The sequence below is a fragment of the Tinamus guttatus genome, unplaced genomic scaffold (genome assembly GCF_059628265.1).
Source record: "Tinamus guttatus ecotype Peru unplaced genomic scaffold, ASM5962826v1 Tinamus_guttatus_pri_ptg000295l, whole genome shotgun sequence".
In the NCBI taxonomy this organism is placed as follows: domain Eukaryota; kingdom Metazoa; phylum Chordata; class Aves; order Tinamiformes; family Tinamidae; genus Tinamus; species Tinamus guttatus.
In genome coordinates, this window is record NW_028288829.1 from 270,624 (window position 1) to 414,802 (window position 144,179).

The window sequence follows — 144,179 nt, forward strand, 5'->3', positions numbered from 1 at the left end:
TCATAGACAGAACTAGCATCTTTCACTCCTGACTAGGAAAAGCAGCTTTACTAGGGATGCTGCACTGCAAGTTGTTTTTTGGTTACCAGACATTACTACTTTCTAATCTACATGACATGTATTTCAAGTTTAATTTGCTCCCATTAAGCTCACCTGACCTTGGTTATTTATGTACCAAAATTGAAATGCAGTTATTTCAGAAATGTTACAATAGTCCACATGGGACAGCATCTTTGGAACTCTCCGTCTGACGTTGAAACTGAAGGAGAGAAACACTTCTAAAGACTGGTTATTTAAAATGCTTTTTATGGTGTCTTAAATAACTAAAACAGTATTTTGTTACAATTCTACATATATATCAGTTTAAGATGTTCCACTTAACTCTGTATCATGTTCAGCATTCAAGATTTATTTTCCAGGCACTGATAGTTAGTTCTGTGTCACCATAAATCCAAATTGAGGCCTTTTACAAATTGTTTACAGAAGGATCAAAGCTTCCCTCCCATCCTTGTGTGATACTGTCCACAGAAAAAGTAAATACTGGGAAAGAATAACATTGCATTTCCTGAAATACAATTGAAATTTATATGGATAATGAATATGGATATGAATATGAATAAAGAATGAGAATCCATATGAGTATGGATAAAGAAAACAAGAAACTCTTTCTCCCATTTATTTTAAGATATATGTATAACGAGGAATTTAAGAATCAACCAGCTCCATTAATATGGTACAATATATTTTTGTTATGTGTTGTGTCAGATCTTCCTGGCAAAGGATTATAAAAATCCCTATTATTGTTGTGGTAGTGATACGTCCTTTAAAAGCAAAGGCTAATTCCATTTACTGCATCTCATATTAACAGAGAAGTTGTTTCAAACAATTCATAGGAACAATCTATTCTGCAAAGATGATTTGTCCTCCTCAGTCTTTGGATATGAGCCAGGTCCTCCCATGAGCTGCATCTGAGTCTCTGTAGCTCCTAGGAACTAGTTCAGCACTTTGACTACACTAAGTATAAAGTAATACACTATGATAAGATGTAATTGTATCGTAATGGACATGTCACTGCCTATCACAGCATCACAGAATGGCTGAGGCTGGAAGGGACCTCTAGAGATAATCTAGCCCAGCCATGCTGATGGTGAGCTCTTCCATTACAATGTTAATTTTGGAACAGCACTGGAAACCCGTCAGCAAGTTTCACATTTATGAAGAAGAAACTCCCCAAACCTTGTAATTTCCCACCACAGTCTGTCCCTAATGGTGTCAGCAAGGCTTGAGCACTGCAGTCCCCATTGCCTCCAGCACCACCAAAGCAGAACTGTCTCCTTCCAGACCATCAATTTCCCAGGACCACTGCATTGGCCCAAGACACTGCATGACCTCGCTGGGGACTCCCAGCTTTCTTTACGAGCCTCTTTCCCACTCATAATGATGAAATCCGTTCAATTTGAACAATTCTGTAAGCAGGGCTCAAATTCAAATATTTAATTCCCCAGATGGTACCATTGCAGCCTCTTTTTTTTATTATCAACATCAGTAAGAGTACATAACTTTGCTCTATAAACTGAGTTACTTCAGTCTGAATAAACAGTATCTACAAATAACTTTCCTATATGTTTCACTTTAAAATTACATATTCTTGGACTTCCTAATCCTTTTTCACGATCGCATAAATCACTTAAGGTACACTTCATTCTTTGTTAAACAAACAGAACAATGGTCTTTTAAAAATAAAATAGCATGTTACTTTTTTCTTGGGAGCTCTTTTCCTTCCAGCTGCCTGCTCAGAATACGTTAAAATATGCTCATTACACTATTATATTATATATGTGTGTGTGTGCATATATTTATATACTAAAATATACTTATTACACTTATTTCTGAAAATCTAGGAGATTTCTGAAAATTTAGGAGGCAGGAACATCTCTCGTTTGAGGAGAGACTGAGAAAGCTGAGCTTGTCTAGCCTAAAGAGAAGACTGAGAGGGATCTTATCACTGTGATACCTTAATGGAGAGTAACAAGAGGCTGTCAGTGGTGGCCTGCAACAGGACAAGAGGCAACGGGCACAAACTGAACCCAAGGAAGTTCTGCCTCCACATGAGGAAAAACCTCTTGACTGTGAGGGTGACAGAACTGGGGCAGGTTGCCCAGAGAAGTTGTGGGGTCTCCTTCTCTGGAAATGTTCAGAACCCGTCAGGACACGATGCTGTGCAAGGTGCTGACCCTGCTTGTGCAGGAGGTTGGACCAGATCATCTCCAGAGGCCCCTTCCCACCCCAGTCGCTCTGTGATTCTGTGATCAGTTACAGACCCAGTGTGGTATACGTGATTTTTCATTTCAGCAACTGTTGAGATTTGCCTAAATTCACTCACTATGCTCTGGGTGTCCTTGCTTGAGCAGGGGGGTTGGACTAGATGATCTCTAGAGGTCCCTGCCAGCCTCAACCATTCTGTGAGTCTGTGATTACCAGCAAATAGTTAAATTCTCCACAGCAGCAGCCACTAAGGTGGCACAATTCAATCCTAAATTAATTCTATATGAATCAAAAGTCTTCAATACCTCCTTCCACCGGGTTATCATTGGATTATGGTTGGGAAGACAGACTCCTCCTGGCTGGGATTTTCAGGCCACTCACCACTTGCCTAGATGTGCGGCCAGAAGACAAAGCTAAGTGAAATAACAGAATGTGATTTTAAAATGCAACAGATATTCTTCCATTATCTTTCATGTGAGCACTTATTTCAAAACTAAGATTCTGCATTTTAGCTAAGGTTTCTTTGCCAGTCATTGCAATTAGTGTGAAACAAGATTATCCAGATTGGATTCTGGTATGGAGTAGCCATTTTTAGTCATTACCCTCCTGTGAATACAGATACAACCTTCCCTAAAAAACAAAATTACAATGGGAGCTGCATCAGACCAATACTTACAGCAGTATAGGATAAGGAGGTGAATATTTTAAAAGAGACTTAGCATTGATATATGTTGAAAGCACCATAAATCTAAATGTGACTATGCTGGAGGTGTCTGAACAGGGAAGGAGATCCAAGCATGTTATTCTGTTTAATGAACAGCATACATTGGGTTTTCAGTAGCTTTGCTCAACTAGGGTACTGCATTAAAAAAAACAAGGTGAGTGGGATTTCATTGATGGAAATGAAGTGTCCAGAGCCTGGAAACATTTAAGTTATAGGAAACCCCATCCCACTGGGTAGATTGCTTTTGCACAACCTCAGCTTTGGATTAAGCTCTGAGGTAGACAGTATTTGCGTACACAGCAGCTGCAGGGGATCACTTGCTGCGATGGCATCTGAATGTTAAGGAAGGATAAAAAGAAAACTCAATGTCAAACAAAATGGCATTTTTCTATTCAAAATAGCACTGCAGTGCCTGGTGAGATGTAGTTTTGTTCTGTGCTCCCTCTCTCGCTAGGGGTCGGAGTATCTCCTTCCTCCTACCCTTAGAAGCAGGAAAACATGTTAAAAAATATCCATGCTGACTGCCACATCACGAATGAACTGGTCTGCTCAGGAAGCCCTGCAAGAACTTAACAGAGGCTTCCTGAATTGTAACTGCTGTTTTTATTCAGAATGTTTTTTTTTTTTCAGGAAAAAAAAGAAATCAAAAGGCAAAGTACTAGAATTGGGGAGGAAAAGTCACTAACCAACTTTCTGTGGAAAATGAATTGATAAAACCCACTTAATTGGTCATCTTCAGCCATAAAGAAGAATGAAATGTCACCCTCATATGTAGTTGACCATTAAAGCACAGTGGAATTTCTGATGCTTTCCTCTGCATCTGTACTCTTCTCTGAGCAAATACACATGTATAAACAGACAGTACAAAATACAGACCTCTTTTCAAAGCATGTTTTATCTGAGCATCTACAGCAATGTCGATCTGGTAGGTCTGGAGACTTCAAGTTCTTTGCCATCTTAGAAGCTAGTATATTCAGATAACACTCGCAGAATCTATCCAAAAGTTCTTCCACATTCTTACAATAATACAACTACTCACATGAGTGTTTTTTTACTCAATTTGTTTACAGTGCTTGACATTGATATCAATACTTTTTTTTCACCATAGTGTTTTTTTTTTCCCTAGGCTTACATTTATTCTCAAACATTCCTTGTGACTTGTTCTCACAGTCATTTACAGCATCACTAAGTGATGTTTATTCTCTTACCATGGTTATTTTTAAGTAAGATTTTGCTTCTATATACATATCATGACCTAGTTCAGAATTTTAAATGCCGAAGTTATTTCAACATTGCAGCAAAAAAGTAAATTAAAACAAAGATACTGGTATTTTTTTTCTTATTACTATTCTTGTAAGACAACTTCCGGAGTGTTTTAAGAGGAATAACTCCTGAATTTTGATCTAGGTAAAAAAAAAAAAATCACAATCTACTTGTATCTTAGAATCAACATGGGGTCTCAGTAGAAGTCCAAAGCCTATACATTCTAACCAGAACATCAGTTATGTTATATTGGTTTATATGTTTCCAGAACCAAAAGTACCAAATCCTATTATGGTATTTCTAACTAGATTTCTGGGGGGTTTTAGGTTCTCTGCTCTCAGAATGCAATTTCTCTGCAGTTTCATGGCAACTATGCTGAGCAGCTTAAAATAGATGTTTAGGTATATATGACTGTCAACACCAATCTGAGGAAGAACCCCTTTCTGATCTGCCAGCAGCACTTTAGCTCTTGTACTCAGGACATGTTGTAGGCCACTACCGGCAAGCTTATACCTCAACAGTCCCCACACCTTGGTTCACAGATGGCTTCCTGCCATGCAACACATTCAGCAGGCACTGCATAAGGAAACTCATTTGCAGAATGTGGTAGGTAATGTAATGTTCCCTCGGGTGCTGCTTGTGGGAATGATCTTCTCCACTTTGTTCTTCTCCAGGACAAAAAGTCCTGCGCCCATGGTCTGGCAGCTCTGGTCTGTGTCTCCCCTCTCACCCCAGTCCTATCCCTCTGAGACTGCAGCAATGCTCTACATGAGGCAACCTTGATGGTGAGATGGTTGTGTTGAACATCACCACCACAAAGGACTCTGCTAACATTAGCTGTATGTTAACACTCTAAAGGCTGCCAGGAGCTGAAAGCTGCCTCTTGGGAATGCCAACTATGTGAAATTTGACAGCATCAGAATGAGTGACAAATGTTCACAGGCTGATAGGGAAGTCATCTGGGAATTAAGCAGGCATGATGTACTCCCAGGGCTCCTAGGACGCTGCTCAGTGAATAACCCCGAAGAATTCTCTGGAAGGAATCTGAGGTTGAACTTGCCAATGAATCCACCCAGCTCTGAGGAAAGGAGACTGACCTTGAAGCCTGGAAGACTGAGACAGTTCCTCATCTGTTGTTAAGTATTTTCAAGATAAAACCATTAAAAAAAAAAAAGGAGGCACAGAGACTCCTATGACTGCAACCCACAGGCACATCACCCTCACTTGTGCCTATCCTAGATACAGGAACTGAAACAAATCATTCTGATTTAGCACAGTTCATGATTGCCCAAGAAAACTGTTGGTTGTCCTTGCAATGTACTCTTGAAACCAAGAACCCATTTCAGCAAAAACCTTCATCACAATCAGTAGATTGAATGCAGCACTTATCTCAAGCACAGCCTTGAGAGAGAGACAAAACCACAACTTTTAATCATCTGCTAAATAAGCAGTGAGATCTCTTTTTAAAAACTCAGCCTAAGAGGAACGATTGCCTTGCTGCGAGCAGAGCTGGCGTCTGCTCTAGCCTTCAGACAGCACTGCCCTACGTCCTTGAGTAAACATTTGTGTCTCTCAATCTCATCATGGCCTCGCTTCCTCACATATACACAGCAAACACAGAAAATGCTGTAGTAGCATCACAGTATTTTGGTAGTAAGAAAGCACACAATAGGAGCTATGTGGCCATTTCCTCATACAGAGCAGAAAATACAAATTCACTGCAAAAAGCTAAAGCTGATGAATGGATTCTCAATTTCTGTTGCTGACCTGCTATTTTACTAGACTTCAATTTTCATTTTTCATCATATTTTTCAGCAGTTATTTAGGGATCTAGGAAAGAAGAAAATTTTCTAAATTTTTTAAAAAATAATCTCCAAGAGGAACACTCTCCAAGATTATTTATTTCTTTACTTAAAGTAGATATTTAAGCAACAGTGCAAAAAAATGCCAATTCCTGGAGCATCTTATCTCCAAGAGAAGCACATGGATTTTAGAAGTGCTGCAGCCTTTCCACCAGAATCATCACTATTTCGCACAGTCCTGAAGGAAACATTGGCCTTGAACTTCCACCACTGTGCTTACAAGTATGATTTAATTCAGAAAAAAAAAACATGATGTGGAGCTCTGGGGTTACACGAGTGAGGTCCATCTCCTCCACAGGTGTCACGAGACCCACCTCCACCACTATGCAAGTGACCGAGGCGTTGGCCAAGAGCTGGGCAAGATGCTTTGCCTTGCGGGGCCTCTACCCAGTCCTCGGTCTCCTTGATGGGAGTGGCAGGGGGATGATGGCGTGATGGCTGTAGTGGAGAAGGAAGGGTGAAGAGGCAACCATCATGTCGCTGTGGTAGCCCTAGTGGAGGAGGGAGGGTGAAGAGTGACTGCCATGTCGCTGTGGTGGCCCTAGTGGAGAAGGAAGGATGGAGACGCAACTGTTTTGTCATTGTGGTGGCCCTACGGGAGGGCGAAGAGGCAACCACCGTGTCACTGTGGTGGCCCTAGTGGAAGAGCAGGGGTGAAGAGGCAACTGCCGTGTCACTGTGGTGACCCTAATGGAGAAAGAAGGATGGAGGAGGCAACTGCCATGTCACTGTGGTGGCCCTAGTGGAAGAGCGAGGGTGAAGAGGCAACTGCCATGTCACTGCGGTGGCCCCAGTAGAGGAGAGAGGGCAAAGAGGGCATTGCCATGTTGTTGTGGTGGCCCTATTGGAAAAGGAAGGGTGAAGCGGGCACCGCCATGTCGCTGTGGTAGCCCTAGTGGAGAAGTAAGGGTGAAGAGGCAACCGCCATGTCATTGTGGTGGCTGTTGTGAGGGAGGATTGCGCCAAGAGGCTACCGCCATGTCGCCGCCGTGGCCCGGGGTGGAAGCGGAGGCGCCATGTCGCGGCGGTGGCCCCAGAGGGGCGGTGGAACCGCCATGTCGCGGCGGCGACCCGGGGGGGAGGCGGAGCCGCCATGTCGTGGCGGCGGCCCCAGAGAGCAAGTGGAACCGCCATGTCGCGGCGTGTGGCCCCGGGAGGGAGGCGGAGCCGCCATGTGGCCGCGGGGCGGAGCCGGGCGCCGCTCACCGCCCCCGGGCGGGCGGCGCTGCTCCCCGCACCCGTCCGTCCCTGAGGGCCAGCGGTGCCGGCCGGGAGCGGCGTGGCCTTCTCCGTCCTTCTCCTCGTCCTCCTGCTGCCCGCGGTGAGTGCGGCCGGGCGGGACGGCGGCGCGGGGCAGCGGCGGCCGCCACGCGTGTGCTCGGGTCGCGCGTGGAGCCGCGGCGGGGCTGCCAGGCCGAGAGGAGGCCGTGGGGCAGCGAGGGGACCGCCATGGGGCAGCCACCGGCGGAGCACGGCCGCAGCAGGAGGGCGATGCTCAGGGGCCAGCTTATTTTATTTTATTTCACTTTTTCAATTTTATTTTTGGTGATGGCATGTCTCCAGGTGCAGAGCCCGGGGCCAGGCCTAGGCTGAGCTTTGCCCCGCTGCAGCCGTCCTTGGCTGCTGCGCTTCCCTGCTCCCAGTCTCTTATTCATTAATTGCAGGCTGTACTTTGATATTTGGCTTCTCCCTCTGCATGGGCTGCGAGGGGGCAGAAGGGAAAGGCCTCTGCACTTCATCTGCCCGTAGCACCAGCAGGGAAGCTGGTATAAAACAGGCAATTCTCCTCCCAGAAGCTGGGAATGGAGTTCAAATTCCCAGCGCTGCCACTGTTGTTCGTGTTGGCTTGTTCTTAATCCGTGGTGTTGAGGTAAAGGAAGACCACCCTGGAGAAATGCTAACACCAAGGTGTTTATTTGCTGTTCCTTTGCTTAAAAGCAATTGTGCTTCGTCAGCCTGCCCCGCTACTAAACTTCTGGGGATTGTTACTTCTTCAAAGAAAAATAGGAAGGATTTAATGTGCCGGGAGTGGGAAGCACAGCTCGTCCCTTCAGGGCCTGTGCAGTGTGTAAGGGTTTATTCAGAAAGTTGCCATTGCTTTAATCCTCATTGGTTTTACCCAACAGAGAAAATTCCCGTGGAGGTTTCCAGTGTCTGCAGGGGTCTGGGCACTTACTTAGTACTGCTTTGCAAAGTGTGTCGTGTAAACTAGTGCGCAACCAAAGGGTGCCAGGCTTGCAAGCTCCATTTTTAATCATAAATCTTTTGCAATTTGTCTTTTTTTCTTCCCAGCTTTGTTCCCTTTTAGCCAGTGAGCAACAGATTCTTGCTTTGTTACTATTCAGGGAGGTTCCTGCAGGGATGGCAGAAGAGCTGACACAATTGTTGCAGAAAACCACAGAAAAATAATATTATCAATATTTAAGTGGTAAGAATAGCAGCAAATCTCTTTTGCAAGTATTTTTCAACACAGACTCTCACGGTAGGATTTTACCACATAATAGCTGGAAATTTTCCCCCTTCCTGGAGTAATGAATCGTATCACTGGAAAGGTCTGAATTGAAGAGTGCCCCTTTTTCCTGAAAAAAAAAAATAGAATTTATTCCTGAAACAGCATGAAGAGTATGAAAAGTTAGGACTTTTTCCCCATGATGCTAGATTTATTTCACAATGGTGATAATCCTCTTGCTAGCACTCTGTGCTGAAAGGATGCATTTCACTTGCATGTTTTTGTTTGTTCTGCAGCAGTTCAGATGACAGGCTGCGCAAGAGGGGTTTTAGACTTGCAGAAACAGCAGCTCAATTACGGAGCTGCTGCAGTGGTAACGAGGTGAATAAAGAACTCTTGCATGGCACCCTTGTTCCCCGTGCTCGTGCACCTCTGTAGCCCTCCTTCCACCCTTCATGTGAGTTTTCGGAACAAAAAGGCTGGCGCTCAGATGCCTGCAGATTGAAATTGAAACCAAATTTCCAGGCAAACCTTTGTACACACTTAGAGCACTTCGCTGTGTTCCCAAGCTCCTTGCAGCTCTTCCACCTTAACTCTGCGATAGGAGCGTGCAGAAGCACGTTCTCCTGGGTATTTTGGTAATGTTGAAAGGTGGTTCTTTGTTCAAACTGCCTCAAGCTGCATAGTAATTAATGAACAGTTTAAGGTTGCTAACAGGAGGGGAATGAATAAAAAATTAGTAGAGGGGTAGGAAGTAGGTTAAAGTTCAGAGTTGCTCCTTCTGGAAAAGAATTTCAAGACTTGGTTTTTCAGTGTTTGTTTATCTCCAAAAAAGTGTCTCTGTACTCTTAGGCATAATAACTATTACTGCAGGGGAAAAAAGTCTCTACTTTTTAACTAGGACACGCTGTGGTGAAGCTGCTGACACAGCGTTCCTGCATCGCTTGAGTCTGCTCAGTTAGGGTCTAGGGTTTGTTAAGTGTAAGTTTGCCTGTGCTGCAGAGGCAGCGTGAGGATATTACAGATATGTGCAAATGTGTACAAAAGCAGGAGAGATGGATGCAAAAGAGGTCTATCCACTGCCTCTTAAGCAGCAAGTGAACTAGCTAAGTGTGTTGGAGCGAGAAGGCAAATAGCATTTGGCTTCCCAGAGGGATGACTTGAGGGCATTTAACATCCATATTTTGGCACTGAGCACTCATCTAAGCCTCCAGTTCTCTTGGAGATGGAGTTTCTTTAAGACCTATGAGACAGATTTCACAAGCTCGACCTCTGAACTAGACCTTGGCTTTCTCGGTGTGAAATACAGCGCTCCTAGTGAACTGGAATGCTCAGAATGCTTGGGATTGCCTATAAAATGTAGAGATTAAAAGGAGCATGCACTGGAAGTATAGCACATGATGACTTCAAATGAATATATACTTTTGTGCTGCAGTCAAAGCTTTAGGCATCTGCAGCAAGCAATAAAGTCAGCAGCCCGGAGTTCTGTTCATGTTTTAGTGTGAGTTCTCTCTTGAGCCTTGAGGTTGAAAGGGAAAACTTTGAAACTTTGAAACTTTGAAACTTTGTGTAGATACAGTATTTTAAAACATTCTTTAGATATTGCCATGTTTTCTCCCAATGTGCAAAAATGGTGTAGCTTGTATCAGCAGGATAGTTGCCCACTTCTCAAATAGTTAGTGACCTCTGTGTTCCTTTCCATTACTTGACTCCTTAAAGACTTTCATTCTCAAATCACTGTTAGCACTGAAATCTCGCTGAAAGATGTTTCTTTCAGTGCTGCACTATTTATTTCATAAATGCCGGCCTTATCTGTAACAGAGTAACCGTTAAGTATAAAGAGCATGTTTTTTAACAAAAGAAGAAATGTATTGCAACATCACCTGTGTGCATATGTTCTGATCCAAGTGCACGCAAAAGCAATTACAACTAGATACATTATAAAACAGGACTTTACTTGTTCTGGTGCTGGTGTGTTCTGGTACTTGGACTTTGTCCAAGTGCTCATGGGATTTGGGTCTTACTTTCTTTAGTAGATGTTAGGGTAACAAATATTTTGCTGAGGCAACTTGCATATTTAAACTAGATTTTTTTTTTCTTTTTTTAATATCCACCTACAGTCTTCATTTTCCCCCTGAGCTTTCTCAAATTTTCACTAATTTTATACCACGACTGGATTTTTTCACAGATGTGTTAGTACTGCATAGAGCTGACTTGTATTGAGAGAGTTTGTGTTTCCCTGTGGAAAATGCAGACTTCTGGCAGCAAGCTTGAAATGAATATTTTCAAGTAGAGTAGGTGGAGTATGTTGCAATTCTGAAGGATAGAAGTTTCCACCTGCTGAATCTCCTTGCTGCCACGAGTAAGAGATCAAGAATTTAGGCAAATTGGAAGTGCAGTCTTAGATACTTTTAATTAAGGCTCATCACTGAGCAGATTGTGAAACTGTGAGAAAAGCTACACAAGTGGCCAAGTTAATTTGCTCTTGGGGAACAAAGCTTGAAACATTAATCCTTGGTTTAGAAAGTGCTCCCTAGTTACACGTGGTTCTTAGTAATATCAGAAAATACATCCTTAGTGTTAATGTGATGGATTTCTAGTTGAGTAACCTGGTTCTCTGCTGCAGCTCCCTTTCTGTTAAGATCAGCTACTTGTTCTTACTGTCTAGAGATGCCCTGCTAATTGTGCAGCAAAAGTACAAATACCTACGTAGAGGCAGTGTTAAGTAGTGGAGTAGATAAACTTAAGGAAATAACATGGTGGGGAGTGGGAAGGGGTGATAATGACAATTTAAGGCCGTAGATACAAGATTAGGTGCAGCGTCAGTGGTAAGTGCTGTGCTTTCCAAGCAAGGTCAGAGATATTCCCGTCTTCCATCTGACTTCTGTTTCCCACCCTGAAGCAAGTGTTTTCATCTGTGCGGTCCCACCACTTTTCCAAAAATCAGTTGTTTTTTCTTCGTAGATTCCCGTGGCATCTGCAAGTTTAAACCTTCCAGGCTTGAAAAGCCAGTGCTTTTCTTTTAGGGCTTGTCAAATCCCGTCTTTGCCTCCACTGTGGGAAGCTTTCTCTAGCATTTCTAGTATCCTGTTAAGGTGCCCAAATTAAACTGTTCTGTTGATTCTGTGCTGCTAATTCAGCAGTGGTAGAGAGCTTATGCACAGCTGAGGGAAAAGAGCTTTTACCACTTGAAAGACATGCGGTCTTCAGGCATTACCAGAGAAATATGAACCCTCTGTTTTCATATCTACTGCTACAGGCACTATGGAACAGCTGTTTAATTCTATGTGTTTGCTCCCTGTCGGAAGGGCAGATGTCACATGGATGAAAAACAACTTCCTTGTTTTATATTTGGAAAGCTATCACTTACTCAAAATAAATCTGCCCCTCGTTGTTTTCAGGGTTTCTGTACTGATGCTTAGGATCCTTTTACACGTCTCTCACTGTGGGAGAGGAAAGTAGAGGTAGGATTCTGAAAAGCTGAAAATGAAACTTTTTTTTTTTGTGAAGAGATGGCTGGTTGGATGGCAGTATTGATGGCAAGTGTATTTTTGAAGATATTCAGCATTGATGTTAGCCAAAATATCAAGTGTGCACAAATATATTAGTAGGTACAGAAGGGCTAAAATAAAGTGTTTTTTTTTTTTGTCTGATGTACCTTGTATAATTCATGCAACTCTTCAGGGAACATTCTAGTTATGAGAATGCATAAGGAGGAAAGTACAAAGAAGGAAATGTCACTGTTAGAAAAATGTGATTGCGGACAGTGAACTATTATAGGAAGTATGAAGACATTCATATTACAAATTGAGCTTTTAGCATGTGATCACAAAGATATGAATTCTATGGTGCAAAAGGAAGCTAATTCTGAGCTGTTTTTACTTATTTTATGGGAACTGTGATGGTCTTCTGATTTGTGATATTTTTCCTCTCTCCTTCTCTTATGCATTGTCATCCTTTGTGTTGCTACCTTTCTTCTTGTTTACAGGAGTTACCTCTGTGTGCTTGCCTGGAAATTATTTTCATTCTAACTGTATGGATTCTGGCCCTAGTTTTAATAGACTTTCACTCTGAAAACTGATTTTATAAGATATGCTTTTTTTTTCTTAGTTTTCCAATCCAGTGCGTATGTATTTATGTCTTTGGAGTTAGAGCTGCTGACTTGAGAGTTGAAAGCAATTTTCTCTTGTTCTACAGTGGCAGTATGGAGGAAAAGGAGCAAAATGAGATTCTATTCTTTATTTTCTAAGTCTTCTGTTGATCCATTTCCTTAGAATCCAGAACCCCTTGAATATGTCGATTCCATTAGGACCAGACAAACGCTAAAGGACAGTTCAGGACGTAAAATATCCTGGAGACTGTTTCTGTAGGTGGGTTGCATGCAACTTCTTTTGGAGGTTAGAAGAGGTTCTGGTGTGAAATCAGGCTAGTTCTGAATATTGTGGTATTTGTGAGCATTTTTCACCACTTCAGCTTACTTGTATAAATGAAGCTGAAAAGTGTTAGGTCATAATGGAATTCTTTACCTACTAAAGCACTGGGACAAACACACACAAACACACTTTGAAGACCTCAAGAAGAGTTAATTGTGTGGTAAGTTTTCATTTTGCTCTAGAGAGTCCTAACAAATATTTCTGAAGTGCAGAGGACTTCCTGTTTCTCAGATGATCAGTCAAGGCTTGTAGTCTTACAACTTTCTTTGTCAAGCCATCATACTTACTGTTTGATTGATTTTTTTTTTCCCGCTTAATTTTGAATGGCTACATAAGAAATAGTGTCATACACTTATAGTAGTTCCTAAATCACAGAGGCTACCTAGAAGCAGCATAACATAGGTAATAGTGCAGACTCACTGCAGACATTGAACTTTCTTTATAAACCATGTGTTGTATCTACATGATTCAAAATGCACTTGTCTTCCTCCAGGCCTTCTATCTCTGGGAATGTTTTGCAAACAAATTGTAAGGGAGATGATATGACTGATATGGTCTATGCAGTTTCTTTCTGTCTGATGTAGGCTTTGCATGCGGGACAGTTATAAATGATGTTGTGAAAATAACAATGATTTATCTTTTGTGTTTACCAGGCTCTTTAACCATGAGCAACCCGTTTGTAGGGATTGTGGAGCCACTGGACCCCAAACAGCCTCTGAAGAAGTTCTTCAATCTAAACAAACTGGGAGATGCAAGATATGGTATGTTTGCAACATGAGAAAGCAATGCACTGAAACAGGCACCTGCGTGGGCTTAGGGTTGTTGGTTATCATTGATGCTAAACAGCACTGGAAGAGACACTGTAGTGATGAATGCTACTTGTAGTTCTTGAAAAAGAAGTTGTAGTAAAATTTAAGTGTAGAAATTTAGAGTGGATATTCTAAATGGGTACAGGGAAAACTAATGAAAGCATTAAATGAATACGGCATCTCACAGCTGCCTTTCTGCTGTGATAGGCAGGAAAGGACCTATCATTGACATAACTGACTTAATCCAGAAAGGCTGATCAGCTTTGAAAAGAAAAGTAAGAGGAGACTAGAAGAATCCTTTTCGGAGGAAGCTTTTTTTCTCAGAAACTTCCTGAGTATTCCCAGGCATCCTTTTTGTGACACTTGTAAAAATCTTGTATCTTTTTTTTTTTTTTTTTTTGTTGCCTCAAAGAGGAAGTGCTTGGTTAAGGGGAATACAGGAACCAAAGCAGCAAAAGGAGGAACACTTTCTCTGAATGTCAGCAGTGCATATCCATTGCAAACTCAGAGTATGTAGACCGGAAATCAATTAATGCCAGATATGGTCTCTGAAAAGCGAGGAGGAGTCTTCATAAACAGATATATGTGTGTTATTACCAGGTGATCTGTTCCAGAATCCCAAGAGTGATAAGCTCCACATCCTCTAGAGGAAAAGGGTAACAATTCTCACTCTCCAGCACAGAAATGCAATAACTCAGTGGCAGATAAAACGGTAAAAGTTGACATAGTATGTGTGTCCTGAAACAGGAGGTTTTCTCTCTATTCTTTTTAAAACAACATGTGTATTCAATGCTATGTGATGTATTTTCTACAGCACAGTGCAGTGCTCAATGGTGTGCTGTTTTTACGATCCTGCTAGTGAGCTCCTGCTATGATTCAGTGATCTCTGTGCCTTGGGTCCCTGAGTGGAAAGTTTTGGCAACCTTTTCACTACGTTTTTCATTTGAACTATTCTGAAAATAAGTCAAAACCTGCTAAACAAAGAGAGAAAGGAGAGAGCATCTTTTGTTTTCCTTCATGTACCTTTCTCCCGGTAGAGATGTGTCAAGACTACTCTAGTGTTACTTTTTATCAAGTATAAATATATCTGTCTTGAAGTAGGAGGAGACTGAGATGCACACTCTTGATGCAGGTGGGTTTCATTCTCCATCCCAGGAAGAGATTGGCTGAACATGCCAGGTAGAAAACTGTTTGTGCTGAACATGCCATCCCAACATGCCAGGTAGAAAACTGTTTGTGCTTTCCTAGTGCATTTTTAGTGATGAGTACAGTGGCAAGAGTGAGGGTAAAATAAAATGAAGACAACATATTGGGAGTAGAATTCTGCACTTGTTGACATATGGGAATGCACTCTATGGTAAAAAACAGAATTTGCTTCTTGCCTCTTTCCCATGCAGCTCGTCTGCCGTTTTCTATTCGAGTTCTCTTGGAAGCGGCAATCCGTAACTGTGATGATTTTCTGGTGAAAAAGGAAGACGTTGAGAATATTCTCAACTGGAAAGTGGTGCAACACAAGAATGTTGAGGTGCCATTTAAGCCTGCACGAGTTATTCTGCAAGACTTCACGTGAGTCTGATGCTCTCCAAAACTGAGAGGCAGGGGTTGCTGACTAGCAGGATTACACAGCCTGGGATGAGGAGGGGTGATGAATGTGCAGCAGTTCTCAGATCTGGGTGGAAGTTGGGGGGAAGGAAGAACAAGGGAAGTCTTTGAGCAGGCTTTTTCATTCTCCCTGGATGTCATGTTGACAGCATGTGGAGAGGCAAAAGGTTATATAAAAGCACTAGATAAAGTGCTTCTGAGATGGAGAAATAAATATCTTTATGGAACTCTTCAAAAAAAAAAAAAAAAAAAAAGAGAAAATGAGATGAATCAGTTTGGATTCAACTGAGGAAATTCAATATTAAGAGGTTCTTTCCCACACCCCCGTTGGATTCCTAGATTCGCAGGCTCTTGCTTTCAACTTTAGACTTATTACTGTTCTCACTTACAGCTCTTAGGAATCAGTATCTTTCCGGATATTTTATTTCATACTTCTCTACTTCTATATAAAAAAAAGTGAATGCCTACTATTTTGCAGAAATACCAGTAGAGATCCCTACATAAAGGATTTTTTAAAATGGTCTCCTTTATTGCAGTGCTGTAAATCTATAAGTGTCAGCATGTAATAGTCCCTGTTAGAAGAAAGTCAATTTTCAGGTAGAGCATTAACTCCTAACTGTTCTTAATATAGCATCTGACTTGCAAGTCCATTGTTCTTTGCACCTTAAGCCTATACAGCAAAAATTGAGATCTTCTTGTACTGCTAAACGATCAGTTGATTCTGTGTCTTAGAACATTTAACATTTAAACATTTAAAAGTTAATATTTTAAAATTTGAATCACAGACAAAGCCAACTTCAAACCAAATTTTCTTGCTTTTCTTGCTTCTCTCCTTTCTTGCCTCTAGACCACTGCTAAAAGTTTGCCTATAAACTTGCAGGTGAGCTGTATTTATGAAAAAAGCAAGTTCCTGCACACTCTCCTGAGCGGGAGCTTGTTGGAAAATGCAACTCTTGGCAACTTTCCAGAAGATTCGCAAAAATTACAAGACCAGGATTAGAACTAAGGATTTTCCTAGCTTTGACCATTCTGTGATTATCCTGAATTCTTCTAAGAATATAAATGGATTTTTCTCTATTTCTTTTCAATTGTATATAATTTGTAAGCCGGAAAAAGTAACTTTTTCCCCCCTTTAAATCTACTATGTTAAAATAGCATCATAACATCTGCTGCTTTCACTGATAAATGTATGTCCTGGAAAAGTGAAGTACTCCACTAAAGATTAGTTTATCAATCATTCTCATGTTTGTTTTAGTCATAGTTAGCTTCTTTTAAGTCAACATTGGATCATATGGACCTTTTGGGGCTGTTTTTGTAAACAATCAGAAATTCAGCCTAAAATTATGGAATAATTGCAAAGCCTTTTCTTTTTTCTTTCCTGCATTGTTCTGGCTAGATTTTTACAAGCTTCATTGCAGACAGGAGTTGAAAACAAACTTTTACTGGTTCGAGCTGCTCTTACAGAAACTTAGTGCTCTGGGATACAGGGTGATACGAAATTCTCACAAACACATCACATGGAAGCTCTTACCCTGAGCCAGTAAAATCAAGCATGTTGATGTGGTTTCTCAAATGTATTGAAATACCTTCTGCATGGGAGTAGTATTAGCTACCTCTTTAGAAACATCAGTATGTCCTGAGAAACACCAGAAGCCTTGTTAAAATAGATATTAAAAAAAATTCTTCCATTTAGGATGGGCATTGAAGTGCCAGAATTTCCGATTGCTATTCTATGCTTGATTTATGACCTGATATAAGTTGGCTGTGGGGAATAGAATCCCCACATTTCATGTGCCTTTATTTACCCTCATGTAAAATTCACCCACCTCACTGAGGAAGGACAGCCTAAATTAAGGGTTTAGAAGTGTTTTGGGGTGAATGAGACATTCAAATTCAGAGATGAAGAGGCCTGTTAGCTTGTTTATGTGTCACTCCAACTTCAGGGGTGTGCAGGGTTGTCACAAGAACACATTGAGAAGGTAAAAATAGGAATTTTAGCCAAAGACCTAAGAACATCTTGACTGTGTTGTGTGATTTGAGGTGTTTCATAAGAGGTACGTATGAGAATCTGTTGGTAAAAATAAGTTGAACACTTTCTTATTTCTGTCTTTTTATGTTCAACTGGACATCCGTTAGGGCAATTGAATCAATTTGTGTATGTATGGTTATCTTGCAGATTGGTTCTCTGTTCACATGTTTGGTATATTCACATCCTTGGTCTGATGACTTGCCCTGCCAGTTTCACTTCAAGCATGGAAGGTACCAAACAGCCCTGATTAGGGAGAGGATTCTCCTATACTTCGAAAACCTAGAAAGAGTTGGTCCTTGTCTTAAAATCAGCCAACAAAATAAAACAAGAATGAAAATAAGTCTGTTTTACAGACTGGGAAGAGAAGAGCAAAAGAGAAGAAATCAGTTCAAGGTCCCACAGGAATGCTGACTATATCTTAGTTTCCCGATTCCCAGTCAAGCATTTTAAACTGATTCTGTAACTTTTATTATTTTGTTCTGACAATGCTCTGGGTACAGATGCAGTTCAGTTCTTCCTATTCTTCTGACTTTGCCTTCCCAAGGGCTCTCTCTACAGTAGAATAAAATAGTGATCACCCGCCTGGGGATAAGGCTGCAACTTGTTCCGATTGTAACAGAAGGTCTCTGCATCAGGATCTGGGTTGTGTTTGTTTTCTTGTATTGTTTTTTTTTCCCAAACTTTTTCAGCTTACCCATATCTTTTCTATTTTAGTGGAGTACCAGCTGTGGTTGACTTTGCTGCAATGCGTGATGCTGTGAAGAAACTTGGTGGAGATCCTGAAAAAATCAACCCCATCTGTCCTGCTGATCTAGTAATAGATCACTCCATCCAGGTTGACTTTAACAGAGGGTAAGAATATAAAGTGACTGTTAACTCTTAACATTAGTTAGGAAGCTGGATCCAGTTGCTGGCAATGAAGATAGTAGTTCCATTTGTGATGTTCTTAAAAACCTTAGGAACTGATTAAGTTAGGCTGTTGTATCAGTTGCTGGGAAGTAGTTGTGGAAATTCTGATCTTTCCCTAGCACGTCTCTCAGCAACATGAGCCTGGACTAAATTTTAATTGGAAGAGGTTCAGTTCAAACCTGTGATGATTATAAGTTTCCATAATAAAACTACATTATTATGAGTTGCACAGAAATAGCTTTTTTCCACATGCCCCTTTTTTTTTGACCCCGTGGAGTTTTCTGGAAAGGTCAGGTCATTTCTTCTTTATTTATTTAAGAAAAGACTGAGCAGCATTAGCCCAGCTGTGAGAATCTGTTTGCTGGTTTATTGCCTCCATAGAGAAATGGACACTGATTAGTATGGGTCCTTTTAAGTTTTGTAAAGAAACAGTGCTATTTCATCCTCAGCATGTACTCAGCAGGCCCACACTAGAATACCAGAGCCTCACATAAGGGTGAAACTACCCTGGCTAGTAGCTACATATGGGCCTACCAGGCTATTCTTCCAAACAAATTGTGCAATTTCTTTTTTCAGAACTTATATGTTTCTTGTATGAGAACTGTAGACTTATATGGGTACAAATTCTCACTGATGCCCATCACACTCGGTGGGAGAGATGGAGGGGCAAAATTTTGACTTATGTAGCCGTTGAAAATATACTCCCTTTAACTATTTTGTAGAAATGCAATAGCTATTCTTTAACACTGAGGAATTTAGAAGCAGACACAGTAATCAGGTAATGGTAGGGTAATGGCAATTCTAACATTAGTATTAAACTAGAGAGCTAACTTTTATATTTTTAATTTGCATCTGCGTAGTTTTTTAAATCGTTAGGAAACAGTCTATTTCTTTATGAATAAGATATGACTAAGTCTTTAGGACAAAATCAACTATTTTGATTCTTTCTCTAAGTATTTTAATAACACTTATTTCATGCTATCCAAGTACTATCCAAGACTTTACTTTGTTTGTTTGTTTGTTAATAAGTGTTTTGCGTGTTTGTTTGTTTGTTTTTCTTTGTTTTTGTCTTAACCATGTTTTATTTTTATTAGGGTCATGTGCATATGGAGAGAACCTTGGCCGGCCTTGAACCTGAGGTTTTTTTTTGTTAGTGCTCAGGCTTAAGTTGATTAAGTTGAAGGATAAGTAGCTGACACTAGTGAAATGTTTGTTAACTCTGTGATGAAACACAGGGACTTCAGACAACAGTGTGTAGTCACTGATCTGTGATAGTCCCTATTTAACCAAAGTTGCAGGGTGGTTAGATTCTGCTTCCCTTTATTGCTGTGCTAGTTCTTCTCATTTAGGTGCGGCAAACTTCTCACTGCTGTAACATATAGTCCAGCTTTTCCCAAACTACAGATTTCAGGTTCACTGCTCGTAAAGTTCAGATTAGTACTCAGGGTTGGATCAGACTGGAGGTATTATCCATAAGACTTCTGAAATCCTTTTCATCAGCTGCCTGTGGCGTTAGTAAAGCCAATAAGATTGATCATCATTATCTTTAACAACTACCGCTTCTTTTATTCCTTCAGTGTATTAGATTGTCTTCAGATTGCAGATGGAGACTTTTGGTTATGGCAGCTGATTATTTCCACTTACAGGTCAGACAGCTTGCAGAAGAATCAGGACCTGGAATTTGAAAGAAACAAAGAAAGATTTGAGTTCTTAAAGGTATTGAGAGAATTAATCCTATTTGTGTTGACAAGTGTGAACAAATGTTCTTCCAGTACTTGTGTACATTGAAAACTTTTGTCTGTACTTCCTTCCATTTCAGTGGGGCTCCCAGGCTTTCCAAAACATGAGGATTATTCCACCAGGCTCTGGGATCATCCACCAAGTAAACTTGGAGTACTTAGCAAGAGTGGTATTTGATCAGGATGGTTACTATTATCCAGACAGCGTGGTAGGCACAGACTCGCACACCACCATGATAGATGGCTTGGGAGTGCTTGGCTGGGGTAAGTGCACTAGCTTATCATAAATAACCTGTGCGCTGATAAGAGGCTGTGTTTCAAATTTGCCCCTAATATAAGCAACTTACAGTTATTTAAGATTTTATGGTTTAGCTTCACATTCTGATAACATCCTCAGATTATAAAAAACACTTCTGGTGCTGTTTTTTTCATTTTTTAAAAATTATCTTCTGTTTTGCACTTAAATCACAAGGAAAAAGGGAAGGAAAGCTATTAAATTTTTGGAAACCCTTTAGTCGTTTGGGAGGGCAAGGAAGTTGAAGCATCACCAAACAACCATTTGTTCCTAATACACTTAGCTTTTTTCCAAGTGCTACTTGTTATTAAGTACTGCAAAGGCACTGCTAGGTGGAAGATGCTCGGTGTAGGCTCTGTATGGGTTTATTATGGCCAGGGAGGAGATTGTGTAGAACAACAGTATGGAATATGGACTAATACTAATAGTCAATGGAATGGAATACAAGTGACTGAAATTAGCAGGGTTTTTTTTTTTTTAAATTGCAATGTTTGAAATGTTGACTAAATAAATAGATAATGAATTGGAAGCATCACACTCATCCTACACACAGCAGGGAAAACTTCAGGTGCACCTCTTGTCTTTCTATTGTGTGGTGATAGCAGCCCAATTGAAATATCTACTGTACAAATACAGAAGACTTTCAGTGACCTTAAAGCGATTATGTTAATCACTCACAAAGATGCTTATCAGGTTCTGAGTAGCACAGGTGATGCAAATAGGACATTGTTTGTGCTACCTTTTTATCATACTATTGTAGCAATACTGATAGAAACTTTCTATGAAAGCTAGAAGAATTTCTGCAGACTTAGTCATCCATATATACACTGGTTCATTTTTTGAAGACCTGAGATCTGTGAGACAGGAGTTGTCTCTCTTATTCCACGTTTGGTTGCCCTTGCACATGGGGCCCTCATATTTAGATACTACTGTAGTAAAAGATACTTGTGCTAGATCGGTTGCTAGTTAAGCTAAACAAAATGTGAAGGAGGTTTAAGAGGTGCAAGGTAAAGATGAGTGGGACTTTCTATGGGCTGTAAGTTGGAAAACAGCTATTTGAGCGTCATTTTGTTGGAAACACAATGCTTTTTTAGATTGAGTATGATTATGACATCCTAATATTTTATGTTATTAAATTACTAAGGTGGGGTAAACACCTGAGTTGTATTGCTCTGACATTGAAGGTATGTTTACCTAGAGGTTCTTACCTGCACGTGGCAAAAAACTGTTGAAAGTTAATATACTTAAGGAAGATAGTTCTGTCTTAACAAGTAACTTTCCTGTTAGCATTCTTTAGAGCTATCCATAACTGTTTACTTACAGAATCTTTCATTTTTTTAAAATGACTTTGTAGTTTCTGTATTATAACCCATAATCATGTTCTGCATACATTTTATACACTGCTCCATGTCATGCTAGTGTTATTGTTCCTTGTTGATTATTTGCATGTTTATGACATTTTATAGATTTTTTACATCTATTATCGTAAAAGTCAAATTTCTTCAGAGTGGGTTACTAAGATTTACATAATATCCCATCAGTTGGTTGAGGAACAAGGATTGAAGTGTGAAACAGAAAGAAATAAAAAAGCCTGACATTGCTGAAGCAAGATGACAAATGCTTCTCAGCGCAGGACTCAGCCCTCTTATTGTCTGCCTTCTCTCCCCTTTCACAACTTAAATCATCTGCTCAGTAGTTGCATTTCATAGGTTTATTTTTGACACAACACTATCTTTTTAAATAGTGTGTTTGTGTAATGTTGTTGCATGCAGGTGTTGGTGGCATTGAAGCAGAAGCAGTGATGTTGGGCCAGCCGATCAGCATGGTGCTGCCTGAGGTGGTTGGCTATAAACTGCTGGGAAGCCCTCAGCCACTGGTAACATCCACAGACATAGTGCTCACCATTACCAAGGTAATTTGAGTTGGCTGTTAGATCATTAGTGCAGGAAGCTATGCATGTATAAGACAAAGACACTGTATTGCACACTTAAAAGCACCATCTCTTTTTCCATTTATTTTTTCTTTTTTAAAAATATTTTTTTAAACTTTGTCACTCCATGTGAGTTGAATTAACTTTCCAAAGCTATCTGCAAAATTTCTATCCAAATCTGATTCTCAAAAGCAGATGAAATGAAAGATGAAATGAAACAGAGAGATGGGATTTCACGGGCTGTTCTAAACCTATGGACTGACCTGTTTGAGAAAAACAGTGCCTATAAAAGGTTGTTCTTGTTTCTCTACCATCTCAAAAGAAAAACGATTTGTAGTGTATTTATTCACTCTGTAACTTGTGACTGAATTGAGTGGTACTAGTCAGCATCTAATAATGAGCTGGAGCTCAGAAATTGGATATATGTGTTCATCATGGGACACTGGCTTTTTACAGAATCTGCAGAAGGAGAAAGCCAAACTTCTTGAATTCATCCAAAATCAAAATGCATCATCCTGGTTTACTGGCAGAAGACTGTACTCTTCTCCTGTCCTTAGCCTCACTGAGAAAAGTGCAGTTGTTCTAAGATAGAATCTAGTTTAAATGAGAAAAAGAGCAAGTTTAAAATGAATACATTACTATATTATATCTTATTATTATAGACTTACAGTTCTTTGTTTCAGCTGTGGAATTTCATGTGTACCACATCTTCCTGGTTTCAAATTACCTTAGATTACGCCTTTTTTTTTTTTTAATAATAGCACCTTCGTCAAGTTGGAGTTGTGGGTAAATTTGTGGAGTTTTTTGGTCCTGGTGTAGCCCAGCTGTCAATTGCTGACCGAGCCACCATTGCCAACATGTGTCCAGAATATGGAGCAACGGCTGCCTTCTTCCCAGTGGATGACATTAGCATTGGGTACCTAATGCAGACAGGTAAATGGGAGGGGAGATCATGACTTGAGGATGCAATTAAAGGCTGGGACCCCTGAGTCTACATGACATACTTAACAACAGGGTTGAGCGCCTTCTGTGCTTCTGTACTTTTTATCTGTGATTGCCTGTTCAGGCTTTCTTGATTTCAGGGTTCCTGTTTAGGAAGAGACAAATTAAAGCTGTTTCCTGGCAAACATGGCCAGGGCTCTGGCCCTACTCTAGCCCTGCTTGCACCTGTTTTGTCCTGATTGCAAAAGTAAGAACCTAAGTTCTTCTTCTCCAAAAGTCACTAAAGCTGCTCCGTCACTCTGTTGTACTTTGCTGCTAATGAGTATCCAGAATTGAAAGAATCTTTTGGTGCAGTTCACAGTGTGAACAGTGTTAAATAGAGATGTGTGTTTTTTCTTTCTCTCACTCAATTGTAGTTCCGTATTTTCATTTGCCTTTTTCTTTTTTTTTTTTTTTCTGTGTCTGACCTTTAGGCCGTGATAAAGAGAAGATTACATGCACAAGAAAATATCTTGAGGCTGTGGGAATGCTGAGAGATTTTAAGAACTCTGCTCAGGATCCAGACTTCACACAGGTTAGAAATCATGTCCTCTTCAGGCTTCTTTGTGCCTTCCTATCCTTCCATATTACTGTTGTCTGTTATTCACATAAACCAGAAAATGGTTAAGGGGCTTTGTAACCTTCCACACATTTGCCTTCATCTGAGCTGTTTTGCTTAGACACTTGCTCAGTGGAACAAGTCAGCTAGTCTTCCAGGTGTGAAACTTGGGCATAGGGAAAGATGGACTCACAACTCAGCTCCAGGTAGTGCATATTTGTCCTGGTTCATGGAGGATCCATGTAGTTGGGAGCTCCGCTCCAATCACAAGCACAGCCTGTGAGTGTAGTGTGGATGTGGTCTCGAGCTGTGCCTCGGCTGTGTCCTTCTTATGCTCAGCAAATTATTTCACTGCATATGTTTCACTGAGAAGCTGTGTGTGGTAATTGCAGACCACGCAAGCTGTTTTCTGACCAAGAAAATCAAGGTCACTGTGACCTGGAAACTCAAGAACTGTTTCATTTTTTTCAACCAGAAGAGTTTTATCTTGCAACTTATCGTAAGAGTTTCATGATTGTCTGAATACTTTATAAATATGGGAAGATGAAGCACACAGTCAAAAGGATGTTGAAACATGGGTGGGGAATAGGAAAATATGGTAATCTATAATGTTTTGTTATAGGCTCTGAATGTTTTTCCCAAAGCAAAAATAGTCTGGTCTAGTTTCTGTCTGTACCAGAGTTTCTTCATATCACTGTTTTCTGGAAAGTGTCTTGCTACTAGCATCTGAAAGGGCATAATTCTCAAAACTATTTACATTTCTAGACGCTTCCTTCCCATATTCAGTAACCAGGGTAATTTCAAGAGCAATACCCAGGAATTAGCAGGGCCTGAATGTAGAACCATTCTTTCTCTTCTGATCTTGCTGTCCTCACATGTGTTCTCTGAAAACTTCTGCAGAGAAGCCTTGACTGAGCAGTGGGCGATTACGCATACCTGTGTTTTGCTGACTTTATCTTGCCATGCTGTGCTGAAGCCTTTCTTGTTCCTCTTACTGAACAGGTGGTTGAGTTGGACCTCCATACTGTTGTGCCTTGTTGCAGTGGACCAAAAAGGCCTCAGGACAAAGTTGCAGTTTCAGATATGAAGAAGGACTTTGAGACTTGTCTGGGAGCCAAGGTAGGGACTAGGGACACTGGGTCCTATAAACCAATGCATGCTTCCAGAAGCTGTCTTGTCTCTATAAGCCTACATTCTGGAGTTCAGTAGCGTGCTGTTTGTTTATTCGTTGAAGAATCAGATGGGGTTGTTGGGCTGCTGTTTGAGTACAGTTTAGAAAATGGCATCAGAAACACGAGTCGTTTAAAATTAGGGTGGTGTGTTTTCACATGAAGGAGTGTTTGTCTGGCTGAAGTAGTAGTTCTTTCAGATTTAGACCAGTCCGAAGCTATCTGAGGCCTAGCAACATATGGTAGGGGTTTCTAAACTGATCAACTTGTGTATTGTTTATAGACTGGACGAAGTAGCTCCTGCACTGAACTCTGTGTTAACTACCCATTGCTTAACCAGACTTCCAAGTGCCCTATGCACTGGGCTGCACAATGTAGTTGTGCATTCAAGACAGATCGTTCAAAACTGCTTGCGTCCCCGTGTCTATTTAATGTTGCTCGTGAAGATGCCATAACAGACATTCTAAGAATGAAGTATTTTTCTTTTACATCATGCCATGGAAAAATTGTAAGAGAGAAAAAAAAAAAAAAAAGATTTTGATTAGAATTAGAAAGTCTAGACCCAAACAATTATGTTTCCAAAATCAGATTGAATCTTTATTTAAAGTGGAAAACTGCCCTGTTAGAATGCAGCACATGTGAAAACTCCACTGACATGCAGCAAGAAAACTAAGCCACAGCAATTTCAAATTTTCTTAATTTGTTAGAGTTTGCAAACTCCATGAGTGTAGCTTACCCTTTCACATATACAAACTTAATATTTCATACTGGGAACAGTTCTTTCTTGATTTTTTTTTGTTTGTTTGTTTGTTTGTTTTCTCCAGCTCTCAGTTTTTGCCTCTCAAGTCAGCTAATAGCATTGTTTTCAGCCGTTTAATATTCACTACTTGCATGCAAATCTCAAGTACTGTGGCTGAAATCTAGATTGTGCAGCTAAGATGTCGTCCTTCTGGGTAGGCTTTGCTGTCCAGTGCCTGGACAGTTATCTAGGGCAGATGGAGGAAAGCTGTGTCTGAGCAGGCAAGGAAGGATATGTTTGTGCAGGAAAAAATACACATACTGTAAAGCCTTCCCTGTTACTGATAAAGAATGGGAGGGACCCTATAGAAATAATTTTTTTCCATCACTTGGGCTGGCCAGGAGTGCAGCCCATATCAGTTCCCAATCAAAATATTTGTATTAACCACGCTCTTTTGATCCTTACAGCAAGGATTCAAGGGATTCCAGATTGCCCCTGACTTTCACAACAGCAAAGTCAAATTTACTTTTGAAGGCTGCGACTTTGAGCTTGTTCATGGTTCAGTAGTGATTGCTGCCATTACGAGCTGTACCAACACCAGTAACCCCTCAGTTATGTTGGGAGCAGGTGAGTTTGCTCACTTTAACTTGCAGACAATTCTCTGTGACTCTGGTTATGTATTATAAAGGCAAACAGAACACTGGTATAATTCTGAATGCACAGTACTGTTTTTGTCATTCTGATTTCATGTTAGAACTGACCTTAGTCCCTCAAGCCAACAAAAGGAATTCTGGAAATAGTATTTTGTTCAATACCTGGCAATGTGGACTGAAGAAAACATAGTTCTCCTGTCCTGTTTTCTCCACAGAATAAACTGTACCTGAAATAACCAGAGCCTCTAGCCCTTATTCAAATGCACAGGTCTTCTATGAGTGTAGCTGAGGGAGAGGCTATTGAAAGTCAGAGGGATAGTGAAGAAGAGTAAACTGTGTTTTTACTTCCGTAAGTGCTTTAATCTGTCACCAGAGGACCAAAAGGCACTAGGAGGTCTACTGAGCTGTCAGAGGGGTCTGAACATGAGGGAAATTGTGTTCTGTGTCTTTGCTTATCTTTGACCCTTGTCATTTATAAATGCAAGAATCCAAGAAGCGGTTGAACATGGATTTTTGTGACTCACCATTCAAATACCACATGACAGGGTTGTCTGAGTTGGTTGCAAGACATTTCTGGTCATTAAAAGCAGATGATGGGCTGGAGTTGTTTCTTTTTATCCTGACCAGTCTGGGCTGAAAATTTCTTCTCTTATGATTCTCATGAAGAGAACTAGCATAAAGGGCTACATGTGCAGCATCCCAGTTTAGCTCCCTATCCTAATTGCTTGTAGCATGCTTACATATATTTTTTTTTCCCTATCTTCCTCCTCAAATTTTTCTCGGATGTTACTTGTCACTGCATGATCACTAGTGCATTAGGCCTTCCTACAGGATGCAGATTTATCTTCCACAAATGTAGGAAGGGATGTGTGTCGTAGGCAGGTCCTTTTCACATGGAAGTGTGACCTACTGGTTGAGGTCGCTTAATCTGGCCCTAGAGCTCCTGTACGGTAAAGGGAAAATCTTGTTTTGTGGACTTCCCCAGATACTAGTCGCCTTGAGTTTAGTTTGGCTACATTATATTTGTTACTTTTTCTTCAGTGAGAACCTTTGGTCACCCTTCAGTGCTGGCAGTTTACCTCTTCTCTTGCTGTCTTGCTTTCTTAGCTCTAGTTTGGTGTATCCCATAGATTTTCTACCTACTAAGGATATACTTGCCTCATGTGCTTGGCTGCCAGCCTGAGAGTAATTTTTAAACTCTCTCCTGTTGGGTGATGGGGATGCTGATGTTTTCGTCTGCTTAGGTTAATAGTTCTAAGAGTTTAATGTGCAGAAGACTCTGCAGATGCAAATGAAACTGCACAGCAGTCTGAAGAGTCTCTATCTGCAGATTAATGGGTGCTTCTGAACTGGCTGCCAAAGGAGGACAGGGAAAAAATTATTCCCTCAGCTAAAGGCAATCCCAAATACAAATGGTTGTTTGAAACAATGCAACCTGTGCACCAAATGATGGGTAACAGAACTGCACAAGAGCTGTTAAAAACAAAACTGGTTTTGGTGATACCTTCCTGTTGGAGATCACTTTCCATAGTGAAGTTGAGCTATATTTGCTTATCCAAGTGGAAATGTGAGAGAGAAAATGGGGCGTGGGAATAGGAAATACTGCGTAGTTAGCAAAGCTGCTGCATGTTTTATGTTCATGCTGGCAAAGCCGTGGGGAGGATTTCATTTCTGAAGGAAGGCTACAACATTTATGTGCAATTCATTTAAAAAGAACAGGTTTGGGACAAATGTGTTTCTGGTAGCACATCCCTTCCATTAAATATCCCTATACAGGAGACACAAATCTAGGAGTGGTAATATAACGTTCTTGCAACAAGGCACAGATTGTGAGTTAGCTTGTTTGTGATAAGTGGCGAGAATCAATATTATCAAAATCATCTGCTTTGAGAACAGTAAGTTCAGCTTTGGGTTGCCAAACTCATAAGTAGAAAATTAACAATTCTTTGTTGCATTTTTCTGCAAGACGTTAGTCTATACAAGTAGCTTTTATTTAACCATTTACTGAATTTTGAATCTCTCTACATGCTGGTGAGGCATAGGTGTATCTTAACTAATGTCATTTTCTGTGACTTTCCAGTAGGGTGGAAATTGCACACTGAGCCTAAAGTTCAGCAGAGCCCTTGATCTCAAGTCAGTTTCTCTGGCTTCAAGTGGATTGGTGTGATTGTCTGTTTTTCCCTGCAGGAAATGGAGCCCGTTTTCATCACTGTTTTTTTATAGCACTCCTGTTGACGCGTTGTTCCACCAAATGGTCTTACCTCCATGAAGCACTTCAGCTTTCCTCTGCATTTTTCAGGATTGCTTGCTAAGAAGGCCGTTGAAGCTGGTCTGACAGTGAAGCCATACATTAAAACTAGCTTGTCTCCAGGAAGCGGAGTTGTCACTTACTATCTGAGGGAGAGTGGAGTTATGCATTACCTCTCTCAATTAGGGTAAGGGATCTTTTCTTACTGTTGGCTCAGGGCTGCTTAATTACAAACATTAACGACGAGTGTGGCAATAAAATAATTATTTCTCTATGCCGTTTAAAAGATGTAGCACGTAATCATATGGCGTAATCGTGCATGAGTTAACATAATGCTGTTGTGTTGCCTGACTTTGTGCCAACATACACAAGGAGTGTGTTGCTTGCTATAGTTTCTTGGAGACTTATGCTCTTAAGCAGGAAAACAGTTTATTTTTCAAGAGCAGTAGCTTTAAAATAATGACAGTATATTGTCTTTTGTGTTGCTAGAGGACACATTTCCTACGTCTTTTTTCAGTGCACATGGAAAGTCACTGGCATGATAAAAATTGATTATTGTTAAAAATGCTGTTTTCAGTACTATTTAATTTGTTAAAGCAATGTATCTTATCTTCTAAAATTAATTCTAACCAAGTGCTAAGGATTTAAACTTCATGCTTGAGAACAGTTTTGTTCACTGGTGCATATTTTTTTCTGCTCTGTCTAGGTTTGATGTGGTGGGCTATGGGTGCATGACCTGTATCGGCAATAGTGGGCCCCTACCAGAGTCTGTTGTTGAGGCCATCACGAAGGTATGTATCAAGCAGCCTTTCCCCTGCAGTTTATTTAGGAAAGCTGTTCTGTCTCGTGCTGTCCTGAGGTGTGTTACAATGAATTATCCGTTCTCATTGTTTGGAAAGTAAATTCAACCTATCTTTGATTTTCTGTGTGATATGTTTTGGGGTCATTTGGAAGGAAACAGTTCTGTGACTGTCCAGTCATTTCTGTCGCAGCGTGAGACAACTATGTGGGCATAATGGCTGCAGGAAGCCTGCAAACACTACAGAATCTTTTGTCTCAAATCCTCTCTCCTAGGGCGACCTTGTTGCTGTGGGTGTTTTGTCTGGAAACAGGAATTTTGAAGGGCGTGTTCATCCCAATACCCGTGCTAACTACCTGGCATCCCCACCGCTGGTCATAGCCTATGCGATTGCAGGGACCGTCCGGATCGACTTTGAGAAAGAGCCTCTGGGTAAGACGTTTTGGGGATAGCCAAAACTGGTTGGAATTAATCCCCTCAGAAGCACTGGTCCTAGGGAGAGGCTTCAAATGGATGAGTACATCTAGATACAGAGAATGATACTGTTAACTAACAGAACAACAGCAGAGTCTGTATGATGAAGGAAAGGAAAAGCCACATTTGACAGATACTCCGATTCTGCAGGATCATCTTACTGCAATCCAGACATAGAGAGTATCTCATAAGCAGCTTGAATAATATGGCTGTCTTTGAGCAGGGAGGTGGATTAAACACGCTCGAAGATCTTTTCCAGACTGAGTCATTCTCTGTAATGGAAATTATAAAAGAACGCACATGTATAGGGGTCAAGTCCATGAGGCTCCCTCTGTCAGACCCTTGTAAGTGAAATAAAGGGCATCTTACAAGCTCTGGTCAGACTAGGAGGCTCACACTTCTGAAGTATACTACCTATGTACACCCCTTCTTCCCTACCCACCCTGGAATGTTTGTACAAGAAACATAACAGTGCCATTTCCTACAGGAATAAATGCATCGGGGAAAAAGATCTTCCTTAAAGACATCTGGCCAACCCGAAGCGAGATACAGGCTGTTGAGCATCAGTTTGTTATTCCTGGGATGTTCAAGGAAGTCTACCAAAAAATAGAGGTGAATTAATCCTCAGTACAATAGTTGAGTTGAAGTCGTGCTGTGCTACTCTAAAAGTGTAAAATAAGGTGATCTTGATAATGAAATGGACCCTTTCATAAGTTTTGCTTTGCTGTGGCATTTAAGAGAGTTCTTCAAGAGATGCTTTTATAAATGACTTGTTTTTAATTAATTGATTCTCATAGTAGATTTCATTCTGAAAAGTGTTCTTGATTATTTCCTTAATGTAAGGAATACATGGATTCTTTGTTTTTTCCTCGATGGCATAAATTTTACTTCCACTACTTTAAGCATTAACATAAAAAAGAGGAAGACTTGTGTTTGATAATGGCTTGTTCCTCAGTAGTGAAATGAAATGTGTTTGAGGTTTACGTGAAGCTTCTTAAGATTACTGATAAAAGCATTGGAGAGTTGCAAAGTATTATCTATGTGCATGATACAGATAATAGTCAGAAAGTGGATGAGAAACTATTTTTAGTAATGAAGTAATGGTGTTTGTTTAGTTCCTCACTCTTGCTTTTAAAAGGTAGAGTTATATAAAAACACCTTGTATGTTGTCATAAGAAAGTCTTAAAAACCTTATGCCTTAAAAACAGATTTAACTGAAGTCAGATTTGTAATTTTACAAAACTATAGGATGTTTTTGTATGTTTTTCAGACAGTAAATAAATCTTGGAATGCCTTAGATGCTCCTTCAGACAAACTGTATACTTGGAATCCCAAGTCAACATACATCAAGTCTCCACCTTTCTTTGATGGTCTGGTAGGTGCATGCTTTTCACTCAGAGGCAGGCTAAGCTGCGTAATAGGACCTTGATCCATATTGAAATGATGTAAAGCGACTCAGAAGGACCTGAGAGCACCCAGCATGGAGATTATCCTAGGCTATACAGGCCTTGGTTCTCAAATGTTACGTCACACCCACTGTATGTACTGTAATACTGCATAAGGAATCTGAAAATACTGAGGATTTTCTATTACTTATTTTCTATTTCTAGTACTTAAAATTCTCTTTTCCTTTATAAGGTAGAATACTTTTAGATAGTGAGAAAGCGAGTAAGGGAAAAAGCAAAAGAAATGTAAGCCTCAGGTCTGCCTACATTATTTCTTTAACAATTCAGATTGCTATTTCAGCAAATAAAATGCAGATTTTGATTCATGCATATGCCTATTCTTGCCTATGCATATGCAAGTCCTATTCCGAACTTTCTGCCTTTTCATCCATATATCATGGAAAACCTTGGCCAACTTTTTTTTTTTTAATCTCTTTTATATATGCATGCACATCCTGGATGACAGAGTTTGTTTAGTATTTAATTTTTAAGAGGGTTAATTTTCTTAAAACTTTCTGCTAACTTGCAAAAGAATGGAGGCTTTATTTTGCTACATACTGATGTGTGTCCTACACTTTCAATTAAGGAAAAGGAACTCTGTGTCACATTTTAATGATTTTCTTTGCACTTGTATTGGTTAGACCTTGGCTCTTCAGACGCCCAAATCAATAGAAGAAGCTTATGTCCTGCTGAATTTTGGGGATTCTGTGACAACTGACCACATATCTCCAGCTGGGAATATAGCAAGGAATAGTCCTGCAGCCCGTTATTTGACCAGCAGAGGGTAGGCACCTTTTTCTTTCCTTTTTTTAGTTCTCCTCTTCTTACAAATTTGGAAGAGAAATTAAGCCCCGATCATGTTATTAGCTTACAGATCTACTGTGCTCACATATGTTTGTGTATCTTGGATCATTCCTGGAGAACACCCAAAAAAAGAAAAATATTTCTAATACTTCTCTTTCATCAGCTTTCATTGATTCTGGTAATTTCCAAAGAGTGTGCAGGTCTATTATACCTGTCTCCCTGTTGTTATGTTATATTATTTCCCCCTGTTGAAGTGAAAAATGAAATTATCATCGTACTTAATGCAACAAAAAAAAAGAGTTTTTATACTGACTTCTTGCACATGAAACCATTTCAGTGATCTAGATCAGGATGAGCTAAACAACTGTTAAACAACTGCTGATTCTGAAATTCTTGCTAAGGACAATCTGTCAGGTTAACAACACTAGGTGGATGTTAAGGCAAGATGCAGATTTGCTGTGTCTCCCTACTCTGTCTTTAGATGTAACATGACAACGCAGTCTCTGGTTTAGCACTTTCTGCAGTTTCACTGATGTTTTGAAATACAGTACAGCTATTTGAAAAATAAAATGGTTCTGGAGATAATTCTGGAGATTAAATTGACTCAAAGAGCGTAATCATCTGACTGCTAGCTGCTTACGTCTGTTTGATCAACTCTTGTCAGACCCTTTGAAATCTAAATAATCCCACATGTTACAAAACAAATGTTTTATGTCAGAATTGCCCTCTGGATATAGCCCAGTGCAAACAGTTCTCTGACACATTCTTCTACTTTTTATCTGTAGATTACGAACCTAGAGTATCCACTCGTTCTTCTATCTCTAGACCCAAATTAACTTTTTTTTTTTTAATTGTAACTTGCATCAGGGCCTCCCTTTTTGCCTTTTAGATGTTTAGGATGATGGTATCTCCATTTGTTCTAGATGCTGTGATAATATAAATAATTAGGAGAATATTCACTTGCCTGTAAGGATTTATTTTGCTTCTTCCGACGTAACATGGCTTTTTGCTTTTCCTTTACACAACACATTCTTGCATCACTGTCCGATTCTGTCAGACTGGGCAAATGTTGAGAATATTTTGGCAGTTGCTTTCTGTGTTTCAGGCTTCAGTAGGCACCTGCTCCCCACTCCCCCACACACTTTCTCTTTATTTTAAAAATGTAAGAAAAGAAGTTGAATAGTAGAAGATTTGGATACCTGTGTGTTACTGACATTAGTTGTCACAATGGGAGCCATGTGCTTGGCTGCCAAGTATTTTAGAAACAAGTTAAAAGCACAGCTGGCTGTTGCATCAGAGGCACCAGCTCTTTGATTTTATATATTTATTTTTGCAGCATTTCAGTCTAAAATAACATCAGTGACCTTTTATTCTTTTTTATTTTCCCTTAAAAGCTTGACTCCTCGAGAATTCAATTCCTATGGCTCCCGCAGAGGGAATGATGCTGTCATGGCCAGAGGAACATTTGCAAACATTCGCTTGGTGAACAAGTTTATTGATAAGCAGGGACCCCAGACTGTCCATTTCCCTTCTGGGGAAACTGTAAGTACAGATGCTGCTCTGAACTTAGGCTCACTGACAATGGATTAGCCCTGGCTGTCTCTCTTACAGCTTAGGTTGTTACTCAAGTCCCTTTTAAGTAAAGCTGATAAAGTGACAGGAACTCTGCTGAATTAAAGCTGTAGGTCATACCTACCTGTGTAATGTGGTGCTATCACACATGTCTCTAGAGAGTGTAATTGTTGTAGAAGTGATAGTTAGAAGTGTAGATTTGCTTAGGAAATGAGGCCAAGCTAGAAATCAGTGTCATATGATGAATACCTTCAAAATTCATCTTGAAGCAAGTGTGGGCTTCAGCTCTTTGTGGGAGGACACTTTCTCCTTGTCCTCAGAAATGTATTTCCATACCCTCAAAATACATAAAGCATTTGGCATTTTCGTTCCAGCTTGATGTGTTTGATGCTGCAGAAAGATACAAGCAGGCTGGCCATCCTCTGATCGTGCTGGCTGGGAAGGAGTACGGTGCAGGAAGTTCCAGAGACTGGGCTGCCAAAGGACCATTCCTTTTGGTGGGTGACCATGTTAAACAACAAAGAGGGCAATATTTAACAGAACGTGTTCATTTGCCAGGTAGGGTGACATAGCTGAGTTTCATTCCTGTCAGAGTTATGTTTTAAAGATACAATAGCAAGACTGGGACCTTCCTTGCACATAATCAAATAGGAGGTTATGGGCAGGCTGTGCTTAGCAGCTCACTGGGAGAATTGTTAGCAGCGGAAGAGATGTGAGATCTGTGAACGAGGGGATCTCTGAATAAACGGTGGATGTCCATGCAAAGCAGAACTCCTTGACAGCAGGATCTATTTTGAAATAACATCTGGGTCTAAAAGCTCCAGGAGAATTGCAAAAGCTATTTAAATATTAACAGATCCTGTTTAGGCAGGAAACTGTCTCCAGCTAACAATCAATAAGACTTCACCAGAAAGGACAGGCCTTTTAATACTTTTGCCTCTCACAATGCAGTGAACTTTGGTTGGACCTTCAGCTGCTGCCTTAAACTCACTTACTAATGAAACTATAAAGAGTACATGAAGAATAATATCAGTGGATATGAAATTTAGCAGTTTTCACCATGATCTACAGTTTTAAAGGATTCTTACCAGTATTGTGAGAGGATCCTAATGGAAATTCAGCTTCAGTTGGAAATCTGTTTGTTCTTCATTCTGTCCTACACTACTTACCTGCCTTTTAGAGCTCTGATTCACACTTTTTCAATGTGGAAATTTTAATGCAGTAGTTTATTTTTAAGCAAACTTTTAGATTTATACTTCTCTAAATTCTTTTTTTTTATGTTGATTTTTTAAAACTGTATTAACATGTAAACATCACTTAACTATACTAGGGTACATAGTATAGGCAACAGTGAAGGCAGTACCAACTCCATCAAAGAGGTGGCAGCAAGAGTTGCAGAAGTGACAAATGGTTTTTTACTTAAGACTCACTAAAGGATGATGGATTGCAGAGAAAACACATGAAATCTTTTGACAATTAGGCTTCCTTAAATGTGTTTGAAAGATGACACAATCAGGTTATCCTGGACAGTCTGCTGTCCCTCCAGGATAGGGGGAGAGGACCGTGGAAATTCAGATTTTTTCCCTTCTCTGATCACAGAAAGACTATCCTGAACCATGCAGCCAGTGGTTTCTGTTGTGTATTTCACAGGGAGTGAAGGCAGTGCTTGCTGAAAGCTACGAGAGGATTCATCGCAGTAACCTGGTGGGCATGGGAGTGATTCCTCTGCAGTATTTACCTGGCCAGGACGCAGGGACCCTAGGCCTCACTGGGCGTGAACGCTACACAATTATCATTCCTGAGAAACTCAAACCACAGATGAACGTCCAGATCAAGGTAAGTGGGACACCGAGGGGCGGGATTTACTGAATCTCTATTCCAAATAACTGTTTCTTCAAAGAATATGTTTTAGGAATGTATCCTGAACTGTTTGCGGGAAGCTTCTCTCACGTGAGATGAAGAAAAAGGTTTGAGATGAGGAGAAGCTTAGTCATTTTAATAGAATTCTCTTACAGTGGGATAAAAGCATCATACCCAAAATTCAGCAGAAAAGGCTTCTGTATTTTTGATCAGTGCTTCTGTATCCAGTGCACATTTTTCTGGATCCATTATTTCTTTCTATAGCACAGTTGCAACTAAACTGGAGACATTAAATAAATTCACTGTGTCTTAATCCTGACAAACTGACAGAAAATAACACATTCCACTGTGTGAACTAATGTCAAACCCCTTTTTTGAAAACTATCAGCATGTACAATGGAACTGATTTATTTTTGATTATAGCTCCCATAAAACTGGCTTATTTAGCGGCCTTCAAGTCAGCCTTTCTACTGCATTTAGCAAAACAGTGCGGTCCTTACTGTGCATTTATTCAGTGCAGGTGGTCTGCTTAGGGAAGTTTTGAAAAACAGGAATTTATGTTATGCCTTGGAGTGGGGCAAGTAGAGATCCAGTGAGTTCTTCAGCATATTGGGCACAAATAGACATTGTGCACTCATCTACAAATACGTGACTATGGCAATTTTTTTAGCAAAATAGTGATTTACTACTTATTTACTTCACACATTTGTCTTTGTTTTTCTTAATTCCAAACACTAACCTCTAAAGAGAGGTAATAAAGTGAATATTGGTTCAGAAAAATGGCTTTGTAGAAGAAAGCGGAGAATTAGAATAATCACTTAAAAGTGCAGTAAGCTTTTGTGCTTAGAGCAACAATAATTCTAGTAGGAGCAGCAGGTAGAATGCAAGGATGTTCCATACCGTGCTTGGTATATTCTATTTCAGGCCACCTTCTTCTGAATCAACTAGCAGTGATCTCACATGGCATACTATAGTAGCGAAACCCTGCTGTTCACTTAAGCAGTTTTCTCTTTTAATCTTCCTTAACATTGCAAAATGTCGTAATAATCCCTATTTTATTTCTGTGTCCTATAGCATGTGGAAGGTTCTGCTGCTTAAATTACTTCTTTATCTCCAACAGCTGGATACTGGAAAGACCTTCCATGCCATCATGAGGTTTGACACGGATGTGGAGCTCACTTACTTCCACAATGGGGGCATTCTGAACTACATGATCCGTAAAATGGCATCCTAATCCAAACAGCATTGAGCAGAAACGTCCAGGTACAAGCCTGCTTCTAGTCAGGGCAGGGAAATGATATGGTAACCATAAATATAACAGCCTGAACCATAAAGTGAACGACATTTTGGGGATTGTGTTATCAGGTGTGTTTACAATGTTGAATGGTCCTGTCTGTCAGGAAACAGGGCACTTGCCCCATTAAAGAAAACAGTTCTTTATTACTCTGTTCATATGGTGTTTGGATTGACTTACTCTAGGATGACAATGCAAAAGTCATGCAGTGGGAAGTATTAAAAAAGTAACTGTTGGAATCTGTGGAACTGTTGAAGATCATGTGCTGATTTATATTTTTTGTCCATTTACTTTGATTCAAGTTCATTTCTATGCTCATATCAGTGGTCCAAAAATTAACTGACAATATAAAATTAATCTTTTTGCTTTTCTGATTACCAGGCATTGAGTCGCCTTTAACTACAATTGACCAGAATCTGAGTCTAATACTGAAATTATTTAGCCACTTATTAATTAAAAAAATGTGAACTCTGTTCCTTAAGCTCTACCTTTGTGGGAGAGTGGTCCATTGGGGATAGTATTTCTAACTGATAAAATTAAATTTATTTTCAAAAAATGTTGGTGTGTTTTTGTTTATATTATTTTGAATGCTGAGACACAGAGCACAGCTTATACTTCCAACTCTTTACCTTCTTAGGAACATGATCTTACATGTTCTTCTTACCTTTTCTTACTTCTTACATTTTAATTAACTCATTTGACTAATCTACTTGATAAGGGGTGGATATGAATGCCAGCAGGCTGCTGTACCCCACCAGGTACTGCTGACTCTTCTTGATGACACAAGGCAGAGAAAAGAAGGTCTGCCACAATTTCAAGATTCTTGTCAGCATTTTTATGGGAGGTCACAACCAGCACTTAAACTATTGCCTTTGTTGAAGTCAGTGACTGCCTAATCTGTAGCACAAAATGAATCTACTAACAAATATTGGTAACAAAAACATCTTCTTACTTTGAGGTGAACAATGCTATAAAAGTTATTATTTCAAGTGTAGGTAGAGCATGTGCCAAAACAATTAATAATTTAAGTTGATAAATATTCTTCCAGATTATCTTCCTCTTTTGTCTTCAGTGCTTGTTGGCTGAATGTGGGAAAAAGCGATGACTTTATTTCTGAAAAAAGTGAAAAAGCTTAAGGGGGGCAGAGACTGCACTGTAGCTGCTGCAGACTAACAAGCTTCATTACGACAAGCAATGAGGAGCTTGGTGTTGTAAATAAGATTATAATCTTGAATATTATTTGACAATAAATATACAGATTCGGGTTTGGTTGCAAAAAATAATCAGGTACTTGCAAAGGCCAAGTGAAGTGATGAAATTGTTCCCCTCCAGCCCTCACAGGGAATGAAGGTAGACTTGCAGTATGGGAACTTGGATTTCCTATTAATGTGTTACTTTATCAGCCTGAAGGCATCCAGGTGAACTACAATGTTGTTTTAGTCTAGAGTCCTTGCTTTCCAACAGTGGAAAAGGTTTAAACTTCTCAAATGTGCTAACTTCTCAGCAATCATTAATATGAGCTGTGGTATCAGCACTGATTAGCTTTTATTGCAAGAGTCCAAAAGTTGATGGCCCTCTCACACAGCAAACTGATATGAGCCCTAACATACAGAAAAGACTATGATTTCCATATGTGTATGGTATTTGAAGTTACTAAACCAGCTTTTTTTTTTTTTTTTTGAAATCTTTGTTCCTAACATTTTTTTAGAGGTGAGGAAGAGGCATTGCCCAACCATAAATCATCTATATCCTGTTTTTATTATTATTTTATTTTTGAAAGCAGCTATGAGTAAGCAGGAAACAAGCATAGAATAAGTCACTTTAGGACTGAGAAGTGGGATTTCTGTGTAGTACATAGATCTTTTGCAGGAAAAGGTATCTTGCATTGAGACACGTCAGGCTACATATGTGCTCTCAGATGGCAAATTCCCTTTCAGCTTGGTTCCAGAAACACTGAAGACTGAGTTCTTTGAAGATAAACATAGCAAGCCTCATGTTTTGTAATTGTATCTGTAGCAATGTCAGTCTGGGCTCTTTGTGGGGAAAAGATAAAAGCAAGCTAATGCTTCGGCTCAGTTCCAGTTCCATATCTTCTCTGGCTGGGAGCCCATCAGATCCATGTGAACACCTTGGGAAATTTTAAGTACCATCAGCAAATGACACACAATGTAAGGGCAACTGCTGATCACCATTTAACTGGACTTTCACCTATCTTACAGGACTTGTGAAGTTAAGCAACACATAGAAACACATAGAAATCTTTCTGCAGCTGTAGCAGTAGTAAATTGATAAGCACAGGGGTAAAAAAAAATATCAACAGTTCTGCAATTTTAATCCAGAAGAAACCAGCACCAAGTAGAATATGCAAAACCCTTCTTTTGCTTTTCTGGAGTGTTGCAGCAGAATTCCCTGTTAAATATGGACTTCAAAGATGAAATCTCTTCTTTGCAGAAAAGGAAATGGACATTCCCTCTCATTATTCTAGAACACTGAAGGTATTTTAAAAATATTTTTAGAGGTAGCTAAAATACATAATCTGTGTTATTTACATAGAGGTAAAATATAAATATTAGATACATATGTATAAACATATATATATACAATTTATAACATATATAATCAAAGGTTAAAAAAATTAATAGCTTAATTTGAAAGCATCTATAGAACTTTTGCTTTGAAGGAGCTTGTGCACGGTCTGAAAACTGGTTCCTCCAGGAAAGGCAGTTTATGGGCTGTAATACAAGGCTATTTGCACAGCACAGATTTGAAGCCCTTTTTAAAGAGTTTTCTGAAATCTCAGGCTTTTTGCCCAGGGACACTTGGTAACCCAGCACCAGAGAAGAGACTGCGATGATCAGTGTTGCATGTCAGTGTTCACTGTTACTGGTCAAGGAAACGTACTTTGATTTTCAGAGGCTGGACTATCACAAATTCCTCATCCAGGAATTTTCCCTCTGCAGAGGAGTAGCTGAACTCAATGAAGATTAGAAAAATGGTAGGAAAAAGTTTTGCACAATTAATAAGGTTAAGTGCAGTAACCCCCAGCTGTGGCCTTAAGCTCCTCCTCACATCACCTAGTGTTTGTTAGCTGCTCTCTATATTGTACTTTGTACTGGTGATATGCACTGGACAAAAATAATGGGGAAAAATCAGACTTACACACCAGAGGCTTATGCTGATAGGGAAAGTAAATACTAGTTACACTGAGAGGTCATGCACTGGTTTTCCAGAACATATATTCATGTCTAGAAGTAGGGAGTTCAGAAGAACTGACCTGGTTGTGTAACATTGCATATTTGCACATCTGGTACTAACCAGCTACCAGCATAACTTGCTGCAGAAGTTGTTAGCACTGGTGCTGTGGTTTACTGATTTACTCCAGGTTTTCACCAGGCTTGCTCATCTGCCAAACATTGCTCAGAGTGAGGATGAACATTATTGCAGGCCAAACAGGTCACCAGCAAGGGCATAAACAAGCCCAAATGTCACCCTACTAATGCCCCTGGCAGTTCTGCAAAGGCCTCTTGAAATCTCTCAGAAAACACTGCTCTGAAATCAATAACCTCTTGGCATGACATCAGATAACTTGGGAGAGCGCTTGCGCTGGCCTGCAGAAAAGCCAAAGCGTTTTGAACATGAGCATGAACAGCCATAACACAATCATCACCTTCATTCCAGCTGCCCACGCTCAGCTCCAAGCAGATCTGCTGTATTTTCCTTCCAGTGAACAAGATAGCATTAATTTTATTTTTCAGATGAGTATTTTATATAATTGCGCTTTAACTCCCAAGTGTTTTTGCAGTTAACAGCAACATGGCAACAAGGTGACATGCAGCAAGCTAGCAGCACAGTCCCTGCCTTCCTGCTGGTCTTAGTCTGAACCCACACAGGAAAAACACATTTTCCCCAGAGTATCACTTGGTCTAGATAAAGCCCCAGAGATGGATTATCCCTGGAGATCTGAGTGAAAATTCAATATAACCACAGCCCTTTCTTACACATCTCGTTTCTGGAGCTTTTCAATAGCTTCATTCACCGTTTCTTCCTTGAAACGGTTGCATTTCTTGTGCTCAATTACTCCTCTCTTCCTCTTCACAGGGAAACACTGTTGTCTCTTGCCCCTCCATGGCCTGCAGAGCAGTACATTTATCTTCAGCTGCGCCAACATGATGTGCAAAAGATGTGAAAAAGGGGCAGCAATGCCACAGAAAGAGCATTTAGAGCTTTCTGAGTGGGTTTATTTTCCACATCCATCTTCAATTTAGGATAATGCTGCTTCCCAAACACATTCCCTTATCCCACGTTTCCTTGATCACAAACTGGGACAAGATACCCCAGGTATCCACATTCATGTGTTCTTGCTCCTATAACATCCCTCAGCGAAGCTCAGGAATTTGCACGGCATCTTCCTGCCTTCTTGGAGAAATCAAAGCTCAATGAAAAAATATTTTTTGCTAGTTTTCTGCCCTGCTTTTTGGTGTCCCATCAAAATAATTTTATTACAAGCACACACAAAAGAAAAACCCCACGAGGAACAGGAAAACACAGCACAAACAAGCAAGGAGAGAAGTAGAGGAAATGCCATCTCTTCTATCCACGCCTCCTGCCTGCCTGCTTTTCACTGCTGGAACACAAGCAAGTTCAACAAATATTCACATTTACTGTGGAGCTCCCACTCCCCTCATATCCACTTTAATCCACTTTAAGTGGATTAAAATAAAATAATAATTTCTTTGCAAGTTTAATGGCCTGCTAGGAGGCAGCACTTCCCTCTCACCTTTAGACATGTGAATTCTGGAACAATTATTTCATTGTAACACAAAAATCAGAAATTGAAGTCAAGACACAATTCTAAAAGTTAGAGACTTGGGTACAAAGGAAATCGTTTCCTGCCAAGTTATCAAGTCAGTTGTTCCGATGGCGGACTGAAGTATTTCGGGTGCACGCTTTGGTAAGTTAGTGTATGCAGAAAAGTCTAGCTGAAACCTGCATGTAGAGTGGCTCTTTATTCCCCTCTAGTGGCTGGATTACAAAACCACCTCTGAGTCCAGATGCAAACAGGATTTTCTGTTCTCCTCTTGGACGTGAGAAGCCGGCGCAGGCCAAGCCTCGTACCTGGTGGGTTAGAAGCACAAACCAGAGGGCAGCTGGGCTAGTTTACAAGCCCCTGAGCAGTGCAGAGCTCTCACAAGCAGGGCCTGGCACTCCATTACGGTGGTCCTCTATCAGTTACTGCTTGCCTGCTTGTATTCTTAGGTATCCACTTTAAATGGAAGACAAAAGAGAATAAAAAATAAGAGAAAAGAAAAAAAGAACCACAGAGCAGCAAGGACTACATTCTGTGACCAACTTTGCCCTGTCCGTTTGCATCATTTCTCTGGCGTCACTGAGTGACATAAATGAACAAGAATGACATGCACATATTATTATATCTGAAATGCAGAGCCATTCCGTAGACTCTAAGCCTGTTTATAGGCTGAAGCAGGTTTAAATTTTAATAGCTTTGAATTTCCATATCCAAACTATACCAAGAAAAACACTGAACAACATGCCCCATGAAAACACCTGGCTTTATGTGACTACTAGGGAGAGAGTTGTCTTCTACCTTCCTTCTTCGAAGCCTGGAAAGCAAATCATGCACGTGTCCATGCAGCCTGATCCCCATCCTGACGAAACAGAGATGGCTGCATCTGACCTTCCCATGCTTCCCATGACACCAGTGTGTCCAAGAGCAGGAAAGAAAGCGGAATTTGCACTTGTGAGTTGGCCATTACTAGGTAGGAAAGCAAGGCTCACAGCCACTGGTGCAGGATCTGAGCACACTGCAGCTGATTTTTTCCCCCACTCTCCTGTAACTTAAAAACCAGCTAAAAAACAAGCAGTCATTCACTATTGAAGAGTTTGCCTTTTTTAAAAATGGAATTCTGTGAAACAGCTCACTGAATATGGGCCCTCTGGAAATGAGGTTATATTAACCAAATGAGGAAATGAGTTGTATTAACCAAGTACTTTACCACAGTAGAGTGAAAGCGGCCTCTTCAGGTGCCAAGACATTTCACCCAGGCTACAATAATTTTTTGCATCTGTTATTGTAGGTTGGCAGCAGATGCCTGGTGTCACTGATTTGGACCTCAGCATACATTTGATTCCTTGCTTTGCAGCTCATTCAGCAATCTACACGCAAGGATAAAATGGAGCCAGGACTCTCAGCTGGTAACTGTGTTCACGACAGTTAAAGACACTGATCCCTTCCAGCAAATGGTTAAGAGCTGCAAAAGGTAGATACTAGCAGGAGCACAGTTATTCCAAGTGTAAATTTCTTTGGGAACAGGATTTGTAAAGGAGAACACACGGTCATCCAGCCTAGCTCCTTGATCCTGAGCAAGTATGGAGTAGACCTAGTCAATCACCAGAAGTGTCTGGAGAACACTGGCTCCATAAACTCCTTTGTTCTCCTTGGCCAAGAGGAGATGCTGGAGCAAGGAAAAAGGAGGAATGAGGCCTTCATTGAGGTTGTCAGTGCTGCTCTCCTCCCAAAAAAGCTCCCTGGGATCCAGATTTCCTGGCCTGAGGCCCTTGGTCTGCCATGCTGCTCTCAGGGGAGATCCCCAGCGGGGCCCAGGAGCCCCCAGGACGCAGGTTCACCAGCCCCAGGGGGACCCATCCCGCTGCTCCGGGGCAGCGCGTCAGGATCCCGAGGCACCAGCAGGGAGCTCCAAAGGGCCCTGAGCGGAGGCGGCACCTCGGCCTCGTCCTCGTCCTGGTGGCAACGTTCCCCGCTGCATCCCGTGAAGGATGGGGATTCTCCTTGGCCCTGCTCTTCTGGTTCTTCCGTCCAGGACCAGTGAGTGAACTCTATAAATCTCATAAGTGCACAAGGTTTGTATCTGCCCAAGAAGAAGCGTCTTCATACAAACTCCCCTGGGGGTGTAGACTGAGGAAAATGTTGCTGGGGATGTGCATGCACTAACATCTAATCCCTTTTAAAAATCTACTTACTAGGTTTTAATGGACTATTTTAATAGCTGTTACATTTTTCTTTTTCTCTTCCTAACTGTGGAATTTCCTAAATGTGGAATATAAGGATATAGTCCTTATAAACAGTCCTTGTCTATATAGACAGTCTGTATAGATGGTCATTCCTGTACAATATCCATTTGCCTGCATCTTCTGAACCTGCCAAGAGCATATGGGCACTGTTCGCCTTTACTCATCAATTTCTCCTGTCTCTTAAATCATTGTCCCTTGGACCACTTCAAGCTTCCTCATTTTCCAAGTGAGGACCCTGTAACCGTTTTGCATTTTGTGTGTGGTGTGTGTGATCTTCATCTCTCTTGTTTGCTTTGGCAGGCTGGTTTTGCTGTAAGAACAGCCTATCATCACCTGCATCTTGACAAACTTGACCCAACAAATGGCCTTCTGAAGGCCCCAGAATAACCCATTTGATTAAACTCACAGACAAGTAAATCTTATCAAACAAAAACATATGAGAAACCATGCATTGTAGTCAAAAAATACAGGTATTTGTCATTTCTGACAGCAGATACACTCTTTAAAATAATTGCTAAATGGGATTTTGTAACTAGGATCATTTGTTGTTTTTATAAAAAACACATTAGGGAGTAATTCCTCTGCCTAAAGAAGGGCTTTTGCACCTTTATCATGGTGACTTAAGAACAGCTATAATTTTTGAAAGTTACACCTAAAACAGCTAAGTTCTGCTGTTTGATTGTGGGGCTCCGCTGGTCTCCTCGACTGACGTCAAATCAGAAAGGTTTCAGGAGGTTCAAGTTAAACACGTTATAATATTAAACTGCATTTGCAAGTGGAAAGGAACTCCGGTTTTAACATTAACCCTTCCAGCATAGCCAAAAGGCTACTTGTGAGCGTTTCACGTTTGCAAGGGCAAGAGCCATCAGCAAGTGACCTACAGGGCACTTCTCACCTGTTTCCTAAAAAAATGGCCAAGCCTGTTTGTTAAAGAGAAAAATGAATATTATGCTCCCAAAACTGGTTACCATAAACGCAGGTATGATACAGGGTGGAGACTACATCTGCAAAGCTAAAATTATTCCCCATGACCTGAAGTGCAAACTTGCAGCAAAAATTAGAAATACTGAGGAGAAGCAAGGTAAAACTGCACTGAGTTACATAGGACATTGCACAATATCCACCGAGTCAACTCCTGTAGATAACTGATCTCAAACCAGCATGACAGAAGAGAAAAAAAGAAAAAAAAAGTTTTAAATTATGATTTTTCACACAATTAAAATTTGTGCATTACAGATTAGAACAGAATAGAAGGTTCTGAAATTTCTGCTAAAAATCACCCCTTTTCAGTACATGTGACCCATGATATGAGTACAGTATTATCTTATACAATATTGTATACTGCACCACTACTTCTGTTACAACTCATATATTTGCTTCAAGTTTCTTTTTTTTAGTATTTTTATTTTACTTATTTAAATTATCCTTTTCCCTTTTCAATTTTATCGTTTATATTTTATGTTTTTTTTCCTTTAATGCATAAAAACATTTTACAGTTTGCGTTTCACAACTCCCATCGGAACGGGCGTGATTCCACAAATTTCCTTTCCAATAGCATAACCCCTGGACCTGGCTTGCACGGAAGCCGCCTCGCAGATCTAAACAGGACACAGGGCAAGCGAGGGCCTTTTTTAAGCGAAATGCAACCTGCAGAACGACCAGAGCAGGCAGACAGCCCTGCCGAATACCCGCTGGTTTCTCTCCCAAGGAGAAGCCCTTTTTGTGCATCTGCACGGCCGCCTCCTGACCTTGGTGCTCGGCCAGGCCTGCACTGCAACCTTTCCACTGCGTTAACTGTTCCCTCTTCTCGCCTGACCCTCATTAGGAGCAGCTTTCATCCTGTTTTCTTCCGCGTAGGAAGGACGCCTCCTCGTTCGGGGCAGCCCAGGGCTCTGCCCTCCTGTTAAACGCTGGGGCTGCACAACAGGAAAGGAGCAAAAAGGCCAAGAACAGCATTAAAGGAAGTCCAAAGTAACTGAAAAATCAGAAAAAATAATGGAAGCGTGCTAATTAAAATGTATTACGAGGCTATTGCAACCTCTCATCCTCCTTTGCTTCTTCTTTACATAGACATTCTGTAGAACAGAGTAATTTAAAACCAGCTACGGTTTTTCAGGAGTGAAAAAAAAACCCTGGCTATGGGTATAACTTGCTGAAGAGGGGAAAAGGTTTGCAAATGTGACATGAGGGGCATCATAGAAAGAAGACTGCCCAGAAAAGTCTTTATCGCTTTGGCAGTGCGTTATTTCAATCATCAGCCTTGCAATTTCTTGATCTCTATTCATGACTGTTTCTTAATGGGAAAGTATCCAAATTTTCAGCATGTTTCACATGGCAGGAATGTAACTTGCTGTCCAGCTTTTCCCATAGCAATTAACTTAGGATATCCTATGTCCAGCTTGATACGATAACCTCACATTCAGGCTATAGGGCAAAAAGTGCACGCCGATAAGTACAGATCAATGGAAAAGTCAAGTACAAGGTGTTTTCATCAAAACAGGCTTTTCAGCGAACTCTATGTGGTACCAGACGTACAAGTCCTGCAGACCATGATTGGAATTGCAGTAACTACCTCAGCTTTGGATGGAGGTCACGGGGAGCTCAGCGTTTCCAAGTCCCTGTGCCAACAGTCCCAATCACTTAAATATCCAAAACAAAACAAGACCCCAGCAACCCACAAGTAGGAAGGTAATTTTTGTAAAGTAAAAAGCAAAGGTTTATCAAACATATTTTCTTTACCCTGTGTGCCTGCTTGCACCCTGACACAACAGAGCTAGCCAAGCCTTTTGCTCCAGACTTGGATTTTTAGCAGTCAATTCTGTTATATTTGCCCCAACAGGGATCTCTTCTCTGAAAGGAGGGTGCACGGGAAGAGCAGTAGTGATGCTCTCCAGATGAGCAGCCCTGTTCTTGCCACCAAAGCTTTAAGGTTGAAGTGATTTTATTAGGAATATTTATTAGGAATATACTTAGGCCCCAGGACATGAGTTTTTTAATAGGTATTTAATTAACAGGTACAGTGGCAAATGGCCCAGCCCCTTTTTTGTAGCTAATGTGAATTTGGACTCCATCATTCTAATTTCACTGAAAATTAGGCCTTCGAGAGACAAAAACCACTTAAATTAGATGATTGCACTTATTTTTTTCGCTTTGATTCACCTTTGGTTCAGCCCTCTAAACACCCATTCAAAATACAACTCAAGTTCCTGCAAATTGCTTTAAGGCGACCATGAAGTGAAGGCCAGACATTTATTACCCACGCCAGAAAACCGACACGATACCAAGAGCAATAATTCAAAGTTATTGCTTGGCACAAAGTACCGTATTCTGAAGATGGTTCAAGCAGATTATAAATTAATCCTACGAGAGATTATGAGTATCCCAAAGAGTTAATGAGTATCTTCTAACTGACGGCTTCCAAAGGCCGGTTGGTCCTGCAGTGCATAAAGCACTGGCACGAGAGCGTGAGGAGCAGAGCTGAGGCTGCAAACAGCGGGATAAACACAGGGGCTGGACGCTGGGGAAGATGCCCAGCGCGGGTGTCCTTTCCTTGCTCCGCGTCCTCGTGCTCCTGCTGAGCTTCTCCGCCATTTGCCAGGGCGCGTTCTGCATGTCCGCGAGCGCCGCGCTCTGCCGGTGCGGGGACGAGCGGCTGGCGCTTCGCTGCCTGCTGCCCCTGGGCTTCCTGCTCCTCGTGCTGGGCATCTTCTGGAACACCCTCCACGAAGCCCTCAAGCTCAGGGGCTTCGGGGAGCTGCGTGCGAGCGCCGTGGGCAGGTACGTGTTGCCCTATGGGCACCGGGAGAAGAACGCAGCGCCGCGATGACAAACAACCTGCAGGCACCTTGTCCGAGCTGCACAGGGAGGAACATTGCCCAAAATCGTGTTTACAAGGGTGGTCTGTGCAACATGTGCAGAGGGACCAGGTGGGGATCCTGCAGGAGCATCACTGGTCACATCGTGCTGGGCCGGGCACAGATCCGCAGCCGTGGGAGGTATCTTGTGCTGTTTATTTTTGCCACATTGCTCCGTGATGCACAAGGCCTGCAATGAGTTTCAGCTCCCTATATGGTCCCTGCTAAGCCTTTCTTTTTTTTTTTTTTCCTTGGAAATGTCCCTGCTATTTCTGATGCTTTGTTCTAGATGGTTTCTTAAGCTGATGGGCACTGGGCCGGACAAGGTTTTTAGCAGGGTCACTGGGTGCAAGTTACTTTTCCTCGGCTGTTGTAGAAACAGCGCTATAAACACTGACAAGGGATGCTCTGGGAGCTCTGCCATTGCAACGCATGGCAATTTGGGTTAGCTAACAGGGAAAGCAGTCATTATTCTAATAATAATTATTTAATCTACTTCAGGCAATAATGTCTTTTTTGGAATAAAGCTTTTCTTGGGCATTTGTTGAAATACCGCAGTGAGCCATGTATAGGTGGAAACTTGGAAAGCGGGTTTTCCCCCTTGGAATTCAGTGTTTTATTAGAACATATTGGAAAAAGCCAGTGGCCGTGATCCCAGCCATCGCACTGGGATGTAGCCGGAACCCAACACCTTCCGTTGCCCTCATCCTGCTAAGCCAGGTCTCCCCTTGCAGGCCAAGCCTCAGCAAAGAGGTGGGAAGGCAGCGGCCACAGCGCCGAACCAAGCGCTCCCCAACAGACACCATTTTGCTTCGCTTTGCTTTGCCTTGAGAGTGTTTTATTTGGATTCACAGGCCCGACTGCTGCCCCCCATCCTACGCGGACAGCATAGACCCGGAGAAGCAGAACTTCCCACTGCCGGTGGCCTCCCCACCAGGAGACACAGCAGGCCCTGCGCTCCCTCCTCCTCCTCCTCCGTACGCCGAAGGCAGCAGCGGGGCCATTGGAGAGCGCCAAGGTCGGGAGCAGCCGCCGCCACACGTCAGAGCAGGGCCCCTAGGGCTGACCGGGCCCCTAGGGCTGACCAGGCCCTAAGGACGCACGAAGCCGGCCTGGAAGCCCCGGGCGGGTGAAGCCCCCGGCCTGTGAGGCGGGCAGGGGCGCAGGAACGCGGCGCCCGTGCTCCCCGGGGCCGCACTCGGAGCCGAACGGCCTCGGAAACGCGCCGGCCACGGCGGCTCGTGAGGGCCTGCGGGAAAAGGCGCTCGGCGCGTTGAAACTCAGCGCGGTTCTCAGGCCAAACCTGCGGAACGGCACCGTGATGCCGTCGTGGCACCCGCAGGGGACGGTGCTTGGTACAAACTCTGCCTTTGCTGTCCAGAGCTCCAGCAGTGCCAGGAAATACTGAGAGAAGAGGAGTATTTTTGTATCATGAGTTTTTGAAGCTGTTCGTTTTATCATGACCATTTAACATGTATTTTACTGTTATATTCACTAATAAATTTTGTATTTAAGACAAATGCCTTGTGCTTGTTTATGATTCAGGGTAAGCGCACTCAAAAATTGCAGTGTCAAACACAGTTGCTAAATGCTAACACAACCACCCTGGTTTGCACCCAACCTCTCAAAGGGAACTAGTTGCAGCAGGAAAAACCTTCTCTGCATCACTCCTCTGAGCTACCTTTAACCAACTTCAGCATTAAGGTTTTATTTATATTAGAAATGCAAGCCGGGGTGGTGGTAGAAAGAGTGGCTAAGACCAGGGATGAGACCGTCGAATCATTTTTTCCATCCAAACATTTGCATCCTCTATGGAAAGGATGTAAACCTTCAGGTGATACAAAAAAAAAAAAAAAAGAAAAGCAGGATAAAACAACTTAGAGTAACCACAGGGAAAGGAAGATAATAAAAACATAGATGATAAAAAGAGGGGGAGAAGCACATTAAAAAGAAAACAGTGCACACAAAAGAAAGAATCTCTGAAATAAGGAGTAAAACTAGCAAAATTATGTCGATGTGTTACCTCCCAGCACTTCTGTACCTGCAGCCACAAGTGCCCTGCTCCAGGGCTGTGGGCTCTGCACAGGGATCCGTCACATCAGGCAAGGCTGATGAGCCAGAAAAACAGCGGAATCCTGGTGGGAATCAATCCCTTCTGTCTGTGGGTGTCTACATTTTCCTCCACGTAACCTTCAATGTGAGCCCACGTGAGTGGGAAGCAATCAATCAGGGCTGCAGGCAGCTCAGAGAGCTGGAGCTGCTGCAGCTTTCCAGCGATCCCATGTTCTTGTTGGTGATTTAGTGGCTTTCAGCACGGAAGCAGCGTTCTGCATATTCATCTTTTTCATGCTGGATCATATGTGTGATCAGGACATGGAAAGACACTTCCTGCTCCCAAGTGTCCCACCAACACAGACCTGAACTCATAGCTGTCCTTCATGCCAGGCGCAGGATGGCTCCTTTCATCCAAAAGTGTTTTTTTTTTTTTTTTTTCCTTTAAACTAGATTAACTATTTGGTGATGAGCTTAATGGAAAACGGTGTGGGCGATTAGCTCAGAAACATCAACAGTTGTAAAGCGGGGAAAGCTTTTAGATGGTTTGTATTGCTCATACCTCCTAGCATAAATTCATATTTGGCATGAATAGCCATTGAGAGCTTTAGGTTAAAATGAATTTTCTTTTTCCTCAGGGACCTGAACAAATCAAAACAAGGCTCCAGAACAGATCAGGTACTTTTAGGTCAGTGTTGTTACCCTCCAAATTGTTCTCAGACTCAGTGTACTTCTCATCCCGATACGAGCTTTCATACAGAAGGACATTCTGCCCAAAGGAAGTGTCAGTAATATTTATTTAGCTGTGTTGGCAGGTGAATTTGCTGGTATTTTATATTTTAGCTCAAGCCACATGAGGCTGAAGAGCTGAAATGAGAAGTGTCTGTGATGAAGAGCTCATCTTCATGCCCCACATGAGACTGCTCCAAACAAACAGTTTGTTGCTTGCAGTCGGCTCAGCATAACTTCGCTCTTGCACTGTTTTCAAGTAATTTGGTGTCAGACATTGCACTTTTGTGAACTGTTGTGGAAAGCTAAGTCAGAACACCCTTTCACATCGCCCCCAGTTTGGGTTCATTTTCCCCAGATCCACCCAGTGTTTATTTTGAATGATGAAGGCAGTTACTACATCACACAGCCAACAAATGGGAATATAAAAATTACGCACAGTTAAACGCGGTAACTTGTTTGATTTTCTTTAGCAGTGCACAGTATCAGACCTTTAACTACGCCTCCTTCTTACTTGCACGTCCTTGTTCTCTTTTTTCTAGCTCTCAAATCCATTGCGGGTGGTATCACACCAGCGTTCCTCCATCTGCTCCTCATTATCATCTCTCTTCAGCTGAATATAGCAATTTATCCCCCACATTCCTACCCTCTCCACCATTTACTGCATTTTTCTTTGATCCTGAGACCCATTCAAGCCCCACTTTGGTCAATTCCCTGCTAAAGCTCCTTGATATCGGTATCACTATCACTCTTGTTGGTCTCTCGAAACTCATCTTTGTCCTTTTTTCTCCCTCTGCCTTCTCCCCATCCCACGTGCTGGGAATATGTCTTGGTACCACCGGACCCAGAACACCTCAGTTTGGTAAAACTGAAGGACTGTAACCGCGTGTGTAATCACAGCTCACGGCATGGGAACCTTGCAGCTCCCTATTCCTAACCTCGCAGTAGCTACAAAAGAGTCCGGGTCTCGGTCACAGCTCCTAGTATTAATAACAGTGCTTGAAATGTTCTGTTTTGAGAAGCCTTGAGTCTGTGTGTAAGCTGACCATGTTACTCTTTCCACTCACATCGTGAATGCCCAAGTACTGAATTCTTGTGTTAGTAACAAGAGCATCTCAGTGCCCCCAGCACGTTCAATGAGGTTATGGTCACTGTCCTCCCCGAACGCAGCACCAGAAACAGGGACCTGCTGGTGAAAACCCTGATTAACTCTAGTTCTGATCTGTTCTCCGTGAGTCTTCCCATTGCATCTGGAAAGGTACTTCAGACCTTGACAAAGAAAACATGCTGGGAATAGGAAGTCTCACATGTCCAAATCATGTGAGAACACAGAGGCCTTCTCTAAAGAACTATATACAAAAAGCACTGAAACCTTGAACAATCTTTTGGCATATAGGAACACTTACTGGTAAAGCAGAACACCTTGTGAAAACATCGCTCTCATCCATTTAGAGTCAATCGATCGAGTAGATAATGTAATTGTATTAAAGGCAGTTTTATTAGGATGCTTAAAAGTGCAGTGTCTCTCATCAGCAATCATGTATTAATTAATACAGCAATACAGCATTCCACTTTATTATTATGTAGTAAATGTCATAGCATTTTTTGACAGAAGTGTTGAAAGAAATGAAAACAATTATTTCCTTCACTGCAACATTATCTAAATTGCACTAAGAAGTCAACAACTGCAATGAATTGAAACACACTGCAAAGAGGCCAGTTGCAAAAAGCCACCTTGACAAATGATAAAACAAGTGACCACACTGTTCCCAAGGAAGCCAAACCGTCAAACAAGTCACATGCATATAGTGTTTGTGTTCTTGTTTAGAGCAAAATACTGTAGCAAGAACTGCAGAAAAACACTGGTGTCCATGCCCCTCCGTGTCCTTCTCAGGTTTATGTTGGGCCACCTCTTCTCACTTTGCACTTCCCAACTTTTTGTTCCATTATTCACTATTACAAAGAATCTAAGAGAAGCTGAGTCCAGCTAGCAAATAATTCATTAGTGTTAATTTTCATTCTGCCTTCGCTATACACTCATTTGTGGTAAGTGGGACTGAGTATTCCAAAGATTTTAAGGAAACTTCCACGCTGCTTTATGAAACTCCGTTATGACAAACCAGCGTGGTTGCCTCTTGAGCACAGTAAGCAGCAACACGATCTGCTGACATGATGGATATTGCAAGAGACGGCCGAGGTCTCACACCCAACACATGGCCAGAAGGACACGTTCGGCTTCTACCGCCTCTCTTTGGAGGAGAAGAAGCGCCCAGACCAGGGAAACCTGAAGGCCCGAGTGACACGGACACGGTCTCACAGCGGGGGTGAATGGAAAGGAGGGAAGCGGGACGAGCCGTGTCTCTGGGAGGCGAGCAGGGCTTGGGAAACGCTCTTGCAAAGCCTCGTGCTCCGCGCGCGCCTCTGTAAACCAGCGAGGAGGTGGCGAGAATCCCCATGAAAATCCACCACAAGGGCTTGCAGCGCAACCCCCCGCCTCTCCCCCGACCTGGGAATCCCCACACGTTTATCAGCAGCGCGCGGAAAGGAGCAGGCCGCCCTTCCCGCCGCGCTGCCGACAGCACTTGAGAGTCAAGGCCTTTTTTCCTTTGGTTATTTCGTTATCTGAAAGAAAGTTTTTGCAGGTCTAACGCGGAAGTCAATGCACTACTGTCTCTGGAGACCAATGCAGCTGAATATGCTCAAAACTATATTGAATTGTTCTTCCCACCCTCCCTATATCCCCAAGAAAAGTTTTAAAAATCATACAAGGCACAAACAGCTAACGAGTTTCAGCAAGGTCCTGTCTCTTCCTTGCTGTTCCCCTTTTGGCCCTGGTTTAATGATCCTTTGTGCCTTCAGGTGATGACGGTGGGTCCCTTTCGCCCCGTCCTCTCGTGGATCTGAGATATTTTCAGTGCAATGGCTATAAGAGGACTCAGCACAGCCTAAAAGAGAAGAGATATAACCCATGACATAAGGAAGAAAAACTGACAAACACCTTACATATATAAATCCCCCTTCTTAACTGTAGAATTGGAAAATAATAATAGTAAATTATTAAATAAGAATAATAAGCCTCCCACTGTTACCTTGTGTGTGTTCAATTACCCAAGATAAAAAGCAAGCATTAGGTAGAGCACATATCTAGCAAAGTGTTACACTGAGTATAATCTAAACTGGTAAAGATTGTGATCCTGCAGCAACTTGACAGAAGTTGTGAAGATCTTGTGAAATCTGCTTATTTCCGTTCAGATGGGTGCAAGTCCTGGGGATGGGATCTTCTTCCCATGCAAGATTAATCTGTGGAGCTCGGAGTCAGAAGGTTTTGTGACAAGTATCTTAGCAGGAACCGCAAAAATGTGCTTGAGCACCTGAAATGGTATTAGATGGGGTAAAACCCACGCTCTCAACCTTCAGGCTACGAACCTTTATTGAGGGACCCATATACATGAAACACTGTCTAGGCAGGTGGATGTGCACGACAGCTTTGGTAGTACCACATGAAGACTGAGTACAGTATTGTTTTCCAAGTGGCAAAAAAAAAAATTATCTGAATTGATTATATGGTACATAAACTGGCAGAGCTGGGATTTGTGTGGAAATGTTTTTTTTTTTCAGAGAATCATTTGAGTGATTCAAATGCTTTGACTATTGAACTACCAAGATGAATTTCCAATTTTCAAATTTTTTTCACCTTTCTCAAATAAATTACATTCTGCCTTTCTGTCAGGTTACATAAAATACAGCAAAAGCAGTAATTCTGAAAACATTAACTTTGCAGAGGTATCGTTGTATCTCAGTATAGCCACTACTTTGCATCGGCTTGAGCACTTACTTAATGACTGGCTGAAGTTTCTGGTCTGTCTGTGCTTACCAGGGCAGGGAGCAGCAAACTAGCTGCAAGGGGGGCAAGGAAACACCACCGCTTTGTTGGGGACGCGTCGGTGGTGTCCAACGAGATCACGACCCAGCTCAGCGGTGAATGCTTGGACTTGCTGATACTCCAAAAGCTCCATATTTGTAGATATCTGTCTACTGAATAAGCGCTGAAGCAGAACGCAAGTCTATTAAAAGTCAAGCTGCTTAGTGGAGATTAATATGCGAAGCATATGAGCATTTTTGGGCAAATCATGAAGAAGTAGATTACAAAATGGGCCAGTTTATAAGGTCTGGATCGTATCATTCCTTTCCTCCAACATCATGGATTAAGAAGAACTGAAAAAGAGCATCTCAACCCCCTCTGGAATTTTCTTCTCTGTTCAATTTAAAAAAGTAGGAATACTTAACAAGCAAACTCACTGAATGGCCTTTACTTGACACTGCTTTCTTAAGCAACACAAGCACTTTAAAGCTAAAACAATCAAACACACAAAACCCTGCTCGATGCTTTGAACAAGAAACAAAATCAAATTAGCCAGTTTTATGCCACAACTGCTTAGGTATTTTAGAGGCTTTTCTTCTCCAAATATCATTAAAAATACTGTTGTCTCATTTTTGTGCTTCTTACAGTCACAGCTGAACACACAGAGAGTCCTATCTTTAGTTATGTCCCATCACACTTCATTTTAATTATATTTCTCATCTGGCAGATGTTAAAAAAATAAATCCAAATCCCTTCCTCCCAAAACAGACACACTCTCTTCTTCTCTTTGAAGGATACAGCAGTAAGAGTAGAGCAAAATAACAAGGAATCTCTTCAATCAGTGGCCTATATTTGCTGCTTGGTGATCATAACTGCTGATTATTTGCTGATCATTTATACTTTATGGTTCTAGAAAGACTTCTGGATCCTAAAGAGATCTTCAGTTTAAAGTATTTTTCAAATGCTTTTTTTCTACTTAGGAAATTGTTTGGCTTTACTAACAGCATTTTGACTTTAAAATGTCTATTGCGATCACTCTGTATATTAGTAATATTTTTAACCTTTGGAAATGATTTGGGAGGTATAGCATGTTATTCTTTAGCTAATATTTGGTCAGTATTCCTCAGGACAGGATTCAAAGCATTTTAATGAAAAATTGGATAACTGCAACTATCTTCTACAGTTCCCCAATTTTTTTTTCTGTCTTCTGTGTACCTAGTTCTGAATTTTGCACACAGCAACCTGCCAATGTACGTCATTACAGGCTTGTCTCCTCCTAAAGTTGTATGTATGTGCATTGCTACTTGTAAAGTATTGAACACTACCCCATTTGCTCGTTGCCTTCTGGGATCACAGAGAAAGATAATGCAGAGATATCCAACCTGGCCAGCAATTAAGAGAATATTATCCTGGGAGCAAGGATCCAGCTCAACTCTTTTGGCTGTTATAAAGGTTTTATGGCTCCTGATGATCAGGGAGACTCTTCAGACTCATTATTTCAGAGGGACGTGCAAGCCTGGCTGGAGATGTCTAAGCAATGCTGGCACAGTTGAACTTATTCAGTGGAATTCATCGTCCTGGAACAATGCTTAATGCCTCTAAATTAAGGGGAGATAAACAAGTGGCTTCCTACAGCATGAAGTCCTCCTGGAAGGGCTACGGTTTAACATCTGGACCTCTGTCAAGGCAGTAAATCTGCCAAGTGCTTTTCACATTTGCATCTCCCCTTTTTAAATACTGCCATCAAACCCCAAACTTTATCTCTTCAGCTGTTCTTCTACCAAATTTACTATAAATTAAAGATGATTTATAGCAGTTTTTGCAGTTGAATAAGGTAGCACCGAGAGTAATTGTGTTTGCAGAGTGCTTTGAAGTTACCAAGAAATGTTGCTTCTAGGTCATGTTGTTGTTGTATAAATTATGGTAAGCCTTGAAGTTTCAGGCATGGGCTAGAAATTCCATTCTCTCCTAATACTTAAATTCACTCTCAGTCCTGCTTTTCTTTAACCTTTAAGTGTTATACAGAAGGCTGCTTAGAGGCCAGCGGATCTGAGACAACTCTAAATCCAGCAAGAAGGGACACAAAGGAATTGAGAAACAACCATCTTCCTTCTCACCTCTCCATGCCCTCCCACCTTTCTCTCCTTTTTTCCTGCAACTGTTTATAGCTGCTATTATGTTTTCTCAATACGGGCAGCAAGATTAGTATCATATGAACCAGGGGATAAAAAAAAGACAGGGAGGGATCCCTTAAGCACATCCCTGTGGCCTTAACTATCATAAGCAACCTTGGAGGTCATGCACTTTAAAAGTCAAACCAGCACTTCCAGTGCTATGCTCCTATGACAGAAGACACAAGGAATGGTCCAAAACAGCTGGAAAGTGAGACCAGCATTGTCACCACACAGGACTATGCTTGCTGCCTGGCACCAGGCCCATGTCTCCATCAGGGCTTATGTTGTGAGGGCTAAATACGCAGCCCAGCATGTCTACGTAGTGCACGGATGACTGTGGGATCTTGAATTCCAGAAAGAGAAGTCACTGGTAAGGTCTGCATCAGTCCTTGAGGATCTGGGCAATGTGGATAACCTGGCTACGTGCAGAACAAACTTACCTGGTCTCTTAACACCACAGCACTGGGCTTCACCTCAGCGAAGAGACACAGTCGGTGCCTGGGCAAGGGGAACCGATGTCCCTGCGCTCCTGCACGGTCTGCCCACCAGCTCATAAAAAGAAAAACCACTAGCAAGGGTCAGCTGCTCTGGCCTTTGCAGCTGCTCTATAGAGAGGAACGTGTGTATCAGTGGTGAGAAGGTGAAAAGGGCAGGAGGAAAATACATACTGAGCAGCGCTTGTAGTAATCTGACCTTGTTACAGGTCATGGTGGGTTTCGTCGTCGTTGTTTTCAGTATGTCCATAGAGCTCAGATTGAAGATTACGTTTAATGAATTTATTTGATTCACGAATTCCGTTCACACAATTTACTTTCCTAACATAGTAGGAGAACAAACTATTCTATTTTTCTATTTTCAACTGGTTTAAAGTCATTTGTTGTGTGGCGTTGTGCAGAATCACAAGCCAAGTTATTTGAATAGCGAGTCACATGAGAGTGATCAAACAGATAACAGATCAAACAGAAAGCCCCATATCCCACTTCTCCTCAAAGAAAACCTTCTGAATTGTAATGCAAACTTCCTAAGAACTCTTTGAACCATACCACATGCTTTAAGAGTCAGCCATAACCATGCTAAAAGACTCCATACTTCAGAAGGAGTAAGGAAGAGCAGCAAACTGCACTTGTGCTTAAGGATTATAAATGTAACTTATAGGAAGATTTAATTTTATCCCTTTTACTTCACATTCAGCAAAACAGATTTCTGCTTTATTGATTCCAGTTCCCTGGTCTTGGAAGAAATTGCATCATAAACAATCACTTCACAGGAACAAATTAAAATACAAAATACAACCAATACTGGTTCTCCACCTCAGAACCAGTTTGTTTTTCCCTCTGCTACTTGCCATTGAAATAACATTTTGGAAACTTCAGTCCTTTTGGTGATTAGGATACATTTTACCCTATAGATTTTTGTTGTTGTTGTTTAAGTAGAGTTCCTTTTAGGACAAAAACACAAACAAACAAAAGAAAAACAACCCTTGCTGCAGAATCTATGTTTGGCTGCTGTAAATCCAATTACTCTGTAGTTATCTAGTATCTAGGTCAATTTTGTCTTTTGGAAAAGTAATTTACAACGCTTGTGATCCACTGTGTCTCATCCTCGGACCATTTCATTGCTACTGCAATTCAAGTAATGAATAATCAGATACTGTAAACAGAGCTGGTGACTGATTAGTCCCTATTCAGAACAGTTTAATTTATTCACTGCAGTGTTTAATGGCGCTAACTCTGCAAAAGTAGCACAATGATGTTCTTAAGTGTTGTCTCTAGCACTGAAACAATTCAAAATAATTCTGCATAATCAGTCATTTATTTTTTGGTCTTTGTATTCAAAACGTCCTGCTCAAATCTTATCCAAGTTCAACAGTATCCCCAGGTAGGGACCAGTTAGGCACAGGACAAGGAGATACTGGACATCAGTTGGGATCTGTATCTTAGGAGCAATACAATGAAGCTCTATATTAACCTAAAGGTCAATAAATGCTAATTCTGGGACTTCACACCATTCCATTAATGTCTAGCTTTTCCATTTGTGTTAAAGTTAGCACAACTCAGTAACATTTAGAAAAAGAAGGAAGACAGTGCATAAGGGTGCAAGGTTTCAGATAAAAGCTCACGGAAAGATAAAGAAAAAAAAATTGCTGAAATCGCTATTTAGTTGCCTATTTGATTGGTAAAAACTAGAGAAGTTGTCTCTTTCCTAAAATCTTATAAGTTAGCTAGAAAGCAGCATTTTTAGCAATACACAGAAACCACTCATGAAAGGCATCAACAGTTTGTGTTTCCCTGTTCATCCCTTAACCTTCTAAGACTCCGATCCTAAGAAAGGCTTGAACATTGTGTTGAAGACTTTATTTTAGCCTGCTCAGGACTAGATTGCACTCACACTTCCTATGACTTTGGACTTCCAATCACTGGCACATTTCATTACTGTCATTTATTGCCTCATCTTTTACGTTGTTGGTGGAGCAATTAGCTTTGCTTAATATAACCTAGATGGAAAGTAGTACTAATTTTAGTACTATCAATCATACAGATTTTGCAGGCAGTTACTTAGCTATTTCTTATTAATATTGTTTACCAACCAGCCCATTTTATTTGGCTTACATATAAATTGGAACAAAAGGCTCTCCAATCTTCTCTCCACCTCTGGTTTTCCTGTCTCTGCCTCTGTTGAGTATTTCTCAAGGAAAATAACACACGTAATGGCAACGAGGTCTGCAAATCAGCAGTTCCTCCAGGAGCTGTGCAGAGCCACACAATACTGAAGCACAGCAAAGCTTGAGGAGAGACTCACTGAGTCCTGGTCTCACTGCTCAGTAGCATCAACGGGCCCCTTCATGCTGCCCCCCTTGATATCAATGGGCCACAATTCGATGTTACAGGTTTGAGTAGCCCTGACAGTACTTTAAACTATGTCAGGGCTCTTGTTGGCTTCTGAATCGAGGTAAGGCCTCCAGCTAGCACTCTCCTAGCGCTAGTAAAATGCCCTTGCACTGGCAGTAGTCCCCATCAACATGTGTCTCATGAAGCCCCATAACGACATACTGGTGTTTTAAGACTGCCAGCATGTAGATGTTTGTAGATCTGAGATGTGTTTTGGACTCCTGTTTATCTGTGGGAGACTCACCGTCAGCAGTGAAGCTGTCAAAGAGAAACAAGCTAGGAAAGCTTGAAAACTGCCAAATAATTGGCTGATTATCTTGAAAAAGGCTTGATCTGAAAGGAAAGGAAAAAAAATCTGGATGCTGATAGTAGCACACTGAAACTAGCTAACCATGATGACTCTACAAAATGGCTCTGCAATTTCTCATGAAAATGAACACTACAAAGACAGAAAGATTTCTTGCTTGTAAGGGGCAAAATGGTGTCTCAAGGTGTTTTCTCAAGTTACTTTGGTAACACCTTGTGTTGATACTCAACACAGTAATACTGTAACTGGGCAGAAACCTGGAGTAATGCAAAGCATTTTACTTCAAAAGTCAGTGCAAATAATGAAAAAAAGCACGGGGAGAAGGTGGTTTGGAGAGCAAAAGCAACCAAATGCTCACTTACACAAGCAAGCAGAAAATAATTTTATCTATCTTCTTGGTTTATGTTACACAGAAGAAATGGAATTACTCTTGACAGGCTGCCACAGGCAGGGTGCAGCGATACAGTAGTTAGGTGCAGTCATCTGCCTAACTATAAAGACTATCTACACTTAAATGGGCATATCTGGTTGTATGGTGTATACCCTGACATGGTAAAAGCTCAGCTAGAGGAATACTGCAAGTATATGTTTTACTGTTTCATTTTGTGGAAATAAATCTATTTTTTCTTGGGATTTGTTAGACCGGAGGCACGTCTATACTTCTTGTGTCATAAGTCATGATTCCATGATTCTATGAGTCTATGATTCTATGTCACATTATTGTTAAGTGAGTGGAAATGACCATCTCCTCCAATTACTTACTTTCATTTAGTCTATGTCTTGCCTACCTAGGTGAAGAACCACATTTAAGCCATATTTATATTTGGCCTAGCTATAGACACTAAGTAGTTTGTGCTATAAGAAAATTTGACTGCAGGTGTGACTGGTGCTGTATCAGTGCTCTTCCTTGGTCAAAATACATATAGTGCCCTGTTAGCAATAGCCGTCTAAATCATGTGATAACTTGAACACCCAGAATCACATTTAAATTGCTCACACTCCTTTTTTCCTGCTGGAAACTTCACATCGTGTGTATCCTTTCCGAAGAGCTATTCAGGCTGAAGATGCAAATTGTTACTCTAAGAAATAACAAATAAAGCATACTTGCAGGAATTGAATTTGCAAAACTGCTGGAGAAATGGAAGCAGTTTTACACACCTGGCATACGGTTCTTTAGTGACAAAAAAAGAAATTTGCTAAGTTAACCACGAGACTCTGATGAAAAACCAATGGCAAACATTTGCCTCGAGCAAAAATGCCCTTCACAACATTTGTGCGTGCACATTTATGTATATATTCGAAAGAATAAAATGCAGAGATAACTCCACTGATCAGAGGTGTGAAGAAGCCTCTTCTTCACCATTCCAGCAGTTAAAAGCAGAGGGGGTGGATGTCTCCCCACTTCAGTTTTTTCAGAAACTCATGAGTTTGCTCTGATGATACCCCTGGAGGAAATCGTGAAACTAACGTTCAGCCTCTTCCACAAAGGAAACATCCTAAAGACACCTGGGAGTCATACAGAATCCATGGGGAGTGAGGAGCTGCGGAAGGCAAACATGCACATCTGGCCCTACAAGCCTCAGGGTAACACGACGCACTGACTGGTTCTGAACAGAGTGAAGAGTAGACAAAAAGCTGAGCAACAGAGTGCAGACGCCTCTCCACAGACCCTGGAGCTGCACTCAAGGCACGTGAAGCATCACAGCTATTACCGACAGCATAGAACGGGTCAAACTAACCTGGTGTTCTGTCTCAGTGTGGCACAGTGGGTGCTTAGGGAAAGAGCACAAGAACACGACAAGTGTCCAAAGCTTCCCCAGATCATCCACCACTTGTTACAGACTTTCTGATTTGGAGGTTACATGTGCAGCCCTGTGTTTTATGGTCTAATATATCGGGCTGAGGTAGTTCTATTTTCACCCTCCCAATCTGCTTGTTCATTATTCAGCCCAACGTAGGTGTTATTAGCCCTTCAGTTGCTACAATACAACTATTTGCGGGATCATACTCTGAGATCTGTGAAACATTTCAGACTGTAAACAGCTCCCATGGCAGTTCTTGCAGATAATGAAGGACAGACTGCGTGCTCATGCTAACAGTCAGGTAACGTGGTGGTATACCTCAAGGTCCCAATATTCCTTAGATACCGTGACTGGAAATTCCAGGAATTCTATAGCTATGAAAAGATAGCATTGAAAGACTTGAGTAAAGCCAAAACGTCACTCAAAATTCAGGCAATACTTATTGTTGGATATGTCACAGTCATTATGGCATTGCACTAAACCAATGACATTAAAAAAAATAAAGGGAGCTTTCTGTCTGTGTCACATTTTCCACACCTGGGTGGATTTAAACATGAATATATTGCTTTTCTCTTTATCCCTTGGCCCTCTTCTTGGATGGACCTCCCTTGTTTGAAGATCCTACATTGCAGATTTCCAAAATGTCTCTAGAGTTTCAATCTACACCATTATAACTACTATAAACACCCCAGTCTCATATTGTCTCCAAACCAAGGTTTTCTGATGTTTCCTGTGCATGTTTAATAGTTCTGGCACAATGTCCAATATAATTTGCCTTTAGCACTTCTAAGAAAATATTCAGTAGTGTACTTAACACCTCTGTGAGCATCTGCTGGAAAGCCATGACTCCACAAGTCAGAAATGCATATTTTTGCAGGTCTTACTACAACATTTTTGGATTACCTGTGGTTCCTTGTCATGTTGGCTAGGATCCTTCTCATAACTCTCTGCATAGATCCGGAGGGTAGCTCGCACGTGGCTAGAAGCACTCATCCTGAAGATGAGCCTGGAAGCGTCCGAAAAAACAATCCGCAAGCCCTACAGAGGAAAAAGAGAAAAAGAGCAGCACCTTTAGAAACCTCCATTTATTGCTCTAAAAAAAAAAGAAGAAGAAGAAAAGTGCAAGGAAGAGCGATTTGAATTCAGTTCTTTTGTGACTTACTGCCCTTACTTCACTTCCGAAGAATAGAAACAGTCTCCTATTTTCTGTCCCTCTCCTCGTAACAAGAACTTTCTTGGAGAACTTGAACAAGAACTGGTTTTTCTGTTCTAGTTGCTTTGCTCTGTTCTGATTCCCTGAGACTTCAAAAAATTCTGTAGTACTACTCAGGAAAATTAACTTACAGTGTTAATTTAAAGCACAGTAATTAATGCACATTAAGATGCATGTAGAATTAAAAAAGTTTTATTTTTCATTCACCGTGAATGTGCTCTTTGCTTCCATCTTAATTGCCTTTTTCTCTTCTCTTTTCCCTTTTCCTTCCCTATATATGTACATTTCCTTCCACAGGTCAAATGCTAGGATCCAGTGTCAACAGACAGTCTGTGCATAAAGGCTGTAGAGCAGCAAGGTCAGACGGATGAACTTGTTCCTACTAAAGCCAAAGATCTAAGTTCCATCATTAACTAGTTGCAGCGCTTTAATTCCCTCCCTATTCTACACTCACGTCGAATCTAGTTCCTTTCCTGTAAATATTAGGCTACGTGCCACCTCTGCCATACCACTAAACTTTATTTCCCTGTTGAGTTCTGATGCTGGCAAGTGGCCAGTGCATGAGCAGAGACTGTTGCTTTTTTGTCTGAGGGGCTAGAAGCAATTCAAAAACAACGAGGATTAAAGAGAGAAGCATTTTATTTTTCATTTTCTATCTGCAGCTGCCTAGGAAGACACTGATGTCGGCATTATAGCTCTCTAACATGATAAAACAAGAACACAAAACTTTGTTTCATCAGGTATGTGCTCAAACATTTTTAGCACCATATAAAGAATTGTTTGGTTGATATTGCCCACTAATGCAAGAAAATGCATAACAGAAAAATATCCCACATGAGTAAAAGACTGGATTAGCTGACCCAAGAGATATGGTCCTTCTCTAAATTTAGTGATTCCATAAATTGGTTTTAGCTGCTAGTATAACAATATATATTGCTTTTTAATATTACTCAATGCAATGGATTTTTTTAGTATTATATCAGTGCAATTTCAATGCAACACTAATCCATCTAATATTCTCCGAGATTTAGAGCTTGTTTTTCTAATAGTTTGAGAACTTTCTCTTTCAGATAGTTGTAACTAAGCCAACGTTTTGAGTTCTGAGATAAAATCTTTGCTCCAGAAATGTCAGCGGGAGTTTCCCAGTTGACTTCAAAAGAACTGAGATTTCCTCAGAGATTTTTAGAAGTACATGCTCCATATGCTATGGTCTGGTGCGGTCAGCAATGGGTTGTCTCTCTGTGATGACCAGTTATTCTTAACTTTATGACAGTGAGGAAAAAGAGAATAAAAGCAAGGATTTTTGCAATTTCGTCATGGTTTGTTTTGAATGGTTAACTCACCTAGGATCAATTGCTCAAAGTACGTAACATTAATATCAATCAAAGGAAGGAAGGGAGTCTAACATATTTGCACAAAACAAATACAATGAACCACAAACATCAAAGCATGTGCATATCTTTCCTTCCAGTGCTTATCGGGGCATTTTGCATATTCCAGCTAGCTCTAGTAATACCCACAATGACATGATCAGCTGCCTTAGCACATGGGATTCTGTCATCTAACCACTCGTTAAATCATGGTCTTCAGAAATAAATTGTTTATAAACACTTCATTCTTTTCCACTATACTATGTCAAAATGCTCCACCAAACTAAAACATCTCTAGACCATTTGATGCTGAAATTCATAGTACCTGGGATTCTTATATAACATACATACATGCACAATGAGTATTCAGTCATTATTTCTCTGTGTACTATTTTTCAACTCTTTATTTCCTTCATTCTACATTTCTCAGACACCAATGCCTGACAATATTAATTTTTGCAACGGGGTGATGACAGCTGATATTTGTCTATAGGACTAGGATTCCCGCCATGCAGCTCAGAATACTCCAGAAAGGGGAGTGGATGTTCTCCCTATAAACAGTAATCCTAAACGCCAGGGAAAAGTCACGTACTAGGGAAACAGCAGCCTTTAGGGCCAGATTGTCAAAGCTGGCTTTAGAGTCAAGACATTTGCAACCTGGAAACCTGGAACTAATTATTAAGAGAGTTCAACAACAAAAACCTGACTTCAGAATCTCCTTTTGTGAACAATCACGCTGATTTCAGAACTAACAAAGATTTTAATTCAGGAAGAGCACAGAAACTGAGAGTTCTTAATTTTTTATTTTTATTTGTCTCCACCATTTTCTGGACCTTACAGCAAAAGTCATGAGTTAATAACATTTCTCAAAAACAAAAGAGAAGCAAACAAAAAACCCCATTGTTTCTGAATAAAGATAAAGCACTATCTCAAGAACAAGTTCCGGCACTGCCTCTTCTGGAAAAAATAGTTTTTCCCCAGTTTTTACAGAATATTCATTTTAACATACATAGGATTCCTTTTTGACATTTTTGAGCCTTAGTGATCAACATAACTGAAACAAGCTGGTGAAACTGCAAGTAACCAAAATATGTGTGTGATCTGATGCATTTTTCACCTGACATAGCCCAGTTTAATGCCCCATACATTACATTATTAATAAGATATAGATGCATGAGTCTGCCCCGGATTATATCCAGAATTTATAAACTAACTTAGAAGGAAAAGAAAGAGAGGAATATGCTGAAAAGCCAATGGGAAGGAGTAACATTCAGTCATGAAAGAGCATATGATTATTGCTGACAAGAACAACATTATCTTACAGGAACTGATAATTCATCTTTTCTGGAAGGAAGTAAACGAAAGTAGATGAGTACAGTGTGTACAGATGTTTGTATCCAACATCTGTGAATACTTATTTCAGTCAAATTTGGCCTGCTAATGGATATTAATGAGTTATGTGGAAAATCTGAAACAAAATCATGTCCCATGGTCAATCCACTGTCTTTGAAGCTGATGTAGTAGAGACAAGTTTTATAGGGATTCCTCCCTTTTACATTAAAATTAGTCAAACAGACCACTCATTTGCCAGTATTTATGAAGCACTCAAAAAAAGAAAGAAAGAAAAAACCTGCTACATATTCTACAATGTTTCGTTTTCAATGCTTTGGTGGAAATTTTGGTTTACAATCTCATAATTAAAGAAAGTTGAAGCTTGTCGGCTCCAGGTTGGAAATGACATTGTAAAAAATGTGTTGAAAAGTTGTAAAACTTTGTTATCCCGTCACCACACTCCTACCTGTCTTTTGGTCACAGTGCCATCCACAGGATCCATGTACTCAAAGCTGTCTGTTCTTTCCACACTGTAGATATTGCTACCCACAGCAAACTGCTGATTGCTGAATGACTTGTCAGTGATCAAAGCTTCCAGGTCTCTCATTATGAAATAGGCAGTTCTGGGTTCCAAGCCTTCATAATCAAACCTTGCATTAAAAAAAAAAAAAAAAAGGAGAAGCAAGAAATAAGTCCTGTTGAAAAAAAAAGTCTGTTCTCACAAAACTCAATATATTTGCAATTAGTGGTTTACTGCTTGACTTAAAAAAAACAGGGAGGGCTATTGAAATACCCACTGGAAATTAACCCAGCTGAACATGAACTGAGTCCCATGCAACCTGCCTGTGTGTGCAGAACTGCTCAGCACTAGCCACTTGACTGAGTCAGCAGAAGCCATTTAGAAAACGCATGGTTTCCAAAGCACAGGAAACATCACTGTAGCCTTTTGAGCTGCAGGACACAGTCAAGGCAATTCTCAATAGCCAAGGGAAAAAAAAAACTCAGCTAAGAATGCTGTATGAAAATGGGATGGATATATAACCTGCACTGGATGAAGTATATTTTGAGGGAGGAAGGAAGTGAGGAAGAAAGAAAGAGAGGCAGAAGCGATGCAGAAGCCAAAATAACATCTGTGTCATGTAAATGCCTATGAGAATTCTCCCTTTTGAGATCCTACTAAAAATGAGTCAATGTCTAGATATCAAGGGTCTTCTAAGCTAAAAGATGGCATATTTCCAGTTATGACTAAAACTGTATTGTCAAATGGAAGCACATACACAAAGAAATGCATGACTAAATCTTGCTAAGATGTTGATTTGTTGTTTCTACACTATGTAAACACTACCTGTATTGATTCCACATGTAAATAATTCCATACATCCCATTTGGAGTCAGCAAAATCAGTTACTCATGTATTGAAATAATAATAAACACACTGTTCCTTTGTTAAGTAAATACCTTTTGCTGACACCTAATCTTTGGATAAAACTGTCTGCAGAACAGTGACAGTTGTGGCAGATTTTTGTGGCACAGTTGGACAGACCAAACACACACCTAAGTGCAGCTGAGCTCAGCTAATCAAGCCACAGTTGCAGAGGACTAGTACTAGTGCCTGCACAAGCTCCTGTTTCATTTTGTCGTGTTTCTCACCTGCAATAGTAGTGCCGGCCAAATTTTGCCCAGTGATCCCTGACAATCTCCTCCACGCTCTGCTTTCGAGCTGCTAGAATTGAAAGCCAAACTAGCACAGCCCACAGTCCATCTTTCTCTCGAAGGTGGTCGGACCCTAAGGAGATAAAAGTAAAGCACATTATTTGGTATTGCTGCAATCAAGCAAACTAGGCCAGGAGGCTTTGTGAAGTGTTCGTTTAATGGTGTGTGTTGGCACTGGAGGGAAGTGGTAGAGCGGGAAAACATTTTAACCGTGATTCCTGCCCACTGGCATACAGGGTGTTTTCACATATCTAGTAGTGTTTCCCAGAACTGGGTCAGATATGCAAACCCTTGGTCTCGAACCAGAATGCTCTGAGTTATGTGGGAGAAGCTCAACAACATCTCCTTATCTCGACAAATGCTCATCTGTCAGGCTGAGGGGAAACAATTTTCTCACTCTGTGAAAGATGAAGATTTACAAAATATTCATGAGCTCTCATCATAGTAAGAACCAAGAGTCCGAAAAATGTTCCTCAGGAAAAAAAAAAAAAAAAATCCACACCAGAAAACAGTACTCCCCCACTTCAGTATTTCTCCGTATCACTCACTGATAGAGATGCTTGAATGCTCAGATCTAAATCCCTTCCCAAGTTTATATTCATGAAAAGAGAAGATGATCCAGCAGTGGTTACTGAGAACACTTCAGGAGTACCCATACTCTCTAGGATGTATTTTGGATATGGGAAGCACAGGTTCACACAAATGCAAAGAGCACAGACTCGAACCTGCAAAATCTGGAGCAATGCTCTGATAGAAACATGTAACATATCTGGACCAGCTTCCATGAAGCTCTGCCAGCTAATATTGGAGTGCGCAAGTAAGTCAGCAAAAAGTTTCAATGAAATCAGTATTTTCTAACAAAAGACTATTTTACGGCAAGATTCTTGGATGCCTCATTAACTGCCCTCTTCCTTGGGTTAATTCAGAACAAACTTTTGTGGAAATCTGTATCCAAATCTCAGTATCCCATAATCACAAGAAATCCGTATTTAAATCACAGTACCCCATAATCACAGGGAAACATTAATTCCTGAAAATTAACACAGTAAGGTCTAAGTTACCCGACACTTCAGTAGATACTGAAGATGAGTACAGTCTGATTCTAACAGACTCAAGAAACTTGACTGGACAAGTCAAATCTGGAGCTATTACCAAGGCATAATGCCAGATTTGGTTGGAGTCTTAGCTGAACCATTTTCTTTTTCTGCCTAGTCTCACGTTATCGAAATCTGTGCAAGAAAGTACAACAAATTCACAAGTACCTCCAGACTAACTTGAAGTCCCTTGGACAATATGTGTACTGGAAGAGACTTAGTGATCTCCTTGGGACAAGAGTGGTCCTCTCCGGCCTACAGCAAAGGCCTGGCCTTTAGGAGCTGCTCTTGCAGCAGCAGCTCTCTGCATTCCCTCTCCTGAGTCTCCAGCATGGAGCGCCAACCAACAGAATAAAAAGGGCAGGGTTATTTGTGAGCTATCAGGGCTCTGCAGTAACTCCAGATAAGGAAGGAAAGCAAAATGCCACTCCACAGGAAGTCAGCCCTTCAAACCATCAGCTCCTCACCTTTTCTGCTCCCCCTTTATGGTAACTGGCTGCTGAAGGAATCCTTCCATAGGCATTCTGCTGGGAATGAGGCCTGCAGATGCTAAGGTCAGCTTTACAGAGCAGACAGCATGGTCCCGACTGCTTTACCATGGCCAAAAAGGTCTGTTTGCACTTTGCAAGTGCTAAACCAGAGAGTGCTAAACCAGCCCATAGCTCCAGCTTCCCACGCACATCCATCGCTCCTCTGGCAGCAGCATCACTCCTCTGGGCACCATCAGGGCCAGTATCGGTGATGGCTCCTCGTGGCTTCTGCTGCGCTGCAAGTTTGTCCCACCATGGCTCCTCCTTGCTCTCTTAATCCCCCTAGACATTCATTCCAAGAACTGAAAATTTCAGTTTCATCAAAGTCTTGAAACCACCTCTGCTCGCTGATATTACCAGAAACTTCAGCTGCTTAAGTCTGAACAGATACTTGCAGTAAGTGGAGATACAGCATGGAGCTAAGTATCTCAGCAGCCTGTTCCAGTGCAAGTAGTGATTTATTCTGTTGTGTAACACTCTGTAGACTGCAAGCCATCAAACCATTCTGTGAAAGGCCCAGCATTCATTCAGCAAAATGGTCTATACATCATGTTAGCTGTGCAAAGGTCTGGGCTAAACACAGAAGAAGAGATGCACTTTGATTTAGCAAACACTTCAAGTATGTTTTATTGAACCTAAATGGTCCGGTGAAACATGGGCAGGAGGAATTTTTGGAATGGCCTCTGTTGTGCTCCAAGCCCTGTGCTGGCACGATTGAAGCTCATAAATCTCCACGAAGAGGGGCGAGTGTATACATGTACCATTCTTCTGATCCCTTTAGCAGCTTTGGCATGTGCTAGGTCCTTGTACGTCCCTCAGGACGACAAACTGATTGTTGCTTTTGTGGAAGAAGAAAACACCGGATGAAAGCAATCCAGAGGCAAAAACCTGGATGCAAATACAACAGGCCCAGAATGAACAACCACTGCTTAAAAACGCTACTTCTTTCGTCATACAGCAACTACAAACCCGTGTGGATAAGAAGTGTCCGTGTTAAGTTCTTACTAGGTGGAAACTTGACAACTGGAAGTTCTCAGGGCTTGTTTATTCCCTCCCTTTTGTTTCGCCAGCATATCTGTTAGCTGGGTTGCTACTCTAACATGCATTATTTCTATTGCCTTTATTTCTTCTAGCACACTAAAACGCTTTACCAAAACTCTGCTTTTTAGCTACTTTATCTTTTGCCTGCAGGCGCCTTTGCTCACTCTCTTTCTCACTTACTCCTACTGCTGAGCTCAGATACCTTTAAATATTTCGGATGAATCTAGCTAGAATACCTCAGGTCAGCTAATAATATATTTATTTGGTCCAGCATCTATAGCCAGGGATCAAAAGCAGCAGAACTGGTTTCTGAAAAGTGTTTAAATAAAAGCTGCTTTGCAACTATGCATTCCTAACTGGCACTGACTGGATCTTGCTGCAAGCCCTCAGCAACCCCAGCACCAATCCTCAGATCTCAGGGGTACTTTTTCCTCAGGCATCCAAATATTAGTGACTTCTGGTCGCTGTTTAAGGAGCTGAGGCAGGAAGAGGGAACAGACGATTGGAATCAACACGCCACTTTCTGATTATCCTATATTTGTATTTAATTTACTTTTGATGGGGGAAATTACAATAATAGCTACTACTTTGACAGCTTGTTTTTAGGGTAACCTGTCACACATTGCCTGTTAAAACTGTAGCCAAAGTTACTTTTAACTACTGCAACCATCAATTGCTATGGCCACGCTCAGAGTAAACAATCTGGGAAAAAATGACATAACATGTTCCCATTCATAAATATGTACTCAATTTAAACAGGCTTAAACTGAAGTCTTGAGAATCAGTAGTCCAAGAAAGAAAGCAAGCCCATGCAAAAATATTCTTATTATCATTTTTCCTGCTATTGTAAAGCTGTGGGACTCATAGGCAATCTATGCGTGTAGAAAATAAATTGTTTTCCCCTGAACCGGTCAATTCTCTCTGGCGTGTTACATTCTGTTAATGCGATTTCTGAATACAAAAACCAGTATTAAGTATGCAGGCTCAGGCTTTTTTTGTGAACACTGTTCACATCTTCTAAGTCCATCTTCCAGAAATTTGAATCTTCTTGATGTTTTTGGCATTTTGAAGATTTGAGGGGCATATCATAAAGTAATAGTATTACTTTAGATTTGCATTCCTCTGGCAGTTACCTCTTTACGTCTCTTTACGTCTTTCATTCCTTTTAGCAGTAGAACATCTTTATGCTCTCCACTTCTTCCACATCACCTTGCAGAAGAAGGTCACTAGTGTTACTGACATATGGAAGTTTGGGGATGAAGCATGCAAATTTATGAAGAATGCAGCAATTACCAAAGCAGCTTACACGAGGGAAAGACAAATCAACCACAGAGCTCTTTTAATTCTGATTAAGAGTTTGCTGATGAAATTTGGATTCTAATTGCTGCTGCTGATGCCCTTCTCTGACCTGTGTGCTGGGCATTACTCATAGCACCAGAAAGCTACTAACCTCATCTGACAAGCTCCCCACACTACTACAAAAATGGAATAAGTTTTTAAAGCATTGGTTCAGTTCCAAGATTAGCTGCCAGAAAACAAGTCTGGGAAACACAGCCCTATGGGATGTTTTCAGAATCTTTTTTCCTTTTATAGCAGAAAATTTGCTTTTATTTACTGCAGCAAAATCCCTTATGTTATAAAACCAGAGCTCCCTACTATATGGAAATTCCAGCAGGGCTGGATCACCTGGATATACAACCAATCACTCTCAGTGTTGTCAGGTTAGTTTGACAATAGCATGTGGATCTCTAAAGCCCTTTTCTCTTGCACAGAACAGTAAGTTCCTAGCTCTGACCAGCTATATGGTATATTTTTTAAATATTTTGCATTGCATGCTAGAGTAATGCCAAGATTCACTTTCCTGAAGAGAGAGGATTGAGAGGAAGATGTAAAGCTGATTCCAATGCCCAGCACCAGAAGAATCTGGTCAGGATCATGCAGTTCAGGGCAGTATGAAAAGAAATGAAAAAAAAAAGAGAATTATTGAATACTAAAATCAGTTCACATTACTAAAGTATTGGTCATCAGCAAACCAGCCTGCATGTTACAAATATACCTCCTGGCATATGAGATGATAGTCTCAGACTGCTCCATGCAACTTACTGACAATAAGGAAACTAAGACAGGTAGAAAAACAAACTTTATGTATCACAGTTGCTGATAATTGCCTGTAAACCATATATGTTAATTTGAGCAGAACCTGTACACACTGAGAAATCTAAAACCCAGCCCTCAACTTGTCAGGATGCCCAGATGCCTGGATGCCCAGGGGCTACACATCAGTCTTTAGATGACATGAGCAAAAATGCAGGGCCGGGGCACCTTCTGCACTGCTGATGAATAAAGCAAAGCTCCTCTCACCAGACTGGGCCAGGATGCACAGGTTAAGTAGTGCTGTAGATGCCGGCCAACCCTTGAATCAGACGGCACGCTCACAGCTGACAAGGGGCAGGATTTACCAAGAATCTGAAGGATTAAGGGTAAGAGAGGCGGAGAACCAGATCAAGACAGGATCACAGAGAAGGCTCGGAACACAGAGACGCGAGTGAGGTCAGGAGAGGGGAGCTGAAAAGTGGGAAGGGAGCCTATAGCACAACATACAGCTGCTCCAGGGCTCCACAAAAGGAGGCAAGTGAAGAGAAAACAGTCAAGGAAAGGGAGGCATAAGATACAAGAATATACAAGGGAAGGTTACAAGAATATATTGCCTATTTATTAGAGCAGGCAAGCGCAACAGCCCTTCCTTTGACCTTGGTGAGAAACCTGTCCTGTCTCCCACCTCCAACAACCATCTGCTACTCTGGGTAGAGGAAGTCAGACCAACACAGAGCAGCGACGCTCCCAGAGCTTCAGCAAGTCAGCACAGCCCTGAAAACACTTATTTTAGTTTCCATATAACTGTTTTGCCCTGCTAAAGTCCACTAATGTTTGGGGACAGTCCACTTAGCAACACCTCAACAGGGATGTCAAGTCAAGCTTTCAAGGTGACAGATAAACACCGTGTTTGCTTGGTTGTTTGTTTATAAAGGCACCATAGAGTTTTCCTGACAAATCTCTTTTAAAGCCAGGGCTCTACTAATGAACCAAAGTCTTTTTTTCCCTTCTGAAATGTGACACGCTTGCAAGAACGACACATTAGCATCACTGGATGCAGCTCTAACTCCCAAGCAGAAATAGCCTTGTGGAGGTGCTTTGTCATGGCATATGTCACATTCAGTTTACCCCTGCTTGCTGTGCAGACCTACATGGGCAAAACTGCAGGTAGAAGGAGATGGACCATGAGTGGGTCATGACATCCAGATTATTACAGTTTGTGGGAACTTAACATCAGGCTCCTTCAAGCTCCTTCGAGTCACAAATCACCTTTACCTTCTTTCAGCATTATGATGTATGCACTTTTTTTCCCAAATAATTTGGATGCTAATAAAGTCATCTTGCTATCTTGAGTTTCATGGAAATATCTATTTTATGCATAAAAAGGAGAATTTTTTAAATGGTCAGAGAGGAAGTTTGGAACAGCCCCATGGAGAAAGCATCAAAGATCCATGAGAGTCAAAAAGTCCCTGGTCCAGCCATCTCCCTAGCAAATGGGAAAAGAGAGCAAGATATGGCAGAATGTGACAACATTTATTAAAAGGTACAAGATCTTCCTGCCTCTGAAGATACCCCTTTTTACAAGCTTTTAAAAATTCTCACTCAGAAGCTCTTGGAACACTATTTGAGAATATTTATGCAAAAGACACCTACATCCATATTAACAATACAAATCTGAGCCAAGTCCAGGCATCCAGGTTGCTAACTGGATTTCACATTCATAACACAAAGGAAAATAAGCATTCATTATTAATTTTAATCCTCTTTCTTCTTACAGATAGATACTCAAATCTAATGCAGTCTTGATTCTTCCATCACAGGCCATACAAACAGTCACAGAAAAGTTTAGGAGAGGCTATTGCTTAACAAGGCATGTTATGACTTACAAGTTTCAGAAGGGTGTCCTCAGTTTTAAACAATCAGCCTCCAGCTCTAGCTGACCTCAACTAACTGAATATTCAACTTAATCAAAAGAACAGAAAGTTCCTACCCAAGTTTGACTATGTGATTATTTTCCTAGCAAAGCTAGAGTCAATGACTTATTCCACAAAAAAGAACTTCATGAAACTCATATCAAAATACAAAATAAGTGTGTTCCAGTAATTGTGAAGTCCAAAAAAGGAATGCTTGGAACAAGTTTATTTAGACATATCAATTCTGCTGTCTGCGATGAAAGACCATTACAGCGAGATCAGTGGGACCTTCCGCATTCAAGTCAGAAGAGTATGACATGCAAGACCAAAAGCTGTCTAGACAGTAACAACGTGGCCTTGGGCTCCTGAATTTCTTTACATTTTCCAAACCTCTACATATGTAGACACCAAGGTTTGAAGTGGACTCTCAAGACATAAGTAACTGACAGTCCTTTGCACAACTACAAAATAGAGTTAATTTGCTGATTCTTTTGGTTCTGACTTTAGGCACTCAAGAAAATGTCCGTAAAAGTCTGTGGAAAATTTTCACTAGGGTTTGCTTACCAGTGCCAAAGCTTTCCTCTCCACAAAGTGAGCAACGTCCAGAGTCCATGAGATTGGAAAAATATCTCCATCCTGTTGGTGTTTCATACACAGGAACTTTCATTACTTTAGCCACTCTAGAAAAGACACAATAAAAACATCACACAATTTAAAGAGTGATTTTATTTATTTATTTATTTTGAACGGGTTTGAGATCTGCTGAGTGCTATATTAGGTTTTGCTGCATCTCTTTTGTTCTCTCAGTTGGGCTATGAAGGAAAACAAAGGAGAACGGATCAAAATCAGTTCAGAGCTGATTCTTGCCTTAGAACCTCACTTAGTCAAAACTTGGATATGTTTTTGCAAGTCTAAGTGTAGTGTTTTGGTAAAGGAAGGAAGCTCAGCTAAATAGGCTTTATCAGAGTCTTTGAATTCTTAGGGAACTACAGATACACAGACATGCTCTATTAATATATTAACATTTAATACATTAAAGTTATAACATGGTGAAGTATCCCCCTTTATAAAATACAGGTGGCCGATAGCTACATGTTTGAGAGACACTTTTATTTCTATTCATGTATTTAAAGTCCGGACAAGACAGGGCTGTTTACATGCCACAAAGCAGAACAGAGCCTTCTCAGCCCTGAGTACTCTCCCCATATCCTGTGACACGGCCATACAACAGTGCTCGCCAGCTGGTATTCTCAAGAATAAAATAAAATCACTGTATGTGCTGGATCTGCTTTCCCTTCCTCAGCTTGCCAGCCGGTAATTATTCCTGTTACAAACTCTGCTGAAAAAAAGCCTTGCTTGGACTAAACGCAAAGTAGAAGAAGAAGAAGAAGAAGAAAAAAAAACTCCAGATCTTCTAAGAAACCCATATCAAGCTGAGGATTTATCCATTACCATTCCTTTTGTTCCTGCTTGTTCTCATTTTATGCTTAAGATTTTCAGTCTAATTTTTTGTAGTGAATGTGAAAATATGTGAAAATGTGAAAATATGAAAATAATATTTCAGCAATGGTCAAGTAATCGGACTTGCTATTGCCACCTGATCAACAGAAAAAGACATGTCTTCAGAGAGTCCTTCACCTTGCCTTTTTGCCCACATAATAGATACCTATTACTATCAGTCTCCAGCTATTCAGCCTAAATGTTCATGTTTCTATTTATATAATAAACTCTAAAATGGTGTTTTATAAATGATACCACATAAGAACTGCTGATACTAATTTGAAAAGGAGCTAGTAAGGTATGTGAAGAAAAAATAATGTTATAGAAAGATTTGGGCTTAAGCTTGGTTTCCATGTCTCTCGCTCAGAGGCAAGTGTAGCCCTTCTGTGTTTTTATAGCACCCAGGATATTACTTGGCCTTTGGAAATTGTATTGCATAAGGCAGGTTATACAATGCAGAGCTGAACAGGTGTTTGGCTGGCTCTGCGAGAACTCAAGAACATAAAGAGATTTAATCTCTGTGTCATAATAAGTACACACTTGGAAAGGGGCCATAATGCCAAAAAGCAAAAAACAACTGAACAGGAGACAAGGGCTAACACCGGAGAAGAACAAACCCAAGTCTCTTGAGCAAGTCTAACAATAACGCAGGGATATCTATGCTTGCAGAAACATTATCAAATCCTGGTGCTGTTTTTGGATAAGGAATTTATTTCCCTTTCCCTATTCCATATTCCACTAGCCTCACAGGCCTATACTGATCAGCATCAAAGGTTTATCAGTGCTCTTCCCCTTTCTAAATTTTTTATTTAATTATAATTATTAATTCTGTTGGCATGAGATTCACTTTAAACTAAGCCTTTCAAACAAGCAAGCAAATATAATATGCTTATGAACAGAATTCTATAGCAAAATATGGTAGATTGTCTTTGAAGAGCAGTTTGCATGGGCTGCAGATTATTGTAGCAATACCCAAAGCTGTTAAATAATCTTTCTTATATTTAGTTTTTAATCTCAAGAATACATAAACTTGTCCCTAGCAGCCAGTGGATGTTTGTTCTGGCTTTGTAACTTCACAAGATCCTTCAGTTTCCCATTTTAACTGTGTGACATCACCAGGCTGAGGATAAGAGCTTTAAAAGGCACACTAAAAACTGAATTCAACCTTTTTTGTTTTCATATCATAGAAGAAAGGATCAGTGATGAAAGCCTCAATAAACACAGAATGTGTTTTTCTGCAATCTACAGGCAATTAAAGCAAATGATCACCACAGAAACCAAAAGGGGGATTCCATGGGAAGTCCCACAAGAACAACGTGCTGCCATCAGATTCAACAAATTACAATGAAGATCACAGGAAAATAACCTCACGGGAAGGAAACATATATTCTGCAATTGGATTCAGTGCAGATAAAGCTAAAAACAAACAAACAATTTTTAGCTATGTGCCTTAACACAACATTATATACATGATTTTAATTTTTTCTTCTTCCTTCTCTATGCTCCCACTGGAACCTGCATTTTTGGACACCTGCACCAGGGGAGCTGCAAATGGAGATCAAGTTCTTGCCATGATGTTTTCACTGTTCATATGAGATCTCTTAGTCAGAGAGGATACTACTTTTCTCAAAAAATGAGCTTTGGAGTTGATGCTGCAAAAAAAAAATCTAACTTACAGATATTATGGATGCATCATCTCATCCATCTCAGAGTAATTTGGTATATTCTTACATATCTACATACATACGCACAATACATCAGCATCAAGACACAGATGCAGCAGCGCTCCTGACAGGACAAAGTCCCCAGCTCTGAATTCCCTGTGTAGGCGTTAGCTTTCAAAAAGGCCAGCTTGATGGATGGAATGTATTTTCCAATTAGTTCAAAGTAAAACCTGAAGGAAAATATGCCTTGTAAGCAGGTTCATATTCCTCATCTATCTGAAGTAAAAGCAGTCTATTTATGTCTAACCACGCAGTTGATATACCTGTGTTTATATGTTCTGTGAGAATGAACTATGTAGAAGCAATAGAGCAAACTGTGGACGAGGTTCTGGGTATTATCATACCAGACGTTTAATGGGACAGACTTCAAACAGTGCTCTTGCTTGCCTTCTTCCAACTAAAGTGTTCACTGCATCAATGAGATTGTACAATAAAGTTTCTTGTGCCCGTGCATAGCACGGGTTATCTCTTGCTAAACTGGTGTATATATGTATACACTTGGACCTAAACTGAAGGAAAATCATTTTAATTATTGTATACTTGTCAGAGTCAATTGTAGTTTTGTTCCCAGCATGCCAAAACACAAATTAGAGGAAAAAAAATCTAAATAAGAAAGAAGTGCTCTTTTTGCAATAACATATTTTCCTTAAAAACATTGAATTAAAATGTTCAACGTTCAACTGAAATGTTCAGTTAAAAAAAAAATACCAGGAGCTGGTTTTGGATGGAGAAAAAATAAAGTTAAAAATATATATATTATAAGGTTACATACATGGTTAAATACATCCTCCTACTGTAGAACTTTACTCTTGTTTTTACTTTGAAGCCTAGTCCCATACTACACATACTGATCTTTCACTTTTTATTTAAATATTAGAAGAACAAAACACAGCGGTGAGAAGGAGCATGAGTTGTTTCAGCACTAGAAAACATCACTAAGGAAGGGTTTAGAATCAACACAGATCTGTTAAGCCCATTCTTGATTTTTCCAGTAAGAGCAATCAAAGCCTGAGTTGACCTGTTCATAATAAAGGTAATAATGAACATAATTAATGTGAAGATAAGCGTCACAGTGAAGATCAGATCATTTGAAAATTTCCTGCCAGAAAACAAAACAAAAACAAACAAAAAAATACTTCTAAAATTGCTTTAAAAGACCTTCATAGACTAATGTGAAGAACTTACCTGCCTTCATGAAGCAACTCGGTTGCTTATTTTAAAACTACACATTAAAATGCCCTAGTTATTCTTCCTAGGATTCAACACTAGGATACTGAACTCTCCATAGCCCAAATCATTTTACTTGGCATTAGACCAAAAACATGACCCTGCTTGTACTGTGCATAAAGATTACCTCCCATTGAACAGATTTGTTCTCTTATGAAGAGAAAAAGGTCAGAGAGGGGTCAAAAAAACACCCATACACGGCCTTTTTCTCCCTGTTTTCCAGCCTGTGCATGCAACAGGCTACTCTTTACAGAAGGACTAATAAAGGCCTAGTGTCCCTTGATGGTATCTTTCAGTCACCGTGGCTTTGTACTAACAAAACACAACTCACTTCAGCAGAATTACCTTGACCCACCTTAATGAAAGCCAGAGAAGAGGCAGCTTTCTCTCCAGTGCCAAAAGAAGACCTACCAAACAGTTATCATTCAGATACAACAAATGGCCAAGGGCAAGCTGACTTTCCCATGAAACTTTTGCAGGCCCATTGAAACTTTGGTGACTTCCCAGAACAGATGAGCCCATCAAGCAGAGTCATCCTGCCAGAAGTCGTGATGCCCGCTCACCCCCTCGAAGACAAAGGTCACAACGCTGCAGAAAAGGCTTTCATTGACAGGTCTCATGCAACGTTGCAAATAGCTGTGGTTAGAGATGTGCGTCGTAGGGGGAATGCTGCAGCTCCCCTCTTGCAGAACCAGTCCTGAGGTCTTACATTTGTCCACACCACTCTTTGATTTCCCTCTCTAAGAGATCCTGCCTTGGCTACCCTCTGACTGTAGAGCATAATCTTTGCTCTGATAGGCTTACTTAGCAGAACTTGCAAATGGACCTAAAACTGCAGGGGCTCATTTCTTCTGGAGTAATGACGTGGTATCCAGAACTGAACCACTTGTAACATGCTGCCACAGCTGCTTTTCCAGGTCACTCCCTCTTCAGCATTCTAATTACTTTAGGGAAGCAAAATATTTTTAAAACTTTATTGAAAATTAAATATTGGCTTTTTAGTTATGCAGAGTCCCCATCCTATTCTCACTACAGGAAGTTTCCACTCTTCTGTGTCTTGTTCTTGCTGATGCTGAGGAGCTTTTTGCTCCTTCTCAGGTTTTGGAAGTGTAACTCAGCTGAACTTTGGTCAGTTCCCTCTTCATTCCTACTCTTCCTTCACTAGCAGGAGCCATAAACTAAACAGTTAATTTTTTTTCTTCAGCGTGCAAGTCCCTCTTTCTTGCTCTCCTTTTTTTTTTTTTTTTTTTCATTTTAACTGAGAAACTCTAATAGCCTGTCAGAAATTCACAGCAGTAGCAATGACAGCATCAGCACTGGCACCACCTATCATTTGAAATAGACGCCCTGCTTCTGGATGTTTTCACTGCACCACCTTCCCTTAAAAGGCCTCAACTGCATATTGTTGAAGGAGCAGAACTAAAACAACAGTCACCCCCCTTATATGGTCAAGTATTACAGTGTTACTCCCTCACGGACTTTAATTTATTAAGCAAAAAGCAGTGGAATGCTAAGCCCTTGCACAGAGAACAGATAACCAGGACACTTCACCAAGATAAGATGCAAACGGCCATGGCTGGCAAAAGGGCTGTCAGGAGCAAAAGGCACAACAAAAACACTCAGTGGACTGCAAGTTCCTTTTCTTCCCTTTTTCTAGGGTGCTGTATTTCACAGAGAAAGATCATAGTTACAGATAAATCAACAAACAAAAAGCATCTGATGATGTTCTAACTAAAAAGGATGTAAAATTGTTTGGCTGCAAGTGTATCTGTATCTGCATATGTATCTGCAAGTGATGTACAGGTACACTGAAACAAGGCCTGATGCTCAAGGGTAGTCTCTGTCTTAATAGTTAGTAACTCTAGGTGGGGGTTTTCTGGTCGACATTAATTCTGAGAATATGTAAGGATTGCTAATAACACTGCAGAACTTCTTGTTAAACTTTATCCAAGGCTGCTTGAATTCCCTTTCTATCAATGGAGCCTCCTGGCACTCATGCAGAATATCTTTGATGCCAACTTACTGTTCCAGTACCCTTTCCTGCCCTTCAATCCCACACTGGTGTTTCCTTGTTCCTGAACGCTTTCAAGAGCAGAAGCTAAAAATCACCCCCATAGAAAGGTGAGGTCCTGCAAACACTACCCACCTTCTTCATGCTCATGTAACACACAGCAAACACTCAGTACAAGGAATTTACTTGAGCTACCTGGAGTATATTCATTGTCAGCACAACCACCACAGTACTCTGAGGATATAAACTGTGGCATGGAAGCTCAGCCCCAAGGCTTTAGCTTCCTAACATAAACAAAATAAAATGTAATATCTCCCTTTGGGCCTTGCAAATTTTTGTTGTTATTGCTCCTGTTGTTGTTTTTTTGCTTTTTTTGTTTGGTAAGTTTTTCGTCTCCCACAGCAGCAGGGTTGAAAAATACCATCATAACAATCATGTAAACACTGCTCAGGGAACCCAGGCTCCCAAACATACACACAGCGTGACCCTGGGAGCAATGTACAGTCCTTGCTGCCATTCCATAGGCCCTGCTGCGAACACATAATTCAGTATTTCACATAAACTAAGTTTTCTTGCGCACAGATTCTTCAAAACCTCAATCAAATGGTGCATACATCTCGTGCGACCTACTGGAAGAAAAGACAGAACTTTTAAAAGTCCAAAAGAGCCTAACAAAATAATGGTAAGCGAATATGTGTCCAAGTCGCCAAAGTCATATTTTGGGTTCAGGCACTGGGAGAAAAAAGTAAATTCACGTGCCTGGCCTCACAGTTAACAACGAAGCGCTGGGGAATTGAAACATTTTCCTAAGCAGGACTACAGCTGCAGCACTACTCTGCTGCAGAACTCTGAGAAAGGGCTGCAGACTGCCCCTGCACTTTCCCTGCTGTTTTAAGGAATGAATGATTGATGCAAAAATAGACGGCACAGCTCCTTGCCTTTGAGACTAATGTGATCATCCTGTCTGCAGCGGGCAGGAGGTGTAAGGATATTTCTTATGGATGCTGCAGTTCAGTCTAGTCTGTATTTTTTTATGGAGTGATATGCCCTTTTTTACAGAATTCACTGGTGAACAGGCACAGTAAATATACCTTTAGTAAGTACAGTAAACAGGCAGCAGGAAAAGCTGAAACATTTCACCTCCAATTCCCCAGTGCTGAGGGCAGTTTCGTGTCACTGGTGTAAAAACTACCCAGGACAGGCAAGATTTACCCCTGTGGTCAGGATGAGATGATTGCTACCATCCCCAGTCCATCGTGAAGGGGACTGTGAGGTTAAAGTATCTTCACCTGAGAAGTCAAAGCTCTTTTAAGAAGTTGCTCTGGAGGAGACCTGATACTCAGGCTTTGCCTCTGAGGCAGCAAATACAGTCTTGTTTGAAGATATCCTAAATAAAATGTAGAGGATGACAAATGAGTTTTCCAGTGTGATTCCAGGCCATACAAAAGCTCTCTGAAGAGATAAGTGGTTAAGAGGCTTTAATTGAAGTTTGTGCATTGAAGGAAGCTGATAAATTTTCCTCCTTTTCTAGGAAATACGGCATTAAAGAAATTCCACCCCCCAAAATGAACTTTATCACAAACTTTTGCTTCAGAAACTGGCTAATGAGGCTACAACATCTGCTTCTGCTCAGCCAGACTATCATAGTATGGATGGTGCTGTCAGCATGAAAATCTCCCTGGCTCAGAATTGCAGTCTCCAGCAGCCCCCTGCCAAATCCCCAATGTCAGTCATCACTTTGACAGATTTTGGCCTGGAGCAAATGTTCAGAAAATAATCTGAAGTGGACACAACTGCCAGGCCCCAGAAGATTTATGTGAGCACAATCATAATAAAATGAAGCCAAATAGATACTTACTTAATGGTATATGCTATGAACAGAGCCACTAAGAAGCACTTTTCTTGAACTTCCTTTGAAAACTAGAATTCTCCTGGGAGTAGGTATGCTTGTAGGTCAAGAGCAGAGGAATTTCTTCCTTTATTTTTTAAAGGACAAGTTATATTACCATAATGAGAAGCATTTCATTCCAGAAGAAGTGCTTGCACTATAATTACCAGTGCAGATAATACTTGCACTGTTGTGAATTACATGAATTCTGTACACAACTGCAACAAACCTCAGCTACTTTTTACAAATAATTAATTGAGTGCAAAATACTATTCCTGGACTAGTTATAATTTTATATATTTCAAGTTCCTCACATGGCCAACACTTTCTCTCCAGCTGAATATAACATGTCACAATGAATGCACCATGTTTAAAATTAACCCAGACCGTCAACCTGAATGCCTATATCTGGACTAAGTTTGCTTAAAGCAGGAGTTTATTCTAAGTATAGAAGTGATACCAGTGTCCTACCACGTGTGAGGGATAACACAGACATGGGGAGACAAGAAGAAACAACAAAGCGGCCCAGGAACCAGGCTGAAGCATTTTTTTCAGGTACAGCTCCGCAGAATTCATAGTCCAAACATTTGTTGGAGAGGGAGGAGGACATCATTCAGGCACTTCTGATGGCAACAGAGTCAGTAAAACATACATTTATCCTGTGCAACGCAACAGCATTCATACTCCTACTACCCTTACCACTTCCATGTTTTCTTATGTCTTCCCAGCCCTGCTCCAGGACAAAACCCATGCCAGGATTTACAAAAAGAAGCAACCCTAGGGGAATGCCGAGTCAGCTGCAATGCAACCTTGCTTTTCTTTGACAAGGCAGCAAGCAGAGGACAGATCCAAAAAGTAAAAAGGAAAGTATACAATAAAATAAGAAAAAAAAAATGGAGGAAAAAGTGAAGTCCTGGGAAATCTACTATTCTATATACTCTTTTGTACAAAACTCTTTTTTCTTCTATATCTGATACTCATTTTTTTAAAAATAAGCTATTACAAAATGCTTTCATAGCCCCATTCAAGTCTCTGTGGTTACTTACATGTCCAAAAGTTAAATATGCACTTAACCATTTTGCTGAATTGCTGCCAGAAGGCAAAAAGTGAGCTATTTTGCTTTTTTAAGTAGTAAGCAACCATTAAAAAACAAGATGATTTATGTGCACTAAAAGACCTGTTTCCAAGAAATTTGCTGCCAAATCTAGTACCTTGTAGACAGAAGTACCAGCTCTTATGGGGACAAAAAAGCCATGATGCCAAGGTGCACAGGTCTGTGTAAATAATGATAAGTTGTAAGGTTTATTTTTTTAAGGGAGGGACAAAGTATTTCTAATATGCAAAAGCGCATGTGTTCATCCTCTTGCTTCTGATTTCTGCTCAACGTGTACATCTGTGTAGAAAAACAGGATGCTGGGGCCCACCCAAGGTTTCTTTAGGTACTTTTTGAAGGTAGTTGAGATATTTGTGTGTGCTGAGACTGTGCATTGCACAAGCTCTTCCTGCACTCGAGGGGCGTTACATAAGGTCATATGAACCAGAAGTACCAGTTTCTGTCCTGTTCAGTACCAGTTTCTGCCCCTTACATGATCCTATTTAACCCTGTGTTCAAAGTCTGCCAAACGGGGTGGTTGGTCCATGTCTCAGTTATCGCTAATAAGAAAGTTCTTAGCTGAGAGGGACTCCAAAGCTTGAGGGAGGACGGGCAGCTTGTGGGACCCACAAAGGTAGGGAAACACTTCTAGAATAAACTGAGTTACTGAAAGTTAAAAAGATATTTTTTCCCCTGAGTCTCTGCCCATAGGGATTCCATTCAGTTATGGTGACTTGCCAGCAGTGTTCCAAGTAATAGGGTGACATATAAGAGATCCTAAAGATAGCTGGTTAAATAAGGGGTTTATAAAACAGCTGTCCTTAAAGTGGGGCATGAGCAAGTCAGCAAAACTAAGGTACAACTTGAGTTATGAACCCAGAAGGAACTCAAGAGACCCCTTTCCCATTTTAGCTGAACTATGGGAATACCGTAAGGTATGCTGAAGAGTTCTGGGCTCTCACCCATCCGAGCAGCATTAAACAACCCATTTGAAGAACTTACAAGAAGATATAGCCAGGCTTTCTGTGACTCCTTGCAGTGTCACGAAGAATAGACTCATAGAAAGAGGAGAGCATTGAAAACATGTGACATACAGAGTTTAATGGTGTCTATAATGTCTATAAAAATGGAAGAGGAAAAAACTGATAGCTTCATTTAAGTTGAAGGTCTCAGTTCGCCCTTGTAAAAATATTCTGTAATTCTTGAGAGTTACAGAAACCTCCATTTAGTCTCACTGGTTCAGCTGGCTGAGTGATATCCACCACAAAGGTAGATTTTCAAACAAGCAAAATCACATTAAATTGTACGAGAAGCATGCAGCTCACAGCCTGCTAGTAACGCCAGTGAGATCCCAGAATTAAGGAAGCCAAACATAAATCAGGTTTCTTAAGGCTTGTTTTCTAAATGGTGAGAGAAAGACCAAGTGAAATATGTTTGTACAGATGTTTCTTCTGGAAGACACAAGAACCAAGAGCTAGTATGAACAAGTGCGTGAGGGCTGATACCCAATACTTCCGCCCACAAAAGAGATATCCTTATGATTGCATCATGCCCAGTCCTCCGTAAGAAACCTGTCCTCACATGGGAAAAAAGACTGAGAAAAATATGAGACTGGATGACCGAGGAGGTAAAATGATCTGGCAGATTACCCCAGCAGTGAGTGATCAGCCAGTCAGGAGCAGCTGCTAAATAATTTAATTCTCCAGTTTAGAAATAGTTCTGTGACAAAGATTATTTCCCAACACAACCCATTGCCTTGAGATGTTGTTATATCAATACTGCAGTTTTTCTCAGGAATCACAGGGCAATTCTACATGCTAGTTTAACCACCTGTTATTCGTATACATTGACATTAAGTGAAGAGGCTCTGTAACATAAAGGAGGCTCACAGCATGCTCCGAGTCTATGCATTCAGAAGTACAATAAATCTACTATGAAAAAAGAGGATATGGATTTGTACCTTCTGCATGCTGCCTAGGAGTTTGTCTATGGATAAATAGGTTCTGTCAGCCTTAGAGGAAGCAAAAGGAAATTTTGCTGAGACCTGTCACAGTATTTGTAGTTAGTGCTGGTGATTGATAGAAAACAGTCAAAGCATGAAATTGTGCTCCCCTTCCTACCAGAAGGAAAGCACACAGTTAAAGTTCAAAGGAAACATAGGATAATCTGAAGAAAATGAAAACAAGGAGCAAGCAATAGGAGCACTGAAAATTCTTTAAACAAAGTTAATTGAAGTGATTATGAATGTCTCAAAATAGATATAATCATTGGTAATGCTTAAGATTTATTTCAACATATCATCCTGGCAGGAAAATTCTGCTGAGAATTGGTATTTAGAGATGGAAATAAATGCCAGTTTGCTATAAATGACTTCTAAAACACGCAAAGACACAGTATAGGTGCCCACATTCCCACACATCGCCAATGAGGTCGACAGAACTGAAAAAAACAAACACCAAGGACCCTTACAGGAATCATACAGGCTGCCATTTAGTCCGCACTGCAACGTTTTGGCAACTTCATGATGTTGGTTCAGAGGCCTTAAATCATTACTGTGATAGTAACAACCTATCGATGCGAAATGCAAAATACCTCACTGCTTCTCAGAAACCGAAACGAGTTATATAACTGAAAAAATGTGTGGAAAACAAGAAAATTTCCTCTGATCTTGTAGACAAGATGACTTTTACTGTATTGTATTTCTAGGAACCCCAACTAATAAGTTCGAAAGAACAACAACAAAAAAAGTATGGAAACTAGCATTGTTTTTATCTGTTTCTCTTGGTTACAAATGCATTGGAAAGTTTTGCACAAGATGCAGTCTGTGTGACTTTTCCTTATTATGGGCTTGTTTTCTTCAGTGGGTGGGATGCTAACAGGTGGATTTCCCATACCAATGCTGTTCTCATGTTGCTTTAGTCATCAGTTCAAGATTCGATTCCAAAACGCATTAACTTCACAACCACTTTTATAAATGTTTCTAGAGTCAACTCCCAAGGAAGTGTATCCTTCAGGACAAAAGAGCGTGTGAATCCCTGCCTTGTGCAAATTTCAGTGCCCTCTTCTTGGAGGTTTTGACAGAATCAGTAGGAAGAGCTGCTGACACATACAATACCCAGCTATAGCTGTTTTAAAAGTAAGGATGAAGAGAAAAAATTTGCTTGTCCAAAGGCAACTAGCAGATAGAAACATTTCTATGATTAACAAATAAGGGAGAGATGTGCTTTGGCAGCAACATGTTCTGTCAGAATTTTGTCTTTCAGATAATAAAAGAGTTGGCTAAATGCTCAGGATTGCTATTAGAATTGCACACACATGTACTATAGATCAGCACAAAATCTGGGGTTTGACTGTACAGTTAATAACACTAATGAAATAAAAATTACAACCATCTGGCAAGCATGTGGCACTACAGGAGTACTGCACTAATCCTTAAATAATTAAGTAATGCTTAATCTATTCATGCGCTTGTTGGCCAAGATGTGGGAATCACTTTTCATTTTCTGTTTCAGAATTCATAGAGAGAGAATCAATTAACTCCTCCATGGCAGTAAACTAAAGTATGAAGAGAAAAGGATCAGGTGTGATGACATCTGTCATTTTCAATAAACTTTTACAAGATAAATGTAACTTCTTCAAAGAGTCCAAGCTTATTTCAGCCTCTGGAAGTTGCCATGACTCAGAAAGATACAGGTCACTGGGAGTTTGTCTCATTGTGCCATTGAGAATTTGGCAAGTGCTTTATGCTTACTACAATTTTGAAGCCTTTGGAGGGTCAATAAGACATGTGTGTATTGTGGGGGGGAGCTTTGAACAAGGAATGATGTGTGTTCAAAGCTTCTGCACCTCCCTGTGTTTGAACAGGAACATCTTCTATTCTAGCCTTGAGTCCCTTACATGACAATACAATATATTAAACGCGATAGTTCCCCAAGGAAAAAAAAATACACAATGGGATATATTTTGTAAATTCTCTTACTCGATGGAGTTTTTTAGTATACCAGGAAAAAAATTAAATGTAAAAAGTGCAGAAGAGGGGGTGAGGTTCTCCTTACCTAGCTCTCTCACCTCAGTAAGGTTACCACAAATGACTGGTGAGAAGGGTGGTGTTTTACAGAAAATAAAAGGATCCTATGAACCACCTCCAAGGGAAAGATCCTCCACTAAATCAGGATCCTCCACTAAATTAGGAGTACATCCATTAATGAGTACAACCCATAGTCATTAGCCTAGTCAGGCCATTTCAGAAGGTTGCCCATGCTTTTTGGAGAAGGATACAAAACAGAGAGATGAGACTATAATCACAATCAGTAGGACCAAACTCTATAAAAACAGTGATTTAAATCAGAGTTTCAGCACTCTGAATTGTATGAATCCATTGATCAACAACATCCTTAGGTACATGTCAGAAGTATGAGGTTGCTTCCTCAGGCTCTTCTTCACCTCCCAAATACTTCAGTCCTACATCCATCCTCTGACTCAGAGTCAGCAGGTTTGCTCAGAAAATGATCAGGAAAAAAAGTACTGCAGCTTCTTCAACTGGATAAGTGTCTTTTGACTTAGAATACAATTTTTAAAAAAGGAAATACTGTAAGAAAGCACGAAGATTTTCTGTACTCCTCTTGTTATTATCATGCTAACTACAAAATCAGTCAACATCTTGGTAGTACCAAGAATTTCCAGCAGTGTTTTTACAGAGCCACAGTATTATAGCATAGTTCAAGTGTAGAAGGGATTTTTGGGGTCTCTGGTCTAATCTCCTGCTCAGAGCAGGCTCAGCCAGGAGGTCAGACAGATTTCTCAGGGCTTTTTTCAGCTACATGTTAAAAAATTCCTTGGATGGAAACTGTACAACCTCTCTAAAAGGCTGCTCTGCCACTAAGCCGTCCTCAGGGGGGGAAAATATATATATATATATATATATATCCCTGTTTCCTGCATTGGATATATCTATCCAATCTCCGTTGCTTCAAACTATCAAAGTCTCTCATCTTCCTGCTATGCATCACTGTTAAATGCCTAGCTCCATGTGCTTTACAGCCCCCCTGCAGGTACCAGCAGCTGCTGCTATGTCCCCCCGAAGCTCTCCTTGCTCCGGAATAAGCCAAATTCCCCCTGTCTCTGCCATAAAACAGGGGGCTTTGAGGCCAACCATCGACCCATTTTTTTACCCATCTAGTGGTCCGTTCATCCAGATTGTGAGTGTATAACTTGGATGTAAGAATATGGTGGGAGACAGTGTCAACGGCCTTGCTGAAAGGCAATTATATCTATTGCTCGCATCACAAATGTAGCAATTTTATCACAGAAAGCAATTCAGATTTGTCAGACATGACTTACTCTAATTGTTCCTTAATGATGTCATCTGGATTTGGATTTCCTTCCTTACACTAGTTCTGCTTTTTCTCTTTTTGCATAATGTCCTACAGATTTTAGAAAGTGAGAAATCAGTAAATCCTCTGTGTGGCTGTGGATCTTATTTGGGAAGGGAAAGTAAGAGTGCAGTTTCATTAACATCATGATAATGTTCATAGATAGAGTAAACACAAAAGTAAAAAAAAGAATAAGAAAATACAGTATTCCATGGAAATACACTGCTATAATGAAAATCACCAGAATATGAATTATATACACCAGAACTTTTCATATAAAATGGCTGTAGAAAGAAAATGCTTCATGCTATTTTGACCAATGAGTACAATTAAAAAATAAAACATGATTTCTCAAATTCACACTAAAACCAGAGGTATAATGGTAATTTACATGACCATTAAGAGAGAATAACTGCATTCACTTTTAGTACCTGCTTCTCCTAAAACCCTCTCTGACACAGATTCCCATAACCCTTTCACAACTCTGTTCAAGCCTATTCTTTGGGCTCTTCCCTTTCACCACACAAAAAAAAGAAGATAATGTTTCTGTTCTTTGGAAATTAACTTGACAATTTGAAGGAATGAGTCTTAAAATAACCTGTGTTCCAAGAACACTCCCAAATGTCTTCAAATAATGTTACCTACTCTGGCTTTCAGAGTTTTACAGAGATCTTCAAAATACGTAGAATTTAAGGAACTACTCCCTGTCTTCATAATTTTTGAACAACTTGAAGTAATTTAGCTGAAAATAATGTCTTAAGAAGTAAATTTAAGGAAGAGGATCTAAAACAAACTGTTTGGAAATTCTGTGCTGGAAAGAAGGTCGTCCTTAAAAGCAGCAGGATAGGGCCACCCATTTACAGAAGTCCCTCGATGGGAGAGGTGGCTCTGGGCCTGCATCAGCTGTGCTGTTGGGCACAAAGCATGTTGAGACACGATAATCCTTGTGAGACCCTTTCCAGCTTGAAGCCCAAAATAATACTGTGTAAGCCTGTGAGGGAAAAGGGGCTTTTATTTTAAGCTCTGTTTTAGGAGTCACAAAGAGTTCTATAACTGCTTTGCTGTTACCGTCTTTGGGTTGCTTTTCTTTCAGGGCATTTGCAGGAGCTCCTGGTTTGTAATCATATTTGTATACTTTATGAGACATGAGAGGTACAACAATAAGATTTTCTATAAACCAGCACCTGTACTTGTACAATGAGACCTGATCAAAATAGTTAGTGAAAAGACTATTTTTCCCGGATAATTTGTTACATGTGGCACATTAAACACAGATAAAAGTTTTCATTATCTGTGAAAACTGCAAAAAGAGGTATTTCTTAATAAGAGCAGATCAGGTTTTTATAATATATTTATGCCCTACCAAACACCAAAACCTGTAACTGTCGAGGGTAAACTGTACAAGCAGACCTCAATTACGCTCAAACCTTAAGCTGGAGAGAGAGCACGCCATATTTTAAAACTTGTAATTTCTTTTTAGATGAAAAGGGCTTTGAACACAGCTTTCTGTGCTTGGTTCAGAAAGCTGCGTATGGCACCGCCACTGAATCTGCCTGTTCTGGGCTGCTCTAGCTGTCGTATTTTCAGGCACAGGTCAGAATGCAGTAAGGGAATGAGGGTGAGAGCTGCATATTGTGTTTTGCTCTGCTGCCTGCCATTCTTCATCGGGCACACTGCCTGTGGCTTCAGCTCTGGCCAGTGAATCTCTCTCGGACTCAAAAAACTAGGAGTTGTGCCAAAAAAGGAGGGAGCCCACAGCCCTTCCTGCAGCTCTGGTGTGCAGGACAGCACGGAGAGCATCTCTCCTGAAAACTTCCAAAATATACAACACCACACTGAGACACATTTTCATTTGGCTGAGAAAATACCTGATGGCCTGTCTGCAGCTGTCCTGACAAGCATTGAGAATAAACCCCTGCACTCTTAGAACTGTAAAAGCACAAGAAGTTCCCTGGTTGTCAAATGCTCCAGGATAGCAGCAGGAGTGAGATAAGCCCAGGAAAGTCCAGGATTAAAGGGGGAAGGCAGGAATCACTCCAGATCTTCATACTACATGCTGTTTTGGAGCGGGCTCCCCATGTCCTTTTCTTTTTTGGTCATTATTAAAAAAAAAGACTTTTTAATGTGAGACTTCATGTTATTCTCCTTTCATGCACAACACTTGATTAAAACCTAGAGAGAAAAATGTGAATAACAAAGGAAAAAATGTCCTCCCTTTCATGAGAAAGAAGAGGGGGGAAGGACTGTGGAAGAAGTATCAACAGCCATGAAGGAAGTCTTTGGTTCATTACAGCTGTTGTGATTAATATTCATAGCGCTGCCAGGAAAAACTCAAGGCAGTGCTTTGAAGGAGCGCAGGAGTTCCCTTTTTACACGGAATCTCACAGTGCCGCGCTGTTCTTCACAGTCTGACAGGCTGTTGGTTTGCAGCTGAAATCTAAGGAGTGTTTCTGGCAGAAAGGGCATGATTATATCATGCCTCCTTTAAAAATAATCTCTAGAAGGAGGGAGGGAAAAAAAGAGCTGCGCACAGATCTGAGATGTAGCCTGTCATGACCGCAGTGCTGGAATGTTTTCATCAGCACAGGCTGGGATAATGAGACACTGGATAGCCAAAAATATACTGGGCTTGTCACATTCAAATATACCCAATTATGCACCAAAGTACATCAAAGGAGGCAGAATTGTCTCCTTAAAGATACCCCTGAATACATTTGCAAGGACACATAACTATCACTGCTTAGGAGACACTGAAGGATTAAAGGGTAACGGCTAGATGGGATGCATTTTGTAGGAATAAAACTAAGCAGCACAACTAATGAAAGGACGTCAGTGCTGTGTACTAGCAATTGTTTCTTTTTTCTCCAAGAAGTTTTTCAAACATGTCATTTCTCTGTCAATGAAACGTTCAGCTCTACAGCATACTTGGAAGCTGGTATGGCCAAGCTACCATTTTTTACCAGGTATACAAGTATACAAGAGGACAGTTAAGGCTGTTTTAATATTGCAGTGTTACTTACAAAGTTACAAAATCTGAATGCATTTTCCAGCACATAGTGCTCAAAAACTTGGTTAAGTGTACTAAATTTTGTTTGCAATGGTTTTATGCAGTCATCCTTATGCAGAAGGATGACCTTCCACTTACTCTTCTGTTCCATTCAATTTGACATGGACCTATTTTGATAGAGGAGTCTTAAAAAATCCACAGCCAGCCTATTCCAGATAAGTGCAAGTGAGAGTGAGTTATCCTCGTGAAGGATTAGAAGATAAAAAAGTGAGGCCACAGTGGTATAACATGAACACATCACAGTCACAGCAGTGAATGCTGATAGAAAGTGGAATTTTTAACTTGGAGCATTCTTTATTTTGGGAGAACCCATAACAATTCAAGAGTAGAGAACATTCATGTTGAGAAAGGAATGCACAGAACCTATCCTACCTTTTAGGCAGTTTGCAATTGAAATAGATGGCCAACAATACAGAAGAGAGAGTTGGCTGGAAAGAAACAATAAGCTACAGGGTGACCAGAAAAGAAAGAGAAAAATATGTACAGCATTTAAAAATGAAAAGTTCAAGGAGATAATCAAAAAGGCACATGTGGAGTGCAGGTATGTTGTTTTCTATAGCCATTCAGAGCTACATGTTTCTTTAATTTCTACAGCTGGTTAAATGGAGATAAGAAGCCTTGTTTCCTAATTCATCTCATACAAAACTTTGTTCAGTTCCATTACAGAGGAATGACAAAGCTGCAGCTTTACCTATGATTAAAGCACAGGAAAGCCTGAGTCATCCGTGAGTCTTTGCTTTGTTGAGTCCTACGTCATTTAGGCTTCATTTTTCAAACGTGATGTAAAATTAAGGAAGACTAACAGCTGCTGGCAAAGGTCAAGCTTCTCACGGATGCTGATCACCTGCTAACTCAAATGAGGTCTATGGAAGCTAGTGTTTCTCAGTATTATTTGCAATTAAGATCAGATACATCTAAAGCAGGGAATGAAAACTTAATAGTTCCCAAACTGGAGACCACTTTGGAAGCAACAGGCCTACATTTCCTACAACTCTTATTTATAGTGAACTCACTATAATACATATTTCCTGCTTACATAAACTGACACAATTCCCCTGTTAACCTGCTTTAATCCCTGACAGTATTTGGCCAAATGCCATCATTCAAGACCACTGAGCTTTAATTAATCCCTTGGTGTCCGTAAAGAACTTGAGATCTTCAGACTGACGACTAAATTTGTTTGTGTTAGATCTAGTTGAATATAGATAGGCAGATTTCATAATAATTGTTTTAATACTTCACATGTTGGAACAGACTTCCTTCACTAAGTATTGCAAAAAGCTTAAATTGGAAAATAAGGTACAGCTAAACATCAGATTGTAACCATATTGTAACACAGTCCAGGGAATATGCTGTAATCAGGCTTTGCAATCAGTTTTAACAGTACCCAAGAAGCCTTTTTGACCTTGTTTAAATTACAGGATTTCACCCTTTTAGATGACTCCAGGTAGAGTAAGCTGCTGCACTGAAAAGACCCTTCATTCCCTAGCCTAGTTAAGGACTATCCGCTGCACATTGCACAAGTTGAAGGCCTTGGTCCTTTACTCTTTCAGAATAGTCCCTGTGACACACAGTGTTTATTGGTACCTTCTTGTGATCTGTGCTTATTGGCTCTGCTTGTGATCTCCTAGGTAAGTGCATTTCCCTGTGGGGTTTCCTCCTATTATGACTGTGTTTTAAATGGCAAAGAGTGGTTATATCTGCTAGGGGAGATAACTGTTTGCTGCTGTGGCGTTCTCAGGTAGGAGAGGACCTTGTGCAGTTCCCTACAATCCACTCAATCTGTTTCTTATTTGTAATAATGAAGTAAAAACTCCTGGAATAGTGTTGCTGCTCTCTAAGTAGTTGCTTACTCAAGAAGATGAAGAGCTGTTGTTACGTAGCTGGCAAAATAACGGTAATGAAGCAGGTGGATTAACATTTTTCTTCCTTTTTTTGTGTTGTTCACTGCTCCTTTTAGAGGGCTTGAGGCTCCTGTCTTACAGAAACAGGCAAGCAGAGCTATTCAGGAAGCATTTCAGAATCCTCAACTCAGCATGTTCAACAGCACTGTGAATTTAAGAGTTGCTGCCAGGGACAGCCTCCTTCAGCACCCAGGATGGCTTATTCAGAGCTAACCATACATCTGTACCCTCCACCCATGAAGACATTTCTTTAAGTCAGAAAAGTCGGTTTAAAACCTGCCTGGAGCCACCCAGAGAGGAAAATGGACAACAAGAAGACGGAGTAGCAACCTCTAAAACATGCACTCCACGGTGGATGGTAGCACAACCAGATATGGGAGGTACTAGCTCAGGATCAGGATGATCAGAACATCTACATGGTGTTGCCATGGTGGCCGCGATACAGATAGAATTAAATTTAGTTCCAGCCACACTAGAATTGCCTACAGCATCCTCTTCTTCTGTGCTTCTGTTTTTCACACACATCCAGCCTATAATTCCAACAGAAACAGCTTTTTTCCCTCTTCTTTTCTTCCTTTTTTCCTTTTTTTTTTTTCTTTGGGAGACCATTAGCTAACATCTCTGTGTGCTGTTAGCTTTCCTGCAGTGCCAGCACAAGATAAATCGGTACACAAGGACATGAAAAAGAACAGTTTGTTGAACAGGGTGCAGAGTTTCACATTCCCCACCAGACAAAGAATACCAACGGAAGGGCATGGATTGCCAGAGAATTCAAGTCTGAAGTCTGCCACAATCCTGTTGATGTTGGATCATATTAACACAAATGTTTCCTGTCAACTGCTACACTCTCCTGGCATGAACACTCTGTACAAGCTAGTATACTCCAGCAGTCACTTTAAGTGAACACATGTCAATGCTAAACATCTTAATCAAATTCTCTTGTAATTCACTGTTCCTTTTGCGAGTGCTGTATCCCTAAGCAACATTTAAGTTCTCTGGATTACTGCTTCCTTCTTATAAAGTTTAATAGTGCATGGTGAAAAAATGCACAGCGATTATACAGTACATCCTCGATCATGCAAGGGAACAATCCTTCAGATTTCCTAAATCATTTCTTAAATCGGAAATCTTTTTCTATGGTTTTTGTGTAGCTAAACTGTGGCTATCCAATATGGATGTACCATAAAAGGAGGCAGTCTTCCTTTCCTCTCCATCAGAAACTTCAGAAGAGAGGACCCACGACCTCAGAAATTCCAATAAGCCAATTCCTGCGCCATGAGACCTACACTTATTAGCACCGTCTGGATTGCCCAGACCCTCCCTTTCTGGAAACTAGCCAGAAAAGAAAGTTGAGTACATAACAATAAGAAAATTAATTTCTTTTCACTTAGTAGTGGGGTTCTAGGAACCTCGAAACTGCTCTTGCCGAAATTCAGAGCCTACATCAACAAATGATCATTTACAATATCCTTTTGACCATCCTTGCTAGGAATCTCCTATTCTGATATCCACAATATAGAAAAGTTTTGTAAAATATGAATTCGCTATGAAATAGTTATTCTACTATTAAGTAAAGTCCAGTGTATTTGAGATTAGCAATTCCAAACTTCTTCAGGAAGACTGCGATTTAACAAGTAAAACACAAATTCCTCTCTTTTCCTCACTTCTCCCATCTCTCCTCCTCCCCTCCTATAGTTGAGTACTCGTGTCTTTATGATTGTTGCCATTACTTTTCCATCAAATTTATTTTAAGGTGATTTATCACTCTAAAGTATTAAAACATCAAAGCACACACTCAAAAAAGCAATGTCAGCATTCAACAGCAAAATAAACATCTTTTAACTATTCTGTTTTTTAAGTGTACTCTCCCTGACTTGTTAATCAAATCTTCTTATTCTCCTGAGCACAATGAATTTTGTAACTGCATAATTGTCCATACTCTTACATCACGTAGATCTAATTTGGCCTTGGGTATCTTTTCCTTTATTTATATATTCTATTAATCAAAAAGACTTTTCAAAGTATTTTTAAACAAGTGCTCCTAGGGAACTAAAAGTTTTTGCACACACACTAAAGGCCAAATTATGATTATTTCAAAATATCATATTTAGGGATTAAATCTAGTGGTGTAAGTGGGACATGTCTAAGAAAGACATGAATGATAGCAGAATTTATCATTTAATGTTTGTGTAAAAGAAGGTCTGCAATCCATTTACAGACACCAATAGAATGAGTATTAACTGAATGATTTGGGTTGTAAATATGGCAAAAAGATTTAAGTGTGTAAGGGGTTTATTTTAGAGGTTATTGTACACAGCCCATAAATATTTTGTTCTATTTCACGTGTTTCAATAAGATTGTTAGTACTGCTGCAGCTGCAAGTAGTTAATAGTTGCAAAGGTGGCAAAAGCAGAGAAGCTCTGGGAAGGAATGCAAAATGCCTTGCAAAGGACAGATTACATCTGAAGTCAAATGACAATCTGTAATATTTTATTAAACTATGTTTTTTCAAATCTGTAACATTTTATTCAAAACTGGATTTATTACTTCCTTAGTTAAAATCGCCATTCAGAAGGTCTTTAAGAACTTACTTGAGCAAGTTCATTTTAGTTGGAAGAGGAAAGCGTACCCTTGTGTGCTACATATTAGAAATTGACTTTCCATTCCTAGGCTACAAGAATCATATGAATTTTGTATAAGCAGCATAATTTAAGTGACCAGAATACAATGGTATGATTGAATGAGGAGTTCAAAATTTGCTACAGATAAAAAATCCGACATTTGAATTCAAAACTCACTTTAGAATTTATGCTAGTAAAATGATTCAAATGAACAAGGATTAATTTAAGAAGCTGAATTAACATTCATTAAAGTGATTTACCCTATGAAGTTTTTTTAGCAGATAGAACTCATCATGGGTTGCTGACTTCAAATAATAGATATGAAATATCTGTGAGTTACAGAAATGGTCTTCTCATGAAGATCTCTCTCTGATCTTACCAAGTCAGGAAAGCTTGAGAGAGATCTCAAAGCTCATTGTAACCAATATACACACAAAATTTCACTGTCAGAGTTTTTTGCCCTAATGGTTTCTATGTTCTACTGAAACTAACGCTGTATGACAAAAGGGTTTTCTTCTCAGGAAAAGGATGAGAAGAGTTGTCAGTGGGAAAGTCTGGAGCAAGGAAGGCTTACTTCAGTAAAAGAGGATCAGGATAGGGAATATTTAACCAGACTGGACATACAGTCCCTGAAACCTGATGGGATGCACCCAGGGATCTCAGTGGACATTGAGATAGACCAACAAATGTCTCAATTGCCAGGCTTAAACGTTGTGATCAATAGCGTGAAGTCCAGTCTCTAGCAGTATACCCAAGGGATTGATAGTAGGACAGTGTTGCTTAGTGTTTTCATTAATGACCTGCATGGTGGGACTGACAGCGTCTTCAGAAAGCATGTAGAGAACAAAAGTGGGGGAAGTGATTGATGCACCAGTTGATTGTGCAGCTACACAACAGGATGGAAAAATGGGCAAACAGGAACCTCATGAAGGTGAAAAAAGAGATATGTCAAGCCCTTCACCTAGGAAGGAATAACCCATATACCAGCTCAGGTTGGGGAATGGCAAGCTTGAAAGCAGCTTGATCAAAAAGGCGCTGGGATGATGCTGGACACTAACTTGAACGTCAGTCTTCAATATGCCTCTATGGCAAAGATGACCACATGAGGAAACGAACTGAAAACAGTTCAAGGTGATGGTTATTCCTTTCTATTTAGTACTGGTGAGATGGTATCTGGGTGTTGTATCCAATTCTGGACACCAAGACAAGAAAAATATGGGCATCCTGGAACACATCCAGTGAAGGGCCATGAGGATGATTAAGAGATTGGATCATCTGTCATATGAGGGGAGACTAAGAAAGTTAAATTTGCTCAGCCTTAAGAAGAGAAACTCAGGTCAGCACTAGCTGACCCTGCTTTGAATAGGGGTTTGGGACTAAGTGAGCTCCGGAGGTCCCTTCCAGTTATTCTGTGATTCTCTGATTCCATGCTCATTTCCTTCTTTTCCTCCAGGATTAATATTCATAGAATGCTTTTTAAGTGCCCTATGCTTTCTTTCCAAGGCATCATCTCATGAATAGCTTTATCAGTACACATAGAGTGTGGTTGCGACACCTGTCCCTGCAGCACCGAAGACCATCCCATCAGAAAGAAACACAAAGGGACTGCTTACAGCAGTAAGCAATAACCTAAAACCTACTGCAGAACTTAAGCAAGGGTTTTCTGAATGCTTTTCTGAATATTGTACTAAGAGCACACTCAAAATATTTCCTCAATGACTTACATTGAAGGAGAGATATGCATCAGCAAACACAGAGAGAGTGCAGTCCACACCAAGTTCACACCAAGGAAAAATCTGTCTGGTGTCAACCATCACATTCTTGAGGAAAAAGTGTTTCCCTTCCCCTAGTAGAACTATAGATCGAGATTTTACAATATGAATATTAATATTATACTAGTGTGCTAATTCTGTATTGAACTGCTCAGTCTTGCTTTTCTGTTTTGCATCATTATATAGGGAATATCTTTGCCCTTCAAAAAGGTGACATATGAAATCTATATATTTCTTTTTCTTTCAGGTTTCCATGGGCATGTGTTGGGGCCTTAGTAAGAATATATAGGAAAGTGGAGTTTGTGGGGAACTGGACCGACGCCTAGCAACCGAACACCTGGAGGAGAACCAATCAGCTGGGAGCCTGTAGCCAATGAGTGCTGCTCCTCAGCGCATGCCCACCTGCACCGGTATAAAGCCCTGCTACAGACAACAGCAGAGGGGAGTTGACCTCACTTTGTGTGGAGGTGTTGTTTGCTCTGGCTTGTGGGGAGAGCCCTGGCACTTGGCGCGAGAGTGACCCTCGACATCTGGTGACCCTGACGTGATCGTGCGAGAACGCGAGGGATCTTACTGGAGAAAAGCGGATTGTGACCACGACCTGGTGAGTCAGAATGGGAATTGGCGCATCTAGAGTGAAAGTTGCTGCAACAGCAATGGAACATGATACTGTTGAACGCTTCGTAAGGCTTGCTCAAAAAACTAAGATTGAGGTCTCGAAAACTGAGCTAACTGATTTATTACTATTTTGTAAGAAGAGAAAAATCATAGAAGAAGCTTCCCAAGCATATAAATTTGAATCGTGGGAGCGAGTAGGAAGAGAACTATGGGACGGTGTACAATTAGGCTCGGAGGAAGCGTGGCGCCTCACAAAGACATTTCGTCTAATATGGCCTATGTTTGAGCGGTTAGTTGCTATTGCGTTTTGGGAAGCGCTCCATGGAGAAGAAAAGGAAAATGGGTCTGAAAGTTCTGAATGTACCAACAATACTGAGCCAATTCAGTGTAAGAAAATAGATAATAAGAGAAAGGTAACCTCACCTAAACAGGCATGTCCAGTAACTTTGGCCGAACGAGAAGTATGGGGGGGAGTGGATGAGTATCTCCCCCCGTGGGAGGGGGAGGAGCGACCACCCCCCACAGCACCTGAATGGGAAAAGCGACCACCTCCCACAGCGCCCGAATGGGAGGGGGAAAAGTGACCAACCCCCACAGCGCCCAAAATGGAAGTGGACCCAGTTAAAGTACCGATCCCAGATGGATCGGATGATGATAATGCCGTGGTTCAAAAAATGCGGCAAGAACTTCGGGGACAGGCAGAGAAAATGACAGAATTATCAGAACAAATGCGGCGACTAGACGGTGGGTCCAAGGCCAGAGATGTGAAGGCAGCCTATAAGGCTGCCCATAGGGCTATAGTCGAAGGGTTGGAAAATGTAGACAAACAATTAGAGCAGTGGGAGGCACGAAAAGATGCTCCTAAGATTCAAAAGAAAGCAGCTGGAAGAAGTGATCCAGCTGAAGAAGGATTGTTGCCGGAGCTCCCAGCCACTTCTACTGCAGGTGGAAGTAATGATGAGGAAATGCCACCTGTTAATCCAACATTTAATGCGGGAGCACGGTATAAAGGGCTCATAGAGAATGCTCAGTTACAAGGAGAATTTGTATTAACACCACTAGCAGCTCCTGTAGTAACGGGAGCCCAGGGCCCCAGGTGGGAACCTCTCGATTGGAAATTTGTTCAAGGCATACAAAAAACAGTAATGCAGTATGGGCACGACAATAAGTTGGTGAGAAATCAGGTCTCTGCCCTGTTTAAATATTCCCATATGGTACCTGCGGATAGCAGAGCGATAATGGAGCTCCTGCTTTCCTCTACCGCTTACATGCTTTGGTTAGCAAAATGGCAGGAAAGATTAGAGGAAAAACAATTGGAGAATCTAAATCGCAGTATGGATGATCCATTAAGGGTTGCCACCCTTGATCAACTGATGGGCAATGGGCGTTACCGGGCAACCGAGGCCCAGGCAGCGCTCCACCCCAGGATACTACAGCAATCAAAAAATGCGGCGCTAGCCACTTTTCTTGCACTACCACAAATAGGAACGCCACAGTTGCCATACACCAAAATAACACAAAAGCCGAATGAGTCTTTTTTCAACTTTGTTGATCGACTGAAGGAAGCCTTGGATATGGCACCTAATGTGCCTGCGGAAATGAAAGCAATATTGGCAAAGGATCTAGCAGTTCAGAACGCAAACCAAACTTGCAAGCAACTGTTAGCTACTTTGCCACCAGGAGCTTCAATTGTCCAAATGATAGAGACCTGTGCCCAAGCGCCATTGATGGAGGAAGAACAAAAAACAAAAATACATGGTGCGGCTTTGGCCGCAGCAATTAAAGGAGAAAGAATGTCTAGAAAGGAAGACAAGAGATTTCATGGGACATGTTTCCTATGTGGTCGATTAGGACACATGAGGAGGAACTGTCCTAATAGATTCAGGATGGAGGATATGGCCCCGAGAGGATTTAATGGGACCTGTACGAGATGTCAAAGGTTCGGGCATAAGGCAGCGGAGTGCCGATCACGGTTCCGCAAGAACGGCATGCCGATACAGGGAAACGGGAGCCGCCGCGTTGTGAGGGACGCGGCAAACAAGTATCCCCAGACAATGGCTGCCTCCACGAACTCTCCGCCGCAACCCGAGGAAGCACAGGAGTCAACCTCTCTGTGGCAAAATCCACAGTGATTAGAGACTGACGTGCACATATTAAATTGATGTGCACTGGTCCCCTGGGGAGGAGCTGAGAGCCAGTGACCCCCCCCCCCCCCCAACCGCCACCCTCTTCTCCTTCTCCCGCCCCCCAAGCTGCAGTGTCGCTGGGAGCAGGCCGGGGCGGGCGGACGAACCGGACAGAGTAATGAGCAGCGGACGGAAGGGCAGATTTGTGGTCCTCTCGGAGGTGGCAGTGAAGTGCAACTTTAGCACGGGAAAATGAGTGAGCTTGACCAGTTATGCCAGGAGGCCGAGCAACTGAAAAACCAAATCAGGGATGCTAGGAAAGCATGTGCTAACGCCACCTTGACTCGGATCACAGCCAACATTGACCCTGTGGGGAGAATTCAAATGCATACTAGAAGAACACTCCGGGGACACTTGGCAAAAATTTATGCAATGCACTGGGAGACTGATTCCAGGCTTCTAGTCAGTGCCTCCCAGGATGGCAATCTTATAATCTGAGACAGCTACGTCTCCTCCTAGCTGGTTATGACGACTTCAACTACAATGTCTGGGATACACTGAAAGCTGATAGAGCAGGTGTCCTTGCTGATCATAACTGTGTCAGTTACTTAGGTGTGACTGATGATGCCACGGCAGTGGCAACAGGATCGTGGGACAGCTTCCTCAAGGTCTGGAACTGAAAAGAGCGGCAGACTCCGTGACTGGAAGAACTTTCCAGCGGTTGAAAACTAAAAATGATAGCATATCCAGTCTGACCATACTAACTTGGACCCCCATCCTCCCCAGCTCCAAAGGGCAAGATTTTTTCCTTCTCCTGTTGCTGAAATGAAGAGCACAATTACCTTTCCAAGAAGAATTTCTGTGGTTGTAAGCAAAATGAAATTGTGTATTCCTTTGGGACCATTTTCTTTTGTCTTGGGAATTTAAAAATGAAACACTATCATAAGCGTGACCAGAATGATTATATTTGTGTTTGCAACTATGTTTTTATTTGTAATATTTGATGCATGATATTGCCAATTTTTTGTTTTTGTAAAAAGAGGGGAAATGCTGAGGATTACAGCTATGTTAATTTGTTTTTTGTAAATGTTGCAATGTTTATTGCTAATTTTTGTTTTTTGAAAAAAAGAGGGGGAGATGTTGGGGCCTTAGTAAGAATATATAGGAAAGTGGAGTTTGTGGGGAACTGGACCGACGCCTAGCAACCGAACACCTGGAGGAGAACCAATCAGCTGGGAGCCTGTAGCCAATGAGCGCTGCTCCTCAGCGCATGCCCACCTGCACCGGTATAAAGCCCTGCTACAGACAACAGCAGAGGGGAGTTGACCTCACTTTGTGTGGAGGTGTTGTTTGCTCTGGCTTGTGGGGAGAGCCCTGGCACTTGGCGCGAGAGTGACCCTCGACAGGCATGGAAGTATGAACATCTTAAATGTGTTATTGTACATTTACTGTCCCAGAGCTAGATCTACCTAATACTAGCAGAACTTTACTTTTATAGATAGATGAAATTGGAATCTGTTCAACATGAAACCTGTACTGAGAATAAGTCCTTCACCTAGCCAGTCCTTCACGTAGTATAATGGACTCTACAAATTGCCATTTTACAGTTTTAATGAAAAATACCTCTTACAGACAACCATCTTTCCTGCAAGTTCAGCAGTCCTTTAAGGGCTTAACTGAGAATACTGGAAGACAGGATTTCAAACAACTTTGGCAAAATTGTTTTTGATATTGCTCACTGTGTTCTAATGCATTTAGCCAGCCCATTTGTGAAAAAGTGACTTGCCTAAGATGAACCAGTGTCTGTTTGTGGTTTCAGGTCTAAACTGGGTTCTTCAAGCATGAATCATATCACTGGCACTCATAAGTTAAGCAAATTAAAGCATTTTTGCTATCAAGTCACATGAATCTCTTGACATTATTATGGAAATATAATATGAAAACATAAGAAATCAGGTATTTTACATTGTAGAGTCTAAATGAAGAGTCACAAAACAGAAGTGACCAACTTTGAAACCATGTAACTTTTTTATCTTCAAAAAAACAAAGACAACCACAAAAGAAGAAGAAGAAGAAAATCAAGATTCAGACAGCAAACTTTTTAAGAGCAAATATTTGTAAGAATAGCTGTGAAAATATTTACATTCATGTATCATTATCAATTTTATTTAATTACCAACTTTAGTTCTATGTAACTAAATAAGGCAGTAAGCACCACGGCACCATCTTTGCTCTAGCATGTCAAGTAAGCACCGTCAACCATGTGAGTCAAACTGTCGCACAGTGCTATTAAAGGACAATTCAGTACATTCATACTCTCAAACATATTTACCTGATTTTAGGAAAAAAGGCAAAGACAAACACATTTAAATGTCACTGTTTCTTCAAGTCCTACAGGCAAATGTATATCCTGGGTTGTACATTCAAAATAAGTACGTTTTATAGTATCTCACTGTATTGGTACCTTTCACTTAAACAATGAGACTTCTGGAACTCTAAAGGAAAGTGTAAAGAGGACAGGTCCAGATTTTCAGTGGTGCCTATCAACAGAACAAGAGGAAACAGCAAATACTGAAACACAGTAAATTCTATCTGAATATGAGGAAAAACTTGATGACTGTGAGGGTGACAAAGCACTGACAGAGGTTGCCCAGAGAGGTAGTGAAGTCTCCTTCTCTGGAAATGTTCAAAACCCACCTGGAAGAGATCCCTTGGAACACACTGTACCTGACCCTGCCTGAGCAGGAGGGTTGGACCAGCTGATCTCCAGCTTCCCTTCCGACCGCAACCATTCTGTGGCTCAACTAGTTGAAACAGGAATAACTTTTTTAGATGTTCATTTAGTATTGAATTAGCTCTTTATCTGTTTCAACTTTCATAACTTCCATAAGAAGAGCGGTCAGACTATGTTGTAAACCATTATTTACTATGAAAAAGATTTCAGTTATTTGAAAAAGAAATGACCAGTCATTGGCTTTACTCTCAAGAGGATGAGACTTACTAATTTCCCTTTCAGACTGAATTTAACTATTTTTATCCAAGCAAAGATTAGGCACATTATTCTACATGAATCAAATGCCTTTGAAACTAACTAAATTAAAAGAATGAAGTACATAAAGATTGTGAAAATCAGAAACCTTCAAGAAAAGACTTCACAATTTTGGAATTGTTACACATTACGGAGCAGGGAGACAACTGACAAATGTCAGAATTAAGGTGCTATAAGTGAATGTTTTGTCTTACTTGTCAAGGGCTGTGCTGGTAGGCATGCTCCTCCCAAATCCTCGAACACCCGTCTGACGGAAGTATGGAATGCAAGACAGATGGGCAGCAATAATTGCCAACGAATCAGATGCATTAACAAAGAAACCATTTTGGCCAAGGATCATGTAGCGGTCCTGCAGACAAAAATTCAACAAAGGATCTGATATCTTATGCTTTGGAGAGAGTTATTGATACAAACTACACAGGAAATAGACAGGAAGGTATTTCTGTTTACTAACAGCAGAAAACAGCTTCTGTTCCTCACAGCCTTTTATTATTTTCATATTCTGTCAGATCAGAAAGTTATCTGTTACTGTTTAAAATGCAAGTAACAAGATGTAAACATAAATAAAAACAAACGGAGTTTGATTCAGTACCTCATTTAGATTAAAAATAATAATAAGATGTTAGACAACACTGACTTCACCCAATAACTACCTGCTGTGACTGATCTCCACCAGTTACATATGATGTCTTTTTTTTTTCTGGCCGGGGAGGAGAGGTGTTATGGCAGTACAGGAAAAAAGATCACCTCAGTGTAAAAAAGAATTCTCATTCTGAGTTTAAATCCTTGATGTATTTTCAATTTTGCAGGGACAAGTTATACCATATGTATCTGATTTGTGGATACAACTCCTATCATCTGTGCATGAAAGTAGTATCACCCTCAGGACTGAGAGCTTACTGAAAAAATGAAGAATTGCATTTACGAGTACCATCTCTGAACTCAGACAAAACAACATCTATGGTAAAACCCCAGGACAGCCCAAAATACTTACTCCATCAGCATCAAAAGCAGCGCCAAATCCATACTCTCCACCTCTCATAGCCTCCAGCAAGGCAGCTGCATATGTTAAATTGGGATCAGGAGGCTGTCCACCAAAATCCTCCAGAGGAACACAGTTTATTGCAGAATTTGCAGGAGCTCCTAATTCATCACACAGGATTTTTCTCACATAAGGTCCCATAACTGCAAATAATAATAAAAAAAGATGTCATGCACTCATGTATATGCTTAATATTCAGATTTTTCACTGTGCCAGAGAGACCTGAGGCAAAACGTAACTTGTGCGATTCTACACATCAGTCCTAAAAATAAAATAAAAAATATTCCTAATAATTGCTAAAATAAATATTCCTAAATATTCCAAAAATAAATAATATTGCTGATTCAGGTGACTGACCGACTAACTGACTGGCCAACTACTAGTAAAACAAATCAGCATTTAGGCAGTTAAGGCATTAACTGGAGCTCTGAGCACTATTTCAGCAATATTCCCTCCAGTGCTGCAAGTTACAACCGAAACAGTCCCCTCTGAATTGTTCCCCCTTCGTATTTCAAGGACATCATTTGACCTTCTGCCACAGCCTGGCACAGAGCACTCACATTGACTTCATGCCCATTATAATGCTTTGAACAGTGACTGTACTAGATAAAATGTATTTCAAAAGCTCATTAAGTCCAACCGTTCCCTTTATAAGTCTGGCTGTGTAATCTCATTAAAGAGTGAAACCTGGTTTGTTTGATGAGAATTGTTTTCCAAAAAAATAATGTTGAACATTATTTAGATCCCTGTCCTTAAAATCTTTACACAGGGAAATATTTCTCCATGATTTTGCCCAAGAGCAAAGTCAGACTGGCCTATACATGGCCATGTGGCTTTTGTTTTCGCAGTCATTTTGAATATTGCCACAGAACTAGTCCTGTTGCTGTTTCTATAATTCTTTCTTCCATCTTGTGTTCGGTACACCGAAATTGATTAAAAACTAACATTTGTGAGACAGTCACAGCCAACTCTTTAAAGACTCTGGATGAAACTCTTTCAGATCTAGTAATCATACAGCACTTATCCTTAGAGGCTCTCTTGTAACCTTGAGTTTACTACACACTGCAGCATACTCCATCATCTTTGCATGGTAAGCTGACCTCATCCTGGCTGCTTCCAAATGCCAAAAGAAAACATTTATTGGACACATAAGCCTTCACTTCTCTTTTATTTAGAAAGACCATTCCCTTTACTTAATAAGGGATGTAATACATTAAGAAGACTTAATAAGCTAGGTCTAATGTTCAAATCCTTTTTTATTAGCTTTAACCTTTCTACAAAACCTGAAGGTTGCATACGATATCTTTATTGGGATGCTATTACAGGTCCGCACCTTTTCAATCATAAAAACATCTACTGGCATAAAATTCTTGAAGGACTTTACTGCCTCAGATTAAATGATTTTGTCCTGACAGGAATGTAAATTCATACCTCCATTCATGGCATCAATCCTTATCTTAATCTGGTTGGGTCCAGTCAGAAAACTTCTGATCGCATTGAAGTCAAAGATACTTCGAAGGAGATTGAGGTAGATATCCACAGAATCAACAATTTCCACTGGAAAAATAAGGTTAAAAATAAATAATTTTAAAAAGTGCTACAGTTGGCACAAATATCTCCCCAGGTGCTGTTAAACAACTTATGTACTAAAAACAGAGCATGTTCTGCTTGTTCTGAAGGCACAAAGTAAAAAAACTTCCACTGATTTTCAGTGGGGTTTCTATCAAGTTTTAAGCCTTGCAAAGACCAAAAGTGTTTTGTCCACTAGAGGATTTCACACTAACCTCAATGGCAAGACGTGTTTCTCTGAAAACATTCAAAAAATCGCACCACACGAAAGTGAACACTGTATTTATTCCCTAAGTCACTGAAAAGCTTTTCAAGCTAAATAGGCTTATTTTTGAAGGATGGAAAGTGTCTATGATGAGACAAAACTACAACTTCTATTCCTCCATTTGACAGCAGCATCAATCTGCATTGTTCAGTCAGACAGAAATACAGCTTATTCTTTCTTTTTTGGCACCTGGAATGTCTGTTTCCAGTTTGTCATCAATCTACCACTAGACTTCTGTATTTTATATTTTGCTGATTTAGAGAAGTTAAGTTCAAATACAACATCTGTTTTTTGCTAAGATCATGCTTATTTACATCCTGAGTTTGTAGAGACAGATAGCTATAATTTTTCTAGTTATGTGGGATATAAAACAGATAAAACTAAAATGTATCACTGAAAGTCTGTTGCCATGAAAATAGTTACCAAAAACTGTCAAAAGTATGGCTTTTCAGTCATCCTGGAACACTTTCCCTGCTTAAATTAAAGACTGTATTTTACACAAATGTCTCTTAATATAGTCAAATGAGTATCTTGAAATATTTTTAGTTATAAGATAAATTATCATTTAAAATATCAGCCAGCTTTCCTCAGAAATGCTGACCTCACCTGAATGCTCTTCTTTAGGGTAACATGAAAATGAAACAGACGTTTTTTATGCCTAAGACAAAAGCTTAGAATAAATTAGGAAAATACGCTTGAACTGGGCAACAAAACCAATTTGCAAATGAGTTAATTTTATGGTAAAAGTTGAAAGTCTCAAGGATTCACTAAAATTATATTACTCCGTGGCTTCTAAATTCTAATTCTGACAATGTCTATGCAAGCTCTAATCTTTACACACATGAACAAATGCCTCAAAATCAGCAGGGGAGCTACTCACACATGCTAAGATAAGCATACCAGCAAAGTACTGAAAATAATTTCAGCTCCTGTGAAATCAAACCAGTTTATTCTCATGGGCATCAATAAATTTCCCTGGGAGTCCTACTGAGTCCAAGAATGGGAGTCCAAGAATTCTGCCTTCTGGGAAGAGATGGTGGGGAAATTATTTCTCCTCAGAAAAATATTAAATCATATTGGAATTATTTTAAGTCTATTTTTATCATGGCTATTTTTTTTCTCATTTTCACTTTTGAAAGATACAATTTGGAGAGATTAAAGAACTGAAAACAGAAAATTTTAAACTGTGCCACCATTCTACAACTATGAAGTGGTATCCACAACTGAATTTACTTTTTGTTTTTTACCAAAGAGCATGTTTTTCTCAGTAAAGAATACAGTTTGCTTATCAACAAAACTGTATTTTCTTTCAAAAGATAATGTAATGGTGGAAAATAAACCAGCTTTAATTCTGGGATACCAAAAATGAGGAAGAGTTCTGGAGGCTACATAGAATTCAACAGTATTTGAAATACTGTCTTTTTTTGTTTGTTTTGCTTTGTTTTTCTTTTTCCTTTTGACTCACTCAGGAAAAAATGGCTCTGTTCACTACCTCATTTTAAATCGAGTAGAAGTATAAGTGTAATCTTAAGTCCGGGTAAACCTAAAATTAAACATATGCTTTAATACTCCTTTTCTAATTGGAGACACTGTCTTCTGCATCCCACCACATTTCAGAAGGGAACTGTTACCCAAGAGTGAATAAACTGAGAATCTCACTAAGCGATCTGTCAGTTTGGTCAAACTCTTCCCAGTGAGAAGGTGCTTATGTTTGGTGTTTAACTACACTGGATCTAAGTACGTACACCTGGCACAAGTATTTGGCTACATTTTAAAGCTTGAGGCACTTTAAATCCACGCGTCCATTTCCTTATGTGCAGAACAAATGCAATGCTTACCTCTACAGCATAGTGTTTTAATAAATGGTAGTAAGGTATTCTGGAGAATTAAAGGTCTCTTCAGAAAAACAACTGCTGTCATTTTGTAGAAAATCTAATAATCGGAATCAAGAGATTTATCATGCATAAAAGCACATATGGGTACCTCGGAAAGGTTTGAATTTGTTCTCCAGATCAAATTCTTGTCTTCCTAGGCGAGATAAATCAACTCTAAGATCAGGACAAATGGCATATTCCTCCAAGGTTTTGCTGATTTGATAAATTTTTTCTGAAACAACGTCTGGGGCAGGCCCTAGAAGACAAAAGGGAGTGGGGTCATTTTTAAGTAAATGTTCCCTACACTCAAAACAGTATGTATGCTACAGCACTCACCTCTTAAGAATGTAACATAGCTATTGAAGAAGAAGTGCAAAAAAAGGAAAATACAGTGTTTTATCACAGTGAGATGGAGGCTTAACACCTTTTTTGAAAAAATGCGAAGTGGAAATGCAGAGCGTTACTCATCATTAGAGTTCATAAAAGTGTACAAATTATTTGCCAGCAAACTCAATATGTAGGTTAAAGAACACTAGTTCTTTAGCAGCAGCTTTTGAGGTTGGGTAGGACTTTTTGCAAGTGCACACATGTGAAACCAAGATATATTTGTGTTTCACACAATTTCATTAAAAATATATTATCAACAACAAAAGAAAACCCGTCTTAACAGTCAGACGGTGTTAATTTCCTGCAGCTTTCTTCCAGCAGGTTAAGAAAATATATCCTTGTTGGAATTCAAAATGCCTAAATTTCTTCCTGGAACAATTAGGTCATTCAGAAATGAATGTCTTTGTTGTGTATTACTTTTATTACCAAATCCAAAAGATCGGTTATATTTGTTAAAATTTATATATTTACTGTGGTTACTGTCAAGTAACTGACAAGTTGCAAGCTTGAACCAAAAAGTTATCTGATGAACTATATGTCATGCATTATGTTAAAGTTGAGTTTTAATGACAACAGAAACATCTTGGGGGGGCTTTTCCAACTTTGCATTATTTACATTAAAGCACACTTCCACTCCGGAAAATGGCTTGTTGTGTTTTCTCTCAGACCCTAACTCAATGTCTCTGTTTTTTTCACTACTAAAACCCACCATCTCCAGCAAAGCTGCCGTGCTCAGTGTAGTTCTGCTGTGTAAATCAGGGTGTTTCATCGCAGGGGCTGAGCACCACTGGGTGCAAGGCAATAGCATAAATAACAGCTTTTACACAGCTATGCCAAGTACACCCAGGGGGTGAGGACAGGTTTCACCAGCTGTAAATCACCCCTGATAGATGGATATCTTGCCTCATAGTAGTATTTCTAGCTAAGGTGATCCTATAGCCTCCCCTGGCAGCTTACTCTGGTGACTAACCGTTCTCATAGCCCCAAAGCTCCTCCTGATACTTAACATATATTTCCTCAGTTGCAATTTAAGCCAACTACTTTCTGCTATGTCCTTGCTGACTAGGGTAAATGATTGGTCCCTGTGATCCTTGAGGAGGGCTTTATATTTAAAGCTTAATAGCCTGTTTAGATTTTCTTTCGAAAGGCAAAATGCACAAAAAGAAAGCCCCACTAACTGTTTCCCATTTATCAAAAAGATTTTAGGTGGTATGCAGTATTTTGAAGTTTATGAAGTGCTGCTGTACCTAATGGTTTGGACCTAGCCATGGCTCTTTCTCTGTCTGACCTTAAACATGCCCCTTAATCTCTGTGGGATCCAAGGCTGTTCTGTTTATAAAATTCCACCAGTTTAAACCTGCACATTTTTCAGTTAAGCAGTGGACTCTACTAACACTAACCCCTTCTCAAATTTTCACATCTTCAAAACAAGGGACAAAACATCCTTTTAAAAGTAATTTGAGATTTTCAAAGGGAAAGCACTCTACATATGGAAAGCACATGAGGTTTTAGCAGTCGTCACCAAGATGTCTCCTATACAGGAAATCTGCAACTTATAATATATGTGATGTATGACTTATCTACAATGTTCTAATTTGAAAACTTCAGAAAGCCAGAAATCAGCTACACACACAAATTTGATTATGCAGTGGAATTACTGTATTTAAACAGTAGAACCTTCCCCTCAGAAAAGTGCAGTTATTTCGTGGGCAAACATGAGAAGCACTTACTTCCATATGAGAAAAATGAGCTATGCTACTTACAGCACTTCAGAAATTACAAGCTCTAAAATAAACGCCAAGACAAGCAACACAGAAGTATGAGCAAAACAGGGTTCCATCATGGGCATCTTTATAACAGGAACAGACTGTTGCAGTGCTCTGGCAGACTAAATAAAATGGTATGAAAATAAGATTACAAAACTCCTTTTAATAGAAATCCTATTGATATCACTTCAATGAACATTTAATGCTAACTGTAAATACACATATAAATTAAGACATTCCTAGCAGAGAAAAAATAGATATGCATATGTTCTTCATGGTAGCGACAGAATTACTGAAGAACCTATCCAGTTAAAATAATTTGCTATCCTTGTCAACATATTTTCATCATTCTGAGATGCAATGATGTAATGTGTTGCTAAAATAACCCACCTCCATTGGCAACCTCGAACTTGACTCCAAACTCTCCTCCAGGTCCTCCCGGGCTGTGACTAGCTGTTAGAATAATTCCACCAGCTGCTTTGATCTTTCGGATAATACATGAAACAGCAGGTGTGGATAAAATACCATTCTGGCCAATAACCAGTCTGCCGATCTAGGTGAAAAGAAAAAAAAAAAAAAAAAAAAAGGAGTGTTCGGAGTAGCACTAAACTTTTTTAAAAATAATGAGCAAATAAATACACACACGCACACACACACACAGAAGGGTATGTTTGTTCACAGTAGCTGGGATGGAAATTCGAAAGCCCTGCTATGAAACCTATTCTCTTGCAGGGAAACAAGCCCAAGCTGGCAGTATGCTCATCTAAAGCACTGACAGAAAGTGCTGTTTCCTGCCCATCGAAGCTCAGTGTCCTGTGTGCTGGCAGTAGAGGAGGGGCAGAGACGCTACCGGTTTTCAGGTACCCAAGCACAGCAGTGCTGGGCTAATGTCCTGCTCTCGGAGCTTCCAGGTGTCCCCTTAGACCCGCAGAGCACCTCACGTGTCAGCAGGGTTCATGGGCTCACTGTGAGGATGCAGCTGCAGATTTCAGGCTTTCAGTGACAAAAAAGAGATGGTCAAGACGATGCTTTTCACTCAGGAGCTTTTCGGAGCCACCAGGGAGCTGCAGTCTGCAGGAGACCTGCTCCTGTAACGTGGATCCTCCTGGATGTCCTGTCCTGGGAACTATGCTCTTTCTTCAGTGACAGGTCACTCTCTGGCTATTCCAGATAAAAAGTGTGTGTATCACCAAGGAGAACTGGGCAGGCAAAGTTCCCACCATTCTTGAAGCGTAAAGAGCTTTCGGGTGCTGTTATTAAGCACTTACTCAATGTGTTTGGCACTATGTGCAGCTCCACCATGACGTTCCCATTTCAAAACCTTGCCTATGAAACACTGAACACTATGGTTTCAGCTCAGCATAAATTATCTAAGAGCTGACTAAAAATTTATTTACAGATAAATACGAAAGAGTTCTAGGCGCTGGGAAATAAGCATATTAAAAAAATGTTAAAAAGCAAGGGGAGAGGTTAGTGTCACACAGGGTAAGCGGGCAGCTGCATGCAAAGTTTAAAAGGATATTGCCAGACAAAGAAAAAGCAGTCATATTTCTTATCAAAAGGCAGAATGTGAATTCAACCTCAGATCTTCTCCAGTTTAAGGAAGAACTGCTAGCCCTGTCATCTTCATGAAACAGCAATAATGCAGGAGATGTCACTATCAGCCTCCTTTGCGGGAAGATCTTTTCCTTTGCAAGCAGAAGACCTTCTTCCAGGTTCAGATTTAGTGCCAGGCCCTGAACAGTTTTAGAAGGGGGAATCCAAATAATTTTTAAAAGGATCAATTTTGCTCATTTAGCCTGATTTTGTCAACTGTTTTGACAAACACTGAAATTATCAAAACTAAAGAAAGCAAAAGTTACTTCTTTTTAAGCCTCACAGAGCACAGAAATGTGATACGTCTTTTTTCTTTCATTGACAATTACAAGACTCTCTTTTAAATTTAAAAATATATATATATTCAGACCAGTAATACACTCTATTAACTGTAATTTCTGCCTCAAGATCTGCTAAGATGATGTGTTTCTCTGCTGGTCCTCTCTTCACATTTTTATTCAGATAGTTTTGATGTCAATGGATTCTTGCTAGAAAACAGGAAAGATGGTCAAAATCATGAATATATTTTATAGAAAATATCATAGGTTCAGTTGATTTGCTCTTACTATGGATTGGAAAGTGTTTTGTTTCTTATCTGAAGTAGAAACAATTTTGAAGGAAGTGGAGAAAAAAGAAATTTAAGAAATTCAATATTTTGATTTCTCATTTTCTCTACAGCAATGAAAATGGTTTTATTTCAAAGTATACTTTTTAGAAAAAAAAGAAGAAAAAGCAAATCATCAGAACCTAAATATTCTGGTTCAATAAATTATTTTGAACTAATCCTTGCACCTACATGGTCAATTGGTGAGGGCAGAGTTAACACATATACTATACTGTTGACCTGAAAATCTCCTTGAATGGCATTGAACAATTTTATTTCCTATTCCACTCCAATAAATTCAGTATTATAGTTTCATAATCCTAAAACCAAAAGGACAACTGCAATACCATCTCTCCTATTATAGTACCTGCTATACATATCACATAAATACCTCTGGTTATTTTTGTTATGAAGGGCATTGGTGAATACTGTATTCCCTAAATAACAGATTAAATATTATGCTTGTGAATTGTGGCAGCATTTATTTCTGTGGCATTCCATGCCAGCCACTGACATTTTAAGTTGCCTCTTCTGACTTCCCATTCTTGTTTATTATTTGATTACAAAAGAGAACTAACACCTTACTGCTCAAATTACTTTGTAACTATTTAATGCTTTTCCTAAATTTTAAAACATTTTGAAATCTCCAAATACTTTTAAAATATTTTTTATTCAATGTTGGGAATGCTAAACCATTAAAAAAAAAAAAAACTTCCTATATAACCCTAGATGTTGCCACAGAAAAGTGATTCCCACATTGTGGGACAAAGAAGCCATTTTTTAATGGCAAAACCTTCAGTTGTCAGACACATATTTGCCTCAAAAAATGGACAGGGTAAGACTCCATCCATCAGGAGCCCAAACATAGGCCCTGAGGCACATTTGGAGACAAGTTCAACAAAGAAAACTTTCCATCAGCCACATTACTTACTGTTTTCTTTAAGCCAGCACCATGTAAATAATTTGAAAGAGAGATAAAGAAAGTTTTTTTTTATTTTTTTTCCAAATTGTTTTGAATTTCACTGTGTCCTTTTATGGCTCCTTTTCAGTCCGTGAAGCAGCTTTTGGACAACATGCCATTTCTTGAAAGACTGTTATATTAGTGTTGTCACTTAATCACTATTGCCAAATTGTACTGAGGCACTAGAAAATATACAGACAACTGGAAAACAGACTTTGACAAACTTTCTTCTGTTCTATACACAGTCTGCTCATGCACCTTTATTATGGAATATGAGGAAAAAAGATATTTTAAAAGTTTATTTTGATTCATCTCCCTCCTTTTTTTAAACAATGAACTATACAGAAAAGCTATGGCAGTGACTCAATCTTCCAAATACAGCTGTCAGAAAGGGGTGCCAGCTTTTAAACAGCATCATATATGCGTCAGCAAAATGAGAAGAAAGGAATTACATTTTGCAAAGGAAATGAAAACACTCACTTTATTGAGGTACTGAAATATAAATGTATCTAAATTTGTATGCAGAGTATTCTTTTACTTCTCAGTGAGATTTATGTTTTAAGCTTAAGCACACAGAAACTAACTTTTTTTTTTTAAGTAAGCAAAATACCTAGACTATTCAGAACATGTAAGTTATCGGGCACCATCTCTTCACTGTATTTTCTTTCTTTTTTTTCCTGTTGAACTGATGTCATATAAATCAATTTTCTCATTTTTCTGGGTGACCAGTATTAACATAAACAAAAGTTACGTACTTCTCCTTCAGCATTTTGCCATAAGGCTGTTATTTCTATACTTGGAAATGCTATTTGCAATACTAATTGCAGTGCTATAGGAGGACTATAATATGTAGCACTCTACAACAAGGATGTTGAAAGTGAAACACATGTTCGAATACACAGGTATTTATTACAGTGACTTCTGCAAAGATTTTCTCTTATGTGGAGGTCTTCAGTGCTCTGATGAAACTCCTTGCAGGTGCTGCAGGAGTGAGAAGTCTCCCTTCTCATATCCATCTTCTGTTCTCTCCATCTTGATTCCAGGAAAGCACTCCCTCATTCTCTCTTGGCCCAGTTGCTGCTCATTTTGGTCTCAGAATTAAACATTAATGGGCATTTAATTAATTTTAAGTAATGAACTCTCAGATTTAGAGACATCTAGGCGAAAGAAACGTCTAGCTGGTGTCCATGTACTGATTCACAATCTAAGTCCTAGTTTCCTTCTGAAAATCTCAGACAGCTTCCTAGCACGGAAAGTCTATCTTTGGTATTCAAAACTTGAGTGGCTACAAGATTACAGGCGTGTAGTGTCCCTTCTAGTACTGTGCCCCCTGCCACATTCTATCATGTCACTCTGCTTTTAGCAACAACAGCAGAAAAAAGATCACGATCCTTAGAGCTGAAAGAATAGCTCCCCAGCAAGTACTTCACCACTTTTAAGAACACTTTTAAGAGATGTTACCACATGCATCTGTGCATTTTCAGACATTTCAGTAGATTAACATGGAGTCACTTAATGTTCTTCGTATTTTTCCTAGTAATCTCTCACATGCATCAGTCAATTAAGCTTGGAAACACATGAAGCAAGCAGACTATATCCTGACAACTATGGGTGGGGATGTCCATTGGGACCTCGTGCCAGGCCCAACTTAGAAGCAAACGTATCACTTACACAGGTGCAGAGAGAGAGGGCAAGATTTGCATGGAGGATTATGGCAAACACCAATAATGCCGTATTATAAAGAAGAAACTGGAAAATAGCCATGGCATGGGACTAGGAACTGTCCCATCTTCTACTTCTCTCAATGAGATCCCCTTGTTCTCAGGATGCTCTCTCGTACTCTTCTACTTTTACAGAGCGGACAAACAAGCCATTCAAGGTAATGCTTGCATGCTCTTTATACATTTTATCAGAGGATTATCTTTTAACAGTCAAATATTGAACATATAATTACTATATTGACTGCTCATTAAAAGAAGGTGTGAAGCTTTTGGGTTTATGGCGCCCTGTAGAGAAATGGGGTTAAGGACGAGCGTGCTGAGGATGGTAGAGAAGTGATGGATCAGGAACACATGGAAACCAGCAGTCGTTTCAGTATGTGTATCACTCCGCCAGCCAAGCTTCTCAACTTGTAAGGACTGTGTCATTAGTAAATGAACTATGCTTGAATTCAGATATCTGTGAGAACTGAGCAGAAGAGCTTTTTTTTTTTTTTTTTTTTTTTTTTTTTTTTCTCTTGGCTTCAGAAAACACAAAGGAGAAACGATGTTTCCAAGAAACTTGCAGTAACTTAGGAAAGGGGATGCACTAAGTCAGCAAGCTGCCAGAAGTCTGTCACACTGGAAATCTCATGAGGTCAAAGAGACCTCAGGATCTGGAGGGGGAGCAGAACAAAATGGGGAATGTGACAGCAGAAAGGAAGTAAAGAGGTCAGGAAAAGTGCTTGGGAAGGAGTCCTGAATACAGCATAATCTGGCAGACAAATCTCGTGTCTTCTAAACCCTAAACTTCTGCTCCTTCTCTGCGGATCAGTCCTCGTGGTCACCTTTTGGCTGTACTTCCTTCTACGGTTTATACTGGTGCACAGGGGCAGGAGAGGAGCCCTGTGGAGAAGCTCTTGCTGCAGGGATCTGTCAATAGATGTTACTGCACTCATCCCAACTGGTCAACATGCAGCAGAGATGGTTTCTTCACCAACAACCTCTTTAGCAAGGTTACCAGAGAGTTACCCTCCTCTCCATCTCCTCCCAATATCCCTTCGTAATGTCCAGATACATTTTGCTGGGCTGTTTCAATGGCCTTGCTTGTGTCCCATGCTGCAGAAGCCCTTTCCCGCTGGATGCAGCACGTTTCGAAGGGCTACCTGCACATAACATGAACCTTTCCGAAACTCCCAATTACGTTTGAAAACCTCGGATTGGCGAGTATGTGCTTTAGAAACACCCTGAAAATGTTCCTTTTTTTGATGTTTAATCTGCACTGCTAATATTTAATGATAAACTGATGTGGAAAATTTGGCCACATATGGCATTTTGCTTCAGAATGAACAGAATTTCTAGCTGTAATATAGGACTGAATTGGAAGAATGGAGTACCTCAAAAAAAGGAAAAAAAAAAAAAAGCAACTTCACTAAATAAATACTCTCAATGTGCTATCGCTTCTTTTCCTAGATCTGGAGAATAAACTTAACCATCTTAATGAGAGATAGCAGTTTTAACTCCCCTTTAAGTGAAAACTTTCCAGCAACATTAAGCAATATTTCCAGCTTCCTGTATGCACAAATTTATGTATGTGCATATGGGTACGCATACCAACAAAAAAAGGAGAGGAAAAAAAAAGCCCACCCCAGGATTTATTATAATCTTTTTCAATTGTACAAAAAGCTTTAACCCTCTCCATGCTCACAGAAATACATGCCACTGTTGTCTCTCCTCATTCAATTCCGTGTGTGACAGAGAGATAGAGACAATTTAAGACGCGGCAATATTTAGAGATTTCTCCTGTTTTAATAGAACTTCTTTTTTTGTGCTCTCATGAGCACCCAGAACTAAGTCCCGTCTCCGGGCACTTGTTTTTCCGATTTTTTGGTAATTCTGTAGGGCCGCGAACGCGTTTTGCCGCCTGCTCCTCCGCCCCCGCCTCACGCGCGGAGGGGCGCGGGGCGCAGCGCGCGGCGGCCGTTGGCGGCGGCCGTTAACGGTCGTTGGCGCGCGGAGGGGGCGCCGCGAGGGCGCCGGGAGGAGGGTGCCGCTTACCCCGTTGGCCGCGGCCATTTGGACGATGACCTCGATGGCCGCCTTGCTGAAGTACCTGCCGTCGCTGCCCACCACCATGGTGCAGCCCTGCCGGTCGCGGAGGTCCACGGAGGAGAGGAGGCTCTGCACGAAGTTGGGCAGGTAGTTGCGCTGGCTCTCGAAGAGCGCCGTGGGCCGCCGCAACCCGCCGCCGCCCGTCGGCCGCTGGTCCTCGTAGGGCGCCGTCTGCACCGTGAGCACCGGGATGGGGGTGCCCTCCATGGCGGCGCTTGCGTCGCCCGCACGGCCGAGGCTCCGCTGTGGCGCCGCCGCCTCACGCAGCGCCCCCCGGGGCGCTCCCGTCGCGCGGCCGGCGCCGCCGGGGGGCCGGGGCGGGCGGCGAGCGGGGCGCGCCGCCCCTCAGCCCCCTTCTCCTTTCCTGTCCTCTCCGCCGGCGCTTGCCAGGCCTCTGCCACGAGCGAGCGGCAGCCCCGGCCAAAAATACCCCTGGAAGGCGAAGCCGAGAATTGTGGTGCGCTGCCAGAGATGTAACTGGAGGCTGCTGCACGGGGGGTGTGTGGGCGCGACACACTTGCTCGTGGGGATCACGCTCTGTCAGCGCTGGAGCCGCCCCCCGAGGCGGGCACCTCGGCGGGGAAGGCTGCAGCACTACCCCGTGTCGCAGGTGAGGACGCAGCGGGGTTAAAAAGTGGGCTGGTTCTTCCACCAGCAAGCCTTCAGCAAGGGGAATGTGTTTCGTTTATATAGAAGAGCCTTTGCTCTTTAACAACTTCTCCTGTGGAAGTTCTGAGTGTCCCCCTGGGAAAGAGGTTGTGCTCTTGTGCTCTCTGTGCTGCAGCAGTCTAAGGGTGTTTTCCGCCTTTGAAGTGTGTTACCTATTTCAGAGGGGTGAGACAAGACTCAGGTCATTGACACGTGTGTTTGTTCTGCTTAAATTAAATGCAGAGCCAGTGGGGCTGACTATTGTAAAGGGGCCTGACATTTCCTGTTATAAACTATGTTTACAGATGCTTGTGACTGTCAAACACCAGCTGAAATTTTCCATCCAAATGACTCGCTTCACCCTAGGTCTTCACAAAAACATTTTGCCAGAGCAAACCTGCTGGCTGGAGAGCTGGAAAAAAAAATAGTCGTGCAACCTAGGTATCATTCTTGTACTTCCACAGTATCCCTAGCACAGCACAGGTCATTTTGTATCTCAGTGTGTTCCCTTTCATGAAGGGTGGAAGAATCTGCTCATACTCTGCTCAGAACCATGATGGTGTATCTCAGCTCACAGGACGACATGTCACTTGAGCGACAAGAAGTGACCAGCAAGCACAAGGTAAAGTCCTTCTGCTTGCTATGTGGACAAGGTCACCACAGGGCTCATTTGGCACTAGAATAACTTGGTCATCCTTCAGGGCCCTATGCAGGTCATGTAGTGATCCAAGGCAGATAAAGTGCAACAGGTTGGGAACTTAAATAAGCTAATCCACCAAGGCAGATCAGGCATTCTAGCCCTGTTGAAGAAAGTCCCCCAGTGGTAGAGGGCCAGCACAGATACAGGGAAGCAGTAATCTCTTACTCCCTTTTGTTGGACCATGTAGAGCTTAATTTACCATAGCCTGTAGGAGAGCTGTATCAGTACAGCTGTTATTGCAGACATCTTCCTGTATAGCTGAGCCCTCCCGCACTTCTTTATGTGACAGGGGCTGATTAAATAGACAATCATTTACAAAGAATGGTTGAAAAAGATACATTTTTCCTTAAGCTAAGTCCTATCATTGTATGATTGAGAAGATATAGTGCTTCTGTGTTTTGGGACAACTGTAGAAGTACAGCAATTGTACATATAATTGCTGAGGGCAAAGCACCTTTTTAAAACTGTGAGGTAGCTTTTTAATCTGAAATCAAACAAAAATAACTAAAATAAAAACTCTGTCTTTGAAGCATTTGTTGGAAGTGGTATTTCAGCAAAAAATAAAAAATCGCATTTACAGTTTTCTATATTGATTTAGAATGTAGTTTAAATAGCTACCTCCAAAAATTCCTGCAGTTATGGGAATGTGATTTCTCTCACATTGTTAGTGTAAATGGAGCACAGTTACAGGTTTAATCGTTAGATCTTAAATAACCTTAGAGACAGCAGCAGCAAGGCTGCAATAGTCAGGACTGAAGTGGAGTCAGATAGGTTGTATCTTCCACAGTAACAAATCCGCAAGGAAGGAAGCAGCCACAAAGGTTGAAAGCTTTACAAACAATGGATAATAAGTTACAGGTGCCAAATAATGGAACACACAGGACCAAAGTCAGGAACAAAGCAATAGGGCAATGATTGCATGTTTTTCTATGGATAGGGGAAACATATGCAGCGTTTGGAAGAAAATAAATCTGTTTGCAAAAGCGTTTGAACACTGGCGTTCTTAGGATGGGCATATAATAGGAACCATCAGTGACAAACTGAAGAGTTTTTGTATTTCCCTGTGCATAAACAGGAGTGAAGAACAGAGAAAAATGTTTGTTTTGCAGGCTTTTCATGCAGCACCTTAGTATTGGTTCTTCTGGGTGCATCATGGTCTATAAAGTTTTGTTAGTTTTTTCAATTCAAACAGGCAGGGCTTGAGAAATATCTCCAAGCACACACTTTTACTGTGACTCCTGTACTACTCAGGTAGAGCTCAGGTTTCTGAAATTCTGCTATTTTATTTTATAAAAAATTATCTACAGCCATCACTCAGCACTGAGAAGTGTGAAAAAGTGATTGTAGTAGGCCTGACCATTGTGGTACAAAACCTGAATTAAAATTGCATTTTTTAAAATAAGAATTTCAATTCTTGAGTATCTGGATTAGCACTATGCTGATATATTTATCCTAAGGCAGCTCTGCTAATTCTTTTTCTTACTAATAGAAGTTCCACAAGAAACTCTGTGCTCAGCAGGTCTGACTGAGGAGTTGTTGCTATGTATTTGGTAGTTACTACTGTATATCTGTCTCTAACAGAAGAATAATTATTGAGATGTGATGATATTAAGAGCTTGAGATATGATCGTATTAAGAGCTTGGAATGTCTTATTGGGAAAAAAAAAGAAAAACAAAAAGAAAAACAGGTACATATATTCTAGTATCACAATAGTGTGTTGGCAATATTTTTTAAAAGGTAAAATCAAACCTAATGGAGTGACAGAATACATGTTGTATTTCATCTGTTTCCACATAAAACAGTAAGCTTTCTGCATGTCAAATTTTCAAATGTAGCTTGACCTGTGCTATCCAATTCAGGAACATTTTTAACACTTACTTGATTCTTAAGTCATGTTAATCCCTCAGCCTTTAGAAGTTTACCATTGCTTATTTGCATTGTGCAATTGACTGAGTCAATGTTACTATTAAGAAATATATTTTTTCCTTCCTTCCTTCCTCCCTTCCCTTCCCTTCCCTTCCCTTCCCTTCCCTTCCCTTCCCTTCCTTTTTTCCCACAGCATTATACTTGTGCCTTTTATCATCTTTCCAGATCCAGTTCCTTCATCCACTTGACTGGAGATTGTGTTGGTGTTTGTGTTGACTCCTAGGAGATAAATTGGTCCCGTAACAACAGAAGGTGCCCAAAACCATATGAAGACTAAAGCCTCTGGTGATCAAATGTGTCCCTTCTGGAAGATGGCAGAAGTATCAATGGTCCCGTTTAAAGGTAAATGGTAGAAAAATAGCCCAACTGTTATTTGAAGGTTAGCATTCATGTGTTAGCATTCACTATAAGATGGGGATTGTTAACTTGAATATTAAAAAAAAACAAAAAGCATTTTGCAGAAAAGTCCTAAAAAAATGCTAGTTTATCAAAATCATAACATTAGAGAAAATGGCTTATTTCAGTCAATGTATTGTTTCGCAAATAAAAGCAAAAGTAATTTTAAAACCTAATATTTCCATATGTGACATTTTCTACATGTGAAAACTTCATTACCTTTGGTTTGAAGTAACTGCTGTCCTCACCATTTAAAACTTTAAAAAGCATTACAAAAGGAAATAAAACTGAAAGATTTTGAGATGTCTTGACCACCTTTTTCTTTTCTTTTTTTTTTCTGTTCAAAAGGTTGTTTATTTTTTGTTTGTTTGTTTTTTCTGTGATCCCTGGTATAAATTGTTTAGAAAAAGCAGGGAAAGTATATTTTTATAGAGTTACAAGAAAAATAGTTCCCTTGTAACAGAACTTTACTAAGAGACAGTATGATCTGTTAGATACTACATCCCAATGTTTTCTTTTTTATTTGTTTGCTTTCTGGTAGTTGTTTTTAATCACCAGAAAAGGCTGTAAGTTTCACCACAGCTGCAAGTTTCTAATGAATATGAAACAGCTATTGTTCTAAGGAACATTTTCACACAAACCTAAGTGCAAATTGATTTACAAAAGCCAGACAGCAAAAGTTTCCTAACAACTCAATTCTTGTTAACCAACAACTGATTAAGTGTTGTGTCAGCAACTCATTACCTTGTATAAATCAGGCATAAGTTACAAAATTGCCTCTCACTGTACATTAAGTGAGGGAAAGGAAGGGAGGGAGGCAGAGAGGAAGATCATTAACCACTAACCTATCAGAGAAAGCAACTTTTTTATTAAAAAATCCTCTAAATCTGCCAAAAAATCTGCCGAAAGTTTATTCCCATAGTTTCCTATATAATTCTGAGAAGATCAGAATAAACACTGCATTAAAAACTTTCACTTCTCAATACCGTAGTCACCAGCAATTTTTCATTTCCCTCCTCTAGCAGCAGATCAGTTCTGTCATTCTGTTTTTCAGCAAGTAATTCCATAGGAATTCAAGGCTACGAGGTGCCACTTAAGGGTATGAAAACCAAATCCTGCCAATGTGGAGAGCCTGTCCACACACCCCAACAACTGCCTTTCTGCGAGCTCTCATCTTGCAGCAGCTCGACAGCCTCACTGGCCTCATCAGGGCTGCCAGGAGTGCGATGAGCAGGGAAGCAGCTGATACATTTAATTCTACCACCACCTCAACAGCAGCTTGGGGTGTCACTCACCAGCATGGCAGAGAAGACAAAATACAGTGCTTGTGAGTCACAGCAAGCCCCCTTGCCAGTCCTGCAAGAGGATGCGCAAGGCTTCTCCTCCAAGTAGAACTCATCACCAAAAGGACAATCGTTCTACCTATGTACATGGTTTCTTACATCTTTCACCTGTTACCTGCTCTTTCTCAGAGCAAAGAGAATCAAGGCATGTCAAAATCATACTACATTTACTAAGCAGCTCTGCAGTGCACTGCTCTAGAGAATGCTGTGTGATGGCAGTGATGGGTGTCTGAAATCCAGGATATGCAGGACTTGCTTCAGTGCAAGGTACAGCTTCTCATTAGGCAGCCTGCCTGGCTTGGCACTTGGGGAAACAAGGGCTGGAATAAATGCTTCACTGATGATAAGACTGTTAAGTGATATGTGATTCAAGGTTTTCCTAGCAAACCGTTTTAACAGCCGCTATATCCAGGCATTCAAATAAAACTACAAAGTGTGTTCAGTATTTTGGGTATATACCGGCCACCAGTGTTAGTAGTTAGCACATTTGAAGTGGATATCTTCCAGGATGGTATTCAGCAGTTTTTTGCTTGGGTCCTTTTTGGGATTTATATCTAGGTGTAAGATTATTTTTTCCTGTGTGTCAATTAAGAAAATAATACCAGGAAGTTCAGGATAGTGTGCTGAACCACCAGAACGTGGGATACCTGTGGTTTAATTAAACGCAGGTTGTGAAGCCAGCTGGCACAAGGTTGAAAACAGATATGATGAGATTGAAAAAGGGCTATTGTCAGGACAACACCAATGCTGCTTAGTCTGTTTTTCTCTTGTGGAGGGAAAAGGCAGCTGGAGGGGACAGGGTGCAGTGAGTTCCCTCCTCTTATGCCATAAATCTAGCTCCCTGCTTGTAGTGCTCACAACAGACATAGCACAGGTACTATCCAAATTTCCCAAGATGTCTGAGGAGGATCCTAGGCAGTTTACTTACAAAATCTGGAAACTTATTTAAGCGCTCTGAAACATCAATATTCTCAAATACTAGCACTTTGTAATTAATTAGTTAAATCCCATGCCTGGGAACTGACAGATTATCAGAGTTCATCATAAGCCCTGCGCCTGTGTATTCCTGAAGGAATTTGTGTTTTCGCTCTGGAAGTGTTGAATATGGGGAGGTGCTTCACAACTTTAAGTTGACCATTGTCAGGAGATTCGTATTTTTCTTCCTAATTGCAAATGAGTAAGCAAGATAAACTTACTGCTTGTAAAAACCACGTGTGAAACCTTCGCTGTCTTCCTACGCTACGTGACAGAGAGATGTTCTGCTGAAGAACCTGTTTGTGCTGCCAAGTAGGCAACGAGTCGCCAAGTCCTGATTTAGCAAGAGCTTACCCCACATATGCCGTGGAAGCTTCCACTTCCATTTATGGCTATTTACCATTTATTTCACGAGTAAAGGCTGGAAAGCTTTGTTTATATGACTGGCTTTTTGCGTGCCATGTGCAAAGGACAAATCAAAAACTGCAAGCAAACTGTACTGCAAAAGATATGGACACTTTAATTTCCAGAGGTGCAAGAAGCAGACACCGCAACTGAGCCAACTAGAATGACACAAGACTCAGCCCTCCAGGCTATTCTTCCTTCTGTAACCATGGGAAAAATGTGCTTTGCAGACAGTGCTAACCAAACAGCCTCTTCCACCTGATAATCCCGTCAAAATCTTGATCTGAAGTTCACTCCTGATAAACTGGCATATCCTCTGCACATATTCATGATTTTCATTTGAATTGTTAAATAAAAACAAAGTGTCAGCTGAAAATCAATAATTTGGTCCTGGCTACTGAGCAGTGTTAAAACAGAGGCGAAACATATACTCTCAGACATATCCTGGATGTCTCCTTGACCTGCCCTGTCTGGGGATGCTAATATGGGTTAACACACAGAAAATGCTGTTTTTTTACCACACTCACAGGTTTCTGCATGAACCAAGAGATTATATGTAGACTTAGGGTGCATCAAATTAAAAAGATAGGAATTTCTTCCATCAAGTCAAAGCAGATGGGAAGTTTAAAAATTCAGAAAAGAAAACATACTACTTCTGAAATTAGACATATCTCAAGGAAAATAGCAAACTTGACGTCATTCTTCTGTTATATTTACTGATTTCTACAATGATACACCCAGGTAGGGGAAGCAAGGGATCATCTTGCCTGGAGATATGTAAAAACCTGCTCTGAGTCACAGTCACTCTGATAAGAACCAAAAACCTAAAAAAAAAAAACTAAAAAAAAAAAAAAAGGAAGAGGAAGAGGAAACAGTTCACTGGAATGCCAAAAGGCATTTTTGCATTTTAATACCAGCTTGCTTTTTGCTTCTGTGGAAGCCACTGTATTGTTAAGCTCCTCAGTTTGCGTACAGACTTGACTGGCCTTTTAGAAAGTGCCCTAAGATCTAAGGATCAATAAGTCACCAAATTTTAAGACAGTATCTCAGGAAAAATTCTGCTTCTTCTGTCTCCTCTTTCTGGCCCTGCTGCTCAGGGAATATTATTGAGCAAAGTGCTTGGGATTTTTCTGAAGAGAAAATCTCTTTCTTCTTAAGAGAAAAATCTCTCTCATGTGAATGGTGAAATAATTTTTAGCACGCATACTCTAAACAGCTAGCTGACAGGTTGATTTTCCCACAAGATCATCTTGTCTTCTCACTGTAGCTGATGGCAAGAAGAATGATTTCTCACAGTAATATGTGGTGTGTGGTGAATTGCTCACATTCTTTTGTAGTATCTTTGACTAGTTTTTTGGCTACTAATGAGGCCAACTAGGAGACAATAAAACACCAGTGGTGTTTTTCTTATTGCTTTTATTTTACATGGGTTAAAGCAATACAAAAAAGGAACATTGACTCAGAACTCCAGAAAATCAGACTGTGACAAAAGGAGTAACCAGAGAATTACACAGAAAAGCCCAGCTTGCTGCCAACTTGAAAAGGAGATCACAGTTCTAGCCTCCCACAAGCCTCCTAAGGTGCTTAGAGACCAATATCCACTTGGACACTTGTATCCAGGCAAATTATTCTTCCCTTTTTGGTGGTTCCTGTTCTTGGGCCAGCTTTCATGTGGCCTCAGATAAATCCAGGGTAACTCCAGACTTTTTTATTTAGATCCTATGCAGGCAAAAGTGGAAGAGACTTGGTAGCCCCTGGAAAATGAGTGTAGCTGTGTGTGTAGTTACAATAAGAAGTTAACTAAAAATAAAATAATATAGTAGTATTAATTATGAATGCTAATTAGGAAATTTCCATTCAAATTTGCAAAGAAATTTGGTTAACATATCTACTATTTCTGTGAATGCAAAACCCCAGGAAAAATAATAAAATTTGCCTCTTCATAGGAGAACTGTTGGGCCAACCAATATTTGCACTGGGGTTTGAACAATTCAAGTTAATGCATCAACAACTGGGTTGTGTGCAAGGATCCGTGAGCTTCTTCATGCCATAGTGTAGCTTACTAGGAAATTTCAGCTAAAATGGTAGGTAGGGAGATAGAAGTGACTTTGGTAGTAGCTGCGGGAGTAATTCCTTAAATTCCTGCCATATAAATTCATTTTACACCAACAGCCCATATCCAGATGGAGGTCTTCAGAGACTACTGCTGCAAAAACAGACATCACCATGGAACTGGTTCAGGCAAGAAGTTTGTTTTATTTAAACCATTGTGTTTTTTAGAAACTAATACGTTGCTTTATTTCTTCAATCTAGAATTTCCACTTCTTTTTCCCAGAAAGCTAAACCTGCACAAGAGCCTGGGAGCTGTTTTTACACGCACCTTGCAGTGAGGGTGCTGGCTGGACATGCTCTTCCTGGCCCTTGCCTCTCAGGTTTTACTTCAAATTGTGGCTTTGGTGCCATTCCCAGCTTCTTTCCCATTCCCACCTGTCCAATAGCTTACCTTAATCTGTTAATCAGCAAATGCCTTCCCAAAATGGTTATTTCCTGGAATTTACAGACTTTCTATTTTTTAGCATAAATACGTATTTAGAAATAAGTAAATATTTAGATAAATTGCTATTCTGTTTTTGCAACAACCCAGATCATTAAAAGGAGACTTAGACAAATTCACAAGTGAATTCTTTCCTTAGCAATATTTCTTAATCAGTGTTATGTTATGGCATAACGTCATTTTGCTTCCACCCTATGCTCTTCCAGGAATTCTGTATGCATTCTTTACTTTTTGATGAAACTTTTTGCAGAACACAGAATCCCAGACCTAAATCTAAAGGCATTATTTGCCACTGCCTCCCTGCAGCAGCTTGAAAACATCCTAATGTTTATGTTTTATGTTTTAAAAGCCTTACCCTTTTCCCAGTATGATATAAGCTTTGGCTATACACTTTCTCAATTATATACATATATATTATTTATATACATCTAACTGATATATGACATATATACATATAGAGAGATTTTAATTATACTCTTCTGAAATATACTGAGAAAATAGTGGTTTTCAAGTCTTTTGAAAATCCTACAAACGTGATTTACTGTTTTTTAAATAGGTTATAAAGTGTTTGAATTACACAATTAAAGTTACTCTTCCTAAAGGTCTCTCTACAATTAAAGATTGCCTTCTCAGACACCCCGATATGATTCCCTCCTGCAGCATTGCCACTGAATTGTCAGGAAAAAAAAAAAAAAAAAAAAAAAGTCACAGTTCTTTTAGAAAAAGTGGAAAACGTTTAGTAGGAAACAAAGTCTCTCTGATATTAGAACTATCGGTAAAAGGACAGAATCTTTTCGTTCCTCATAATTCCTTGCCTTTACAACCAAGGAAAGAGCATAAAAGTGGAAATCAATATAGAGCTTCCAAGGAGAACCCCTTGACAAGCGCAGTGGTTACAGTGCCTGGGTCCGATAGCTGCGTATCGCTAGATGGCAGCAAATACCGGTTTTCTGGAGCGTTGTCTTTCCTCCAGGTAGTGGGATTCTCCTAAAAGGGAAAAAGATCAGAGTCCTGCACTAAGCCAGCAGCTAGGGCAAGTACCTGTATCAAACAACTCCTGCTCCCTTTGGAGACAACAGCAAAACTGATCTTTAAAAGTCACATTTTGGGCTGTAAGTCCTCTTTTCTCCTTCAGCCTAAGTGTCATGCTGCTTTGTGGTCACAACTTTCTCTGAGCTTCAGGGCTTTCTGGTTGTTCTTGTCTGCACACCATAACTTCTGAAACTCTGTAATTTATTATTTTAATTTCTCTTCCTTTACTTCCTTTTAAGGCATGGATCTTTTACAAGGAAGCAAAACAAAACACACAAATTTAAATTTAATTCAGAAGTTCCTGAAGGTTGTTAATTGTGAGGTGGCCACTGCCTTTGGCAACTGGGAGCCATGACCTTGCTACTCATATGCTACAAAAGAAAGGATAAAGTTTTCTTATCACACAGAAATGAGATTTTCTTAAGAAATTTTTTCTTAAGAAAATACAGAAAGGAAAAATGAACACTTAGGAGAGCCAAGAAAATGAATGCAACCAAATTTGTTTCACACTTCCCTTGCCAAAGAATACCTTTGCAACACAGCTGAGAAGTAAAAGATGATATTATGAAAGTTTTTGAATTCAGGTTTTATTACATTTACTGAGAGTGTGTCCACATTGTACATTATGCTACAAATTTTGTAGGGCTGAAGGAAAAGACGGAGAGTGAAATGAGAGCTGCCTTAGGGAGAAGTGAGAAGACAACAGTGTTGAGTTGCTCACAGTGATGATTCAGATGACCTGGGAGGAGAACATAATGTTGCAAGCAGTCGCTCTCAAAACAAAAATGAAGCAAGCACTGCATACCTGCCTGTGGACAACTGTGAGAAGTTTTGTCTCCTGTGGAGTTAACTGGGCTTCAAACTAAATTTTCAGATGGGCCTGAAGAAACAAGCGTGGCGAGGATGTCCTGTGCGCAGGGAGAGCGACCACTTCAGGTTGCCCTCATCCCGAGCAGGGCTCAAAGGCCAGTACAGGATGGAACAGCACCCAGGAGGTCAGGACAGGAAACCCTCTTCCCACAGCAATCTCATATCCTCAGAGCCTCTGTCACACGCACTGTTGTGGTGTGGTAAAAGCAAAAGACCTACTGCCCAAGCGACCAAAAGAAGTCTCTTCAATATAGACATAAGAAAACATTGATCCCCGTCCAAGGTAAGAGTAAGAGCAAGCCCTTGCCTGTGTTCCCAATGCTGCTCGGGCGAACAGAGCGCAGCAGGACATGGCCCCAGGGCAAGCTGACCACCAGCAAGCACCAGCATAGGGACGGCCCTCTCGCTGGGAAGGCGCTCTCTGTGCTAGCAGATCTCTGCAGGCACACGGGAGGAAACTGAACGATTTACAGGGAAAAGGGAAAAGCTACACATGCCGACAACAGCTACGGAATAACAGCAAGATGTGCCATGAAAAGCCGTAGACTCCTAGCCGTAGACTCCTAGCTGCAGGGGTGCATGTGGATAAAGGCAGAGATGGGGCAGAAGAGGTAGCATCGCTATCAACAGCTAGCACCTTTGTCTTGAAGCGCAAGCAGGAATTAGGTCTTCTGCTCACAAGGAGCTTGCACAGCTACAGTAGTTCCCATCAAACCGAATATGACGATGACAGGAAATACAGCTGTGTGGAAAAGCAGTTCATGGGTAGTTAATAACTTCTACTGCTTCTGCTTTGCACACGCTGACACTTACAATCAGATAAAAGGTGTAATTCACTCTTCAGTCTGTGAGCTGGTTTCATTACAGTCCACGGGCAATCTGTAATGGGATTTTTGGAATATGTGGTTGAGAAAAGTTAAAAAACCTACACCTTGGACTAGATAACCTCTAGAGGTCCCTTCCAAACTTAAGCATTCTATGATGCTATGATTTAAATATGACAGCAAATGAATAATGCATCATGGCTTGTCTCCTTATGACACACACTTCAAGTTAAAGTTAAATCTCTGAAGATCACTGACAAATGGAAAATGAATAATCCATTGGGCACTCCAGAGATTAATGTTTCTGAAGGCATAGATCTTTAATTACGTAAGGCACATCATACGAAGTATCTCATTGCTTTGTCTATGAAAATTTATCACCAGAAATAAACACAAGTGTTTCACTAACACTGTCTGTTTGTAACTTGGTCTTCAAAACAATGACAATCACTTGATAAATTTTCTTAACAGACTACGTGTGACTTATGCAACTGCAAATACTTAATTTGTGGGAACACATACTGGCTTTCCAAATTAACTGATATGTAACTGAAGTGAGGTAAACTGACAAGCTCGTCGCATCAACAAATAACACCCATTTAACTCTGGTGACACCATTGCTCTACTGTAAGCAATAAGGTAAGGAGATTGTTCTTCTTACCTTGCTTTGGTTTGTAGGAAAAGCACCCACAAACTTCTATCCACAGGGAGAAGAAAACTTCTATCTTTTTGAACATATGTAACTTACTATCTCATACACTAATCAGATGAGCGCCCAGCCCTGGCAGTGAGATTAACAGTATCTTCTTCCTCACCTCTAGAAACAAATTCCAGTTGTTTCTTTAAACTAATTTCTCCTAGTATGAGCAGAAAGAATTTAACACCAGTAATCATAAAATGGTCTCCTTTAGTTTGATGCAATGAATCCAACACTTACGACAGATGATATACCAAGATCTTGAAAACAAACTCCCATTTATTCAGACATACCAGCAGTCATTGCTGAAGCACTGTAGCATAAGACTCCACTCTTCAGATTATCAGATACCTCTCCTAAAATTATCTTTTTTTTTTCCATCTAAGCTTCATGCATGTGCTCCCATTTAGAGTTTCCTGGGATGGATGTTCACAAATCATAAAGCAAGTGAAAAGAGATTTTAAGAGAGTTTAATAGAGAGCATTAAATACATTATGCTATGATTGTATTACTGGCAATAATCACCCGTAGTTGATTTGCAGTCGTAAAAAAGAGTGAGCAGGAGAAAGTACTAGATTTTAAATTGTCTTTAACCCGTATTTCTTCTGTAATACTTTGTGGCCTCTTTCCACATACAGTATAAACAAAAGTCTTTTATTTATGTTTTTTTCTGGAGAGCTAAATCCAAAATGGCAGGATTCACTGTGATTCCAGACTGTAAAAGCTGATCTATAAACAGAAGGTGAGCTGGAACTTTTAAGAAGACTTAAGAGTTTAACCGTTGTATAACCTGCACAAGCTACTGTACTGCACGTCATTCAGTCCTTTTCATCATTACAGTCATAGTCATAGAATGCTTAAGGTTGGAAGGGGCCTGTAGGGATCATCTAGTGCAAACCCCTCCACACACAGGGTCACCTAGAGCACGTGGCACTAACAAGAAAACTTGCAGTGTTAAGACCTTCCATCTTCCTTGTAGTATAATGTCAACTATTTCCCTGCTTCCCTGTAACAGTGGCTATGAATACTTCTTTGAGGATGTCTTTATCCAAGTTTCTGCCTGTAAAGAGAAAAAAATAGGCTTGTTATATTTTATTGTGTTACAAAAATGCAGGCAAGTAGAAACCTGCAAGTATTCTGATTGCAGAAATGGTCTGTTATACCACAGAGTGAAAACACAGCTTTATGAATACTATCCTGTAGATAACAGGTAACTTCACATTTTTCAGTAGTAACAAATTTCTAGCTATATGAGTAAGGGAAACAAGGAAAAACTTTTTTTGGGTTGTTTTTGTCATTAAGAACACTTGCAGTCAACCCAAAGCAGAGAGTAACAACCAGGAAATAAAAACTGTCAGCCTTATTATTATAAGCTTTTCAGAAACAAATGAGGTTTTATGTGTTTTAATAGCTATAAGCACCTTTATTACAGTTACTTTTCTTACAGTGTATATTTCTATCAGCTGTAACGTAAGATCTCAGGAAGTCCTGACATAAACTTTGGACAGAAGTAAATATATATTCATATATTCACTGCTTTTAGTCTGGCTATTTTAGGCTGGTCGTTTTCCACCGGACATATCAGGATTTCCTGACAACAAAACCATCTACTTAAAGTGAAATTATGAAATATGTGATTTCCTCTTACCTATTAGAACCAATCTATTTGTTCTCTTTTCATCGTCTTTCCAGACTACTGAAGTCTCTTCCACATCATAGAGTTCATGGACACCTTGAACTATCACCTGATGAGATTTGCCTTGAATAGATACCAGTCCCTTATCAGAAAAATAATTGTTAGCATATATAAACAAACCTTTAAAAATGAAATATGTAATGAGGAAAAAAAAAAAACATGGAACAGGCAAGCAAGAAAAAAATGATGGTGACTATAAATCAGTTAATCAAAAGAGAAATGGAGTATGACCACTATGGCTCCTTACATACATTCTTCACATTCTTACTCTATTTTAAAGACCGGTTACTGTTCTGTCCCTGATTCTGTCTTCAGTTCCTCACTGGGATGACACATAGTACAGCATGTCTGAGCAGATTAAAGTGCCATTTACTACTCCTGTGACACTCCCAACTAAAACATGACGTATGCATCTGAGAGAATGGTTGCCTATGAAAAATGATGTCAACCAAGCAAAAATGACTGATTTCAGATTATCCTGATTTAAGTTCTCATGCTTACAGTTTTTACTATTCCTGGACAAAACCTCTATAAGTATCAGAGCCAGAACAAATATTTGTGACTAGCAACAGAATAAAAGGATTATTGTCAAACTGCACCCATTGACCCACATGCAGTTGTGTTAAAATAGTTTTCATCACTTCATGTAAAACTTTATAAATTATTCTAGTGGAATGCATTCTGTAAAACATTTCTTATACTCCCCTAAAGAAAAAAATACAAAGTTAAAAATCTTCCATGCAAAGAAGGTCTGTATTTGATGTATCACTAGAATTCAAGCAATTATCTCCATCAATAGGATGGTGGTGGAGATGTCAGGTAAGATACAAAAGGAGCCAACTCTGGAATCCATTCAATAATAACCTGCGATTCACTTGCCTAGGGGTGTTTGTTTAATGTGACTGAGCACAGAGTCCATTACAGACCTCAAATCTGTTAAAGAATTACTTTAATTCTAGTGCTCAATACAAAAAAAATGTATTTGTGCATGGCAGTACTGTTTTAACTACTGATCATGCATCAGTGGCAGTTAACTTCTATCTTGAAAGAAAGGGGAAGAAATTCCTTTATTTTTGTTGCTAAAGACTGAGACAACCTTTCTTCCAATGAAGTACAAATGATTATTTTGCTATTCATGAAGCACAGTATTCTTGAAGAACAAACCACAGCATATTTGTTTGTGTTTCTTACACCATATAAAATTCTCACCCAGTTCACAATTCTCAACCATTTCCTTAGCTGACTGGTATACAGAAAATGGACATACCATAAAAAAATTATCACTAATATCAAATGCACACAATGGAAAAATGTCTCAGGTGTTCTGAGAAGCCAAATCCATTTACTTAAGGATCTGATTATGAATCTTTATGGATTATGGATTAAAAAATATGGTCTGATAGTTTTTAAGAAGTTTTAAGTGTAGACTACAGCAAGTATTATGATGTAGTCTTTTTATCTTACACTGAATTTTTTTTTTTGCACAGTGTTCAAAAATTGTAATTCCAGGCAGCATCTAATGGTTACATTCCTATATGAGGAGCCATTTACTTGACATGAGTGTCAAGAAGTGCCTTCAGAAGAACGAAGGCAAAAAAGAGACTGATTTAGAAAATTCTTACTCCCTCCAGTGATGAGAAGAACTATTGTCACAATTTAGTCCATAATGGGCAAAATACATGGCTAACAAGTTTTCTTTGAAAAGCAGCTTTTTTTTTCATGTCTTTAGTGCTATATAGTTTTCTATCTTGCTTAACTGTAATCACTTCCTAATCACTGATTCTACCTGTCATGTTTGGCAGAATTTAACAACTGTACTCCCTTCCTCTCAGTTCACAATACAACCAGTATTTGTGCTTTTACTGGCTATTTCAATTTCTTCCCCCAAACACCAGACAAGACTGTTTCCTAGAAGGAGTACTGACTGATGGCTGTTCTCCCTTTTGCGCCCTGGGCTACAGGAACCAGCAGTGCCTCTCACAAGCTGGTGACTAGAGGGTACACAGCAGTTTTTAGGTGTGAAGAGGGAAAGCACAAAATGAAATAGGTCATTTTTGAACTAACTTTCAGTCTTATGACATCCATGGTGCATCCAGTCTTGTCTTTCAGATTCTTCTCCCACAGAAGATTCTATGAAGAGGAGAAAAAGATTTTCACAAGCAATAGCATGGGATAATTTTCTATAAAATGCAAAATTATTATTGAATTGACGATAACACTTACCTGAATAAAGAGATTTAAATTTTCTTCTACTATGTTTCCTAGAACTTCAAATGTTACTGTAATTATACCCTGGAAACAGAAAGATCCACTTGTTATTACTGAATAAATAACTCACAGTTATTTTAAAAGTTACTCTTCATAATTTGGTCCCAGAAAAAGCAACTATATACTACATGATCCTTAATCAGATTAGAAAAAAATACCTCATTTCTGTACTGCTTTGATTTGATAAGGTATACTGGATATTTTGGTTCTCTTTCAATGTCCACAATACTTTGAATGTTCTAATGCTGTGAGCTTACACAGTGCAGTTCTGTGCTGCAGTCGACTTTTGATCTCAAACAAAGTCTAAAATATTTTACGGGTAGTGAGACCTATGGTTCAAATATGTCTAAGAATACTACTTTCTCAGGCTTCTGGTATTTTTATCATCATTTCAGCTCTTCAGCACAATTGGATAAAAAATACTCAACACTTTTCATCAGTAATTTCTGATTACTAAAAAACTTTTTGTAAGTAGACTATCTAGCAATAGATTCCAAAACAAAAAAGTCCAAAGAGCCATTTTATTCCAAAGTAGCCACTAGCCTGCAATTCAGAACCAATCATTATTAGCACAGAAAATCCTGCAAAGGGAGTGGAAGTGTGGTGAGGTACAGAAAATGTTGTAGAAGGGAAGAGAATAGCCACATAAGTTAGGAAGTACAAAATACGTGTTTTTTGTTGCTGTTGTTTATTTTTTTTAAATGAAACCCGTCTCGGTGCAACCTTGTGCCTTATGCTGGACGTGTCCCTGCTTGAGCAGGGGATCTCTAGAGATCCCTTCCAACCTCAACCATTCTGGCATTTTGTTTGACTGTGGCCTGTGGAACACTCACAGAGCATTAAGTTTGTGTTCGTATTTTTACGAATGTATTTTAGGTAGAGGACGGAGTTTTTATACTACATAAGGCCAGACTGTTCTGAAATAAGTGTTTAACAAGACAAAATGGTGAAATCTGAAGTGATGTGAAAGAAGGTTTCATATTTGTTACAAGCAGTTTCTGACAGCTCTGAAATGAATGGATATAAAACAGGAAAGCAAAGCATCCCACCAGAAAAGCCAGAATGGCAAACGTATTTAAGAAAGACACCACCAACCTAGTTTAGGGTAGAATCTAGTCTACTATTATGAGTTACATTTTCTATTAATCTTTGTAAAAATAACAGTAACCACCCAAATAATGGAAATCTATACATGTTTAACTTTTTAGTGAGGCTTTGTTACAGCTGTAGAGAATGCAGAGTGATGAATAACATCACTCTAGTACCTCTGTACAGAGAAACCATTTGGATGCAAATGCAACAAAATAATTTGTTAATTTAACAAAATAAAGATAGGCTGTAATTTTAGAACTCAGTCCTGCAAATATTAAACACATCATTTTACTTGTCTATTTCAATTACACTGTCCACGTGAATGAATTAAAGATGTGACTGCCTGCAACATTTGACCTCTATAAGCTGTATTTGAAGTAAGACTTGTATCCAATTTAAAATCCCCCTACAGAAGAAGAATACTCATATATATGTATATACATATATATGTATATATACACACATATATACTCATAAATATATACACTCTCATATATACATATATCACTGTGACCTTTTAAAGATCTTATCTATATTATTCCTTAGCTGAAGTCTTCTATAAAAGATGAAAAAAGAAAAAAAAGTAAAATGATTAGCAATTATCTTGACCAATTTTATTAAAAAAAATGAAGCAGTGCCTTCTGTAATTACCTTATCTAGATGTGCATGTGTTGTCTTTACATGATGAAGCTTTTCCTGCAAACTGAAAAATAAATTTTACATTTGAATAGGATGGACCAATTATGTCTTTATTGCAAAAATGCATAAAATATACTCTACCATATTACAGAGTAACTTACAGGAGCAAAGCAGCATATATACTCACAATATGCTTCAACCACTAAATCACTTTTCATATAAAAATAGGTATTTTAATTACATTGTTTTGAACTAGTTAATGATTTGTGTTAGAGTGTGAATGTCAGTTTAAAATATCCTAGTCAAACTGATGGAATTTCACTATGAAGACCCTCATTATTTATAAACATTTAATTTTATTGTTACACTACAAAAACACAACTATTTGTTCACATTACAACTATATTCATCTAGATGTGTAGGATATAGCGATTCCTTAATGGTTTGGTCACCATATTCCCATCACTTCAAATGACTTTCTAAAGACTTTAGAAACTCACGGACAGAAGAACCATCAAAATGTCTTCAATGAGAAACTAAACCAATTGCTAACCAAGTATATAAAAAACAGATCTTGAGATTCACTTGCCAGTAAGCTGCATACAGAAAGAAGGAAGCAAGTCTAAGAAACCAGATCACAAGGGGAAGCAGAAGAGCTACTAAGCGGCTGCAGCCAGACACCTCATCATGATCTGGTGTTTGCTCGGCTACTTAAACTGACCACGCAGCTACACTGTGTGACACACTTGGGCTGCTCTGCAAGACACCGAACCGTTAAGGGAATTTAGTGTTTTGGTCCTGATGAGGTAAAGGAATTCAGAGAGGTTTTTTGTTGTTGTTAATCTTCAGGTTTATTAAAGAAGTGTTACCTAAACAGGTAAGATCACTTTATGGCCTTATCGTGAGCGACCATCTCTAGTCACTACTTCAACTTCTCTGCTGTACCCTATGGAAATCCACAGAAGCGCAGATGTAAGTGCATTTGCAAGACAGAAGACTAGATAAAGGAAGGAAATGAAGGTATTTTTCAACTGGTCTCTAAGGATCTTCTCAGATTTCTAAAGAACACTTCCTAGTAAACTCCACAGAATATGTTCTAATGACACAGCTACTCAAACCAGTGAATTGTCACTGACCAGCATGGTGCTGCTATGGCCACTCTCTCATTGCCTTCTTTCTGTGGTACAGCTTCATAATGCATCAGCTTGGCTAGCTTGTCCATCAGAAAATCTCAGGCCATAACTGAGAAAAAAAACTGAAATCCTGGAATTTTTAACATAACTAGACAAGTGTCCCCTTCTGTTCGACTAATACTAATAAAGTCAAACTTAAAGCCCTGACTATGTATCTCTAGTATATAACTTTGTATTTAGAGAAAAAAAAAGCCAATCAACCCTGTGTATTCTTTTAATTTTTTAAAGCCAAAAAGCTTTAGGTTCCAGTCATTTCAAATGGAAATAATATCCAATTTCAAGCAAATACTTTAAAGTAGAATGAGACAAGTGACCAGAATTTGTAACAGAAATTTTACTGTAAATTTATCCATGATCTTTAAGTATCTACTTAGCGCAACCACTGGTGATAATCAGCTACTTCTGGTAAGAAATAAACTATTTGTTTATTATTTTATACTCAGTTAAACTATTCCCATACCTTACTCCAGACAAACTGTCAAAAGCATGCAGATCCAACACATTGGAGAGATCAACTCTAATAAAGCAGAGAAAAAAAAAAGTTTTATATTTTTACTACATTTACACACTGTGCATCTTTAAACAAGTAGGTAAAAATGTTTTTTTTAAGCTTAGGCAAAAAAACAAACTTTTTTCTTGCCTATCATTCTAATGCCATCAAGCACGAGTAGACAGACCATAGTAGAAAAAAATACCAACGCTACTACTAAAATAAATCAGATTTTATTGAAAGTTTAAATTGTTTGCCATATGAGGAAAACCAGTTTTGAATTATTCAGTAAAATCTAAGCATAAATAAAAGCTTTTAAAAAAACAAACACAGAATAAAATATAAGAATGCATTACTAAGAAAGATAATAAAGTATCAAACACTGGATGCCTGAAGGAGGACTGATCCTGTCTCTAATTAAGAACAGGAACCTCGAAATTCTTAGCATTTATTTTGCCCCCTCAGTATTTACTGACATATATCCCCTCAAAATAGCACGAAACTTGGTAACTTAAGCCCTGTATGCACAGAATTTCCAGAGAGTATGACTTTTTTAAATAAGAAATCTAAGTCAGGGCTTTAGTGAAAAACAGTAGGAACAATGCAATTCATTTTCCTTCTGCAACTTTCTTGCACAGCTTTCTAAGTCATTTTGTAAGAATATTTTTTTTAGTAGTCATTGAGGACAAATCATTAAGCTGACAAAGCAAACAGAATTGCTACATATGTGATTAACTGAATATGTGATTAATCATTATCTCTCATCCACGCTACCTTGCAAACCTTTCTACTCTGTATTTACAAGATCTTGTCAAGGTATGAGAGTAACTTTGAATTTCTACCTAAGATGCTCCCTTAAAAATATGCTATATTTCTAAAATATACTGAAGCCAATTAAACTATACCTATACTAGCATTTTTCAGAAGCTTGGTGACAGCTCTCAATTCCATCGCTGGTGTTATAAAAATGCAATTTGTATCATTAGAAGGCATATTTATTAATAAAGCCAGAACAAAATGCAGGTTTTGAAAAACTAATACCCAAGAATAAAGACCTAAGCTTTTGAAAAACTCGCTTTTCCTATAAGCGAGAAATAGTTATGATTACATAGCAATATCAAATAAAAGACCCAATGATAAACTCTGTAAACTGAGCTACACAAAAACTCAAAATAGTGAATTTTAGGTTATATATTTAAGTAGACAATCTACTCCCCAGAATATAACTTACAATAATCAAGAAAAATGCATCACAAAAGTTTTTATCTTTTTAAAAATTATCTTTATCCTAAGTATACAATAGTAAAATAACTCTTGAGTTAAATATTTTTAATCCAATAGTTTTCTTTTAAGTGAGTGAATCTGACAGCATATTTAAATCAGTCATAAAAGAATCAAGAAATGGTACCTAATAATACTAGCCAATACAATACCTTGATCTTTGTGTTTCTATAATTTTGACAAGTCCATTTATTGACCTGAAATTCAACAGAAAAATGAAAAGTTAGATATACCACAATTTTTGTCTTGATTAAACAACTTAAGCAATGAAAAGTAGCTTCAGAAATATTACAACAATAATTTCAAGTCTCTTCTTAACCTGTTAAACAACTGAATAGATACTCCCAACAAGCTTTAATTTTGTGACTTTTTTATACATTTTAAGTAAAAGATAGGGAACGTCACAAGCTCTGACAGCAAAATATTAGCACTGAGAATAGGGCTTGCCTAAGCAAGATTTCTTCACAATATTTACTGCTTGGTCTAAGTCTTTTTACTTTAATTATTTGCAATTCAAACTTCTAATGAGGTTTACTAGTAATAAATTTCCGAATTGCAATGTTTCATTTTAATTATTTCAGTACTGCAATAAAAATATGAGAAATGCTTCTGATCACTATTTCGTTTCAGGACATTGGTTGATTTACACCCAAGCCATAATTATTTGGTACCTTTTCCATATTACTTTGTATTTGCTAATGAACTTTCAGTTATTGCCTTTTTTTTCTGATGGTACTTCAGCAAAATATGAACTGCAGCCCCAAAATGAAAACTTGAGGTCCACAGCTAATACCAAATCTTACCTATATCTGCAAAGAGTTAAGACTATGGAAGATCTTGAATGCCTTTAAAAAGGCAGTAGTCTCTTTTTTCCCTATTAAGCTAAATGATTTGTATTTTAGAAAGGAAGTAATTAAAGAAAAATAACTTTTCAGAAAATATAGCATTACAGTCATGCCAAGAGTTCCATACCTGACTGATGTTCTGATTTTATTCAGTTCTTCCCCTGAAACCAAATCTGTTTTATTGATGATTATAAGATCAGCTAATGCAACTTGCCTATGCATTAAGAGGAAAAAAAAGACAACTTGAACAAATATTTCCCTGTAATGCAAAATACAGTATATCTCACAGCACAAAAAAACCCATCAGTACAGCAGAAAGACAAACATTAATCAAAATGGAATGTGAAGGAAAATAGCTACAACTGCACTTCTTTTTCTTTGCTTTTCCTACTGTGACACAAATAGTATATGTTCTGAGCTACAAAAGTCTATTACTGTTTTATTAGAGGTCATCTACTTCAAAGTAGAACCCGCAAAGGCCTTATTTCCTTCACATATATTCTTTGTAAAGTGACTTCTATTGTTATGCATAATCATTTTAGCTCTGCATCTAGCAAAAAAAAAATTATTTTTACAACATGTACATTTTGTGCATCTGATAGATTCTTGTATATAATTCACTGTTTTCCAATACAGATGGTTTCTTCTCCAGCTATATAAAATCCCATCCCTCTTTAAAAACATATTATGAGTTGAATCTTGGCAAAAAGACCAAACAGAGCCTGACGTCATTCATGCATTTTCTGCCCCATGCCACTTTTTTTTTTTTAATTTGAAAAGCAAAGACAGGTTTTCTAAAAGAAACTCTAACTCATTCTAGAGATGGCATTTCTAATGGCCTCCATTCAGTGAAATAGTTAACAGGTAATGATACCTATAAACAGTTTTTATACCTAGATGCTTCATTGATGAGGCCTTCGGGCTTCTCCTCTGTTAAATGCTGGACAAAAATTAAAACAATTTGATTAAGCATATTCTAATGACATTAAATAAATTTAATTTGCAGTCAAAGGAAGGCAAAACAGTTGAGATATACATTTCAAGAATAAATTAAGAAAAATGGCATCTAGAATTCTTCTAAAAAATGGTGGTGAAAAAATAAGCTTATTCTTTCAGCATTACAAAAAGTTTTATCATTCTTTTTATAAAAACCCTTTCCTTTTAATGAATTTTATCACTAGAATGCTAAAGAGATGGAGGACTAATTAAATATTCATTTCAAAATAGTTTTCATACTTACTACAAATTTTAAAATGTAAAAGAACATATATTAACTGTGGAACACAAGCTACAAAAAAAGCAAAGTACAGTATTTTGTTTAATGAGTGTAACGCTGACCATAACCTGGATTAAGTTTAAAGTATTAGTTTCACGTACATAAACACACACTCTTTTTTTTTTGAAAGGTATGCCAAACAGTATTTTTACAGTAACAATTCACAACCCTAGTTACAGGTTTGAATGAACAGTTACTCCTTGGTGAGCTTGCCTACCACCATTTTTTTGCTGTGTATCAAAGCAAAAACTGGGCAGAAAAGAGTGAGCATTAACAGAAGAGGCAGCATCAGATTTTTCTGCAGGAGTTCAGTATCTCGTCACCTGTAGCTTTCTGCTTTACTTCTCTGCCAAAGCTATATGGGAAATATATATTTGTTTAAAAAAAAAGAAAAAAATAGTAAACTTCTTAGGAATGTTCAGACATCTAACATTATATATCTTTAAAAAAAGCACAGAGTATTGCTTTATGTTGGCGTGCTTTCTTGGCTCTTCTGTTAATATTATTTTCTGACTGCACACAATCTAAGCAGACAATAACAACATGACTGGAAAGAAACCTCTCTCCTGACCTTCCCCTGTACCTATCTTTACTGATGCTATTGAAATAGTTGTTCTCAGATTTGTTGCACTGAAAACGACAATGTCAATGACCTGGATGTAAAGCTTCCAAAGCCATCAATTCAAGTTGCCTAACTGTTTGCCCTTGATTAAAAAATAGGTATTTCATACTGCTGAGTAACAACCGTATGAGAGCAACAGCGCATGGTATCACTCACACTCTGGTTCCACGTGATACAGCTACGGGGTATTACTAGTCACAGGCTTATTACTAGTCAGCCACAGGGTATTACTCGTTAGCTCTCCCTGTGATAGCTTGGGTATCTGAAGCATGACATCCTTAAATTGCTGCCTGCTATCCCAATGTCATTACTTGTACTGTCTTCACAACTCTTTGAATCACAAGCTTCTGCTGAGGTCCAGCGTTCCAACCAGAAGAACAAGTTTGCCAGCAGTTTACACAAAGTGAAAGCATCTGAATTCCCTATTCCTGTGAATGGACATCAGCTTTATGCAAGCTTACTGATTATTAAAGATTTATAATAAATTGTATGATTATATTTTTATAAATTTTATAAACGTATAATTTGTATTTATTTATAATTTTGTAAATGTATAATTTGCATAGCTCTTCCATTAACTCCTTTGCAAAAGTGCATACAAAACACGACGGTTAAAACTCCCCAAAACAGCTTGCAAGCAACTAAGAAATGTTGGTGCAGATAGAGCAAGAATTGACAAAGCACAGGACTACCCCCTTTTGGCAGTAATTATCTATTGGCACAGTTTGACTGAAAAGAGAAATATCTCAATGAAGTGACAGACGTAGAAGGAATCAAGCATCTAGCAACCCAACAATTCTTAGTAGAGACCCTGTTGCCCTGATGAAAACCTGGGAACTCTGTACTTCTTCATTCCATTCACAAAATAACATTATGGACAAACAAACAAACAAGGAAATAAAAATTAAAATAAAAAAACTTAAATTTAATTAAGATTCAGAATGAACACTATTGCAGGAGCTGCTCAAGTTTTGTCAGAGTTTTACAACACATAAAAAATCCAGAATGTTACCTGCAATCCATACTTTGCATCAACAACAGATACAATACCTGAAAGAGAACATGTAGAGAAGGGGTAGAAATGTGCTCAGAACAGCTTAGAATTTGTTAACAATTTACTTGCTTCTTGTGCAACTACTAAAATGAGAATACCAGCACATTTACAACTGTTTATGAAATTTTCAATGCTTCCAATGGATCTGAGTATTACTTATAACGGTAGTAGAAGAAAGGCTACCAAAACAAGAAATTCACATAGGATGCACGCCTCTTCTCCAAAGCAGCAGCAGTTGGAACAGCTAATTGTTGTCCAAAGAAGCCAGAGATACTTTTTTACATGTTAAGTAAATTAAATTAAGGGTGCTGATCTTTGTACCTGGTCTTTTTGACCACTATTCACCATGAATCTGAAATTCTCTCACATAAAATTAGGACTATTAGTACTATTTCCTACACAATTGTTTTCTTGGATAGAGATGGCTGTTTCACAGTCTGACCAAAGATTTAGTAAGATTTTTTTAAACAAAGCTAAAAAAGTAAATTCTCTTCTAAATCTAAAGCCCTTGAAGAAAAAGCTTCAACATTCAATACAGTCTTCAATTATATGGAATGGCACTTTATATTGCAATAAGCTCAGATTTTTAAGAGAACACACCAAATGAGCTTCTATTTGTTATAGGGAACAAGAACACGAAAGACAAAAGAAGAGGCAAAGGGGAACACTATACCGAAACACTATACCAAAAAAAAGAAATATGTAATAGTACTTTTAAGTATTTTTTTGCAACACTTATTAGTACTTTTTTCCCTAATACCACAACAACCAAGATATGTCTTCCATTCTGAAACAAGGATCATGAAATCAATAAAAGAATACATAATATTTGTTGAATATAGCAAACTAAAAATAAACAAACTGGGTCGTCAAATGGGTAAATAAACACCAAAATAAGCAACAAAATTTCTGAGGCCATATGTTAGGATTAAAACAGGAAGATAGTCTTTTTCAAACATTTTCTAAAGCCTCATCCTAAATGATCCAAATATACCACATTAAAGGCAGCAAGAGATTATGAACAAGTTGGAAAACAACACAAATATCTTACCATCAAGATATATGTCACTCCCTAGTTCAGAATCCACCCAGAACATGGAGGCCACAGCTCCTAGGGAAGTGCAGCACATTCAGTTGCATTTTCTATGAAATTATCAATAGTGAGATATTTATAGAAAAGCTATTTGCAGTGCTATATTTTAAGCTATTTCTCTTCTGAACTTCTGGATGAAAAAGAAAAGCATCATTAATATCAAACACTCAATCACACATTCAGTCTAACAATGGCTGCCAAAACAAAGCTTTAAAAAAAAACACACAAATTTTAGAAAATCTCCTAATACAAGTAAGTTGTGTACTATACCTTATCTCAGTGATTTCAAGTACCTGTCATTTCTATACCTCTCTCAGAGTTCCTTCAATTCTCAAAGAGATTTATGCTTCAGTTGCATAGTACTTTCTATGTAACTGAATATCCTCTGCTTTACTCTCCTCCATTGCTCATTCACCTCATACAAAAACTTTACAGAGGGTTGATCCTACAAATTGTTATTATACCAGCGAAAAAAAATCTGCAACAACTA

The 144,179-nt window shown here is 39.9% G+C and overlaps 3 protein-coding genes across 3 annotated transcripts in view; 1 reads left to right on the top strand and 2 right to left on the bottom strand.

The window, feature by feature from the left end:
• Positions 1-13,649: 13,649 nt before the first annotated feature.
• Positions 13,650-37,212, top strand: ACO1 (aconitase 1). Its single transcript, XM_088527911.1, has 20 exons — positions 13,650-13,757; positions 15,203-15,371; positions 18,151-18,288; positions 19,992-20,061; positions 20,165-20,348; positions 22,152-22,291; positions 23,071-23,242; positions 23,725-23,825; positions 24,852-24,968; positions 26,225-26,384; positions 28,710-28,845; positions 29,365-29,449; positions 29,733-29,889; positions 30,419-30,543; positions 31,202-31,306; positions 32,018-32,160; positions 33,575-33,722; positions 34,127-34,249; positions 35,403-35,588; positions 36,733-37,212. The coding sequence occupies exons 1-20, from the start codon at positions 13,661-13,663 to the stop codon at positions 36,844-36,846; spliced, it is 2,670 nt and encodes an 889-aa protein (XP_088384037.1). The 5' UTR covers positions 13,650-13,660; the 3' UTR covers positions 36,847-37,212.
• Positions 37,213-53,152: 15,940 nt separating this feature from the next.
• PGM5 (phosphoglucomutase 5) lies at positions 53,153-118,094 on the bottom strand. The gene is made up of 11 exons (XM_088527912.1): positions 117,716-118,094; positions 111,190-111,352; positions 108,756-108,902; positions 106,370-106,495; positions 104,891-105,081; positions 104,091-104,245; positions 74,489-74,604; positions 67,190-67,325; positions 66,006-66,189; positions 62,528-62,662; positions 53,153-53,536 (listed from the first exon to the last, which is right to left on the bottom strand). Exons 1-11 carry the CDS (start codon positions 117,974-117,976, stop codon positions 53,447-53,449), a joined length of 1,704 nt encoding a protein of 567 aa, XP_088384038.1. The 5' UTR covers positions 117,977-118,094; the 3' UTR covers positions 53,153-53,446.
• Positions 118,095-131,071: 12,977 nt separating this feature from the next.
• ZNG1A (Zn regulated GTPase metalloprotein activator 1A) overlaps positions 131,072-144,179 on the bottom strand; it is a 19,445-nt gene continuing 6,337 nt past the window's right edge. The window contains exons 5-15 of the mRNA XM_010219559.2: positions 143,648-143,707; positions 142,555-142,592; positions 140,538-140,584; positions 139,772-139,858; positions 138,952-138,996; positions 137,489-137,545; positions 135,848-135,899; positions 134,060-134,128; positions 133,901-133,966; positions 131,789-131,918; positions 131,072-131,200 (exon numbers count right to left, since the gene is read on the bottom strand). Of these exons, the coding sequence (XP_010217861.1) occupies positions 131,127-131,200; positions 131,789-131,918; positions 133,901-133,966; positions 134,060-134,128; positions 135,848-135,899; positions 137,489-137,545; positions 138,952-138,996; positions 139,772-139,858; positions 140,538-140,584; positions 142,555-142,592; positions 143,648-143,707 (725 nt within the window). The 3' untranslated portion in view covers positions 131,072-131,126. The remainder of the gene's footprint in view (positions 131,201-131,788; positions 131,919-133,900; positions 133,967-134,059; positions 134,129-135,847; positions 135,900-137,488; positions 137,546-138,951; positions 138,997-139,771; positions 139,859-140,537; positions 140,585-142,554; positions 142,593-143,647; positions 143,708-144,179) is intronic.

Bases quoted from the DNA above. Each gene is read 5' to 3' on its own strand.
- ACO1 (XM_088527911.1), top strand. From the start codon at position 13,661: ATGAGCAACCCGTTTGTAGGGATTGTGGAGCCACTGGACCCCAAACAG. The intron at 30,544-31,201 runs GTGAATTAATCC...TATGTTTTTCAG, and splicing joins AAGTCTACCAAAAAATAGAG to ACAGTAAATAAATCTTGGAA. The intron at 32,161-33,574 runs GTAGGCACCTTT...TTCCCTTAAAAG, and splicing joins CGTTATTTGACCAGCAGAGG to CTTGACTCCTCGAGAATTCA.
- PGM5 (XM_088527912.1), bottom strand. From the start codon at position 117,976: ATGGAGGGCACCCCCATCCCGGTGCTCACGGTGCAGACGGCGCCCTAC. The intron at 104,246-104,890 runs GTAAGTATTTTG...TTTTGTCTGCAG, and splicing joins CTGCTTTTGATGCTGATGGA to GACCGCTACATGATCCTTGG. The intron at 62,663-66,005 runs GTAGGAGTGTGG...TTTCCTCTGTAG, and splicing joins GCACTGTGACCAAAAGACAG to GGCTTGCGGATTGTTTTTTC.